The sequence below is a fragment of the Hyla sarda genome, chromosome 12 (genome assembly GCF_029499605.1).
Source record: "Hyla sarda isolate aHylSar1 chromosome 12, aHylSar1.hap1, whole genome shotgun sequence".
NCBI lineage: Eukaryota > Metazoa > Chordata > Amphibia > Anura > Hylidae > Hyla > Hyla sarda.
This window is the reverse complement of record NC_079200.1, coordinates 16,439,400-16,541,901: the sequence shown is the minus strand read 5'-3', so window position 1 is coordinate 16,541,901 and position 102,502 is coordinate 16,439,400. Positions and strand designations below refer to the sequence as shown.

The window sequence follows — 102,502 nt, the reverse complement described above, 5'->3', positions numbered from 1 at the left end:
TTTAAATTAAAGGGGTACTCCGGCGCTTAGGCATCTTATCCCCTATCCAAAGGATAGGGGTTAAAGGGGTACTCCGGTGAAAACCTTTTTTCTTTTAAATCAACTGGTGGCAGAAAGTTAAACATATTTGTAAATGACTTCTATTAAAAAATCTTAATCCTTCCTGTACTTATTAGCTGCTGAATACTACAGAGGAAATTATTTTCTTTTTGGAATGCTCTCTGATGACATCACGAGCACAGTTCTCTCTGCTGACGTTATTATAATAATAATAATAATAACGCTTTATTTATTGTCCTTAGTGGGATTTGAACCCAAGTTCCCAGCACTGCAAGGTAGCAGTGCTAACCACTGAGCCACCACACTTCCCTTAGCATATGTCTGCTAAGCATGGTTGCTAAAATGGACAGAGATATCAGCAGAGAGCACTGTGCTCGTGATGTCATCAGTGTTACAAAAAGAAAGGAATTTACTCTGTAGCATTCAGCAGCTAATAAGTACTGGAAGGATTAAGATTTTTTTATAGAAGTAATTTACAAATATGTTTAACTTTCTGCCACCAGTTGATTTAAAAGAAAAAAAGGTTTTCACCGGAGTACCCCTTTAAGATGCCTGATCGTGGGGGTCCCGCCACTGGGGACCTCCGTGATCTTGCACGCAGCACCCCAGTCGTCGCCGGTAATCAGACCCGGAGCGAACATGCTCCGGGGACTGATTTTAACTGGGGTGCTGCGTGCAAGATCACAGGGGTCCCCATGGAATACCCCCTTATCCCCTATCCTTCAGGGGTATTCCATGAAAAATTATTTTTTTTTTTTCATATCAACTGGCTCCAGAAAGTTAAACAGATTTGTAAATTACTTCTATAAAAAAAATCTTAATCCTACCAGTACTGATCAGCTGCTGATGTTGAGTTGTTCTTTTCAGTCTGACCACAGTGCTCTCTGCTGACACCTCTGTCTGTCTCAGGAACTGTCCAGAGCAGAAGAGGTTTGCCATGGAGATTTTCTGCTACGCTGGACAGTTCCTGAGACAGACAGAGGTGTCAGCAGAGAGCACTGTTGTCAGACAGAAAAGAACAACTCAACTTCAGCAGCTGATAAGTACTGGAAGGATTCATATATTTTTTTTAAATAAAAGTCATTTACACATGTGTTCAACTTTCTGGAGCCAGTTGATATGAAAAAGGAAAAAGCTTTTTCATGGAATACCCCTTTAATAAATGTGAATCAAGTACTGACTGGTCCGCATATGATGCCTGGAGACCTGCGATTTGGCTGTGACACTGTTAAGACCAAAGAGGTAATGTTTCTCCTTGAGAATACCATCATAAATGTAGGAGAATAATGCCCAGATAAAACCTCATATTGTCCCTAAAGCAAACACCACCATAAAATAATTGAGTACAACCAAATATAATTGTTTAAATATAATACAATAAATCTCTTTACTGCTGTGTGTCACTTTGATGATTGGACGTTGTTGTTTGTGGTGTAGTATCTGTAGGACATAGTGTCCCGTGTACTGTGTGTTCTGGAATACGTTATCATTGCGCTTCTATAAATAAGAGGTTGGCTGAAGAGATCAATGTGTGTCCATAGTGCAGATAGTCAATTTTGGATATGGGTGGAAATATACTGGGCTGTAACTACTGACAGAATGCTTCGCCCTGTTATCCCTGTGGTATAATGCTATTTCCCCTGTCATGCTTAAACTGAATCCCATTATAAGTGATAAAGCAAAACCATTATGGTGGTGTGAACAGAGGCCAAAACATTTAAAGTTATGACTAGCGGATCGGTGGAAGCCCAACCTCTGGGACACCCATCTATCTAGAGAAAACAATCAAGTGTCCAGGTACCGATGTCCCAGCTACTACAGATTACAGTTGTTGTGTGACTCAGAAATCCTTTTTCAAATACTTAAAGGGGTACTCCACCCCTAGACATGTTATCCCCTATCCAAAGTACAGGGGGATAAGATGTCTGATTGCGGGGGACTGACTAGGCATAAATGTAGGGGGCATGGCGTGGTGTCACCATCATGGCCACCCAAAGCCAGCTGTCACGTTAGGAAGGGATAGAGTGCAGCTCTGAGCTTGCCCACTCCCTCTGTCCCTGCCTACTTGCGTACCCGCCCAAGGCAGTGGGTCCACAACCACAGTACCGGTCCCTTCCAATATAAGTGATGGGAGTCAGTTGTCAAAACAATAAACAACAAAAAAATGACAAAAGGTCGGAGAACAGCTGGAGGCACACAAACTAACAGAAAATAACCTAAACACGCACACACAAATGCGTAGTCAGAGAGCCGAGTCTAAGCCAGGAGATAACGAAGTACAGTAAACAGAGTCTCAATGAGTAGTCAGAAGCCGAGCCAAGAGTCACAGAACCAGAACAAACAATATAGTACAGAGAACTTGGATACAAATGGACCATCAATCTTCTCCTCGGTATCCTCATCCTCTATATCACACCAATCATTGGTGTCCTCACAATGATCCTCCAAATCCTCATTACTTCCTTCTGACCGCAAGTCCGCATGAGCACTCTCAGTACTCTTATTGCCCATGCTGCCACAACACACCGATTCAGAGGCTGTTGCAAAACTGGCTTTAAAACACTCTTGGATGTTAAATCAGCTCGATCATTAGATGGAACAATGCCCCCCAGAAGAACTTTGCAAGGCATAGTTCTCTGAGAGGCAGGACATACCTGTGTGCTAAAGTGGCCTCCACGATTTCCACTTGGACGCGGACGCTTGACACAGGACCTAATGAAATTTGTGTCCTCTCCACAGTAGAAACATAGCCGTAGAGCTGGTGAAATATCTGGTGTTCCTCTGGGGTACGGATGGACCCTATTTGCATGGGCTCAACCTCGGGCACGGGTCGGTGAGGAGATACGGGGGAAGAGTCTGGCAAAAAAGGAGAGGTAGAGGAAGAAGAACACTCCCGTCTGTGTTCACACAGACGTCTATCCAAATGCACTGCTAAAGTCATAGCTTGGTCAAGGGTGTCAGGAGAGGGTTAAGTAACTAGCATGTCCTTAGAGTGTCTAATAACCCCAGTCTGAACTGACAAATTAAAGCTGGTGTGTTCCATTTGGAGGCCACACTTCCTTTCTAAAGTCTGCACAATGCTCCTCAACTGGTCTATGTCCCTGTTTTAACGTACGCAACGGAGACTCAGCATACGCAGCTCGGTCAGGTTCTGCGCACAAGAGCCCCAATCCCGCAAATAAAGAATCCACTGAGGACAACTTGGGAGCGTCAGGGTCAAGGGAGAATACCCACTCTTGGGGACCCCCTTGCAGAAGAGTTAGGTGTCAAACAGGGTTGATGTTCCTGGAGGGATACGCCAAATGGAAAAGGCAAACTAGAAGAATGGTCAGAAGGGTCAGAACTCTGGCAACTGAAATTGAATGTGGATAAGTGGAAGATAATGCACCTGGGGCATAAAAACCCTCGGGCAGAATATAGAAAATGTGACACAGTCCTGACCTCAGTATCTGAGAAAAGGGATTTAGGAGTAATTATTTCAGAAGACTTAAAGGTAGGAAGACAATGTAATAGAGCAGCAGGGAACGCAAGCAGAATGCTTGGATGTATAGGGAGAGGTATAAGCAGTAGAAAGGGAAGTGCTCATGGATGTGTAGGGAGAGGTATAAGCAGTAGAAAGAGGGAAGTGCTCATAAATGTATAGGGAAAGGTATGAGCAGTAGAAAGAGGGAAGTGCTCATGGATGTATAGGGAGAGGTATAAGCAGTAGAAAGAGGGAAGTGCTCATAAATGTATAGGGAAAGGTATGAGCAGTAGAAAGAGGGAAGTGCTCATGGATGTATAGGGAGAGGTATAAGCAGTAGAAAGAGAGAAGTGCTCATGGATGTATAGGGAGAGGCATAAGCAGTAGAAAGAGAGAAGTGCTCATGGATGTATAGGGAGAGGTATAAGCAGTAGAAAGAGGGAAGTGCTCATGGATGTATAGGGAGAGGTATAAGCAGTAGAAAGAGAGAAGTGCTCATGGATGTATAGAGAGAGGTATGAGCAGTAGAAAGAGAGAAGTGCTCATGGATGTATAGGGAGAGGCATAAGCAGTAGAAAGAGAGAAGTGCTCATGGATGTATAGGGAGAGGTATAAGCAGTAGAAAGAGAGAAGTGCTCATGGATGTATAGGGAGAGGTATAAGCAGTAGAAAGAGGGAAGTGCTCATGGATGTATAGGGAGAGGTATAAGCAGTAGAAAGAGAGAAGTGCTCATGGATGTATAGGGAGAGGCATAAGCAGTAGAAAGAGAGAAGTGCTCATGGATGTATAGGGAGAGGTATAAGCAGTAGAAAGAGGGAAGTGCTCATGGATGTATAGTGAGAGGTATAAGCAGTAGAAAGAGAGAAGTGCTCATGGATGTATAGAGAGAGGTATGAGCAGTAGAAAGAGGGAAGTGCTCATGGATGTATAGGGAGAGGTATAAGCAGTAGAAAGAGAGAAGTGCTCATGCCGCTGTACAGAACACTGGTGAGACCTCACTTGGAGTATTGTGCACAGTACTGGAGGCCGTATCTCCAGAAGGATATAGATACTCTAGAGAGAGTTCAGAGAAGATACTAAACTAGTACATGGATCCAGGAAAGGTTAAAGGATCTTAAAGGGGTACTCCCGTGGAAAACTTTTTTTTTTTTAATCAACCGGTGCCAGAAAGTTAAACAGATTTGTAAATTACTTCTATTAAAAAAAATCTTAATCCTTCCAGTACATTTTATGGGCTGTATACTACAGAAGAAATGCTTTTCTTTTTGGATTTCTCTGATGTCACGACCACAGTGCTCTCTGCTGACATAGTTTTACATTAGAGGGGCAACGGTTTGTGCAGTAATATCAGGAAGTATTACTTTACTGAGAGAGTAGTGGATGCATGGAATGGCCGTCCTGCAGAAGTGGTCGCTGCAAGTACAATGAAGGAGTTTAAACATGCATGGGATAAGCATAAGGCTATCCTTCATATAAGATAGGGATAGGGATAAGGCTATCCTTCATATAAGACAGGGATAGGCATAAGGCTATCCTTCATATAAGATAGGGATAGGTATAAGGCTATCCTTCATATAAGATAGGGATAGACATAAGGCTATCCTTCATATAAGATAGGGATAGACCAAGAAGATCACAAAGGAAATCTAGATTGTCATCTTCTTTCCGAACAAGTGAATTTACATACCAACACCACCGTATAGCAGAGACTATATCTGGCAATCAGTCTCAGACCCAAATTAAAAAAGCACCTTCATCCTCTTCTTTATCAAAAAGAACAAAATCACCTGTTCAAACTAAGAAACAAAACTTGAACATGTCACAAAGAAAAGACGCGTCACATAAGGATTGTAGAGATGATGAAACTACCAAACAATCACAAAATAAAGAAAAGGAAAAAAATTGGTCTCAACCTCCACTAACTCAGCAAAGTTCAAGCCCACAGACACCTAGTCTAGATCACAAAGCTCAGAGAGGGTCTAAAGAAGATGCTCTTCATGCAAAAAGATCATTATCAACCTCAGCTAACTGGGACTTGGACCCACCAGGTACGCCACACTCTCCACAACGTAAAAAACAAGACAAGACCTCATGGTCTCCTCGCTCTACTAACCACAATATGGAGGAAGGACAATTAGAAGAAGATGACTGGAAAAGCTACTTGAGACACCTCCCTACAAAACAAGATTTTCAAAGCTTTTTAAAAGATGTTAAAGAAACACTCAAGACGGAAATCTCAGCCGTTAGACAGGACATAAGGGAAGTTGTTCTGAGAGTGGACAATCTTGAAGATGAACATGACAATACACGTACCTACATTGCATCTCTTCAGTCCACAGTAACCGCTCAGCACCAAAGCCTTTGTGAATACCAGCGTCACCTAGAAGACCTAGACAATAGAGGTAGACGCCACAATATTAGAATAAGAGGACTACCGGAAGCTACCCATGACGAAGACCTCAAGGCCACTCTTGAAGCAATTTTTAATATGATCCTGCAAGCACCAAGCTCTAACAAAATTCAACTGGACAGAGCGCATAGAGCGTTAAAACCTAAAGGTTCCACTGCCACACCTAGAGACGTCATATGTTGTGTCACTGACTACAACACAAAAGAAGAAATTATGCTAAAAGCACGTAATCTAAAGTCGATAGACTTTGACGGAGCACAAATTCAGTTACTACCCGACCTATCATGGGTGACCTTACAGAAAAGAAGGATGCTGAAACCATTACTCCAGATCCTGAGAGAAAGGGACATCAATTACCGATGGGGTTATCCTTTTAGCCTCACAGCAAGACATAGAGGCAAAAGCTACACTGTGAAATCTTCACAAGACATACACCCCTTCTGCGAGGCGCTGGATATCCCAGTTCCAGATTTACCTAATTGGGAATTGTTACCTCCACCGCCATCGCCTCCGCCGGTCTGGACAAGAGTGAGTCCCAGAAGAAGACGAGCCACTAATGCTGCGACATCAACACATCGTGGACATTATAGAAATGAACCTACAACTTGAGCTCTAAGAGGACATTTTATTGGATCATAAGTATGCTGAGATTATCTGCTTAGATGAGGGGTATTCGATAGGAGAAGAGTAGTTTCCCTGTTTACAGTTACCATTAGGGTATAGATTATCCAAAATGTTTCTTTAGTCAAACAGGAGTTACTATTAGAATTACAATAAGTATTTAAGGCCAAAAAAAATATAATTACACATGTTTTTCTAGTATATAACCGCTTAATTTTTGATACCCAATATCTGGCTTAACCATGCAGAATTTAGTTACATAACCAGGTTATCTGTTTATTTGGTCAGATGTTGGGAGAGTTTAACATAAGGGGTGGAGGGTGACGAGAGGTGAAGACGATAAGTAGACAGTTCTAAGTCTTGCTTTGGATTGCCCACCCACTGTTCCCCATAAGTTGAGGTGGTAATGTGTTCCCTTGAGCTTTTTCAGCTGAAGGTGGTAATTTCATCTACCAGTAACTTAAGACTAAAGGGTTTATCCCTTGGATTTACAGAATTGTAACTAATGTTAGTCATCTATATGTTTACTATTTATGATTTGTATTCTTCCCTATTAATCTTTTCTTCTTTTTTACTAGTACAACATGCCTGTGCGACCCGACCTCCTCCATCAGATCGTCTCAGTGAAAGGCCTGACGATTCCAGTCTACTTAGGGAGATCCGTTCTGGAACTTTACCTCTAGCAACAATGATCATCAGGGGTAGGAAACTGAACATTATTATGAATTCCCCTGATTCATATTCACCATGACGCGTTTTTTAACACTCAATGTAAAGGGCTTAAATACAGATGTAAAAAGACGTCTTCTTTTAAAAGATCTAAAATCTAAAAAAATAGATATAGCCCTTATCCAAGAAACGCATCATGATGAATCGTGTTCTTTTAAATTTGCATCTAGATACTATCCTACAGTATTTTCTGCTACACAGGATAAAAAAAGGGGTGGAGTGGCTGTGTTGATATCCCGCACATGTCCTTTTCAGCTTTCAAACACAATGTTAGATCCTAATGGGAGATGGGTTATAGTCTCGGGTACACTGACAGGAGTCCCTCTCACAATATGTAACACATACGCACCCAATTCATCCCAGATAACATTCCTGAATAATATCTTTTCCAAACTGGAAACGTTACTTCCAACAACATTGATAATTGGAGGGGACTTTAACATCCCATTCTCGAGTACAACCGATAGACATTCAATACTACATAACACACCTTCCTCAGCAGTAATACGACTTTCCACTGCCTTCCGGAAACTTGTGAGAAAATACCATCTTTTTGACCTCTATAGGATAAGTAATCCCAATAGCAGAGAGTTTACATTCTTCTCACATCCTCATTCCACCCACTCTAGAATAGACACCTTCTTTGGGAATCTTTTAGGCCTCAAATTAGTTGACAATGTTAAAATACTCCCTATAACATGGTCAGACCATGCTCCAGTGATAATGGAATTAAAATCAACTACAACGCCTAGAAAAACCTGCCATTGGAGACTGAATGAATTGTTAATAAAGAAATTAGAATATAGAGATTCCATTGGAGGGTGTCTTAAAGATTACTTTGAAAGGAATGAGGGTAGTGTTACAAACAGTCATACCCTATGGGAGGCACATAAGGCGGTCATAAGGGGACACTGTATTTCGCTGTCTTCTCGGCTGAAAAAGAATTCTGCGTCTCTTACGAATGAGCTAAAAAAGAAACTAAAAAAACTGGAGGATGGAATGGTCTTATACCCCTCCTTGAGAAGGTTAAAACAGATTGTGCTCATGCGAAATCAGTTGAAGGACGGTGAAATCGCCCAGGTGGAGAAAATGCTAACTTATACTAGACATACATATTACAGTAAAGCGAATAAACCTCATACCCTATTGGCCGCACAGCTAAACTCACAAAAGACACAATCAAATCCTTTTGCTATAAAAAATTCCCAGGGACAATTGCACTATGATCCAACACAAATTGCCAATATTTTTCAGGAATATTATTCTAATTTATACAATTTACCTTCCCAACTACCCTCAGATCACACCACCAGAGATTCTATATTAAAAAAGTACCTTGATTCTTGTAAGCTCCCTAAAATGACTATATCGGATTTGACCAATCTAAACAGAGAATTTTCTCAGGAAGAAATAATAGATACTATTAAAGAACTACCAAATGGCAAGTCTCCTGGCCCAGATGGCCTTCCATACTCTTATTATAAAACTTTTTCTGAAATCTTACTTCCACATATGATCTCCCTTTTCAACTCCTTCTTAGGTGAAACTCCCATTCCGTCAAATATGTTAGAATCTTACATCACAGTCATTCCGAAATCCGGTAAGGATCCTTCGGAATGTGCTAGTTATAGACCAATTTCACTATTGAATTCGGACTTGAAGTTATTTACAAAAATACTGGCCAACAGACTTAGCTTAATTCTTCCGAAATTAATAGATAAAGACCAAGTAGGTTTCACCTTAAATAGACAAGCTGGAGATAACACTAGACGCACGGTCGATCTCATTGAGGTAATAAATAGGACTAAGTCCTCTGGACTTGTGTTAAGTTTAGACGCGGAAAAAGCGTTTGATCGCTTAAGTTGGCCTTTTATGGAATCTACCTTGCGAGCTTTTGGAGTCTCGGGACCGTTTATGACAGCGATTTCACACCTATACTCATCCCCAACGGCACGAGTTAGACTCCCTCACGCCACATCTCAAAAAATAAAAATTCATAATGGGACAAGACAGGGATGTCCTCTGTCCCCATTATTATTTGTGCTATGTATAGAACCATTAGCGGCCCTTGTCCGCGCAAATCCTGATGTTAAGGGGATAGTGGTAAAACATAGAGAATATAAGATAGCGCTATTTGCTGATGACGTATTGCTAACCATCTCTACTCCCCTGACCTCACTACCTTCCCTCCACTCCCTTATCCACACTTATAGCCGTATGTCAGGATATAAGATAAATGAAGGTAAAACAGAAGCCTTACCCATTAACATACCTGACACCCAACTTTCTCTTCTTAAACTAAATTATCCGTATAGATGGCAGGATAACGCTATTACCTATTTAGGTGTACGCATTACCTCTAAATACTCTGCCCTTTACAAACATAACTTTCCTCAATTCTTTAAAGACATCAAATCCCAGATGGAAAAATGGTCTGGTCTCCCGATATCCCTTATTGGCAGGATTGCAGCAGTCAAAATGTCAGTATTGCCCAGATTCCTTTATTTATTGGAAACTTTGCCAGTATTAATACCTAGGGGAGCATTAAGGGGCTTTCAATCATCCATCCTCAGGTTTGTTTGGAGGGGGGGACGCCACAGGGTGGCGTTGTCTGTCTTGACGGCCAAAAAGAACTATGGAGGACTAGCACTGCCAGACGTCTTTGACTATTATTATTCAGTTCACCTTAAAAATATTCCATCATGGTCACAATTTCGGGCATATAATAAATGGACGGACATAGAGAAGCTGTGGTTGGCCCCGGTCCATTTATGTGCTTTGATATGGGACTCAAACTATCAGGTCAATCTAAAACACTTACTTGGCCCGATGAGAACCACATTAAAAATATGGGAAACTGTCAGGACTAAATATTCATTAATATCCCCCAACTCCCTTCTAACTCCCTTTATTTTTAATCCCTCTATCCCTGATAGTAATGATCTAGATATCATTTCCCCCTGGGTAGAGGCTGGGTTGTTTCACTTTGCAGATCTAGTGGACCCGATGAAAAGAACATTCCTAACCTTTCAAGCCCTTAGTGACAAGTTTAATCTCCCTAATGACACACAAAACTTTCTCCAAACCGTCACTTCACATGCAGGGTTAGGCTCACCTGAAGCTGCTTTCCCTAAACCAACATCCTTTGAGTTGTTGTGTAGGGGTGAGACCACCACGAGAGGTTTGATATCCTCCATTTACAATATTTTACATTCTTTCATATATCCAGATGATTGGAAACACCCCTACATGACAAAATGGGAAGAATATTTAGGCTATGAAATTCCAAGAGCCACATGGCAAACTATATGGGATAGAGCAGCGAAATCTTCTTCCTGCGTAATACATAAAGAAAATCAATACAAAATTCTCTTTCAGTGGTATCACACACCGGAAGTATTAAACAAACTTTATCCACAAAATAATTCTAGTTGCTGGAGGTGTAGTATGGAGTTAGGTACACTACCACACATATTTTGGGATTGTCCCTCCCTGCGTCATTTTTGGTTGGAAGTGCAGTCTTTAATAGGGAAGATACTGAAACTGAAGATACATCTGAACCCAATCAATTATCTCTTAAATGTGCCCCCCCCCCCTGGTATTAGAAAAAATAAACTCAGATTATTCCATTCCATACTCACGGCTGCAAAGTGTTTGATAGCCAAAGAATGGAAAAAACCTACCCCTCCATCCGTACAAGCCCTAACCAATAGGATTCTGGAAGTTAGGCGGATGGAATATCTCTCTGCAATGACAGAAAACAGGCTTTCTCATTTCTACGAAACTTGGAAGGAATGGGATGAATATATAGAAGACGATAACCAACACTGAATGGAGGAGAGTCGGAAGAGGTCGCATAGGCATGGACCTATTCTATAGTTCACATCTTGGTCAAACAGGTACTTTATTTTTATTATTTTTATCTTTTATTTTATTTATTTTTTTCTCTTTCTTTTCCTTCTTCTTTTCATTTTCTTTATTCCGTTTCTGGAATCTAACCAAAATAATATAGATTGCTATGTTCCTATCTAATACACACTCACGGATTTGAATGTATTGTAGAGAATCTATAAATCTGCAACTCAATTCCTATAGAAACATGGCAACTGCTTCAAGCTACCTAGTTGTAGGGTTCTTGTTACAATATTGCATATACGCTTTGACAATGAACTCTATTCTTGCTGCCGCAAGATTTTTCTTTCTTTGTTATTTTTATTTTTCTATTTTACTGAATTGAAAATTGTATTGATAAAACGATAAATAAACAGTTAAATTAAAAAAAAAAAGATAGGGATAGACATATGGCTATCCTTCATATAAGATAGGGATAGACATAAGGCTATCCTTCATATAAGATAGGGATAGTCATAAGGCTATCCTTCATATAAGATAGGGATAGGCATAAGGCTATCCTTCATATAAGATAGGGATAGGCATAAGGCTATCCTTCATATAAGATAGGGATATGTATAAGGCTATCCTTCATATAAGATAGGGATATGTATAAGGCTATCCTCCATATAAGATAGGGTCTGGGACTATTGATAGGATTCAGATTATTGGGGAGACTAGATGGGCCAAATGGTTCTTATCTGCCGACACATTCTATGTTTCTATGTTTCAAACAAAATAATAATTTACAACTTACACAGAAGGTTTTGAACGTTTTTCGGTTATCTGAAAAATGATTCAGGAGGCTAACTTGTGGTTCCAAAAAAGCTGAAACAGGAACAAATGGCACCTGAGTACGGGCAGACTCCAGCTCCTGGATTCTGACAAGCTAGCCCTGAATTAGCTGCTCCTGGTCTTGCAGCCTCTGAGACAAGTTCAGGACTAAACTAGATTGGGACTGAGAAGACGTGTTGCTGGAGCTAAACCCTGGATCAACTGAGTAAGGCCCTGCATCTGCTCCCCCAGAGTAGACATAGCTTCCATAATGCAGGTATATGGGCTGGTGATGATGTCATGACTAGGGGATATCCTAGCTGCTTCCCTTTGACCATCCCCAAAAGAACTTTCACCCAAATAACAACTGACACAAGGTTAGTGGTACAAAAGGCCACATCAGCCCATATTTATTAACACATAGCAATTTAAACATTGTTATAACATCAATGTTGTATAAACATCTTATAACCGTAATTACATAACCCAACTATGACAGTTCATGACTCGATAATGCGGAAGAAGAATCTGGAAGCACCATCCCCTTTTTGGACACCAAGCAAACCAAAGTAGTAAGCCTCCTACATTTGCCCCTAGCCGTAAGGCACGAGACCCAGGGACACCGTTTCAGAGGCCCAAATCTCTCCCCGGGGCCCACGCCCACAGAGAATTATTCACCAGGCTGAGTACTGTCCTCAGCTTCACTTCCAAAACACCTTCTCAAACCACCACAATTGCCACTCATGCCTCCAAATCCCTCTCCCGCTACTGCCACAATGGTGGCGTGGGACCCCTTACACGCCTCCGTTCAGCTTGCTGAACTACCTCCTTGATTTCTAAAATCCAAAGATCCATTCCCAAAGCATTAAGATGCACCACATCCGGGGCCAAAAATTCCAGAGCACCCCCCTCCAACTCACGATGATAAACCACTAGCCTACCATTCCGCGCCACAAACCTACCAACTGCCTTATTTACCTTGACTCTTGCCCTATTCAACCCAGCCAACGACCTTGCCCGATGCCACTTCTTCCTAGCAACCATGTCTGACCAAACTAAGATAACACCCGGAAACATAGCCCGCAGCCACCTTAACATCAAGCATTAAATCTCTAGACCTCCGAACCCCCAGGTAATCACCCCCCCCCCCCCCCCCAAACACCACAAGGACATCCAGGGCCCTAACCATACCCACAAAAAAATGGATATGTGGCAACAATCCAGACCACATCAGCCCCCCCACCGCCAATCGTGAGAACCCCAACTGACGGCCATCTGGCCGCACCTTGGCCTGAGCTCCCCCTCTGACCACAAAGGAATGGCCGATGATCCAGATGAGACACGGACCAACACCTGAAAGAAAGAGAAAAACGGGCAATACAAGCAACACCACCATACAGCAACAATCTACAACAAATGAGGCCGAGCATAAACCCGAAACCACTCTGACTCCCACATCCCAATGGGCTTGATAACATCAGCATGCAACCCCCACCTCCGTGGCAGCCCCATTACGGAAGGAGTGAGAGCAAAACTACTCAGGTACCCTCCCAATCATTGTCAAAGACAGACGAAAAGTCCAAACAATCTGAAAACGCGATAAAAAAGTCCCATGAACCAACAAAGGCCCATCACCCAAAGGGTGCAGCCCCCCCCCCCAAAAAAAAAAAAACACTCCACAGGGCATACCACAGATTCCAGTAAAGGCGCCAACCGAACCAGCACCCCTTTACCCTGAGGGTCCGTCTTGGACCGGCGAACCATACACTCCAAAACCCCATCCCCCAAACTCACATCCCCTTCCAAAAGTCCCCCAACCACCGTCCTGCTCGGAGCCACCAGCTCAGAGATGCGAAACGCCCCAAAGAAGTCTGACGCAAAAGCCAGCCGAAACAACGTGGCCTCATACTCCCAAAAACAAATGCCCCCCAGCGCAACACCCAGCTGCACCAACAGAGAAAAAGACACTGGTCTCCATGAGTCCCGAGTACTCGCCCCTTTCCGGAAACCCTGCACTGCCTGATGCCCTTAAAAAAAGACTTTGCACTATCCTGCAAACCCTTGGCCTTAAACCAGAAAGACAAATCCGACAGCCGTTGGCCAAGACCCGAAGATTAAACCCCTTCAAAAAATGCCTGACCCACGTAAAACAGAAAAGCTGCTTCCCTATCTGCCACCGTACTGAAACCCCCCAGCCGCCCAGTCAAAGTTTCCCACTCCAACCACCACCTGCGGTAGGCCATCCATGTAGCCCTACTAGACTGACAAACCAATCCCAAAGCCACCGTTACACCAGCCTCCACAGCCAGTCCGGACATGGAATCCCCAGCTCGTCTGCTCCAGGCGCCAGTTCCCGAAACCAGTCACACTGAAAACGAGAGAGAGCATCAACAACAGTGTTCCCCAACCCCCGGGCTGGTACAGTCCTTCAAAGATCTGCTCTACAGTTGCCTTCTTGGAGGCTGGCCAGGTGCGGACTTCCTCTAGTGTCGGTCCCTGGAGTTGTACTGTTAGCAATTGCACTCGTTGAAATCCCTCAGGGTAAAGGAGTCTCCATTGTAAGTAGGAAGGACAGGGTTCCCCATGAATACCGGTGCAGATGCTGGAACACCAGGACTGTTAATGTTGACTGCAGGCAAGGGGGGCAGGACACTGGCTACTGGAGCAGGTGATGACCTTGCTGCTGGAGATGAGGGGGCGCTGGCGCCCGGTTGATCTGTGGTGCTGGGTTCAGACATCCCATTGCTTTTTGAGTGCGCTGTTGCTTTAAGAAGAATAAGGTGTGTTTCCCTTTAAGATGATTGCTGAAGTCCTGCAGCGGCTCTGGTTTGGCTAATGGGGTACTGTAGTGGATACTCCCTCTCTATTTTGCAGGTACCTGGTAATGGACGGTTTTGCGACCAGACTTGCGGACAATGATGTGGCAGTACTGACAGCTTCAGGCACAGGAGACTTGGTATTTAGCAATCGTTGGTGTTTGCAGAGTTTGCGCTGCAGCGGGTACTTGGTAAATGACTGCCGGAGACAAGCGTAGCAATCGGAGCCTCCAATATGGCTGCGCCCAGGGAACTTCCGGTTTTGGTCCGGTCGGCAAAATCTTCCCCTGTGCAACACAGGGTGGCTCTTTGGTTCCTTCTCGCTGTACTGAAGAGGCGTCACCACTCGGGACTGACAGGGCGGAGTTGCGACTGCTCGCGCATGTGGGGGACACCGGACCAAGTTAACTCCTTCAGATACAGACTCTGTACAGTTCACAATGGCAGAGAAGTCTTTTCTTCACCTCCCCCTCTATTTCACAAGCACCCCGGTTTAAACAGCCCTCACTGACAAAGTCCCGTACACTTTATGGTGCAATTTTTGTTCACATCTGAATGCGAATCTTCGGCAATACTGGACACAGTTCAGACTGGGGGGGGGGGACTTTTTGCATAAGGCACACACCCGTATCCTGTTAGTGAATCCAAAAGTTGTGGTGAGGGTCTGACGAGGGCAGATGGAATTACCCTAGGGGCAGATGGCATTAACCCCTTGTGTTTGTGATGCCAGGGTGTGGTTTAACCTCTTCACCACCCAAAGGAATACTGCTGGATCCTGGGCTAGGCACTGGGGCAAAGAATGACTCCCACGCCAAGTTACGGAACAACGGCAGCTTAATTGAGTCAGACAGATGTAACAGTCTATACAGCTTGGCTAGGTCCGTGGAGGTGACCAGTGACTTCAGAGACCTCAGGGCTTGCTGGGACTTATGGTGGACTGGGACAATTTTATAGCAGAGCCATGCTGACTTGAGAAAGATTGACTTGGACTGACTTGACTGAGACTGACTATACCCCATTTGTAGCTTACCAGGTTTTGACTTGGACCTGGGGGTAGTGGACTTGTGGATCCGTGGCGGCCTGGCAGACTTTTGGCCTCTTCTGGACTCCAGACACACTCTGACAGGACTTGACCTCACTGCAACTCAGCTAAGCAAGAACTCAGAGAGCAGAGGCTCCACCCAGGGCTTATATGGGGGAGACTAGGGTTTTAGGTCCGGTCATAAAACTGGATACGGGTCAAAAATGAGCTGACCGGAGTCACTGATTGACTCCGGTCGGCTCATTAAAGTGAATGGAATTCAGCGCTGGTCCGGCTGGGGTACGGGAGAGCCCGGTTTGCCCCTCCTCCAGCCGGATCCGGCAGCCGTAGTGTAAAAACGAGATGTGAATGCCGCCTAAACCAAATGATGCGTTTGACATACGGTTTACAATGTTAAGTCAATGCATACGGTTTTCTATACAGTTCCATACGGTTTTTAACTTGAAACCGTATACGGGAACTGTATAACAAAAACGTGGTGTGCATGTACCCTAACTCCTCCCCTGTACCTCACTTTACAGAGGGGACTTTTTGGGGTCTCATTGGCTCACATGGTCACATGAGGTTTGCTGCTTACAATTTTAAAGGCACAGTAATGCATTAATGTACATACATGGAACAGTAACAAAAATAAATTTAAAAATAAATATATTATTTTATATTACACTGTACACATAATTCATATTATAAAGGAACCCCAGTGGGCCCAACACTTCGGGCTGCCAGGCTGCCTCAACCAGTCCTCAACCACGGGACAACCGCTTGTTCTGGGACACCACAGTAAGATTCTGTTTGTTGCCCATAGCGACCAATCACAGCTCAGCTTTCATCTTACCAGAGCAATATGAGAAATGAAAGCTGAGCTGTGTAATCGGGGCTTATGTCTGCAGCGATTCTCTGGCGGATTTCGCCGATAGATTGAACATGTTCCATCTCCTGCCGGAATCCAGTTCCTTATCGTAAGTTCCGTGACAGGACTTCTGACGTGTTAACTCCCATTAAAATCAATGGAGGCTGTGCCAAGTGGAATCCATATGGGAATTTCTGTAGTGTGAACAAGGCCTAAGACAGATTGATCAATCTCCCCCCTAGAATCTACCCCATGTCTGGTTATATGCAATACTAAAGAATGTTTTTTATCCTAGGTAATAGGACACTATATAAAGGCTCCATAAGGCTTGGCTTCTAGGGATGACCTATATCTATGGCTTTGCCATGTCTTGGACACCTTAGCAACCAGTTCAGATTCCATAGCAACCAGCCTTTGTCAAGTGAGTCCCCTGTTTACCTCAAACATAGAGTGACATTGGCCCTGATTTACTAAGGCCGGGTTCACACTACAGAATCAGCGGGCGGAACATTTCTGGTTGGAGATTCTGAGTGTGGCCAGCGCCGACTGAATCAGTCGGTGCTAGGACCGCACAGAAACTGCTGTCCCTATAGACTGCAATGTCTGCGGCCCGGATTCCACACAAACATTGAGCAGGTTCAATATTCTGGAGGAATTATTTGATCAGAATTTTCTAACGGAAATTCCACCCAGATTCCGCACAATTTCCGACCGAAATTCAGAAGCGAAATTCCGATCAAAAAATCTGTAGTTTGAACCCGGCCTAAGAGCGTTGACTCAGGCTGCATTCGCATCTCGTTTTTGCAATACGATTCCCGTATCCGGTTTCAGTGAAAAAACTTATGGAACCGTATTGCAAACCGTATGTATAGACATTTCATAGAAAACCGTAGGCCAACCATAGCTTCCGGCTGCGTACGTTTTGCACCATTTACGGTTTTATCCGTTTTTTCCCATCTCCAAAACCGTATTCTACTACGGTTTTATGTTCGGGTGAAAAACCGGATACAACCCATATACTTTTTTTTTTTTTTTAAATGGTGGTCTATGGGAACCGTATGTGCGTACGGTTCCATTCGGTTTGCACAATACAGTTTTGCAGTTTGCACGCCGAAAGTTCTTCCCACAAATAGAACAAGAAGAACTTTATTTAATTAAGGACAAACATAAAACCATATCCGTTTTTATTTTCAAAAAACTTATTAAACCGTATGCAAACGGACATCTGTTTTCAAACCGTATACGGTTTAAAACCGTAGAGAGGTCTATACGGTTGTATACGGTCCGGTCCGGTTTTGAAACATACATTTTGAAACGGTTTTGAAACATACGTCACCATTGACGGCTATGGTCCGCTCGCGGATTCCGCACAAAGAATGAACATGTTCTTTCTTTGCGCGGAACATGTTCTTTCAGCGGCGGACATCTCCGCCGCTGAAATTCCGCAGTGTGAACGGGTCTCGCGGAAACCCGTTCACACTAATGTTAAAGTTTACACCGCCGAATTGCGCCCGGAAATTCTGCGGCAATTCCGTAGTGTGAACCTACCCTTACATGATTCCTCTCTATTTACTATGGGGATTCACAGGTCGTGAAATTTGTCTTTATCGAAATTTGTGGGATTTTCCGGCCGTACATTCACAGGATTTCGTGTGACTTTAATAGTAAATAGGCCAAGTTATGAGAACATAGCTCTTTTCCTGGCGGCTACAACCTTTTTGGGACTTGTCGAGTACCTAGGCTTATTATGGCGCATTGTGCCACAAATTTTGGCACCACATCGTGGCACACAACACTACAAAAAGCAGGGCTTATTGACAATAGTAAATTAGGGCCAATCGTGTACTTGCTATCTCTGTTTACCACAAACAGGGCTGGTGCGAGGATTTTTGCCACCCTAGACAACAGATAATTTTGCTGCCCCCTTGACTCCGCCCATTTGCCTGCCCTTTGACACTCCCCACCTTACTACTGGGGGGGACACACTGTTACAAACCTCCTCCTCATATTGCTGGCTGAATGAGTAGTTTGGATGCTGGTCGTCTAACTTAGATTGTGCCAGGCAGGGCGGCGCCCCCCATCAAGAGGATGCTCTAGGCTGCTGCCTATTTTGCCTATAGGCAGAGCCGTCCCTGACCACAAATGCATTTCCCTTTAATTCAACAAATAAGAGAACAAAATAATTTGGGTGTACTTTTTTTATTTTATTTTTTAAATATTTTTATTAAAAAATATGTAATTTTTTCCCCAAAAAAATAAAATGTTGAATGAAACTTGACACAGTTAACAATTTCTGTTGTGGTCAAAATAACCAAAAAACATCAGGTGCTAATGTGTGAATAAATACATATGTTAAAAAGAGGCTAAATATAATTAAAAAACCTAACAAAAAAAAACCAACGCTTTTTAACCTGTTGACACTTGGCAACAACGACTTTAACCATTCCGAGTATGACATCTCTGATGGCCTGCAGTGTATATTATCTGTATATTCATGTAGGGCAGTGGTGTCAAACTGTGGCCCTCCGGATGTTGCAAAACTTTAGCTCCCAGCATGCCTGGACAGCCAAAAGCCTGTCTGCCTTCTTCAGAGGATCCACACTGTCCCTGAAAGGTAAATCAAGGCTTTCCTCTCATTTCATCCCTTACCAGTGGTCATCCAGATGTTGCAAAACTTCAACTCCCAGCATGCCCGGACAGCCAACGGCTGTCCGGGCATGCTGGGAGTTGAAGTTTTGCAACATCTGGGCGGGGCCACTGTTGGAGACCACTGGTATAGGGCTACATAGTCCTTGGCTTATGTTTTATGGTTAGGATAAAAGTCCCATGGCATCCAGGTACTTTATTGAGTTGGTAGCCAAGGATGGATTCACATTGTAAACTCCTTCAATCCCATCGTCAGGCTTCGTGAAGATACAGTCATGGCGCCTTAGAACAATGTTGTCTTGAAAAGGATTGTGGGAATATATGAAAAGTCTTGGTTGATAAGGGAAAAGGGTAACGGGAGGAGGTCGTTCCGCTCCTGTGGGCTTCAATGACTTCTATAGTCTCTACTAGAGATGAGCGATGTTACAGTAATTCGATTCGTCACGAACCTCGCGGCTCAAGCTTAAAGTCAGCAACCACCGAGCCGCGAGGTTCGTGAAGAATCGAATCACTTTAACTTCGCTCATCTCTAGTCTCTACTACTATTTGAACGTGACGCTCCCAAGGATCCTCAACAAGTCCATGCCACTTTTGGGCTACTTTAAAATCCACAGCCGACACCAACAAGATGGGGACACCCCCCAATACTCTTTGTTCTCCTCAAATTCGTTCCACACAGTGGATGCTCATATTGGAAGATGACACGTCCCGTTAGCCTGGAAGCATCTTTGACGCGTCGCAACGGCTCATAGATAGTTTTTTTTTTTTTTTTTGTTGTTTCTAAAGAACAACCAATGGAAAAAAAAATGCTATTCTATAAAAACATAAAATAAAAAAATAAAAATGCCCTAAAGAATCTTTTTACTTTGTTGGTGGAGAAGCTGAGAAACACAATAAGGGATAATTCCTACGGCAGCCAGGGGCACAGCGGCACTTTTGCAGAACGAAAGGGCGTAGAAGAGCATCTCCACTTTGGTGGGTGGCTTGAAAGAGTCGAAGAGGTGAAGAACGAAGAGGGAAGCCACGATGCAGCACATTCGGAAGGTGACCTGGCGTCCCTGTTTGCCGCGGCAGCTCTCTTGGTAAAGTTTGGAGTTGAGGGCCAGGCCTAAGCCGAAGAAGATGCCGAGGTTTCTAAGGAGGCCCGCGAAAGGGGTTGTATCGATGTGGATCCATTCAGGTCGTTGGCACCATTTCTTAGCCTTCTCCAATGTCCACAGTAGGTCCACGCCCATGGCTTTAAGGACGAGGTAGAATCCCAAAGCGAAGGAAAACAGGAAAAGGGTGGTAAGGATGTACTTCTTGAGACTGGCCTTGTAGATGGATTGCGTGTGATGGAATGCTTCTGCCACCACCATGCCTGTGGAAGAAGAAATGGATTCACGATTAGATCTCGGTAGTCATGAATAACAGGAAACACCTTACTACAGCGGGAAGGGGGAAGTTCCGTATAGTCTTTCATAGCATTATGTTAACTATTACCAAAACATTTACACAATGGTGTAGACAAGGCTTTGAAGCTTCATTAGGTCACACTTAGGGCTGCCACCCAAAAAATAAATAAAAAATACCGGCCACGCTAATTTTCATAATTAATTATATATGCGTGACATAACAGGATACACATATGCAGGGGAACTTTTGTCCTATTCTGACCCCTATGACTTTTTTAATTTCCCCTTATACGGCCTGTGTGAGGGCTCATTTTTTTTGCGCCCCGATCTGTAGTTTTGAACAGGACCATTTTTGTTTTGATTTGACTTTTTGATCGCTTCTTTTTTTTTTTTCCATTAAGTTCGGGAGTTGCAATTAGTTACTAACTACAACTCCAAGCATGCCCTGGTATAGCCTGTGGCTCAGCAGCTGCCCCAAAGGAAAACTACAACTCCCAGCATGTTGGACTATATAGTAGTATATAATAAAGGTCAGTGTTTCCCAGCCAGGGGTGCCTCCAGCTGCTGCAAAACTACAACTCCCCGCATGTTGGGCTATATAGTAGTATATAGTATAGGTCGGTGTTTACTAACCAGGAGTGCCTCCAGCTGTTGCAAAACTACAACTCCCAGCATGTTGGACTATATAGTAGTATATAGTATAGGTCGGTGTTTACTAACCAGGAGTGCCTCCAGCTGTTACAAAACTACAGCTCCCAGCATGTTGGGCTATATGGTAGTATATAGTATAGGTCGGTGTTTCCTAACCAGGAGTGCCTCCAGCTGTTACAAAACTACAACTCCCAGCATGCCCTGATACAGCCTGTGGCTCAGCAGCTGCCCTAAAGGAAAACTACAACTCCCAGCATGTTGGGCTATATAGTAGTATATAGTATAGGTCGGTGTTTACTAACCAGGAGTGCCTCCAGCTGTTACAAAGCTACAACTCCCAGCATGCCCTGATACAGCCTGTGGCTCAGCAGCTGCCCCAAAGGAAAACTACAACTCCCAGCATGTTGGGCTATATAGTAGTATATAGTATAGGTCAATGTTTACTAACCAGGGGTGCCTCCATCTGTTGCAAAACTACAACCGTTGGCTGTCCAGGCATGCTGGGAGTTGTAGTTTTGCAACAGCTGGAGGCACTCAGGTTGGGAAACACTGGTATAGTATATGGTGCAACATTCCGGGAGTTGGAGGATTGGTTGGATAAATACCGCCCATTGCATTGCCGGTATTTTTAATATAAATATACCGTCAGGGTGGCCAAATTACCGGCTATGACGGCAAAAATACCGGTCAGGTGGCGACCCTAGTCACACTACGTAAATTATTTCAGGAACCAGACAAAAACTATACCATGTAGATACATTCAGTGTGTAGCTACCAGACCGTGCATAAAAAAATACTATAACATCTACTGTCCTGCTAATGCCCTAGAATAGGTAGCACTGCTTTTACTCTATGGGGGAGATTTAACACAACCTGTGCAGGGGAAATGTTGCCCATAGCGACCAATCAGATCGCTTCTTTTATTTTTAAAAAGGCCTCTGCAAAGTGAAAGTGAAAACTGATTGGTTGCTATGGGCAACTCAGCAACTTTCCCCCTGCACAGGATGTGATAAATCTTCCCCCATGCGACCCTGGATTCATTTATGAATTAGCATTGAGCAATAGTAAAGTGATGAGTTTAAAGGGGTACTCCGGTGGAAAACATTTTTTTTTTTTTTTTTTTTAAATGAACTGGTGCCAGAAAGTTAAACAGATTTGTAAATTACTTCTAGAAATCTTTACCCTTCCAGTTGTATGCTACAGAGGAAATTATTTTCTTTTTTGTCTTGTCCACTGTGCTCTCTGCTGACACCTCTGTCCGTGTCAGGAACTGTCCAGAGCAGCATAGGTTTTGCTATGGGGGATTTTCTCTTGCTCTGGTCAATTCCTGACACGGACAGAGGTGTCAGCAGAGAGCACTGTGAACAAGACAAAAAATAAATTCTAAAAGAAAAGAATTTCCTCTGTAGCATACAGCTGCTAATAAGTACTGGAAGGGTAAAGATTTTTTTAATAGAAGTCATTTAAAAATCTGTTTAACTTTCTGGCACCAGTTGATTTAAAACAAAAAATGTTTTCCACCAGAGTACCCCTTTAATGGGAACTTCTTTGGCTGCAACGTATTTTGGCTCTGGTAAAATGTCTTATTTCTTGCGTCTGTCTAAGATGGGATGCCAGAATGATGTTTTCAATATAAGAGAAATATACTGGGCCACCCATTTAGATCCTGCTTAACAAATGTACAATAAGGAGCCTCAAACAACATGAGTTGTCAATTAAGAACAATATTTGGGTAATTTCCTTTCTCCGCTCCGGCAGCTTTCACAGAACAAGCACGGTACATTAGGGGGGTCGACCATTTCATTCGCTTACATTATAGGGCGAACCCATTTATCACCATTTCTGGTCACACATTTCCGCACTCATTGGTCGTACAGCGCCATACTGCTGCTATTTCTCTGGAATCTTTTCTACAGATATACAGTATAATATTTATACCTCCCAAGCTCTATCTGTATACTGTTGCTGCTATGTTTATAGGATCAGTATATTTAGAATGTATACACATCTCCTATGGCTCTATCTGTATACTGCTGCTGCCATTCCTAAGATATCTGGATATATAGTAGGTATAGACCTCCCCTTCAGCTCTATCTGTATATGGCTGCTATCTCTATGGAATCAGGATATATAGTAATTATGCACCTTCCTTCCAGCTCTATCTGTATACTACTACAACCAAAGGATAAATTGGCCAGCACTATTGATCCAAACTATTGTAAGAATAGTAAAAATCCTGTTGCTGTATACTACTACAGATATCTCTATGGGATAAGGATACATCTAGTTATACACCTCGCCTTTTGCTCTATCTGTATACGGCTGCTATCTCTATGGATCAGGATATATAGTAGTTATACACAATCCTTCCAGCTCTATCTGTATACTGCTCCTATCTCTATAGAATCAGGATATACAGTAGTTGTACACCCCCCCCCCCCCAACTCTATCTGTATACTGTTATCTCTATGGGTTAAGTATATATAGTAGTTATACACCTCCCCTCCAGCTCTGTCTGTAAACTGCTGCTATCTCTATTGTATCAACATATATAGATAGTAGTTATACACCTCTCCTTCTGCAGCGTATTCGCTGCGGAAAATCCGCAGCGGATTTTGCTACCATTGACTTCAATGGGTCAGTAGAAAATCCGCAATAGAGGCAGTTTTGCAGATTTTCCTTCGGACCCATTGAATTCAATGGTAGCAGATTATCTGCTGCGGATTTTCCGCAGCAAATACGCTGCGGAAATTCTGCAGGTAATCCGCCCGTGTGAACGTACCCTGACACAGTGTTCTCAAACTGTGGCCCTCCAGATGTTGCAAAACTTCAACTCCCAACATGCCCGGACAGCCAACGGCTGTCCGGGCATGCTGGGAGTTGAAGTTTTGCAACATCTGGAGGGCCACAGTTTGAGACCACTGATCTAACATAAACAAAGAAAGTCAAGTTTATAATAGGCTTGAAGTTATTATTCACATCACACACCTGAAATGACCCCAGCCACGACCTGGTGCGGGAAATGGGCAGCCAAGAAGATCCTCGATAAGCAGACGCAGACCTGGACCGCCCAAAACGCACTCCATAGCGCCCCGCGCAGACACCTGCAATGCAAGAAGAATAAAAATATTATTTGCAACTCATTTGGCTTAGGACTTATACAATCTATACTGTAGTGGCAAATTCTGCCGTGTGAACAGTTCAGCAGAATCCCATTGATATCAAAGGGACTCTACTGCTGCGGAATCTCCGTGCTGAATTCTAAGACGGAATTCCGCATGGAAATTCCATTGTGTGAACCTAGCCTTACAGGTCTACAGTTTTTGCTATATTGTTAAAGGGGGTATTCCAGGAAAGTTAAACAGATTTGTAAATTACTTCTATTAAAAAAAATCTTAATCCTTCCAATAATTATCAGCTGCTGAAGTTGAGTTGTTCTTTTCTGTCTGGCAACAGTGCTCTCTGCTGACATCTCTGCTTGTCTCGGGAACTGCACAGAGTAGTAGAGGTTTGCTATGGGGATTTGCTTCTACTCTGGACAGTTCACGAGACAGGTGTCATCAGAGAGCACTTAGACAGAAAAGAACAACTCAACTTCAGCAGCTCATAAGTACTGAAAGGATTAAGATTTTTTTTTATAAAAGTAATTTACAAATCTGTTTAACTTTCTGGACCCAGTTGATTTATATATATATATATATATATATATATATATATAAAAGTTTTTTCCTAGAATACCCCTTTAATTTAGTTTTTGTTCGAAGTGCCCCTACTTACCAGCTAGTAAGCATGGATTCCTTTTTCTTCAACATGATGGTAAGAACGGCCGTGACCATGACGTAGTAAATCCCGGCAGAACCCATGGCGTGGCCTGAAGGACTCCCTGAAAAGTTATAAATGGAACGAAACATGAGCGAAACATCATTTTATTTATTATTTAGCTTTCATTTAACTGAAAAAAAATACACTGGGCCTCATTTACTAAAAGATGGTTTTCTTTGTGGGTTTTTGTTTCATAAAGGTATTTTTTTGTGTCTTGTATTTGCCGTTTTTTCCCATGCTCTGAGCTGTCAGGGTTTAAAGAGCTAAAATCCGCCACATTTTATCTGGAAACATGTAGATTTCTTTAGAAAATGAAGGTTTTTTTTTTAGACACGCCCCTTTTCCTTGAAGGCCACACCCCTTTGTAGGATTTTCTGTGTTCACATGGGCGTAAAATGTGCAGAATGTCTGCACGAAAAACAGGTCCGGACATCCCACACATTTGACTAACCGGCGGCTGCTGGGACCACTCAAAAAAGCGCCCAATTTCCTTACCGAATCTTCAAAAACATAGTTCATAAGGTTAAAAAAAAGAAAAGAAAAAAGAGTCCATCAAGTTCAACCTATAACCCTAATAAGTCCCTACTGAATGGATCCGGAGGAAGGCAAAAAAACCTCATACTAGAGGTAAAAAATCCTTCCCGACTCCAAATATGGCATCAGAATAAATCCCTGGACCAACGTTCTGTCCCTATAAATCTAGAATCCATAACCTGTAATGTTATTATTCTCCAAAAATGCATCCAGACCCCTTTTAAATTATTTTACAGAGTTCCACATGACACCTCCTCAGGCAGAGAATTCCACAGTCTCACTGCTCTTACACTAAAGAACCCCAGTCTGTGCTGGTGTAGAAACCTTCTTTCCTCTAAACGAAGAGGAAAAAACATTGAACACGTTCAAGGTTTTGGTGGATGCCGGAATCAGGATTCCCATGCTAGAAACCAATGGGACTCTGCTGCTGCAGGGGAATTTTTTGAATCTTTTCAGAATTCTTCGGTGGAATTTCACACAGGAATGTGAACATAGCCTAAGTATTTATTTATTTTTTTTAGGTTTTTTTGTCGTAAGTTCTGGCGACATAAAAACTCTACAGGATCTACTCGGAAAAGAGTTAGGGGTTAACGTTTCTCCTTGAGGAGACTGCCAAGCTGGCGTAGGAAGTTTTGTAGGCCAAGCAATATGGAAGAACATACAGTGGTCCCTCAAGTTACAATATTAATTGGTTTCAGGGCGACCATTGTATGTTGAGACCATTGTATGTTGAGACCAGAACTCTATGGAAACCTGGTAATTGGTTCTGAAGCCACCAAAATGTCATCCAAAAATAGGAAAAAGTGAGGATTAAAGAAAAATAAGTAGATAACTAATATAGATAAAGCAAATCCTTACATATAAAAGTAATAAAGATCTGCTGGGAGCTGTAATCACTGTCTAGGTCAGTGTTTCCCAACCAGGGTGCCTCCAGCTGTTGCAAAACTACAACTCCCAGCATGCCCGGACAGCCGTTGGCTGTCCGGGCATGCTGGGAGTTGTAGTTTTGCAACAGCTGGAGGCATACTGGTTGGGAAACTATGGTTTATGTAGGGGACAGGAGCTTCTTCAGGGTCCTGTACAGTTCACACAGTGTCCCAAATGGAGCCGCCCTTACTTGGTGTCCAAAGGAGCAGCTAAACCTGGGCACAGGTAAGGAGTAGTACGGAACTTGTAGTTCCTCCCTGTACTGTAGGGGGCGCTACCAGACACCAGTCAGTGCATGCACTTCAGAAATAGAGGTGATTTACTAGTAAAATGCCCATTCTGATTGGTCAGTTCCTCCAGTTGTGACAGGTATCACAGATCTGTACTGTCCATAGCATTGTATGTTGAGTCTGGTTTCAAGTTACGATGGTCCAGAAAAGACCATTGTATGTTGAAACTATTGTATGTTGAGGCCATTGTAAGTTGAGGGATCACTGTATAAGTAAAAGAGGAAATGGAAAGGAAGTAAATCTATCTAGACTTTGGGGCCCAGATTCATCAAAGAACATCTACGGTAGAGCTATTTTCCCTCGTTTATTTGGGTGGTGGGTTTGACTAGCGGGCATCTTATTTATCAAGAAGGTGCAGCAGGATGATGAATTTTGCGCAGTTCTGCGGTGGTGGGAAAAGCTCTACCACATACACTTTATTTTAGACGCTTGTGAAGGAGGGAAATAGACACTTTCCCGGGTCCTGAATTTGGCAGGTTAGGTGTTTTTAATTACATTCACAGAGCTGCCGGGACATTTTTATTTGCATTTTAGATGCTACAATTAAATTTGAGTGCGGTGTCTCAGGGGTTAAAGCTGGGCATCACTGTGATCGGTGATGTCCGGCATTAGGGATGGGTCTCCTGGTGGCAGATAGCTGCCAGCAGGGCTCAAGTCCTGCAGGAACGCGCAGGAACGGAGTTCCTGCACTTTTTCCAGAGCAGGAACACTGTTCCCATTAGCAGGAGTCCTGCAGGACTAGCCCTTGAGTGGAAATCATGGGTGAGTTCCCACACTTTTTTTCCACAGGACTTGACCCCTGGCCGCCAGGACCACCCAGCTATGACCCGCGCTCAGCTCCTGAGCACGTGTCACAGAAGGGGAGTGGGACGCTGTCGCCCACAAGAGGTTAAAGGTTGAATTGCGGAAGGTAGAAGTGATTCTCACGCCTACTGATAGGTGGTGAAGCTTTGCGCCTAAAATAGTACCTTTGCGCACAAAATAGCGACTTTATGAAAAAAGTTGCCAATGATAAATACGTGACTACTGCATGGTCAAAAAGAAAAAATTCTACGGGTCGGCAAAAAGAGTTAAATGGTCTATATCAAAAGGCGCATAAAAGTCGCTAAATATGCTGCTTGCGCCTGAACTGCGCCAAAACATAGACAAAAAAAAATGCTCTAAAAGCAATGATAAATCTCCCCCTGTATGTTTTTGGAAATTTCCAGCTAAAATAAAAGGTTTCGGAGCTAAGCATGTATGTGTAGGAGGGGTGAAGTCCTGGGAAAAAAGTGTGGGGACTCACCTAAGATTTCCCCTCGGGGGCCGCTCCTGCATATTCCTGCTAATGGGAACAGTGGGGGAGATTTATCAAAACCTGTGCAGAGGAAAACTTGCCCAGTTGCCCATAGCAACCTATCAGGTCGTTTCTTTCATTTTGCAGAGGCCTTGTTAAAAATGAAAGCAGCGATCTGATTGGTTGCTATGGGCAACTGGGCAAGTTTTCCTCTGCACGAGTTTTGAGAAATCTTCCCCAGTGTTCCTGCTGTGGGAAAAGTGCAGGAACTCCATTCCCAGGCTTTCCTGGGACTTGAGCCCTGATGTGTCAGCAGGGATCAGAAGCAATAGCTATTGACCGTGTGGGCACCTTTAGAGGTGACAACCTAATGTCCCACTTCTTAGCATCACATGATTTCAGTGCTCGTCAATAACATGTTAACTAACAAGACGTACAATGGACAATGGAAGAGGAGGGTCAATGGGGGAGATTCATCAAAACCTGTCCAGAGGAAAACTTGCCCAGTTGCCCATAGCAACCAATCAGATCGCTTCTTTCATTTTAGAGAGGCCTTTTCAAAAATGAAAGAAGCGATCTGATTGGTTGCTATGGGCAACTCAGCAACTTTTCCTTTCGACAGGTTTCGACAAATGTCCTCCAGTGTCTTCACCTAAAGTGTCATATACATAGATTGTTCCGTTACCTGGGCCGGTCTCACATGTCACGGGAAACTGTTCAATGAAGGGAGCCGTCGTATTTCCATAGTAGTCTGTGTCATGAACCCACCAGTATGGTCTTTGTCCAAAAAGAATCCTAAAAAAATTCAAAGCAACGAGTAAGATCAAAGGAATCATAAACTGAGGGCAAAATTTCAGAAAAAATATTAGTAGAACTTCAAATGTTTTGGTATTTCCTTTAACGTATCCGTCCTAGACAATTAGAACAATCCATCAGCTATTGGTTTGCATGGGTTATATGTTATATATATATATATATATATATATATATATATATATATGAAATTATATTTAAAGGGGTACTCCGGTGGAAAACTTTTTTATTTTAAATCAACTGGTGCCAGAAAGTTAAACAGATTTGTAAATTACTTCCATTAAAAAATCTTAATCCTTCCAGTACTTATTAGCTGCTGCATACTACAGTGGAAATTCTTTTCTTTTTGGAACACAGAGCTCTCTGCTGACATCACGAGCACAGTGCTCTCTGCTGACATCTCTGTCCATTATAAGAAAGGTCCAGAGTAGGAGAAAATACCCATAGAAAACATATGCTGCTCTGGGCAGTTCCTAAAATGGACAGAGATGTCAGCAGAGAGCACTGTGCTTGTGATGTCAGCAGAGAGCTCTGTGTACCAAAAAGAAAATAATTTCCTCTGTCGTATTCAGCAGCTAATAAGTACTGGAGGGATTAAGATTTTTTTAATAGAAGCAATTTACAAATCTGTTTAACTTTCTGGCACCAGTTGATTTAAAATAAAAAAGTTTTCCACCGGAGTACCCCTTTAAATGCAACATTGCTAATATGCGGACACTGAATGGCGAGGGAGCGTGTATAATCCAATAGAGAGTACTCTTTTACAGCTGTAATATACCCAGTGCCAATTCTTTTCTCTTTTTTTTCTTTTTTCTGGTTGTCGCTGAATTAATTTTTGGTTTTACCCTGTTTTATTTTTATGGTGGAAAATGTAGCAAAATTTTGGCGCAAGTCATTAAGACTCATTCAAGAAAACCTCTTGAATGTAGAGCGGCACGGTTCGTTTTTCTATGCAGTGGTCGGCTATTTATTAACTGCGACTTTTTATTTTATTTTAGCGCAAACTCACGCCAGGCAGGATCATAATTACAAACTCGTCTACATCTACGCTACTTGGCTATTTATGAAGAGTGCGCATTTCTTTGATAAATATGAAGGAAGTTCACAGGGGGTAAAATCATGTGCACCGATAATGATAAATTGCTCCTAAAGAGTCTGTAGGTGCCATAAGTGCCCAAAGATCCAGAATGTGTTTGGGGGTCCATATTGTTATATCCTCTTAAATGATACTACTATGAACACAGTTTCAGTGTTAGAATGGACTGACTAAATTATTTTCTGTCTTATTAAAGGGGTTATCCAGAAAAAAAAACATATATATATATATATATCAACTGGCTCCAGAAAGTTAAACAGATTTGTAAATGACTTCTATTAAAAAAATCTTAATCCTTCCAATAATTATCAGCTGCTGAAGTTGAGTTGTTGTTTTCTGTCTGGTAACAGTGCTCTCTGCTGACCTCAGGAACTGCACAGAGTAGATGAGGTTTGCTATGGGGATTTGCTTCTACTCTGGACAGTTCCCGAGACAGGTGTCATCAGAGAGCACTTAGACAGAAAAGAACAACTCCACTTCATCAGCTCATAAGTACTGAAAGGATTAAGATTGTTTAATAAAAGTAATTTACAAATCTGTTTAACTTTCTGAAGCCAGTTTATATATATATATATATATATATATATATATATATATATATATATATATATATGTGTGTGTATATAAAAAACAATTTTTCCTGGATAACCCCTTTAATATTTCAGCTAGCCACTGTTACCCCCTGCTGCAATATACAGTAGGTAGGGTCAACCCAACCAAGCAATATAATCGCCCTGACCAAGAGAAGGAGATGTAACATACCAACCCACTTTAGAACCATCTAGCACAATATTACGTTATGAGATACTCACCATTTGAAGACGAGGTTGAGCCAGTCCCCGATCACCGCCACCCAGATGAGTTTGATGCCCACGGACTCACACAGGTGGAACCAGATGGGAAAGAAGATGAAGAAGGTGTTTCTCAGATCAGCAGCAAAAGAGATGAACATGAACCAGTCTTGGGAACTCTTGTAGTTGATCTGGAGATATTGGACCATTTGGACCCCAGAGTGGTGCAGACCATCCATCCCGTTCTCCATCATTGCGTTCATTGACTCTCTAGACTGTTTGAAGCTGTCTGTATCTCTAGGAGTACTGTGTGTGTCACTGTGCGCCTCCAGCATATTTATACCGTCCCGGGACTCCTGTTTACCATTGAAAAACCTGCTTTCTGACCTTTGGACCCGATGAAAAAAAAAAAATTACTTTGGTCAAAAGGGAAAAAAACACCTCCTGTCGATCAAAGGTAATGTCACAAACATGTTTGGTACAATGCGACGGAAAAACAGCTCAATAAGTCAGTGTTGTATTCCTGGGATTCATTGCCCAACCCTGACCCTCCGGGACCTTATAGGATATTAGGCGGGTTATTACGATATTGCTAAGTCAATCAGACATCAATGCGACAAGTCTTTACTGATTACCGGCGCTATGCTGAGAGTTTTCTACTACACTGTAGAACATTTTATTATTATTATTATTATATATATATATATAATATATTAATAATATTAATTATAATTATTTATTTTGTGCAATTTTTTTTTATATAAAGTTTGTACTTATAGAGCCACGTCACCCAATCTATTATCTTCTATCACTATTCTTATTTTTATCTTTTTATTTATTCATTTTTGTATCATAAAAATGTTCACTGTCACTTTCGATGGCAAGAATAACGCGGCAGGCGGAACTACTTTTTTTTTGGGCAAAATGGTAAAATCTCGACGGGAGCCCATTTGGGGTACGCCACTGGAAAGCATTAAAGGGGTACGCCACTGGGAAGCATTAAAGGGGTATGCCACTGAAAAAAAATGTTCTTAAATTAACTGGTGCCAGAAAGTTAAACAGATTTGTAAATGACTTCTATTATAAAAATCTCAATCCTTCCAGTAGTTATCAGCTGCTGTATGATCCACAGGAAGTTGTTTTCTTTTTTAATTTCCTTTCTGTCTGACCACAGTGCTCTCTGCTGACACCTCTGTTCAAGTCAGGAACTGTCCAGAGTAGGAGCAAATCCCCCCCATAGCAAACCTCTCCTGCTCTGGACAGTTCCTGACATGGACAGAGGTGTCAACAGAGAGCACTGTTGTCACGATGCCGGCTGGCAGGTAGTGGATCCTCTGTGCCAGAGAGGGATTGGCGTGGACCGTGCTAGAGGATCGGTTCTAAGTCACTACTGGTTTTCACCAGAGCCCGCCGCAAAGCGGGATGGTCTTGCTGCGGCGGTAGTGACCAGGTCGTATCCCCTAGCAACGGCTCAACCTCTCTGGCTGCTGAAGATAGGCGCGGTACAAGGGAGTAGACAGAAGCAAGGTCGGACGTAGCAGAAGGTCGGGGCAGGCAGCAAGGATCGTAGTCAGGGGCAACGGCAGAAGGTCTGGAATCACAGGCAAGGAACACACAAGGAACGCTTTCACTGGCACTAGGGCAACAAGATCCGGCGAGGGAGTGAAGGGGAAGTGAGGTGATATAGGGAAGTGCACAGGTGTAAACACTAATTGGAACCACTGCACCAATCAGCGGTGCAGTGGCCCTTTAAATCGCAAAGACCCGGCGCGCGCGCGCCCTAGGGAGCGGGGCCGCGCGCGCCGGGACAGAACTGACGGGGAGCGAGTAAGGTACGGGAGCCGGGGTGCGCATCGCGAGCGGGCGCTACCCGCATCGCGAATCGCATCCCGGCCGGAGGTGGTAACGCAGCGCCCCGGGTCCGTGGAACCGACCGGGGCGCTGCAGTGAGGGAAGTGTAGCGAGCGCTCCGGGGAGGAGCGGGGACCCGGAGCGCTCGGCGTAACAGTACCCCCCCCCTTGGGTCTCCCCCTCTTCTTGGGGCCTGAGAACCTGAGGATCAGACTTTTGTCCAGGATATTGTCCTCAGGTTCCCAGGACCTCTCTTCTGGACCACAACCCTCCCAATCCACTAAAAAAAAAATTCTTCCCCTGACCTTTTTAGAGGCCAAAATCTCTTTGACAGAGAAGATGTCCGAGGAGCCGGAAACAGGAGTGGGAGGAACAGATTTAGGAGAAAAACGGTTGAGGATGAGAGGTTTAAGAAGAGAGACGTGAAAGGCATTAGGGATACGAAGAGAAGGAGGAAGAAGAAGTTTGTAAGAGACAGGATTAATTTGACACAAAACTTTAAAAGGACCAAGATAGCGTGGTCCCAACTTATAGCTCGGGACACGGAAACGGACATATTTAGCGGAGAGCCATACCTTGTCTCCAGGGGAAAAAATGGGAGGAGCTCTTCTTTTCTTATCTGCGAATCTCTTCATGCGAGAAGAAGCCTGTAAGAGAGAATTTTGGGTCTCTTTCCATATGGTGGAAAGATCACGAGAAATTTCATCCACAGCGGGCAGACCAGAGGGCAAGGGGGTAGGGAGGGGGGGAAGAGGGTGACGGCCGTACACCACGAAAAACGGAGATTTGGAGGAAGATTCAGAGATTCTGAAATTATACGAGAATTCGGCCCAAGGTAGAAGATCTGCCCAGTCATCCTGGCGGGAGGAAACAAAATGTCGTAAATAGTCACCCAAGATCTGGTTAATTCTCTCTACTTGTCCATTGGATTGAGGATGGTATGCAGAAGAAAAATTTAATTTAATCTTGAGTTGTTTACAGAGAGCCCTCCAGAATTTAGACACAAATTGGACGCCTCTATCCGAGACGATCTGTGTAGGCAACCCGTGAAGACGAAAAATGTGTACAAAAAATTGTTTAGCCAACTGAGGCGCTGAAGGAAGACCAGGAAGAGGGATGAAATGTGCCATTTTGGAGAATCGATCAACGACCACCCAAATAACAGTGTTGCCATGGGATGGGGGTAAGTCAGTAATAAAATCCATACCAATCAGAGACCAAGGTTGTTCGGGGACAGGTAGAGGATGAAGAAAACCAGCGGGCTTCTGGCGAGGAGTCTTATCCCGGGCACAGATAGTGCAGGCTCGCACAAAGTCCACCACATCAGTCTCTAGAGTCGGCCACCAATAGAAGCGAGAGATGAGTTGCACAGATTTCTTGATGCCCGCATGACCTGCGAGATGGGAGGAGTGACCCCATTTGAGGATCCCAAGGCGTTGGCGTGGAGAAACAAAGGTCTTTCCTGGAGGAGTTTGCCTGATGGAGGCTGGAGAAGTGGAAATCAGGCAGTCAGGAGGAATGATGTGTTGAGGAGAGAGTTCAATTTCAGAGGCATCTGAGGAACGAGAGAGAGCATCGGCCCTAATGTTTTTATCAGCAGGCCGAAAGTGAATTTCAAAATTAAATCGGGCAAAGAACAGAGACCACCTGGCCTGACGAGGATTCAGCCGTTGGGCAGACTGGAGGTAGGAGAGGTTCTTGTGATCGGTGTAAATAATAACTGGAAATCTTGATCCCTCCAGCAGATGCCTCCATTCCTCAAGTGCTAATTTAATGGCTAGAAGCTCTCGATCCCCGATGGAGTAGTTCCTCTCCGCCGGAGAGAAGGTCCTGGAAAAAAAACCACAAGTAACAGCATGCCCGGAAGAGTTTTTTTGTAGAAGGACAGCTCCAGCTCCCACTGAGGAGGCATCAACCTCCAATAGGAAGGGTTTAGATGGGTCAGGTCTGGAGAGCACGGGAGCCGAAGAAAAGGCAGACTTGAGTCGTTTAAAGGCGTCTTCCGCTTGAGGAGGCCAAGACTTGGGATCGGCATTTTTTTTTGTTAAAGCCACAATAGGAGCCACAATGGTAGAAAAATGTGGAATAAATTGCCTGTAATAATTGGCGAACCCCAAAAAACGTTGGATGGCACGGAGTCCGGAGGGGCGTGGCCAATCTAAGACGGCAGAGAGTTTATCTGGGTCCATTTGTAGTCCCTGGCCAGAGACCAAGTATCCTAGAAAAGGAAGAGATTGGCATTCAAACAGACATTTCTCTATTTTGGCATAGAGTTGATTATCACGAAGTCTCTGAAGAACCATACGGACATGCTGGCGGTGTTCTTCAAGATTGGCAGAAAAAATCAGGATATCGTCCAGATATACAACAACACAGGAGTATAGTAGATCACGAAAAATTTCATTAACAAAGTCTTGGAAGACGGCAGGGGCGTTGCATAGACCAAAGGGCATGACCAGATACTCAAAGTGTCCATCTCTGGTGTTAAATGCCGTTTTCCATTCATCCCCCTCTCTGATGCGGATGAGATTATAAGCACCTCTTAAGTCCAGTTTGGTAAAAATATGGGCACCTTGGAGACGATCAAAGAGTTCAGAGATGAGGGGTAGGGGGTAGCGGTTCTTAACCGTGATTTTATTAAGACCGCGGTAGTCAATGCAAGGACGTAGAGAGCCATCTTTTTTGGACACAAAGAAAAATCCGGCTCCGGCAGGAGAGGAGGATTTACGGATAAAGCCCTTTTTTAAATTTTCTTGGACGTATTCAGACATGGCAAGAGTCTCTGGGACGGACAGAGGATAGATTCTGCCCCGGGGTGGAGTAGTGCCCGGGAGGAGGTCAATGGGACAATCATAAGGCCTGTGAGGAGGTAGAGTCTCAGCTTGTTTTTTGCAAAAAACGTCCGCAAAGTCCATATAGGCCTTAGGGAGACCGGTTACATGAGGAAGCACAGGGACACGGCAAGGTTTACTGGGAACCGGTTTTAAGCAGTCCTTGGAACAAGAGGGCCCCCAACTCTTGATCTCCCCAGTGGACCAATCCAGGATTGGGGAATGGAGTTGAAGCCAGGGAAGTCCAAGAAGGATTTCAGAAGTGCAATTGGGGAGGACCAACAGTTCAATCCTCTCGTGATGAGATCCGATGCACATTAGAAGGGGCTCCGTGCGGAAACGTATAGTACAGTCCAATCTTTCATTGTTTACACAATTGATGTAGAGGGGTCTGGCGAGACTGGTCACCGGGATGTTGAACCTGTTGACGAGAGAGGCTAAGATGAAATTTCCTGCAGATCCAGAGTCCAAGAAGGCCACAGCAGAGAAGGAGAAGGCAGAGGCAGACATCCGCACAGGCACAGTAAGACGTGGAGAAGCAGAGTAGACATCAAGGACTGTCTCACCTTTGTGCGGAGTCAGCGGACGTCTTTCCAGGCGGGGAGGACGGATAGGACAATCCTTCAGGAAGTGTTCGGTACTAGCACAGTACAGGCAGAGATTCTCCATGCGGCGTCGTGTCCTCTCTTGGGGTGTCAGGCGAGACCGGTCGACCTGCATAGCCTCCACGGCGGGAGGCACAGGAACAGATTGCAGGGGACCAGAGGAGAGAGGAGCCGGGGAGAAGAAACGCCTCGTGCGAACAGAGTCCATATCCTGGCGGAGCTCCTGACGCCGTTCGGAAAAACGCATGTCAATGCGAGTGGCAAGATGGATGAGTTCATGTAGGTTAGCAGGGATTTCTCGTGCGGCCAGAACATCTTTAATGTTGCTGGATAGGCCTTTTTTAAAGGTCGCGCAGAGTGCCTCATTATTCCAGGATAATTCTGAAGCAAGGGTACGGAACTGTACGGCATACTCGCCAACGGAAGAATTACCCTGGACCAGGTTCAACAGGGCAGTCTCAGCAGAAGAGGCTCGGGCAGGTTCCTCAAAGACACTTCGAATTTCCGAGAAGAAGGAGTGTACAGAGGCAGTGACGGGGTCATTGCGGTCCCAGAGCGGTGTGGCCCAAGCCAGGGCTTTTCCAGACAGCAGGCTGACTACGAAAGCCACCTTAGACCTTTCAGTGGGGAACTGGTCCGACATCATCTCCAAGTGAAATGAACATTGGGAAAGAAAGCCACGGCAAAACTTAGAGTCCCCATCAAATTTATCCGGCAAGGATAGTCGTATTCCAGAAGCGGCCACTCGCTGCGGAGGAGGTACAGGAGCTGGCGGAGGAGATGATTGCTGGAGCTGTGGTAGTAACTGTTGTAGCATAACAGTCAGTTGAGACAGCTGTTGGCCTTGTTGCGCAATCTGTTGTGACTGCTGGGCGACCACCGTGGTGAGGTCAGCGACAACTGGCAGAGGAACTTCAGCGGGATCCATGGCCGGATCTACTGTCACGATGCCGGCTGGCAGGTAGTGGATCCTCTGTGCCAGAGAGGGATTGGCGTGGACCGTGCTAGAGGATCGGTTCTAAGTCACTACTGGTTTTCACCAGAGCCCGCCGCAAAGCGGGATGGTCTTGCTGCGGCGGTAGTGACCAGGTCGTATCCCCTAGCAACGGCTCAACCTCTCTGGCTGCTGAAGATAGGCGCGGTACAAGGGAGTAGACAGAAGCAAGGTCGGACGTAGCAGAAGGTCGGGGCAGGCAGCAAGGATCGTAGTCAGGGGCAACGGCAGAAGGTCTGGAATCACAGGCAAGGAACACACAAGGAACGCTTTCACTGGCACTAGGGCAACAAGATCCGGCGAGGGAGTGAAGGGGAAGTGAGGTGATATAGGGAAGTGCACAGGTGTAAACACTAATTGGAACCACTGCACCAATCAGCGGTGCAGTGGCCCTTTAAATCGCAAAGACCCGGCGCGCGCGCGCCCTAGGGAGCGGGGCCGCGCGCGCCGGGACAGAACTGACGGGGAGCGAGTAAGGTACGGGAGCCGGGGTGCGCATCGCGAGCGGGCGCTACCCGCATCGCGAATCGCATCCCGGCCGGAGGTGGTAACGCAGCGCCCCGGGTCCGTGGAACCGACCGGGGCGCTGCAGTGAGGGAAGTGTAGCGAGCGCTCCGGGGAGGAGCGGGGACCCGGAGCGCTCGGCGTAACAACTGTGGTCAGGCAGAAAGGAAATTTTAAAAGAAAACAACTTCCTGTGGATCATCCGGCAGCTGATAACTACTGGAAGGATTAAGATTTTTTTTAATACAAGTACCGTATTTTTCGCCGTATAAGACGCACTTTTTCTTCCCCAAAACTGGGGGGGAAAAGTTGGTGCGTCTTATACGGCGAATACACCCCTAGCGGGTCGTTCCCTGCGGCCATCAACGGCCGGGACCCGCGGCTAATACAGGACATCACCGATCGCGGTGATGCCCTGTATTAACCCTTCAGATGCGGCGATCAAAGTTGACCACCGCATCTGAAGCGAAAGTGACAGTAACCCGGCTGCTCAGTTGGACTGTTCGGGACCGCCGCGGTGAAATTGTGGAGTCCCGAACAGCTTACAGGACACCGGGAGGGACCTTACCTGCCTCCTCGGTGTCTGCTCCGTGCCGGGATCCCCTGCATGGCCGGCGCTCTCTTCGACGTCATCACGTCGTCGTGCACGCCGTCCCGTCATCCATTAGGAGCGGCGTGCGTAGCGACGCGATGACGGCGACGGAGAGCGTGGATCCCGGGGAAGAAGACGTCCGGATCGTCGTGGACACCCCGGGGACGCGGCGACAGCGATGGAGCGACATCCAGGGCAGCAGTGACGGGTCCGGAGCGGCGGGGACACGTGAGTATTACCTCCTATCCAGTGGTCTTCAACCTGCGGACCTCCAGATGTTGCAAAACTACAACTCCCAGCATGCCCGGACAGACGTTGGCTGTCCGGGCATGCTGGGAGTTGTAGTTTTGAAACATCTGGAGGTCCGCAGGTTGAAGATCACTGTTGGGTGCAGAATCTTTTTTTTCCTAGATTTCGCACCTTTAAAATTGGGTGCGTCTTATATGCCGGTGCGTCCTATAGGGCAAAAAATACGGTAATTTACAAATCTGTTTAACTTTTTGGCACCAGTTGATTTAAGAAAAAATGTTTTCCAGTGGAGTGCCCCCTTTCATAGAACGATATAATTGGAAATCAGTGTGAACAGAGCCAAAGTCCAGGTTGCCATATGCCAACATCTACCCCCCGATACACATGCATGCTGCTGCCAGACATCTAGTTCCCTTGAGAATTAAAGATTGGGCATGCTTGAAATCCAACATGTCTGACGGATGGTCTTGTTGAGATTAAAGTGTCCGCCAACATCTACCTATTAGCAAACGAGGTAAGATATAGAGAGGTAGTAGTCCGACACTGCTAGACTAAGGTGAACGGCAGAAGGTGTGGCGCGGATAGTGCTGACTTTCCTGATCATAAGACTCTGGTTGCGGTGGTGCATAACTTCAGAGCAAAAAGCAGACAATGGTAACGAAGAAAACAGAGCTTGCACTCACCATCCAAAGGTAATTCTTTATTTCACCGTGTCAGGTATAACAGGCTGGTCGGGGACGGAGGTGGGACAGGGACAGACTGTTTCACGCTACTCTGGCGCTTCTTCCAGCCGGTGGAGGCGAGTGAGGTGGGACCGGGACAGACTGTTTCACGCTACTTGGGCGCTTCTTCCAGCCGGTATACCGGCTGGAAGAAGCGCCCGAGTAGCGTGAAACAGTCTGTCCCGGTCCCACCTCACCTGCCTCCACCGGCTAGAAGAAGCGCCCGAGTAGCGTGAAACAGTCTGTCCCGGTCCCACCTCACCCGCCTCCACCGGCTGGAAGAAGCGCCCGAGTAGCGTGAAACAGTCTGTCCCGGTCCCACCTCACCCGCCTCCACCGGCTGGAAGAAGCGCCCGAGTAGCGTGAAACAGTCTGTCCCGGTCCCACCTCACCTGCCTCCACCGGCTGGAAGAAGCGCCCGAGTAGCGTGAAACAGTCTGTCCCGGTCCCACCTCACCCCCCTCCACCCCCCACCAGCCTGTTATGCCTGACATGGTGAAATAAAGAATTACCTTTGGATGGTGAGTGCAAGCTCTGTTTTCTGCGTTACTATTATCTACCTATTAGCCCTTTGAGTTCTATTAGTTAAAGGGGTTATCCAGGAAAAAACTTTTTTTTATATATATCAACTGGCTCCAGAAAGTTAAACATATTTGTAAATTACTTCTAATAAAAAATCTTAATCCTTTCAGTACTTATGAGCTTCTGAAGTTAAGGTTGTTCTTTTCTGTCTAAGTGCTCTCTGATGTCACCTGTCTCGGGGAACCGCCCAGTTTAGAAGAGGTTTGCTATGGGGATTTGCTTCTAAACTGGACGGTTCCCGAGACAGGTGACATCAGAGAGCACTTAGACAGAAAAGAACAACCTTAACTTCAGAAGCTCATAAGTACTGAAAGGATTTAAAAAAAATTAATAGGAGTAATTTACAAATCTGTTTAACTTTCTGGAGCCAGTTGATATATATAAAATAAAGTTTTTTCCTGGATAACCCCTTTAAGCCGGGTTCATGCCACCTTTGTTTTTTTGATGTTCTGCTCTGTCATAGGGGCAGTGCCCGATCACCTGTGCGCCAGACACCATTGGCGCCTGAAAAGCCCCATACACTTCAGTGGGAACATTTTAGTTTCGCCCAATCTGTTTCTTTAATGTAATGGAAGACTTATCTCTTGGCAAGGTCTTTAACCTTTTTTTTGTACTGGCAGCAGAGATTTAACTAGGGCAGCATTTAGATTTGAAGACATCTTATATGGCGTGTAGTAAAACCATGGTATGATTACAAAAGAGTCATTTGTCTCTTCTGGGTTATAGTTTTATGTAACAAGAGAATATGGCCAATTTCTATTGTGCATGTGCAGGTTTGGGTTGGGTCCTCCTTAAAGGGGTACTCCACTCAAAAACATTATTTTTTAAATCAACTGGTGCCAGAAAGTTAAACAGATTTGTAAATTACTTCTATTTAAAAATCTTAATCCTTCCAGTACTTATCAGTTGCTGTATGCTCCACAGGAAGTTCTTTTATTTTTTTATTTCCTTTCTGTCTGACCGCCAGTGCTCTCTGCTGACACCTCTGTCTATGTCAGGAACTGTCCAGAGCAGTAGAGGTTTGCTATGGGGATTTGCTCCTACTATGGACAGTTCCTGACGTGGACAGAGGTGTCAGCAGAGAGCACTGTGATCAGACTGGAAAGAACTGCACAACTTTCTCTGGAGCATACAGCAGCTGATAAGTACTGGAAGAATTATGTTTTATTTATATATAAGTGTTTTACAAATCTGTATAACTTGCTGGCACCAGTTGATTAAAAAAAAAAATGTTTTCCAGCAGGGTACCCCTTTAAGTAATTACCAGCTAGTCACTGTAAGGAATGTGAAAACATAGGGGCACCAAGATATGGTAAAAAAAAAACAAAAAAAAAAACTCAATGGTGCAAATAATGGACATGGTTGTTTGTGACAAGTCTATTGAGTCCATGAATTGCAAAGAGGATCCAACTCTGCCAAGATTTCCCACTCATTGATCCTATGGATGATGTTTTGTTTGCACTGGATAATCTTTACTTAAAGGGGTACTTCGGTGGAAAACTTTTTTTTTTATTTTTTAAATGAACTGGTGCAAGAAAGTTAAACAGATTTGTAAATGACTTCTATTAAAAAATCTTAATCCTTTCAGTACCTATTAGCAGCTGTATGATACAGAGGAAATTCTATTCTTTTTGAATTTCTTTTTTTTCTTGTCCACATTGCTCTCTACTGACACCTCTGTCCATGTCAGGAACTGTCCCGAGTAGCAGAGGTTTGCTATGGGGATTTTCTCCTGCTCTGGACAGTTCCTGATACGGGTATCAGGTGTCAGCAGAGAGCACTGTGGAAAAGTCAAAAATGAAATTAAAAAAGAATAGAATTTCCTCTGTAGCAAACAGCTGCTAATAAGTTATAGAAAGGTAAAGATTTTTTAACGGGGTACTCCACTGGAAAACATTTTTTCTTAAATCAACTGGTACCAGAAAGTTAAACAAATTTGTAAATGACTTCTATTTAAAAATCTTAATCCTTACAGTACTTATCAGCTGCTATATGCTCCACAGGAAATTCCTTTATTTTAGAATTTCCTTTCTGTCTGACCACAGTGCTCTCTGCAGACACCTCTGTCCATTTTAGGAACTGTCCAGAGTAGTTGCAAATCCCCATAGCAAACCTCTCCTGCTCTGGACAGTTCCCGATATGGACAGAGGTGTCAGCAGAGAGCACTGTGGTCAGACAAAGAAAATTCAAAAAGAAAAGAACTTCCTGTGGATCATACAGTACTGGAAGGATTAAGATTTTTTTAATAGAAGTAATTTACAAATCTGTTTAACTTTCTGTCACCAGTTGATTTAAAAAAAAAATAATAATAATGTTTTTCACCGAAGTGCCCCTGGGATCTGAAATGAGAAGCTGTTCAGAGCAAGCAGCTGTAATCTATGGAGGAACCCTGCAGCAAAAGAAATGAATGAGAAAAGCATTGACCGGCTCCATCCTCCAGACCAAGAATTACTGTGGCTGCAGTCAGGGCCAACGTTAGGGCGGGGCATCCTAGGCAATTGCCTAGGGCCCCCATCCAAAAGGGGGCCCCTGAAAAGCTTTAAGGCAGCACTAACAATACTTCATTTTGCGCAAAATCACGGTAAAATCGAGGCGTTTTTGCCGTGATTTTACCGCAAATTTGTGTAAAATGCAGTATTCAGGGCCTAAGGCACTAACACTCCTCCCCCTGTCCTGAGCATTCTGGAGGAGCACTGCTTGCGCTCCACTAATCAGACGTCACCACGCTGGAAGAACGCAGCAGGCAGCGCTCCACTATCCCCCTCACATCCTGCTTGCGCTCCACTGCTCGGGGGCCCGGGCCAGCACTTTTTCTTTATTTCTTACTTCTACTATGTGCGGAGGAGACCAGGGGCTGCTCTGGGAGCTCCTACTGACATGACGGAAGAGTGGCGCAAAAAAAAAATTGTTTGTCCAGGGTCCAATTAAAATTAAAGATGGCCCTGGCAGTATTGGTGGTGTAAGTACCAATGGCAGATCCAAGGGGGGGGGGGGGGGGGATTGGCAAAGGGGATATTGCCCCCCCCCCCCCCAGGTTAATTTCCCCCATCACTTTTAAGGACATCCCTATGTCCTGAAAGATCTTTTCGGGACACAAGGTTACCCCTACTGCTATGGCCTATAAGCCAGGAGGAGCGGTGGTCAGAGCACTGAAGCAGGGCAATACATAGACATAATGCCTCCAGCCATACACTATATATGGTTGTAGGCTGTATGTATGTCTGTGGGGGAATAAACTGCCAGCCTAATGTGGGGGAACTATTCTGCCAGCCTAATGTGGGGGAACTATTCTGCCAACCTAATGTGGGGGAACTATACTGCACCTAATGTGGGGAACTATTCTGCAAACCTAATGTGGGGAACTATTCTGCCAACCTAATGTGGGGAAACATACTGCCAGCCTAATGTGGGGGAACTATTCTGCCAACCTAATGTGGGGGAACTATACTGCACCTAATGTGGGGAACTATTCTGCCAACCTAATATGGGGAACTATTCTGACAACCTAATGTGGGGAAACATACTGCCAGCCTAATGTGGGGGAACTATACTGCCAACCTAATGTGGGGGAACTATACTGCACCTAATGTGGGGGAACTATACTGCCAGCCTAATGTGGGGGAACTATACTGCCTGCCTAATGTGGGGGAACTATACTGCCAGCCTAATGTGGGGGAACTGTACTGCCAACCTAATGTGGGGGAACTATACTGCCAACCTAATGTGGGGGAACTGTACTGCCAACCTAATGTGGGGGAACTGTACTGCCAACCTAATGTGGGGGAACTATACTGCCAGCCTAATGTGGGGGAGCATACTGTCAGCCTAATGTGGAGGAACATACTGCCAACCTAATTTGGGGAAACTATACTGCCAACCTAATGTGGGGAAACATACTGCCAACCTAATGTTGGGGAACTACAATATAATGTGGGGGGACATACTGCCAGCCTAATGTGGAGGAACTATACTGCCAACCTAATGTGGGGAACTATACTGCAAAACTAATGTGGGGGAATTATACTGCCAACCTAATGTGGGGAACTATACTGCCAACCTAATGTGGGGGAACTGTACTGCACCTAATGTGGGGGACTATACTGCACCTAATGTGGGGGGGGGGGGGGAACTATGCTGCGTACTTAAAGGGGTAGTTCACTGCCCCAGCGTTCGGAACATTTTCAGCAGGCCAGGGGCGGGTGAGGCGGGGGAAGGGGGGTGGCAACAGCTGGAGGCACAAAATGGGTCAGGTCACCGGCAGATCTACAGATGTTTCTGGCACGGAAATTCCATTTTCTGTGTCCGCACAGAATTCATGGCTGTCTATGAGACGCTGCATTCCTGTGCAGTCCTAGTGGCGGCATATTATGTCTGTTCCCCGCAGTTTCCGGAATATCTGCACGGAGATTCTCCATGTGGACATTCTGTCTGTGAACTTAGCCTTATAGTATATGTGGGCGCTATTACTGATAGGCAGCATTGAGATCACTGTATATCTGTGTGCGGTGACTATTATTGTATAAAGAACAAGGTTACAATATAAGGTTAGGGCAAAAATGGGTCGCACAGTCAAAGATCGCCATGTTGTTCTCCTTGAATGGTGCTGAATCTCAGCTAATGTAAGTAAATGTGGTCACACATAGAGAAATCCAGCTCTTTGGGGGGTTTATTAAACCCATAAAACAGCATCATAAAATGTACAGCTTTCTGTGACCCTGTGGCTTTCTGTGACCCTGTGGCTTTCTGTGACCCTGTGGCTTTCTGTGACCCTGTGGCTTTCTGTGACCCTGTGGCTTTCTGTGACCCTGTGGTTTCCTGTGACCCTGTGGCTTTCTGTGACCCTGTGGCTTTCTGTGACCCTGTGGCTTTCTGTGACCCTGTGGCTTTCTGTGACCCTGTGGTTTCCTGTGACCCTGTGGCTTTCTGTGACCCTGTGGTTTCCTGTGACCCTGTGGCTTTCTGTGACCCTGTGGCTTTCTGTGACCCTGTGGCTTTCTGTGACCCTGTGGCTTTCTGTGACCCTGTGGTTTCCTGTGACCCTGTGGTTTCCTGTGACCCTGTGGCTTTCTGTGACCCTGTGGCTTTCTGTGACCCTGTGGTTTCCTGTGACCCTGTGGCTTTCTGTGACCCTGTGGCTTTCTGTGACCCTGTGGCTTTCTGTGACCCTGTGGCTTTCTGTGACCCTGTGGCTTTCTGTGACCGTACATGTTATGATTCTGTTTTGCGCTGGACTTCTTGTCCTTACGAGTTGCTGTTGTTCCACAGGTGTCCATGCACTTCGCTCTTGCATAGGGGGGAGCTGAGCTGATCTGCACTAAATGGGGTCACATTGTGGCCCCCAAATTACCACAGCCACAAATTCATCCTGGATGGAATTATTACGTTTCTCATGTCGTAGTCACAGCCATTTGTGGTTTGCAGCTCAATCTCATTAACTCACATTAGCCGAGATGCAGCACAATTCAGGGGGCGCAACATAGTGATCTTTGGTCACGCAATCTGGGGGCCCCATTTTTCATTTTTGCCCAGGGCCACACTTAGCCTAAAACCGGCCCTGGCTGCAGTTTATGTGTAGGTGGTAATGGTTCCTATAAAGTCTGAATGGATGGTCTGTCATGTGCACTTTATGTTTAGTGATGAGCGGCAGGGGCCATATTCGAATTCGTGATATTGTGTGAATATATTGACGATTATTTGTCCTATGTTTGCGAAATTCGCATATTAGCTAAGTTTTTTCACTTTTTTTTACCATGCGAAAATACTCAAGGAAAATTCTCATAAAAATTTGCATGTGAAAAAAACCAAAAAGTAAAAACGAATATTCGTCATTACGAATATATAGCACTACAGTGATCCCTCAACTTACAATGGCCTCAACATACAATAGTTTCAACATACAATGGTCTTTTCTGGACCATTGTAACTTGAAACCAGACTCAACATACAATGTACAGACAGTCCAGATCTGTGAAATGTGTCTGTTACGCCGAGCGCTCCGGGTCCCCGCTCCTCCCCGGAGCGCTCGCAACATCCTCGCAATCGCAGCGCCCCGGTCAGACCTGCTGACCGGGTGCGCTGCGATACCTCTCCCAGCCGGGATGCGATTCGCGATGCGGGTGGCGCCCGCTCGCGATGCGCACCCCGGCTCCCGTACCTGACTCGCTCTCCGTCGGTCCTGTCCCGGCGCGCGCGGCCCCGCTCCTTAGGGCGCGCGCGCGCCGGGTCTCTACGATTTAAAGGGCCACTGCGCCGCTGATTGGCGCAGTTGGCTTAATCAGTTCATTCACCTGTGCACTTCCCTATTTAACCTCACTTCCCCTTCCCTTCCTTGCCGGATCTTGTTGCCATCGTGCCAGTGAAAGCGTTTCCTTGTGTGTTCCTAGCCTGTGTTCCAGACCTCCTGCCGTTGCCCCTGACTACGATCCTTGCTGCCTGCCCCGACCTTCTGCTACGTCCGACCTTGCTCTTGTCTACTCCCTTGTACCGCGCCTATCTTCAGCAGTCAGAGAGGTTGAGCCGTTGCTAGTGGATACGACCTGGTTGCTACCGCCGCTGCAAGACCATCCCGCTTTGCGGCGGGCTCTGGTGAAAACCAGTAGCAGCTTAGAACCGGTCCACTAGCACGGTCCACGCCAATCCCTCTCTGGCACAGAGGATCCACCTCCTGCCAGCCGAATCGTGACAGTAGATCCGGCCATGGATCCCGCTGAAGTTCCACTGCCAGTTGTCGCCGACCTCACCACGGTGGTCGCCCAGCAGTCGCAACAGATAGCGCAACAAGGCCACCAGCTGTCTCAACTGACCGTGATGCTACAGCAGCTACTACCACAGCTTCAGCAATCATCTCCTCCGCCAGCTCCTGCACCTCCTCCGCAGCGAGTGGCCGCTTCCGGCCTACGACTTTCCTTGCCGGATAAATTTGATGGGGACTCTAAGTTTTGCCGTGGCTTTCTTTCACAATGTTCCCTGCACTTGGAGATGATGTCGGACCAGTTTCCTACTGAAAGGTCTAAGGTGGCTTTCGTAGTCAGCCTTCTGTCTGGGAAAGCTCTGTCATGGGCCACACCGCTCTGGGACCGCAATGACCCCGTCACTGCCTCTGTACACTCCTTCTTCTCGGAAATTCGAAGTGTCTTTGAGGAACCTGCCCGAGCCTCTTCTGCTGAGACTGCCCTGCTGAACCTGGTCCAGGGTAATTCTTCCGTTGGCGAGTACGCCATCCAATTCCGTACTCTTGCTTCCGAACTATCCTGGAATAATGAGGCCCTCTGCGCGACCTTTAAAAAAGGCCTATCCAGCAACATTAAAGATGTTCTGGCCGCACGAGAAATTCCTGCTAACCTGCATGAACTCATTCATCTTGCCACTCGCATTGACATGCGTTTTTCCGAAAGGCGTCAGGAGCTCCGCCAGGATATGGACTTTGTTCGCACGAGGCGTTTTTTCTCCCCGGCTCCTCTCTCCTCTGGTCCTCTGCAATCCGTTCCTGTGCCTCCCGCCGTGGAGGCTATGCAAGTTGACCGGTCTCGCTTGACACCTCAAGAGAGGACACGACGCCGCATGGAGAATCTCTGCCTGTACTGTGCCGGTACCGAACACTTCCTGAAGGATTGTCCTATCCGTCCTCCCCGCCTGGAAAGACGTACGCTGACTCCGCACAAAGGTGAGACAGTTCTTGATGTCAACTCTGCTTCTCCACGCCTTACTGTGCCTGTGCGGATATCTGCCTCTACCTTCTCCTTCTCTACTAAGGCCTTCTTGGATTCCGGATCTGCAGGAAATTTTATTTTGGCCTCTCTCATCAACAGGTTCAACATCCCAGTGACCAGTCTCGCCAGACCTCTCTACATCAATTGTGTTAACAATGAAAGATTGGACTGTGCCGTGCGTTACCGCACGGAACCCCTCCTAATGTGCATCGGACCTCATCACGAAAAAATTGAGTTTTTGGTCCTCTCCAATTGCACTTCCGAAATTCTCCTTGGACTACCGTGGCTTCAACGCCATTCCCCAACCCTTGATTGGTCCACAGGAGAGATCAAGAGCTGGGGTACTTCTTGTTTCAAGGACTGTCTTAAACCGGTTCCCAGTACTCCCTGCCGTGACCCTGTGGTTCCCCCTGTAACCGGTCTCCCTAAGGCTTATATGGACTATGCTGACGTATTTTGCAAAAAGCAAGCTGAGACTTTACCCCCTCACAGGCCTTTTGACTGTCCTATTGACCTCCTCCCGGGCACTACTCCACCCCGGGGCAGAATTTATCCTCTGTCCGCCCCAGAGACTCTTGCTATGTCTGAATACATCCAGGAAAATTTAAAAAAGGGGTTTATCCGCAAATCCTCCTCTCCTGCCGGAGCTGGATTTTTCTTTGTGTCCAAAAAAGATGGCTCCCTACGTCCTTGCATTGATTACCGCGGACTTAATAAAAACACGGTAAAGAACCGCTACCCCCTACCTCTTATCTCTGAACTCTTTGATCGCCTTCAAGGTGCCCACATCTTTACCAAACTGGACTTAAGAGGTGCATATAATCTCATCCGCATCAGGGAGGGGGACGAATGGAAAACTGCATTTAACACCAGAGATGGACACTTTGAGTATCTGGTCATGCCCTTTGGCCTGTGCAACGCCCCTGCCGTCTTCCAAGACTTTGTTAATGAAATTTTTCGTGATCTCTTATATTCCTGTGTTGTTGTGTATCTGGACGATATTCTGATTTTTTCTGCCAACTTAGAAGAACATCGCCAGCATGTCCGCATGGTTCTTCAGAGACTCCGAGACAATCAACTTTATGCCAAAATGGAGAAATGTCTGTTTGAATGTCAATCTCTTCCTTTCCTAGGATACTTGGTCTCTGGCCAGGGACTACAAATGGACCCAGATAAACTCTCTGCCGTCTTGGATTGGCCACGCCCCTCCGGACTCCGTGCTATCCAACGTTTTTTGGGGTTCGCCAATTATTACAGACAATTCATTCCACATTTTTCCACTATTGTGGCTCCTATCGTGGCTTTAACCAAGAAGAATGCCAATCCTAAGTCCTGGTCTCCCCAAGCGGAAGACGCATTTAAACGGCTCAAGTCTGCCTTTTCTTCTGCTCCCGTGCTCTCCAGACCTGACCCATCTAAACCCTTCCTATTGGAGGTTGATGCCTCCTCAGTGGGAGCTGGAGCGGTTCTTCTACAAAAAAATTCTTCCGGGCATGCTGTTACTTGTGGTTTTTTTTCTAGGACCTTCTCTCCGGCGGAGAGGAACTACTCCATCGGGGATCGAGAACTACTGGCCATTAAATTGGCACTTGAGGAATGGAGGCATCTGCTGGAGGGATCAAAATTTCCAGTTATCATTTTCACCGATCACAAGAATCTCTCCTATCTCCAGTCTGCCCAACGGCTGAATCCTCGCCAGGCCAGGTGGTCGTTGTTCTTTGCCCGTTTTAACTTTGAAATTCATTTTCGCCCTGCCGACAAGAACATTAGGGCCGATGCTCTCTCTCGTTCCTCGGATGCCTCGGAAGTAGAGGTCTCTCCGCAACACATCATTCCTCCTGACTGTCTGATCTCCTCTTCTCCAGCCTCCATCAGGCAAACTCCTCCAGGGAAGACCTTCGTTTCTCCACGCCAGCGTCTCGGGATTCTCAAATGGGGTCACTCCTCCCACCTCGCAGGCCATGCGGGCATCAAAAAGTCCTTGCAACTCATCTCTCGTTTCTATTGGTGGCCGACTCTGGAAACAGATGTTGTTGATTTTGTGCGGGCCTGTACTGTCTGTGCCCGGGATAAGACTCCTCGCCAGAAGCCTGCTGGTCTCCTTCACCCTCTGCCTATCCCCGAACAGCCGTGGTCTCTGATTGGTATGGACTTTATTACAGACCTACCCCCATCCCGTGGCAACACTGTTGTTTGGGTGGTCGTGGATCGATTTTCCAAGATGGCACATTTTATTCCTCTTCCTGGTCTTCCTTCGGCGCCTCAGTTGGCAAAACAATTTTTTGTACACATTTTTCGTCTTCACGGTTTGCCCACGCAGATTGTCTCGGATAGAGGTGTCCAATTCGTGTCTAAATTCTGGAGGGCTCTCTGTAAACAACTCAAGATTAAATTAAACTTCTCTTCTGCTTATCATCCTCAATCCAATGGGCAAGTAGAAAGAATTAACCAGGTCCTGGGTGACTATTTACGGCATTTTGTTTCCTCCCGCCAGGATGACTGGGCAGATCTTCTACCTTGGGCCGAATTCTCGTACAACTTTAGAGTCTCTGAATCTTCTGCTAAATCCCCATTTTTCGTGGTGTACGGCCGTCACCCTCTTCCCCCCCTCCCTATTCCCTTGTCCTCTGGTTTGCCCGCTGTAGATGAAGTGACTCGTGATCTTTCCACCATATGGAAAGAGACCCAAAATTCTCTTTTACAGGCTTCATCTCGCATGAAAAAGTTTGCCGATAAGAAAAGAAGAGCTCCCCCCATCTTTGCTCCCGGAGACAAGGTATGTGCTCTCCGCTAAATATGTCTGCTTTCGTGTCCCCAGTTACAAACTGGGACCACGCTATCTTGGTCCTTTCAAAGTCTTGTGCCAGATTAATCCTGTCTCTTACAAACTCCTTCTTCCTCCTTCTCTTCGTATTCCCAATGCCTTCCATGTCTCTCTCCTTAAACCACTCATCATCAACCGTTTCTCTCCCAAACTTGTTTCTCCCACTCCTGTTTCCGGTTCTTCTGACATCTTCACCGTAAAGGAGATACTGGCCTCCAAGACGGTCAGAGGAAAAAGATTTTTTCTGGTTGATTGGGAGGGCTGTGGTCCTGAAGAGAGATCCTGGGAACCTGAGGACAACATCCTAGACAAAAGTCTGGTCCTCAGGTTCTCAGGCTCCAAGAAGGGGGGGAGACCCAAGGGGGGGGGTACTGTTACGCCGAGCGCTCCGGGTCCCCGCTCCTCCCCGGAGCGCTCGCAACATCCTCGCAATCGCAGCGCCCCGGTCAGACCTGCTGACCGGGTGCGCTGCGATACCTCTCCCAGCCGGGATGCGATTCGCGATGCGGGTGGCGCCCGCTCGCGATGCGCACCCCGGCTCCCGTACCTGACTCGCTCTCCGTCGGTCCTGTCCCGGCGCGTGCGGCCCCGCTCCTTAGGGCGCGCGCGCGCCGGGTCTCTACGATTTAAAGGGCCACTGCGCCGCTGATTGGCGCAGTTGGCTTAATCAGTTCATTCACCTGTGCACTTCCCTATTTAACTTCACTTCCCCTTCCCTTCCTTGCCGGATCTTGTTGCCATCGTGCCAGTGAAAGCGTTTCCCAGTGTGTTCCTAGCCTGTGTTCCAGACCTCCTGCCGTTGCCCCTGACTACGATCCTTGCTGCCTGCCCCGACCTTCTGCTACGTCCGACCTTGCTCTTGTCTACTCCCTTGTACCGCGCCTATCTTCAGCAGTCAGAGAGGTTGAGCCGTTGCTAGTGGATACGACCTGGTTGCTACCGCCGCTGCAAGACCATCCCGCTTTGCGGCGGGCTCTGGTGAAAACCAGTAGCAGCTTAGAACCGGTCCACTAACACAGTCCACGCCAATCCCTCTCTGGCACAGAGGATCCACCTCCTGCCAGCCGAATCGTGACAGTGTCAATGGCCGGAAGAAATGACCAATCAGAATTGACATTCACTGCAATTCCTGTTTGGTAGCGCCCCGTACAGTACAGGAAGGTATTACATGTTCTCAACTCTTTACCTGTATTACTGAAGTGTATGCACTGACTGGTGTCTGGTAGCGCCCCCTACAGTACAGGAAGGCATTACATGTTCTCTACTCTTTACCTGTATTACTGAAGTGTATGCACTGACTGGTGTCTGGTAGCGCCCCCTACAGTACAGGGAGGTATTACATGTTCTGTACTCTTTACCTGTATTACTGAAGTGTATGCACTGACTGGTGTCTGGTAGCGCCCCCTACAGTACAGTGAGGTATTACATGTTCTGTACTCTTTACCTGTACCAGGGTTAGCTGCTCCTTTGGACACCAGGTGAGGGCGGCTCCATGTTCCATTTTTAGGACATTGTGTACTGTACAGGACCCTGAAGAAGCTCCTGTCCTCTACATAGACAGTGATTACATCTCCCAGCAGATCTTTATTACTTTTATATGTAAGGATTTGCTTTATCTATATTAGTTATCTACTTATTTTTCTTTAATCCTCACTTTTTCCTATTTCTGGATGACATTTTGCAGCTTCAGAACCAATTACCAGGTTTCCATAGAGTTCTGGTCTCAACATACAATGGTTTCACCATACAATGGTCGTCCCGGAACCGATTAATATTGTAACTTGAGGGACCACTGTATATTCTAATATTTTATAAGTGCCGATATTCGCGATAAAAATTCTAATCACGAATATCCGTGCTCAACACTATTTATGTTATGGTGCAGACAATAAGTCAGACACTGGGCTGGCACAGTACATTTCAAACACAATAGACAAGCATGGCTAAAGCAGGAGTTACCCTTTGGAGGTGAGGTAGAAAACTGGGGTCTCAGGAACTCCCAGACGTCCCTCTAGCCCACACTGTAGGACTAGTTCCGAATTCTTTCCCCCACAATCTCGGCTGCGGCACCCCAGACATCTGGTGCACAGAGCAAACTTCGTGCCGGATGACTGGCGTTGCGGGGCGGAGGCTCGTGATGTAATGCCATGCCCCCTCCCATAGACTTGCATTGAGGGGGCGTGGCCATGACATCATGACCGTGATGTCACAAGCCTCCAGCGCTGGACCCGACGCTCTAAACGAATGCCAGGTGCAGCAGGGAGATAGCGGGGGTTCCCAGCGGCAGGATCCCCGCAATCAGACATCTTATTCCCTATCCTTTGGCTAGAGAATAAGACGTCTCAGCCTGAGAGGCTGGCCTGGACAAAACTGTTTTCTCTTCCCGCAGTAGAGAGGGCCTTGGCTCCAAGTCTAGAGTATTCCAAAATAAAGCGTATAGGACTGTGCGCAGTAATTCGGTGTGGATGTAGTAACAGTATATAAATGGTACAAAAAAACATTATACAAAAACAATATAGTAGTACAAAAAGTACAAATTCACATAAAAATAAGGCTTCAACCAACACCCAACATACAGGCCCTGTAGGGTACATAGTGGGACACTGCACATCGACATGGTCTACCTCTATGCCAAAAACACCTTGGTTGTTGGTCACAGACAGTAGTCTAAGGGAAGTGTCTGTCTGGGTCGACTTCTAATACATAATTTTATTGCTTCTTATGAAATAAGGTCCACAAACAGGAATTTACCCCTACCCCCACCCTTGATTATTTGGCTGAATAGATGCTACATCTTGTTGGGAGGGATCAATGATTTTTATGGCCGGACTATAAACTGGTTGGCGCCAGCGCAGGGACAGGTCCAAGTATTATTGCGCTTTCTTGGAACAGCTGTAATATTTTAATCCGTAACACATTAAATTATAGCCCCAGGCCCATTTTACCTAGAAGAAAACGCCTCTTTCTACAAGGTCCCGGATATAATGGATTATGTAATGAATCTCTAAAAACCCTTCCTCAACAATCTTAATTGATATTGTAGATTAATGAATCATGTTTTACACATTTGTAAGGACTCGAAACCAGAGTACACACATCAAAGCTTTCCATTGCCGATTTTCGTCACCCTTATTGGCCGAGAGCCTAGTGGACGATGGCCCAAAAACTGACACAGCGAAAATGATGTAGGACATGAGGCTGATCTGCTGGCCACAACATGTTTTAATCTACAAGCTGTCCTCTTGTGACGTCTCTGATCTGGAAAAAGTTCATTCTTCTGAAAAATTTGGAAACTTTATTGGACGGAACTTTATCTTTCAACAAATGTTTGGATTCGTGGTCCTAGTAACCTGTGAACTCCATAGAAGCAGCAGAGGGAAGAAGTTATAAATGAGCAGAGCTGAATTTGAAAACACAAAAATCCTGGGGTTAAGCACTAAGGCTAGGTTCAGACTACGGAATCTCCGAGCAGAAAATTTCCGCCCGGAGATTCCGAGTTCCGCCTGCGCCAACTGAATTAGTCGGCGCTAGGACCGTGCGGACACTGCAGTCTCCTATAGACTGCTATGTGTTCTGCTCGGATTTCCGCCTGAAGAAAGAGCGACCCCTTTCTTCAGGCGGAAATTTTCAAGCGGATTTTCAAAGCGGATTTTCCGCTTCACAAATTCCGAAGTGTGAATTTGTGAACGGAAAACCATTCACTACACTAGACATTTTAGCAAGCGGAATTTCTGACGGAAATTTAACGTCTGAATTTCTGTCGGAAATTCCGTAGTCTGAACCTAGCCTAAAGGCCGCTGGCCCCAAAGTTACTCCCCACTCCCCCTGCACCGAACTGCTTAAAGGGGAACTCCGATGGACAAAAAATGGTTTTAAATCAACTGGTGCCAGAAAGTTATACAGATCTATAAATTACTTCTATATAAAAATCTTAACCCTTCCAGTACTTATCCGCTGCTGTATGCTCCACAGGCAGTTGTTTAGTTCTTTGCAGTCTGACCACAGTGCTCTCTGCTGCCACCTCTGTCTGTGTCAGGAGCTGTCCAGAGCAGGAGCAAATCCCCATAGCGAACCTCTCCCACTCTGGACAGTTCCTGACACGGACAGAGGTGGCAGCATAGAGCACTGTGGTCAGACTGGAAAGAACTACACAACTTCCTCTGGCGCATACAGCAGCTGCTAAGTAATGGAAGGGTTAAGATTGTTAAATAGAAGTAATTTACAGATCTGTATAACTTTCTTGCACCAGTTGATTTGAAAACCTTTGTTTTCCACCAGGGTACCCCTTTAATGCTTTAGTAAAAGGAGTAGTACAGTCATATAAGTGCGGTTGACAGAAGCCATTGTATGTCGGAACGCGTGCTGCTATGAGATGTAATATGCAGTAAATACTGAATAAAAAGAAGTCTTTATTAAATAAATTTTTGAGTGCCGGGATTTCTATCTTGCCTATTGGACGCATACAATCCTTGTGCACCACCTTTAGCTATAGTGCCGACCGCTTGCCTTGTTCTGAGAGTGGATAGGCCTATAACTTGGCTTCATTTTGTACTTACATATGAATTGGCAGAGATGTGGATTCTCTGATCAGTTTGGTGCTGGCTAGATTGGGGTGCAGAGTCTTAAGAATCTCCCCTTCATTTCTAAGGTCATTATAGTCACCGACAGAGCCAAAATCGGCCACCGGAGCAGTGATCAGAACTCTAGGGGAAGAGATGGGATATGCCAGATATGCCTCATAGTCTGAATGTCGTATCCCCTGTCCACTGGATATGATTGTGGGTGTCCAGTAGTAAAAAAGAAAAAGAGGGGGACAAAGGGGGCGCTATCTAAGTGCCGTAAATGATGGTAAATCTAGTATATATCATGTAAATCTAGTATATATCATGCTCCGGCCGCTGCTGTTCTCTCCGGACGATCCTCCTCTTTCCAGCGGAGGATCGTCCGGAGAGAACAGCAGCGGCCGAAGCCTGATAGAGCTGATTTTTCATGACCTGATGAAGCAAGGGGCCCCTTGCGAAACGCGTTGTCTAAATAAAGCCTTTTAAATAATAATCTACTCCTGCATCATCCTTCCGTAACCCAGGTTTGGGTCGGTGGTTTGAGCACCTGTATATCCTGAGGCGCCCCAGAGAAGCATCATCTTTACCAGTGCTGGACAAGCTCCTTGCAGAGGTTCTCCAGCACTTACACCACCACTGATTGTTGTGTGTCCATCCTCTGGGACCTCCCAAAATTGGAATGGAGCATTGGGTGGCAGTGTGCACATGCGCGCCGCTGCTCCATTCATTCTCAATGGAAGCTGCCAGAGATACCTGAGTACAGCATTTGACCAGAAACGCACTGCTGAACAGAGAGGCCGGTCGGTACGTTGTCCATTCATTGTCTGGGCGCCGGTGATACCCAATCACTGTATTCTGAGATACCCAAACACTGTATTCTGAGATACCCAAACACTGTATTATGAGATACACAAACACTATATTCTGAGATACCCAAAAACTGTGTCTCCGGCGCTCCCATAGACAATGAATGGAGCACCTGCCGACACACCACTGCTTTAAAGAAGTGGGTGTCAGGTCCCTGTTTTAGATGAGCCATGGAGACAGTCAAATGTTGTACTTGGCTATCTCTGGCAGCTGCTATACAGAATGAGTGGAGCGACGGCGCGCATGCGCAACCCAACACTCCATTCTAATGGGAAACTCGGCTCCCCATTCTTCATCTATGGACAGGGAATGACTTTAATCCGCACATAAGCCATGGCAGGATGATCCCACCTTAGATGGGTTGCCATTAGTGGCGTTATGAAAACGTCTTTATAAATCACTATTTTATTTTCCCAGCTGTAGACCTGGAGTGATGAGTCCAGTGTTACCAATGGAAATAAAACCTATAATATGTGTATTCATGGGATTATAGTCACCAGTAAAGGTGTTTTGTCCACAGGTCATGGCCTCGGCTTCCCCTGACCCCGCTCTCCTGTCTCAGTGGTGAAAGTAAATGATTACATGAAGGAATAACGTCACGTCCAGCTTCATCGCCCACCTTTCCTCTACATTTTAAAAGCCAAAGTACAACCCTCTGTTCCTGTTTACACTGTGCTTTCGTTATTTGTGACTGTGTTTATTACGAATAGCAACATATTAGGGGCAAAAGTATTATCAGGGTGGGTACAATACGTCCAGTATACATTTCTTATAGGGCGTGTGCGGATCCTTTCCATGATTTAGGTGCAGAAGCCTTTATGTCAGCCAAGAAGGTGCAGGCAGGTGAGGGCAAGCGAGAAGACGTACCAGGTGGGGCACTTGAGCAGCTTGGCCCGCCTCCTTGACACTTGGCTGAGTATTAAAGAGGCAGTTTTATAAGTTTGGCGACCATTGTCAGCTTTGGGAAAGTGCAGTTTGCTTTTCGATTACTTTTAAGCTGTACACTATCCTAGAACGAATGTATTTTTACATGAGTATCATGGCGGCAAATCCTGGCCTGACTGCGGGTCGGACCTAAACTGACAGCTGTTGGGACAGGAATTTCGGTGATGATACTGATGGATTCTTCAGACACATTAAATCTGGCATTTTTCACCCTTTTTATGGGAATACACCCCTTCCTAAGAATAATAAGGATAACAATATGAATATTCTGTCTCGTCTGGCAATTGTCCGGACCTCTGCCACCTCCAGCCGGTTCAGAGAGCCGCTCTCTCTGTATTCTCTTCTATCGTTGTGAGTGCATGATGGGAGTTGTAGTTTGCAACAGCTGGAGAGTCACAATGTTTTAAGTGCACAGGTGCACTGTTCATTATGCGGGGGGGGGGGGGGGGCACAGTGGCAACTTCTTGGTTTCCAGTACATTAGAGTGGCACAGTCCATGTAGGTGGCACCGTATATTAATAGGGCACAGTGGCACAGGTCATAAGGGTACACAGTGGCACAGTTCATTAGGGGGGAACAGTGGCACAGTTCATTATGGTGGGCATAGTGGCACAGTACATTAGAGTGCCACAGTTCATGTAGGTGGCACCGTATATTAGGAAGGCACAGTGGCACAGGTCATAAGGGGACACAGTGGCCCAGTTCATTAGGGGGGAACAGTTGCACTGTTTTTTAGGAAGGCACAGTGGTACAGTATATTAGGGGGACACAGTACATTAGGTGTGCACAGTGGCACAGTTCATTAGGTGGACACAGTGGTACAGTTCATTGGGGGGAACAATGTCACAATTTATCAAGGTGTACAGAGAAACCGTCAATTAAGGCGGAAAGTGGCACAATTCATGAAGGGGGCACAGTGGCACAGTTCATTAGGGGGCACAGTGGCACAATTCATTATGGTGGGCATAGTGGCACAGTACATTAGAGTGGCACAGTTCATGAAGGTGGCACCGTATATTAGGAGGGCACAGTGGCACAGGTCATAAGGGTACACAGTGGCACAGTTCATTAGGAGGGAACAGTTGCACGTTTTTTTAGGGAGGCACAGTGGTACAGTATATTAGGGGGACACAGTACATTAGGTGTGCACAGTGGCACAGTTCATTAGGTGGGCACAGTGGTACAGTTCATTGGGGGGAACAGGGGCACAATTTATTAAGGGGTACAGTGGAACAGTTAATTAAGGCAGAAGTGGCACAGTTCATTAGGGGGCACAGTAGTACAGTTCATTGGGGGGGACAATGGCACAATTTATTAAGGGGTACAGTGGAACAGTTAATTAAGGCAGAAGTGGCACAATTCATGAAGGGGGCACAGTGGCACAGTTCATTAGGTGGGCACAGTGGCACAATTCATTAGGGGGTACATTGACACAGTTTATTAAGGGGACAGTGGCACAGTTCATGAGGGACACAGTTTCTTAGCGGGCACAGTTAATTAAGGGAGAAGTGGCACAATTCATAAGCAGTGGCACAGTTCATCAGGGGGAATAGTGGCACACGTCATTAGGGGCGCAGTGGGGCAGCTCAGTAGGGGGGCACAGTGAAACAGTTCATTAAAGGGGCAGTGGCATAGTTAATTAGAGGTTAGTGACACAGTTCATTAAGGGTACACATGCTCGACCACTGCTCCGTTCCCTTTTCCCAAAAATCAGCTCCCCACCCATCTGTTACTGTCTAACTTTGGGGAAAACCTCTATAATAATAAACATTACAGATCGATGTCTTATAGTCCCATCTCCACTCACATGACCTCTCTTTATAACAAATTCAGCCGGCTAAGGTATCTCTTTATTTGCTGAGTGGCAGATTTTACAAAAACACATTCTTACAATTCTTAGAAAAGTGAACAAAAAGGAAGAGCACGCTCTCGGTGACTACGGACTCGTTTTTGCGCGTGATCGCTGCGTGCTCCCTCCATGTAAAACCTCAATCAGGTTGTTTTCTCGCGCCTGGAATGCCACCAGTTCTGTCCTGAGTCATCTTCGAAGGAACATAGTTAACCCTTCCTTGTCCTATTTCAAAGAGATATATGGCCTGTTTACCTGCCCCTATCTTTAAGACCTTTACTGGGCCGATGAGAGAAAAACTCATGGCAGTGTGAATGGCATTTCCCAATGTAAGCGAAGAGAAAAACAACCGGGTGGGTTAATAATTATCCTTTGCTGAAAACACCAACATCCAAAGACCAGGCCCCGGATGAAGACCTTGAACAAGGGATCAGGTGCCACCAACGTCCGGCAGTACATAACAAGCTGTTGTGTGGATTTCAGACGTCTTCAGATACTATGTTTAGGCCGCCCGTCGTAAAGGAATTTTATTTGTAAACCCAGAAGACAAAGTCCTCTATGAACTCCTGTGTGGTCATCTGCCTGGAGATCGCGCGTGTTTACTGCAACATCTACTGGGATCACCAGACGAAGTGCAAATCCACAAATCACAAATACCACACAAAAGAATGTTTAAAGGGGTACTTAAAGGTGTTAAAAGTGGAATACTCATTTTTTTTTTTTAAATGAACTGGTGCCAGAAAGTTAAACAGATTTGTAAATCACTTCTATTAAAAAATCTTAATCCTTCCAGTACTTTTTAGGGGCTGTATAATACAGAGGAAATGATTTTCTTTTTGGATTTCTCTTCTGTCACGACTACAGTGCACGCTGCTGACCTCTGCTGTCCATTTTAGGGACTGTCCAGCGCAGCATATGTCCTGCTCTGGACAGTTCTTAAAATGGACAGAGATGTCAGCAGAGAGCTCTGTGTTCCAAAAAGAAAAGAATTTCCTCTGTAGTATTCAGCAGCTAATAAGTACTGGAAGGATTAAGATTTTTTTAATAGAAGTAATTTACAAATCTGTTTAACTTTCTGGCACCAGTTGATTTAAAAAAAAAAAACATTTTCCACGGGAGTACCCCTTTAATAGTGAAACCATATAATAAATAGTGTTGGGCGCGAATATTCGCATTTAGAATATTTATCGTGAATATTGCAAATTCGAGAATATTGCGAATATATTCGCTATATATTTGAAATTGTGAATATTCGCTTTTTTCGCATATGCGCATATTCGCATATGTGAATATTCACATATTCCTTCTTTTCACTTGTGGGCCAATTAGAATGATGCAAATACACTTGTGGGCCAATTAGAATGATGCAAATACACTTGTTTCCCACCCCCTCACTGTTATATTCCTCGAATATGCGAATATTCACATATGCGAATATAGACAATATTTGTCTATATATTTGCGAAATGTTGCGGATTCGAATATGGGCAACGCCGATCATCACTAATAATAAATAAAGGAAATTATTATAATTAATGACTGAATCTTTTCCAGTGGCGAAAAAAATTAACAAAAAAATCCCAGTTATTCCTTTTGTTGCAATAGGAACAAGAAATAAATGGATGCACTCACCCGAAATACTTGCTAGCAGGAATCTTTATTCACATGCCATAAAAGTGTACAGCGGGTAGACGCAGAGGAGCAACCTCGCAGCAACAGACTGTTTCCTGCGCTCCAAGCGCAGGAAACAGTCTGTCGCTGCGAGGTTGCTCCTCTGCGTATACCCGCTGTACAGTTTTATGGCTTGTGAATGAAGATTCCTGCTAGCAAGTGTGGTGCCGGGTGCTGCAACGGTGTAGCAGGGTCTGGTGGTATTAACCCTGTGGGGCAAGGCGTTATTAACCCCTGATTTGTCGTGACACCAGGGTGCGGTTGGTTTCTGTAGAAGGCCCTGCCGACAACCGGCCCAAAAACAGCAGGAAATAATGGAATGTCCACAGCAGGAATTGTGAAAATAACTGGAACTTTTACTTAAACTTCTTATGGAACAGTCTTTACAGTTATGCGGTTTCTTAAGAGGGAACCGGCATGCAGGATACCTCACAGGCTTGCTAGGACTTGTAGTTTTGAGATTTATGCAGGCCACTGTGCTACTACTTGTATACTTGAGTTGAGTAGTAGTCACTAGAATTGTAGATAGAGCTTGGTAACTCACGTTTTGAAGTGGCTGCAGGTTCCTTAGGCTTTGGCCTAGATGAGATGAATTGAGTATATATATGCTGCTGTAGTGTACAGTAGTGTTGAGCGGCATAGGCCATATTCGAATTCGCGATATTTCGCGAATATATGGACGAATATTCGTCATATATTCGCTAAATTCGCATATTCGTAATATTCGCGTTTTTTCGCATATGTGAAAATGTATGAACTTTATAGCAAGTATACCAGTGTAACTTGATAGAAGCAGCAGAAGGGAGGGATCAATATTCGCAAATATTTGCACATGCGAATATTCACATATGCGAATATTCGCCCAGCGGTCTCACACAGTAGTATTAGAGCCTTCTTTAGGCCACACAAGCTGGAAGCAGAGAGGGATGATCACTGTGATGTGTACTGTGAAAAAAAAAAAGCGAATATTCATAATTTCGAATATATAGTGCTATAGTCACGAATTCGTGAATATGCGATACTTGCGAATAAAATTCAAATTGCGAATATTCGCGAGCAACACTAGTGTACAGGATGAGGAGCAGGAACCAAGAGAGAAGAGCCTGAATTTAGAGACTACAGCCCCTTTTATACTAGGGGGGCTGGACTAATCCCATTGGTTGCCAAGCCTGGAGGTCCTGTACCCAGGGAACTCTGGGTACATCACATGACAGTATCACATGACCCAGGATACCTTTTCTTGCGCTTCCTATGGCTTTATGATGGTGCCCATACACCTTCCATAACTGTTGGTTGAATGTGGTCACGTGGTCTTAATGGAGAAAGCGATGCCAGACAGCTCTGGCGTTGGCTTACCTTTCCAAGAACAATAGGGTCGGAAGATGCCTAACCCTTCCCTCTCCTGACATCATCTGTAAGGGCAGAGTCAGGAGGCCCCCATACAAGTTAGAGAATTGGACAGTCCTACCAGGGTCACCGTGGTCGGACAACTTTATGTGTATAGGTTTCAAGATCCTAAAGAGCAGGACAGGGCCACGTCATGGGCCAAATTATCCCATTTTCAATCGGATTGAGATTTAGTTTGATGGACATGCCATTGAGTTGATATGTCTTTCCTAAAGCTTTAAATGTTACATGTTGTTCTAAAATATTTTTATAAAGCCTGCAAGTTTTTATTATGTTATCCCTTCAGAATGGTGACAATGTGATTTTTTTTTGTGCTCTCGCTGCTGTTATCGAGCCTTTGAAACCCCCCTCCGTGGTACACACCTATTTATTATTTGCTGTATTTCAGGGGGCAAACTTGTCTGGTTTTTTTTTCAGCAGTACTCACACAGGGTCTTCCTCTCCCTTACTTATCACAGCACCTACGCATCACTGCTATGCCAGGACTTAGTGTCTGTGATAGCGCAGTGGGCTGAATTTACACTTAAAATAACATAAATATGGCATGAGGAGGGAGAGGGGTACTGATGCCCTGGGTTTGCAAGATGCTATGTGAACAGAAAAGAAAGAAACAGCAGCAGCACAGCAAAGAAGGGGTTTTACTAAGCACTGAACTGCTGCTAAGATGAGGGGAAAGTCTTTTTGTTACCTTTCAGGCACAGTGTGGTTACTTTGGAGAATGGGTAAAGGCTCACATATTGCAGATATATAGCCCAGGGTCCCTCTGTTTTTTTCTTCCTCACTACTGCACAGAGCTCTAGCTAAGCCCTGCCCCCATCTTGATGTCTCTGTTATTAGAGATGGACTGAGCCTAACAACATGCAGTGAACAGCAGATTGCAGGGAAGTGAGTCACTTCATGCCCAAGACTAACAAGCTGTTTTTATGTGTTAAGGAGTAATTTCTAATAAGTGTTGGGAATCACATAGACTATTGTGGTACTTAAAGGCGAACCCCGCTGCTCAGCGTTTGGAACAAACCGTTCCAAACGCTAGAGCCAGGAGCTTGTGATGTCATAGCCCTGCTCCCTCATGACGTCACGCCCCGCCCCCTCAATGCAAGTCTATGGGAGGGGGCGTGACGGCTGTCACGCCCCCTCCCATAGACTTGCATTGAGGGGGCAGGCGTGATGTCATCAGGGGGCGGGGATATGACATCACAAGCTCCCGGCAGCAGCTCCAGCGTTCGGAACAGTTTGTTCCAAACACTGAGCAGCGGAGTACCCCTTTAAGGGGAGTATAGATATTTTAGCACAGGCTAGCTGGGAGTTGTAGTCCCTTGGTAGCAAAAAATTGAAATGTTACGTGACAGGTGGGTCTCGTTTACCTGGTGATCCCAACAATCCTGTAGTGTCAGGTGCAGGGATAAGGACTCCACTTGTATGACTTGAAACCAATGGGAAACTTTATTTAATGTTCTCCGCAAAGTAGAGTCTCCTTAGCACAGAGTCGTAGATTATAGGTTTTAAACAGATGAGTGAAGAGTTGGTCACTGTCTCTTTAAGAGTTGCTTTATTACCACGTATACTATCCAAAGTACAGGGGATAAGATGTCTGATTGTGGGGGGGGGGGCCCCCGTGATCTCTGCTGCTGCACCCTAGACATCCGATGCATGGAGTGAACTTCGTTGGTGATGCCGGGCAGAGGCTCGTGACGTCACAGTTACGCCCCGCTCGTGATGTCACTGCCACGCCCCTTCAATGCAAGTCTATGGGAGGGGGCGTGACAGGTGTCACGCCCCCTCCCATAGACTTGCATTGAGGGGGCGTAGCCGTGACGTCACAAGTGGGGCGTGACCGTGACGTCACGAGCCTCTGGAGCTGCACCCAAAGCTCTAAACGAATGCCGGGTGCAGCAGGGAGATTATGGGGGTCCCCAGCAGCGGGAGCCCCGTGATCAGACATCTTATCCTCTATCCTTTCGATAGGAGATAAGATATCTAGGGGTGGAGTACCCCTTTAAATATTATGTTTCTATTCTATTTTTTTAATCATTTGCATATCATTAACATGTCGATTTAGTGATTTCCATACTTCCAGGACTATTCCTTCTCGGTGTTGCAATTTTAATGTTGAGGAGTGTATGTAAAGGAAAACACTTCGCTGACGCTTATACAAGAATAAGAAAACAAGAGCTGCTGAAAAACAGGCTTCAAAGTACAATGTACGGGGACAATGAGCTACGATGCAGAAGGACATGACATAACACCGTGAGATAATCCTAAGAACAGCCTGAAGAAGCAAGAACATCATCATAATAGCCGGGGAAAGCTGGATTGTGACTTCACACAAATACAGCGGGTGAAAAAAGTATTGAACACGTCACCATTTTTCTCTTACTAAATATATTTCCAAAGCTGCTATTGACATTAAATGTTCCCCCGATGTTGGTAAAAACCCACGTAATCCATCCATACAAAAAAAAAAAAAAAAAAAAAATAAACTCAGAAATGAAGATTTTTGTAATAATGTTAAATGACACAGGGAAAATGTATTGAACGCATCAAGAAAGGCAGGTGCAAAAAGGCTTGGAAATCCAAGACAACAGCTGAAGTCTATAAGTAATTAAAGGAAACCCAGCCCCTTGTCAGTGCAAATTAACATCAGCTGGTTCAGTCCCAACTGATGGCTGCAAAAAGGTCTCATTGCCAAGGAGTCACAAAAAACACGTCTCATGATGGAGAAAAGCAAAGAGCTGTATCCAGACCTTCACAACCTAATTGTTGGAAAACATAATAATGACATTGGTTGCAAGTGTGGTGACCCACAGTGATGGCGGGACCACGGGGTATAGTGGTGTAGGTGGATGGGGTAAGATGGTATTAACCCCAGGGGCAAGGTGTTATTAACCCATAATGTTTGTGACGCCAGAGTGGTTTTTGGGTACCGGAACCACCCAAGTGGTATCTCCGCTATTCCAATAGCTAGGCAGTGAAAATAAGAGTCCACAACCAGGTTATGATGTAACAGAGGCTTTACTGAGGTCAGATAGGTGTTATTATCTTTACCGCTAGGCCAGAATCCCAAAAAGGTGGACAGGAACACAGAAGGACTTCGCAGCTTGCTGGGACCAATTAGACTTGTAATAGACTTTAGATGCTTGACTTTAGGCTGGACTTGACTATAGGTAGTAGTGACAGCAGACATAGACCTGACTTACTGGAATGACTGTAGATTTGAGGCCTTCCAGGTGGTGGACACTAGCGCTGAGATCTCTGGAGTTTGCTGGTCTCAGTAAAGTGATGATGGTACAAGAGCAAAAGAGAGAGAATTGTAATGGCCGCCCCTTATATAGAGGGGGGGCTGAGCCAAAGCCCATTGGTCAAGCTGCAGGTCATGTGTTAAGCTGGTGCCCTCTGGGTAACACGTGATAACATAACCATAACATGTGACATTTCTCAGGTCCTTTAGACATTTACTGGAGTCCTCCAAAGGTCCTTTATACTGACTATACATTGTCATACTGACTATAATCCCATTACATTAAATAGCACTATAATAACAGCAGGGGAGACACTGCAGGAGAGCCCCCAGGTCACCGAGGGACTCAACCTGACAGGGCCTAAGTGTAGTGCAGGACATGACACAGGCGCATTTCTAAGCTTCTGAATGTTCCATTGAACACTGTGGGGCCATAATCCGAAAGTGGAAAGACGATCATTTCACCATAAGTTTGCGTCCACCAGGCGCTCCTCACAAGATGTCTGACAGAGAAGAGAGAAGAACAATCAGAAAAATTGTCCAGTTGCCAAGGACACTTGTGGAAAGCTCCAAAAAGACCTGGGGTTAGCAGGTACTGTGTTCACCCACTGTATATGTAAACGTATTAGGCTATAATATCGCACCAGTTTTCTGGTGAAATACAAATGGTCATTTTGGCGCACATCTATTTTGTGCACCTTTTTGCAGTTTTGTGTCACTCAAGCCACTTTTACGAAAATAGGGAGGGGCAGGGCGCTTGGCAGACCACCAGATTTAACAAGCTTTCCACCAGATCTTGGCATAAATTATACCCGAAATCTACTGGCATAGATTTTAGCCCCTGCTGCGCAGACAGCTAAAGGTGCGCTAATATAGTAAAATTATGACCCCCTCCCCCCCCCCCAAAAAAATAATATATAAAACAAAACCAAACAATAAATAAAAATGTATGTGCCCCTCCCCCCATACATGTACAGTATTAAAGGGGTCATCCAGGAAAAAATTTTTTTTTATAAATCAACTGGCTTCAGAAAGTTAAACAGATTTCAAAGTTACTTCTATTAAAAAAATCTTAATCCTTTCAGTACTTATGAGCTGCTGAAGTTGAGTTGTTCTTTTCTGTCTAAGTGCTCTCTGATGACACCTGTCTCGGGAACTGTCCAGAGTAGAAGCAAATCCCCATAGCAAACCTCTTCTACTCTGTGCAGTTCCCAAGACAAGCAGAGATGTCAGCAGAGAGCACTGTTGTCAGACAGGAAAGAACAACTCAACTTCAGCAGCTGATAATTATTGGAAGGATTAAGATTTATTTTAAAGGGGTTGTGCGCTGCCCTGACTTTTGGAGCTCCGCTCACAGCGTCCGGAAGTTCATTACTCCGAACGCTGTGTGCGGGCTTCCGTGTTCGCGGCCGCCGGGAGAGACGTCACGCTCGGCCCCTCGTGAAGTCTCGCCTGCCCCCTCGAGACGTCACGCCCGCCCCCTCTACCAAAGTCTATGGGAAGGGGGCGTGACAGCGGTCGCGCCCCCTTCCATAGACTTTCGTTGAGGGGGCGGGCGAGACGTCACGAGGGGCCGGGCGTGACGTCACACCCGGCGGCCGTGAACACGGAAGCCCGCACACAGCGTTTGGAGTAATGAACTTCCGGACGCTGTGAGCGGAGCTCCGAAAGTCAGGGCAGCGATAACCCCTTTAATAGAAGTAATTTACAAATCTGTTTAACATTCTGAAGCCAGTTGGGATCTCCCGTACGGGGCCACGGCATTCCGCAGAAAGGGGGCCTGTTCGACCACCGCAAGTAGCGGCAGCTGAGACGCCCCCTCAACTCTATGGGAGAGCCGGAGCGCTGCATTCGCCAGTCTCCGTCTCTGTCATAGAGCTCCATAGAGGGGGCATGTCGGCCACTGCTTCGTGCGCTGGTCGGCTTGCGCTATTTGGCCGGAGAGTCGGGCCCCGTACGGGAGATCGTTGGGGGATGGGGGGTGTCAGATGGAGTCCCAGTGGTCGGACCCCCTGCAATCTGAAACTTAGGGGATAAGTTTTCATATCCCGGAGTACTCCCTTAACACTCTACATCAGTGGTCTCCAACCTGCGGACCTCCAGATGTTGCAAAACTACAACTCCCAGCATGCCCAGACAGCCAACGGGCATGCTGGGAGTTGTAGTTTTGCAACATCTGCAGGTCCGCAGGTTGAAGACCACTGCTCTCCATAGTTGTAGTAGAGTATAGCAGAGTGCAGTGGAGTATAACATTGCGCACATGGGGGATAATACAGTATAGCACAGTGTTTTACTGCACTCCGCTATACTGCGCTGCACTCTGCTATATTGTACTATCCCCATGGACACAATGTCACATGTACAAAAACACACAAAAAGTACTGAAAACTGATAAAATGTACATAAAGTGTAACAACCGACCGTTTATGGGGTTAAAAGTAGAAAGAATCACGGAGAAATTATGGGGGAGATTTATTAGAACCTGTTCAGAGCAAGAGCGGGGCAGTTGCCCATAGCAACCAATCAGATCGCTTCTTTTTAAAGAGACCTGTGAAAAATGAAAGAAGCCATCTGATTGGTTGCTATGGGCAACTGCACAGCGCTTCCTGTACACTGGTTTTTATAAATCTCCCCTGTAATGTATATATATATTATTATAATTATTTTTTTTTTGGGGGGGGGGGGGGGGGGGGGCTTTTACCAAATAAACAGTAAATACAATGGGGGAAGATTTATCAAAACCTGTCTAGAGGAGAAGTTGCTGAGTTGCCCATAGCAACCAATCAGCTAACTTCTTTCATTTTCATTTAAAAAAAAAATGAAAGAAGCCATCTGATTGGTTGCTATTAGAGATGAGCGAATTTACAGTAAATTCGATTCGTCACGAACTTCTCGGCTCGCCAGTTGATGACTTATCCTGCATAAATGAGTTCAGCTTTCCGGTGCTCCGGTGGGCTGGAAAAGGTGGATACATTCCTAGGAAAGAGTCTCCTTGGACTGTATCCACCTTTTCCAGCCCACGGGAGCACCTGAAAGCTGAACTAATTTATGCAGGAAAAGTCATCAACTGCCGAGCCGAGAAGTTCGTGACGAATCAAATTTACTGTAAATTCGCTCATCTCTAGTTGCTATGGGCAACTCAGCAACTTTTTCTCTGGACGGGTTTCGATAAATCTCCCCCAAATTCTACAAAAGGAAAAGTGAAATAGAAAAGCGATGTCTGGGAGGAGCGGCGAGCCTGATGTGTAGTGATAGAGCCCCAGGTTGTAACACAGTGTTTCCCAACCAGGGTGCCTCCAGCTGTTGCGAAACTACAACTCCCAGCATGCCCGGACAGCCGAAGGCTGTCCGAGCATGCTGGGAGTTGTAGTTTTGCAACAGCTGGTGGCACCCTGGTTGGGAAACACTGTTGTCACAAGTCCAGCCCATCAGCTGCTGCGTTCTGACACGGCATACCTCTGACCTTCGGTTATACGATTCCAGGTATTACTGCAGAAAAACACATCTATTATTGCCTTCACACAAACATCACCTGATAAAGGGAAGCGGCAGTAAAGTTAAACTTCGCTACCAAATTAAATTAGCCTGCTATAACATATTGTTCTAGATGTTCGGCCTGTAAAAATAAACATTTTATGGTTATTTCTGATTTATAGGAACAAAACATGGCAGGTTGCGTTTATTGGTGGCTTTAAAGGGGTACTCCATTGGAAAACTTTTTTCTTTAAATGAACTGCTGCCAGAAAGTTAAACAGATTTGTAAATTACTTCTATTAAAAAAAAATAAAAAATCTTAATCCTTCCAGTACTTATTAGCTGCTGAATACTACAAAGGAAATGGTTTTCTTTTTGGCACACAGAGCTCTCTGCTGACATCATGACCACAGTGCTCTCTGCTGACATCTCTGTCCATTTTAAGAACGGTCCAGAGTAGGAGAAAATCCCCATAGCGCAAACATATGCCTCTCTGGACAGTTCCTAAAATGGACAGAGATGTCAGCAGAGAGCACTGTGGTCATGATGTCAGCAGAGAGCTTTGTGTTCCAAAAAGAAAACCATTTCCTTTGTAGTATTCAGCAGCAAGTAAGTACTGGAAGGATTAAGTTTTTTTTTTAATAGAAGTAATTTACAAATCTGTTTAACTTTCTGGCACCACCCTCCATGTCTCTTTATGGTAGAGCCGGAGATTCCTGAGTGCAGCGGTCTTGCTCTCCCATAGGGATGCATTGATGGGGAGTGTTGGCCATCGCGTCTTGCGGTGATCAACACGCCCCTTTCTGGAGGAGAGACGGGGCACCGGGTGGGTGTTTGTGGGGTGTCCGAGCGGTCAGACCATACCCCCCCCCCCCCCCCCGCCCAATCTGACACTTATCCCCTACCCTTAGGTCTTGGATCTCTTTTAACCAAGTAGTGTCAAAACATGAGTACAAGAGCCAATGTACTATAGAAGAAGCCCCTCCATGCAGATGTGGGCCCCTAAGCCAAAACTAAGAGTGGGTCCATAACAGGAAAAAAATCTTTCTATACCCTCTTTTTCTCTGTAGGTTTCATTTATGATTCTGATCTGAGGAAGGGAGGGATCCTCCCGAAACGCGTCATCTGTCCGTTTTTTATTTTCTATTAATAAAATGTCCTGCTGAGGACTTTTGCATCACCTCTGGCTTCGCCTTATCCTTCATACCTGAGTCAGCAGCGCCAATTTAAAGGGTCCTTTTCCTGCCTTGCTTCTACCATTTTTGATTTTGGCCTACAAATACTGGTGCCATATCCTGACTGAAATACTGTTGTTTGAAACCACATCAGGGCCCATGCACACTACAGAATTTCTCTGGGTGGAGACTTTGGTGTCTTCAATGGGAATAGGAAGCAGTGAGCACACTTAGAAATTTCTAAAAAAAAAATAAACACGTTTCAGCTGGAACTGAATTGCTGTCAGCGGGGACGGTGCAGGTCCGCAGGTTATAGCGTCATTTCATTCTGCGGCGCCTGCTGCACATCTCCGCCCGTAGTGTTCATGGGGGCCCTTAGGGTTCATCTCGGAAGCCGGAATCCTCTTCTTATGATTATGTATTATTATTTGTATATTAGTATGCATTATTAAGGTGGAAATTGCCTCAGTTTCTGTGGATTTTTTCATTATATTCTATAAGTGAATTTCTCTGGTATCTATTGATCCGCGGAGTTCTTTTCTCCTGCTGTGGGTAATTAGTATTAAGATAAATTCACCACCCTGTTGTTCTCATTCATGCCTGATGAAGCTGCCGTTGCAGTGAAACACGTTGCATTCTGGGAAAATAAAATACCTTTGCTTTTACCTACCTCCCACTGTTTGTGTCCAGCGCCATGGTGAACCGGCATCCCTGTTGAAGCTACCTTCTTTAAACCTCCCAATGAGGGTTCAAGTCCTTCTCGAACGCATTGGGAATGTAGTTCCTCCACTTTTTCCACAGCAGGAACACTGTTCCCATTAGCAGGAGTTCTGCAGGACCAGCCCTTGAGTGGAAATCTTGGGTGAGTTCCCAATTTTTTTTTGCCAGGACTCGTCCTCTGCTCCAACCTCAGGTAACTACCTATAGGTAGTAAGTAGTAGGTAAACATGTCGGTAGGTAGCCAGGTAGCTAGCTAGCTATTTAAGCAGGTAGCCAAGTAGGTGGTCAGGGTAGGCAGGGTAGCATAGGGCAAGCAGTACTGCAGCGCCTCCCAGGCGTCCTGTCTTGCCCTGCTGGCGTCCTTTATGCACGAAGAATAAAGTAAAGTAAATTGAAGATCGGAAGCGGTGAGTGGCCTCTCGTTATTTCTGTTTCTTTTTTTTTTTTTTTTTTTTTTAAATAAAGTTTTTATTCACAGAAGCATACAGTACATGACACTGTAACAACATACAAGGATTTGTACAAAACTTCATGACAGAGAGTCCGTGGATGTCACTCGTCTTAAGTAACGACATTAACCTTCTGTATGGAACTTCTGCATTTTCCAATATAGTGCTTTTTAACATAGCAATGTTATCAATCAACAACAGAAAAGAAACTAAATAAAAATAAAAAAGAGGCCAAATACATTTCCCCACATAATGTGAAGAAGAAAAAAAAAAAAAAGAATGCATGGATACAAAAGAGCATCTGTGTCATATGCTGGCCCTCATACACATCATAGACTAGCACACTGCTCATGTTTCAGTGTGTGACATTACCAGCAGGCCTATCAGGTGGGAGAGCTAGATTCCCCAATGTTCCCTTCAAAAGTTCCAGGCTGTACCATGTGGTAGATGCAAAATATGTCACTATCCTGTGTCGCTCACTCTCGTCTGGTAGATAGTGTAAATAGGCCCTCCATTTCTGGAAGAACTTTTTAGCGTGCAACTCAGAATTCCGTATAGCTAGTAATAATTCCCTATGTACTATACAGTGCAGTTCCTTCAGTATTTCAGCTATAGTAGGGAGGGTAGGGGTAAGCCAATGTCTAAGTAGGCACAGCTTGGTGACCAAAAGTAAGATATGTATGCTCTTAGTCAGTTTTCCTCTGTCTGGAGGATTCGATTCTCGTGCAGGTAAATAATGAAATAGATATGGCTCCGGTGAGGGAGGGAGCCCAAGGCTCCAAATTGTGAGAATTAATGACCTGACGTCGTTCCATAACTCACGTACCTGTGGGCATTCCCATAGGCAATGCCACAGATCTGCTCTAGGTAAGCGATATGTGGGACAATGATCCAAGTATGGAGGGGGAGGGGGAGTGCCTTTCCAGTTGAATGCATATGTTGCTTTATGAATGATACGCCAGTGTATTTCTTGAAGCTGTGAACTCGGAGTAGAATTGCCTACCGCTAAGAGACCTTCTCGTATATGTGACTGTAAATCCGGGTCATCAATGTGGGTAGACCATTTTACAAGTGCCTTCTCTTCCGCCCCTCTTAACACTACATCCCTGATGTTTGTGTAGATGAGTGATAAGGATTTATGACTTGCGGAGGTACCCATGAGCGTGCAAAATTTCCCTCGTTTTTCTACTGATCTATAGTTTCGGACCAGACTGCCAAAATATGAACATAGCTGATTATAGAACCAATGATGTGAGTTTGGAAGAGCATATTTCTCTCTAAAGGCCTCCCAACTTAAAAGAATCCCGTCTCTATTGTCAAGAAAATCCCCAAAAGAAGTTACACGTCTGTCCTCCCATATCTTACGAACTGGGTTACTGAAGCAATGTTTCAACGCTGGTGCATGCCACATACTATAGAATCTAGAGAGGCACCATGGTAGTCCATATGATTTTCTCAACGTCTTCCAGGTGGCCAGAGTATCACTAAATAAAGCGTTTTTCCTTATCTGAGATGGGATATCTCTGTAGGGGAGATGAAACAGTATTTTGAGATTACCTATAGAACATAGCTCCTCCTCCAATTTGGTATTTGAAAAATAAGACGTGTCAAATATCCAGTCCCGCACATGGCGAAAAACAGCCGCTAAATTATATAGACGTACATTAGGAATACGTAATCCCCCCGACCCCTTCGCTAAACACAGAGTGTCGTATGCTACCCTAGGCCTTTTATTGGACCAAATAAATTTCGTAAATATGGCCTGCAATTTCCGTTATTTCTGTTTCTGATAAACTAAAAGGGTGTTTGCCCATAAACAGCACTTATTACTCATCTACAGGATAGGGCCATTCAAATGGGGGACATGGGGCCCAAGTTTACATAATCAGTGGGAACCTAGCAGGATAGGAGTTTTATTTGCCATTAGTCCCTGAAAACCAGTGTCCTGGCGTGACTGTATCCTAGGCCTCCCTTATAGCCATGCTCCTATACATTTCTATACTATTATGTATTTATGTGATTGAGGGTTTAATGAAGTTGAAGCATTTTATTTATACAGTGATCCCTCGACTTATGATGGCCCCGACATATGATCATTTCAACAACGTATGTTGAAGGCAGCCTCGACATATGATGCTGCGGTGTGTCGGGGCCATCGTACAAACAGCTATCTGCCCCGTGTGCCCCGTTCTGCCTCCTGTCACTCACATGCTGTCCTGCTAACTCATACAGGCTTCCACTGTGAGCTCCGTGTAAGCCCCACCCCCCCTAGTGCAGCCATAGCCAATAGCCTGCAGCATCTTGCTGCAGGCATCCAATGAGCTGCTGGCTGCCCTCCCCTTCCTTTCCTATAGAGCTGTAGTCGGCAGGATGGTAATGGAGGACATTCTGTCCCCCCCCTGAAGGTATTTAAAGAACTGTACAGTACTGTATGCGATGTCACACATCACATACAATACATATACACACTATACACCCCATACATCAATGTTTCCCTATCAGTGTGCCTCCAGCTGTTGCAAAACTATAACTCCCAGCATGCCCAGACAGTCAATGGCTGTACATGCATGCTGGGAGTTGTAGTTGTGCAACAGCTGGAGGCACCCTGGTTTGTTAAACACTCCCCATACACTCCACATACAATGGTCATCCCAGAACCAATTAGCAGTTTCCCATAGAGATATGTATTCAACATACAATGCTTCCGAGGCCCCAGAACCAATTACCATTTTTACATAGACATATGTACTCGACATATGATGGTTTCAACATATGATGGTTCTCCTGGAACCAATTAATATCATATGTTGAGGGACCACTGTAGATGTATAATGATCCTTCCGGTATAGTTATGTGATGCAGGGTCCTCCCCACTCACCTCCTATAAGAGTGTCTGACAGCGCCACCTTCTGACTACAAGCGACAACACATCCCTGTTTACCTTACCAGGTTGTTTTAATACTCTTTGTGCCATGACGGCAGCTTCCAGACACCAAGCAAGTGTTCCCTTTCAGCATTTGTTCTAAAGGTTTTTTCTATTTTTATTTTATACTATCATTGTATTATTGCACTTTGCATACAGGGCGATTCGAAAAAGAGGGCATAAAAGTAAAGGGCCTGTAGTTAGAGTTACATAAATGGTAAATGACCAGTGACCAAGTCCACCAGGCTGACTAGTAAGGAGCCACAAACCACGGTATGGCGTATCTTTTGAAAACGTCTGTGCTGTACGCCGTACAGATTACATCCTCAGGGACCAGATGACGAACTGAAACACTGTGACTTACAATGACCTGCAGGACTGATTGAAAGAGGATGCATTTGCTTCCAGGGTGGTGTTCAGCCATGAGGCGATCTTTCACCTCAGTGGGAAGTTCAATTGCCACAACATTCGAATTTGGGGTTCAGAGACCCCAACCATGTGACCTTATGGAGTACATGAGGGACTCCCACAAAGTAAACGTGTTCTATGCAATAAGCAGGCACAAATGTGATGTCCCAGTACGGGATATAGTCCTGTACAGTACTTAGGCCCTGTCAGGTTTAGTCCCTCTGTGCCCTAGGGGCTCTCCTGCAGTGTCTCTCCCATAGTGTTATATGTATTATGTATAAAGGACCTTTGAGGACCTTTAAGTTAGTCACATGATAATGTGGTCACATGTTCAATTCACATGTTTGTTACCCAGAGAGCACCAGCTAACCAGGTGACCTGCAGCTTGACCTATGGGCTCCTTGCTCAGCCCCCCTTTATAAGAGGGGGAGGTATTACAATCTCATAATTTTACTTTTAATATCTTAAAGGAAATGTCAATTAAAACAACTCTGACTCAGTAATGCCCACCGCTGCCATGATATGCCAAGTTTTTAATCCAACATTGTCACCTCAACCTTGTGTGGTAAGGTATCTCTGAAGGACCTGCCCAGCCTTGGCATTATATTATCTACAAGATTGTATGAGAGATGAAAACCATCCTAGAAAATATTTACTACGCCAAAAGATTCTGGAGCAATTTGTGCTAAAAAAAAAAAATCTACCGTCCATGCTTTGCATCGCTTTTTAGGATACTTTTAACCCCTTAAGGACCAGGGCCAGATTAAGAGCATCATGGGCCTGGTGCTGAGGATTTTGATGGGCCTACAAGTGTCCGTGACCCAACAGCTGGGTTGCGGCCATTTGTGGGTTGCAGTGCAACTCCATTAACTTACATTATGTGCGACACGTACGACGAACATATGACATATGTAGGTAGCCAGGTAGTTGGATTGTTAGCTAACTAGGTAGATAGCCAGATAGCTAAGTAGAAGCAAGGTAGAGCAGCACGTCCGAAGAGCGTCAAGGTGATGTGGGTGCAAGCGGGCCCAATCGCAGCCCTGGTCGCTAGCGGCAGTAATCGACACAAATAGAAAGCGTCCCACAGCCTCCAATATAAGGTGAAAAGCAGTGTAGTTTATTTCCTCATATGTGGCAGCAACGTTTCGACTGTCTGCACATTCTTTATCAAGCATACAAAAGAGACCAGAGTGCTGGTATTTATGTGCGAGAACACACCAAATCAATTACAAGGTAATTATAGCAAATCAAAGTGAATCACAGTGATCCCTCAACATACAATGGCCTCAACATACAATAGTTTTAGCATACCGACCAATCAGAATGGGCATTCACTGGTAAAACCCCTGTATTACTGAAGTGTATGCACTGACTGGTGTCTGGTAGCGCCTCCATACAGTACAGGGAGGTACAGGGATGTGGAAATCCTATCGCCCGACGCCCGGGACAAGCAGTTTTGGGCGCCGGGCAGGTGAATTTGTCATAGATTTAGCCCTGTATCGGGCAGGGACAGACCGACTTCCCCCTTATTTTTCTTTAATGCCGGTGTGAGGCGCAGAAGCCGATGGAAGTCTACACCTCACGCCGGCACTCAGAGTGTATGGAGGGGACGGCCCCCAGCTGACCGCAGAGCCCCCTTATCTCTCCTCCCGGAGGATGGAGGACGCAGCTCAGAAGACACAGCAGGGGGAGAGAAAGGACGTAGACAGCTCCGTGCACAGCTCCATCCCCCGCACACAGCTCTATCCCTCCCCCTGCTCTGTCTCCACAGGACCTAATCCACCACAGGGAGGTTGCTAGTTTGCAAGGGGAAAACACGGGGGGAGTGAGGGGGGAGGACGGAAATCTCACCTCACACCGGCCGGGACTACAGCTCTGATGTCCACTCATGGCGGCTCAGGTGAAGAGGCAGAGAATGCAGGCGACAGGAAGGGTGGTTGTATATGTAGGGTGTGAGTGTATGTAATGTATGATGTGGGGGGGCAGCGGCAGGTGTATGTATGATGTGTGCATATGTATGGTGTATATCAGTGTTTCCCAACCAGGGTGCCTCCAGCTGTTGCAAAACTACAACTCCCAGCATGCCCAGACAGCCGAAGGCTGTCTGAGCATGCTGGGAGTTGTAGTTTTGCAACAGCTGGAGGCACCCTGGTTGGGAAACACTGGTGTATATGTATGGTGTGAGTGTATGTGTGATGTGTATATGATGTCTGTGTGATGTGTATGTAATGTAAAATGTGTGTATGATGTCTGTGTGATGTGTATGTAATGTATGATGTGTGTATGATGTCTGTGTGATGTGTATGTAATGTGTGATGTGTGTATGATGTCTGTCTGTGTGTGATGTGTATGTAATGTATGATGTGTGTATGATGTCTGTCTGTATGATGTGTATGTAATGTATGATGTGTGTATGATGTCTGTATGTGATGTGTATGTAATGTATGATGTGTGTATGATGTCTGTCTGTGTGTGATGTGTATGTAATGTGATGTGTGTATGATGTCTGTCTGTATGATGTGTATGTAATGTATGATGTGTGTATGATGTCTGTCTGTATGATGTGTATGTAATGTATGATGTGTGTATGATGTCTATGTGTGATGTGTATTTAATGTATGATGTGTGTATGATGTCTGTCTGTGTGATGTATATGTAATGTATAATGTGTGTATGATGTCTGTCTGTGTGATATGTATGTAATGTATGATGTGTGTATGATGTCTGTGTGTGTGTGATGTGTATATAATGTATGATGTGTGTATGATGTCTGTCTGTATGATGTGTATGTAATGTATGATGTGTGTATGATGTCTATGTGTGATGTGTATGTAATGTATAATGTGTGATGCCTGTCTATGTGTGATGTGTATGTAATGTATGATGTGTATGTCTGTGTGTGATGTGTATGTAATGTATGATGTGTGTATGATGTCTGTGTGATGTGTATGTAATGTATGATGTGTGTATGATGTCTGTCTATGTGTGATGTGTATGTAATGTATGATGTGTGTATGATGTCTGTGTGTGTGATGTGTATGTAATGTATGATGTGTGTATGATGTCTGTGTGTGATGTGTATGTAATGTATGTTGTGTGTATGATGTCTGTCTGTGTGTGATGTGTATGTAATGCATGATGTGTGTATGATGTCTGTGTGTGTGATGTGTATGTAATGTATGATGTGTGTATGTCTGTCTATGTGTGATGTGTATGTAATGTATGATGTGTGTATGATGTCTGTGTGATGTGTATGTAATGGATAATGTGTGTATGATGTCTGTGTGTGTGTGATGTGTATGTAATGTATGATGTGTGTATGATGTCTGTGTGTGATGTGTATGTAATGTATGATGTGTGTATGATGTCTGTCTGTGTGATGTGTATGTAATGTATGATGTGTGTATGATGTCTGTCTATGTGTGATGTGTATGTTGTCTGTCTGTGTGATGTGTATGTAATGTATGATGTGTATATGATGTCTGTCTGTGTGATGTGTATGTTATGTATGATGTGTGTATGATGTCTGTCTGTGTGATGTGTATGTAATGTATGATGTTTGTATAATGTCTGTGTGTGATGTGTATGTAATGTATGATGTGTGTATGATGTCTGTCTGTGTGATGTGTATGTAATGTATGATGTGTGTATGATGTCTGTCTATGTGTGATGTGTATGTTGTCTGTCTGTGTGATGTGTATGTAATGTATGATGTGTGTATGATGTCTGTGTGTGATGTGTATGTAATGTATGATGTGTGTATGATGTCTGTGTGTGTGATGTGTATGTAATGTATAATGTGTGTATGATGTCTGTGTGTGATGTGTATGTAATGTGTGATGTGTGTATGATGTCTGTGTGATGTGTATGTAATGTATAATGTGAGTATGATGTCTGTGTGATGTGTATGTAATGTATGATGTGTGTATGATGTCTGTGTGATGTGTATGTAATGTGATGTGTGTATGATGTCTGTCTGTGTGTGATGTGTATGTTATGTATGATGTGTGTATGATGTCTGTCTATGTGTGATGTGTATGTAATGTATGATGTGTGTATGATGTCTGTCTATGTGTGATGTGTATGTAATGTATGATGTGTGTATGATGTCTGTCTGTGTGTGATGTGTATGTATTGCATGATGTGTGTATGATGTCTGTGTGTGTGATGTGTATGTAATGTGTGATGTGTGTATGATGTCTGTGTGTGTGATGTGTATGTAATGTATGATGTGTGTATGATGTCTGTCTGTGTGTGATGTGTATGTAATGTATGTGTGTATGATGTCTGTGTGTGATGTGTATGTAATGTATAATGTGTGTATGATGTCTGTCTATGTGTGATGTGTATGTAATGTATGATGTGTGTATGATGTCTCTCTGTGTGTGATGTGTATGTAATGTATGATGTGTGTATGATGTCTGTGTGTGATGTGTATGTAATGTATAATGTGTGTATGATGTCTGTCTATGTGTGATGTGTATGTAATGTATGATGTGTGTATGATGTCTATGTGTGATGTGTATGTAATGTATAATGTGTGTATGATGTCTGTCTATGTGTGATGTGTATGTAATGTATGATGTGTGTATGATGTCTCTCTGTGTGTGATGTGTATGTAATGTATGATGTGTGTATGATGTCTGTGTGTGATGTGTATGTAATGTATAATGTGTGTATGATGTCTGTCTATGTGTGATGTGTATGTAATGTATGATGTGTGTATGATGTCTGTGTGTGATGTGTATGTAATGTATAATGTGTGTATGATGTCTGTCTATGTGTGATGTGTATGTAATGTATGATGTGTGTATGATGTCTGTGTGTGATGTGTATGTAATGTATAATGTGTGTATGATGTCTGTCTATGTGTGATGTGTATGTAATGTATGATGTGTGTATGATGTCTGTCTATGTGTGATGTGTATGTAATGTATAATGTGTGTATGATGTCTGTGTGTGATGTGTATCATGTTCTGTACTCTTTACCTGTATTTCTGAAGTGTATGCACTGACTGGTGTCTGGTAGCGCTCCCTACAGTACAGGAAGGTACTACATGTTCTGTACTACTCTTTACCTGTACCAGTCAAAGCTGTCTATAATAGCTCAACTATGATAAGCAAATATGGCATTCAGGAGTATGAAAAAGCTAGGTGAGAAATTGTCATCTAACTTTTCTGGGCTCCTGAATGGCATATTTGCTTATCATAGTTGAGCTATTATAGACAGCTTTGACTATATGCTATAGGCTACTATATATATATATATATATATATATATATATATATATTTATATATATATATATATATGTTATATAGCTACTATAAGCAGACCTGCCATTCAGGAGCATGGAAAAGCTAGGAGAGACATTGTCACCTACCTTTTCTGTGCACTTGAATGGCAAGTCAGTTCATGCCTGGTGGACTAGTGATACCTTTGGGGGAACTCCTGGGGCAGAGGCAGAGAGTAATGTGCACCGGCAGCAGGACCTCAGGCAGGTGGCAGCTACAGCACACACAGTAGTTTTTTAAACTTGGCGGGTGCTGGCCGAACGGGGGGAGGAGTCTCATACGCTACCCTGATGTCATGTGGGGCACGCAGGTCAGCAGGTTACGCAGCCACATCACCAGGGCTGCCCCTTACACACTGTGGCACACGCTAGATTTTATAAACATAAAATAATATCGCCACTCCATATTATTTCTGCAGTGACTAAACAATACCACTATACTGTAAGGAAATAAAAGCCACTATACACAGACCAGTATCACTAATAACACCACAATACAAGGGACATATAAATCTGCCACACCATGACCACTACCATGACCACTGACTAACACTACTATATTGTTATTGAACAAAAACCAGTACAGTATACAAAAGATCAATAACCCTACACAGGAATAGATTTGAGCTGTACACAGGGGCTGCAGACCATATAGGTTATTATAGTTATATGTACACAGGGGCTGCAGACCATATAGGTTATTATAGTTATATACTCACAGGGGCTGCAGACCATATAGGTTATTATAGTTATATACTCACGGGGGCTGCAGACCATATAGGTTATCATAGTTATATACTCACGGGGCTGCAGACCATATAGGTTATTATAGTTATATACTCACGGGGCTGCAGACCATATAGGTTATTATAGTTATATACTCACAGGGGCTGCAGACCATATAGGTTATTATAGTTATATACTCACGGGGGCTGCAGACCATATAGGTTATCATAGTTATATACTCACGGGGCTGCAGACCATATAGGTTATTATAGTTATATACTCACAGGGGCTGCAGACCATATAGGTTATTATAGTTATATACTCACGGGGGCTGCAGACCATATAGGTTATTATAGTTATATACTCACGGGGGCTGCAGACCATATAGGTTATTATAGTTATATACTCACAGGGGCTGCAGACCATATAGGTTATTATAGTTATATACTCACAGGGGCTGCAGACCATATAGGTTATTATAGTTATATACTCACAGGGGCTGTAGACCATATAGGTTATTATAGTTATATACTCACAGTGGCTGTAGACCATAAAGGTTATTATAGTTATATACTCACAGGGGCTGCAGACCATATAGGTTATTATAGTTATATACTCACAGGGGCTGCAGACCATATAGGTTATTATAGTTATATACTCACAGGGGCTGCAGACCATATAGGTTATTATAGTTATATACTCACAGGGGCTGCAGACCATATAGGTTATTATAGTTATATACTCACAGGGGCTGCAGACCATATAGGTTATTATAGTTATATACTCACAGGGGCTGCAGACCATATAGGTTATTATAGTTATATACTCACGGGGGCTGCAGACCATATAGGTTATTATAGTTATATACTCACGGGGCTGCAGACCATATAGGTTATTATAGTTATATACTCACAGGGGCTGCAGACCATATAGGTTATTATAGTTATATACTCACAGGGGCTGCGGACCATATAGGTTATTATAGTTATATACTCACAGGGGCTGCGGACCATATAGGTTATTATAGTTATATACTCACAGGGGCTGCGGACCATATAGGTTATTATAGTTATATACTCACGGGGGCTGCAGACCATATAGGTTATTATAGTTATATACTCACAGGGGCTGCAGACCATATAGGTTATTATAGTTATATACTCACGGGGGCTGCAGACCATATAGGTTATTATAGTTATATACTCACGGGGGCTGCAGACCATATAGGTTATTATAGTTATATACTCACAGGGGCTGCAGACCATATAGGTTATTATAGTTATATACTCACAGGGGCTGCAGACCATATAGGTTATTATAGTTATATACTCACGGGGGCTGCAGACCATATAGGTTATTATAGTTATATACTCACGGGGCTGCAGACCATATAGGTTATTATAGTTATATACTCACAGGGGCTGCAGACCATATAGGTTATTATAGTTATATACTCACAGGGGCTGCAGACCATATAGGTTATTATAGTTATATACTCACAGGGGCTGCAGACCATATAGGTTATTATAGTTATATACTCACGGGGGCTGCAGACCATATAGGTTATTATAGTTATATACTCACGGGGGCTGCAGACCATATAGGTTATTATAGTTATATACTCACGGGGCTGCAGACCATATAGGTTATTATAGTTATATACTCACAGGGGCTGCAGACCATATAGGTTATTATAGTTATATACTCACAGGGGCTGCAGACCATATAGGTTATTATAGTTATATACTCACAGGGGCTGCGGACCATATAGGTTATTATAGTTATATACTCACGGGGGCTGCAGACCATATAGGTTATTATAGTTATATACTCACAGGGGCTGCAGACCATATAGGTTATTATAGTTATATACTCACGGGGGCTGCAGACCATATAGGTTATTATAGTTATATACTCACGGGGGCTGCAGACCATATAGGTTATTATAGTTATATACTCACAGGGGCTGCAGACCATATAGGTTATTATAGTTATATACTCACAGGGGCTGCAGACCATATAGGTTATTATAGTTATATACTTACAGGGGCGTCTTCTCTGTTCGGAGTCGTTCACTTTTCTCTTTCTTCTCCATCTGTTCTGGGTCATCATGAAGATTTCTCCCGATCACAACTCGTCTCCACCGAACCTGCCAGACAAACATTTTAGGATTGTCACTACAGCAAAGTCCTCACCACTATACAAACCCCCTATATGTATTACACTGCCCCATATAGTAGTCCCTTCTGTGCCCTATATAGTATTAGGCCCCAACATTGTCCTCATACATTATAATGCCCCCTCTCATTGCCCCATGTAATATAATGCCCCTGTACCTTGCCCTCATATATAGTAATGACCTCTCACATTGCCCCCATATATAGTAACGTCCTTGTACACATCCCCCATACATAATGCCCCCTCACATTGACCCCATATATATATTAATGCCTCCTTACATTACCCCCATAGATTATAATGTCCCCTCATATGGTCCCCATATAAGTAATGCCCCCTCATATTGCCCCCATATATAGTAATGCCCCCTCACATGACCCCCCATATATAGTAATTCCCCCTCACATTGCCCCCATATAGAGTAATGCCCCCTCACATGACCCCCCCATATATAGTAATGACCTCTCACATTGCCCCCATATATAGTAATGTCCCCGTACACATCCCCCATACATAATGTCCCCTCACATTGACCCCATATATATATTAATGCCTCCTTACATTACCCCCATAGATTATATCGTCCCCTCATATGGTCCCCATATAAGTAATGCCCCCTCACATTGCCCCCATATATAGTAATGCCCCCTCACATGACCCCCATATATAGTAATGCCCTCTCACATTGCCCCCATATATAGTAATGCCCCCTCACATTGCCCCATATATAGTAATGCCCTCTCACATTGCCCCCATATATAGTAATGCCCCCTCACATTGCCCCATATATAGTAATGCCCCCTCACATTGCCCCATATATAGTAATGCCCTCTCACATTGCCCCCATATATAGTAATGCCCTCTCACATTGCCCCCATATATAGTAATGCCCCCTCACATTGCCCCATATATAGTAATGCCCTCTCACATGCCCCCCACACATAATAATGCCCCCTCACATGGCCCTCACACATATTAATGCCCCCTCACATATTAATGCCCCCTCACATGGCCATGTGAGGGGCATTATTATGTATGGGAGGCATGTGAGGGGGCATTACTTATTGGGGGCAAAGTGAGGGGGGCATTGCTTATTATTACTTTGCCCCCATATAAGTAATGCCCCCGTCACTTTGCCCCATATAAGTAATGCCCCCGTCACTTTGCCCCCATATAAGTAATGCCCCCGTCACTTTGCCCCATATAAGTATTGCCCCCGTCACTTTGCCCCCATATAAGTAATGCCCCTCACATAATAATGCCCCCAGCAAAAAAACAAAAACACCACTCACCTCTGCCTCTTTCCCCCGCAGCTCTTGTTCTCTCCTCTTCTCTCCTGTGCTGACAGCCTCCGCAGAACCGCTGCCGCACAGGAAGCCCGGGATGGAGTGACAGGACGGAGCCGCCGGCTCCTTCCTGTTACGTCAGCTGCCGCACCGAGCGCACGCTCAACGCTGTGTGCGTCTTAAAGGCGCACTCAGTGTTAAAAGCTGCGGTCGCTCGGAGATTCGGGACAGGTGTCCCGGATCCGCTGGCGTCCCGGATCCCTTCACCTGCTGGCCCAGTCGCAGGGGGAACGATGGGGCCCGCAGGTGAAGGGTCAGCACCGATCCCAGCATGGTGCAGCCCTAGGCCTGTGAGGCCGTTTGTGCGGGCCGCCGGGCCTATTTTAACGCAGGGGCCTGGTGCTGCCGCTCCATCCGCCCCTACGCTAATCCGGCCATGCCAAGGACGTATGAGTACGTCCTTGGTCCCGCTTCTGTGATATAACGCTGGGTCTCACGGTGAACCCGCTTCATATCGCGGCGGGCCTGGCGTCATAGTGAAGCCGGGACCCGCCGCTAATAGCCACGCGGCTAAAAGTGAAAGTAAAAAGTGCTGATTAGCTCAGGGAGCTGTTCGGGATCGCCGCCGTGAAATCGTGGCATCCCGAACAGCTGTACTACTGGAGGAAAGTCTCTTACCTTCCTTCCTGCAGTCCGATCGCCGATTGAATGCTTCAAGCCTGAGATCCAGGCTTGAGCAATCAATCGCCGAAAACCCTGATCAATGCATCCCTATGGAGATGCATTGAACACTGTTAAAGATCAGTAAATGCAATGTTATAGCCCCCTATGTGATATCACCGCGTGCGGAAATGTCCGAATTAAAAAAATATACCGCTAATTAAACTGCACGGTCAATGGCGTACGCGCAAAAAAATTTCAAAGTCCAAAATAGCTTATTTTTGGTCACTTTTTATATCATGAAAAGATTAATAAAAAGCGATCAAAACAAAAAGTCAGATCAATACAAAAATGTTATCGACAAAAACTTCAGATCACGGCGCAAAAAATTAGCCCTCATAGCGCCCTGAACACGGAAAAATAAAAAAGTTATAAGGGTCAGAAGATGACAATTTTAAACGTATAAATTTTCCTGCATGTAGTTATGATTTTTTTTTGAAGTGATACAAAATCAAACCTATACAAGTAGGGGATCATTTTAACCATATGGACCTAGAAAATAAAGATAAGGTGTCATTTTTACCGAAAAATGTACTACGTAGAAATGGAAGCCCCCAAAAGTTACAAAATGGCAGTATTTTTCCAATTTTGTTGCACAATGATTTTTTTTTTTATCCATTTCGCCGTAGATTTTTGGGTAAAATGACTGATATCATTACAAAGTAGAATTGGTGGCACTAAAAATAAGCCATAAAACAGATTTTTAGGTGCAAAATTTAAAGAGTTATGATTTTTTAAAGGTAAGGCGGAAAAAATGAAAGAGCAAAAACCGAAAAACGCCCGGTTAAGATTCTAGACAAATTATTCTATTATGAAAAACAAAAAAACACAAAAATAAAACCTTGTGGAAAGAAAGGCCGTCTAGGAAATAGACACCTCAGAGAGCTATGTGTAAACATTTGATGTAAATGACAGGCTTATCATTCAGCACGTACGGGCAGCTCAGTGATCGGTTTCCCACAAGTTCCCACATTATTGCTAATGGTGGGAAAGGAACCAAAGTCATTAGCTGAGGTTTACATGACTTCCAGATGGGGCTAAGCGCTCGGTCAGACTATTAAGAACTGGGCCTCTTCAGAACAGACCGGCCAGGGGAAGCCTGCTTACGCAAAATGACCCCTGACGAACATTTCTCTTCAGATATTCTTCTCTTCATACATAACTATTTATTCTGGGTCATGGAGACCACATCAGCTGCAACGAATAATCTCAAATATGTTATTTCTGTTCTTCCATTGTTTTTCTTGGAAATATCGCTGTATAAGTTTTCCCTGCAGGCCAAAAGTTTGTTCTTTCAGAGAGTACACATGCTTTTGTTTTATTATGAAACGTTTTTGTACTTTAAGAAAGTATTAAGGTCACTTGGTATAAGGTTCTGTGTTAGGAATCGCTTGGCGCTGCGGCATATTAATTATCCAGTTATATATATATATATATATATATATATATCAGCCCTCCAGACTGACATACTGGAGCAATGTCTATGTGATAGCCAATGTGATTTATAACATATTTGTATATCACTTTATTTACCAAAATTGACTCTCTACCCCAGAAAAAAGAACTAACATCTTGGCCACTAGATGTCTCACTATCCTGCCATCTGCTGTTTACTGCCTGTTGTTAGGCTTAGTCTGCCTCTAGTAACAGAGACACAGAGACTGAACACTGGAAGTGTGGGCAGGGCTTAGCTAGTGCTGTGTGCAGGAGCCTAGGAAGAAAACCTGTGCTTTCCTCTGCAGCTGTCCCTTGCGTAAATATCAGTCTTTCTACTACTGGATGTACACAGTGCTGCCTCCTGAATGTAATATTCCACTCCTCCCTCTCTTAAGTTTGCAGGCTTGTCATCATCGTTGTTATTAGCAGCCGTTCAGTATTTATTTTAACGCCTTCCTTGCTGTGCTACTGTTGTTTCTTTACTTTAAAAAGAAAACATAGAACCTTGCAAACCCAGCACATCTGTAAACCCTTCTCCACATGCCATCTATAGTAATATACTATGTATATCCTCTGCCAACCTGTTCAATCAAGGGCATTTTATCAACACTATGCCCTGGTATAACAGAGAGGATTAGGTGCTGTCCTGTTTGGCCAGAGAAGTAAGGGAAAGAAAGTGTCTGTGTGTATTACTGGCAAAAAGCCTAGATCTGGTCCCTCTCCCCGAAATGGAGAGATGGAGAAACAGCAGTGCACTATAGGGGGGGACTTTCTGGGTCTCAATAAGAGCAGTGAGAGCACCAAAATTATATTGTCACCCCCGAGAAATGTTAATGGAGAGGAAAAAAACTAAAATTAAAACAGGTTGCTGTGTCCTTAAGGGGTTAATAGATATACTGAACAATTGTATACCTTGTTCTCATTGAGATATCTTTTGGAATCTGGCCTCTAGAATCATGGGAGGGCATAGACTGAAATTCTTTCTGTGACGTAACATTATCAATGTTTAACAACCTTGGAGCATTTTGTGGTCTTCAACAATAGTTGACAAAAAGCCAAAGTACACAGGCCGTAATTGTTCCTTTCGCTCCAAAGCTAAAGAGGAAGGAATAGCTTAAAGTGCAAAGAAAAGTCCCCCCCCCCCCCCTGTCCCCGTCTCGCGAACGTATCTGCACACAAGCGGCTTAAGTTTGGAAGCTTCTTGTAGCAGTCAATAAAAGTTGGGTGAACAGAAACATATATAAGGGGGTTTTCTAGAAATTGTATTTATTGACGGACCATTAAAATAACTGATCTGTGAGGTGCCAGGTGGACACCTGGCACCCCAATACTCAGCTGTTTGCCAGAGCTACGGCTCTTGAATATACAGAGAACAGAGAAGGAAGCAGACAGCGCCATGCATTGTGTAGTGGCCATGCTGAGTTATTGCAGTTCTGCTGCCAATCTCCTCTGCTGCTGTCTGCTATGGGACACTGCAAAAACTAAAAATAATGGAACGTTCGTCTAATTAAGGGGGTACTCTGCCCCTAGACATCTTATCCCCTATCCAAAGATGTTGGTTCGCTGCTGGGAACCCACGTGATTTCCTGCACACCACCCCGGCATTTTGAACTTTTCATTATGAACGCTGGGTTTGGCTCCATGGTTGTGACGTCCCTTCACGCCTCCTCCTGAAGTCACGCCCCGCCCCTTACATTCATGTCTATGGGATGGGGGCATGACGTCCGTCATGCCCCCATCCCATAGCCATGAATGGAGGGGTCGTGGCGTGACATTACGAGGGGCATGGCATGACATCACAACCCCTGCCACGGGAACCCAGCGTTCTAAACAAACTGTGCCGCACAGAGATCACAGGGGTCCCAGGCGATCAGGCATCTTATTCTGCGATCAGGCATCTTATTCTCTATCCTTTAAGAGTTAACACGGGTGTCTGTGGCCTATGTATCAGTTTCCTCATAATGCCAGATATGTTATCAAGCTATAAGAAAACCTGGAAACTGTGGCGCGTAGTCTTGCTGACTAAGATTTCCAGCCACCTCCTCGAATACAGAAAAATAAACCTTTCACCTTTCTTCTGAACTGCACTTAACACCATTATAATAGGAGATAAGATAGAGCAGATTCTATACAAGTTGTGCCAAACACCGAGGTAACTAGAGGTTGAAATTAATACAGTTTTTCATGGACAGAAATAGAACACTTTGTAACAGAAATGCACCACAGAAATGTCAAACGGAAACGTACAATGTGAATATGGTGCAAACAACAAACCTCAAGGCCTGGGTAAAGATGACCGTATACATCAAATGTTGGCCAAACCCTCCAGCTTTGGGAGACAGGGTTACCATCTACAGTACTATATATAAGGGTAGTCCGACTATCTCCCGATGGAAATGTTGGGATATGAAAACATTTCATCATTGTGTTCTCAAGGAAATAAGCTTCTACCAGAGGAGACAGGCAGTCTTCTGACACCTTCTGTCTAGGAAGAGTTGGGAGGCCCCCATGTACATAAGCCAATTGGCTGGTCGTACCAAAATCTGCAGGGTCATACGACTTTTCACTAATGTGTATGGCTGCCACTTCTGGTTGTTCTTTAAGAAAGCCTTTCCTATACTGTATGATGGGGTATCTTGAGTTTGTGGGCATTCAGCAGTGCCTATGGACCTACACCCATAAGCAATGAGCACTTAAAGTGGTTTTGCCACTATGGATTTTTTCTCCAATTCACAGGATATGTGATAAATGTCTAGGGCCCCATGAATCACTAGAATAGGAGTGCCCCCCCCCCCATTTCTCCACACTGCATACACGCAATAAGGAGGAGTTTGAATAGAGTGGTGGTCGAGTACAGCGCATGTTCCGAAAGACACTGAATGGAGGGGTAGTCGAATACAGCACTTGGTCCAAAGACATTGAATGGAGTAGTGGTTGAGTAAAAGACTTTTGACCCGAGGGCAATGAATGGAGGGGTGGTTGAGTACAGCACTTGGTCCCAAAGACCCTGAATGGAGTGGTGGATGAGTACAGCACATGGTCCCAAACACATTGACTGGAGGGGTGGTTTACTACAGCACATGGTCCCAAAGATGCTGAATGGACGGGTGATTGAGTACAGCACATGGTCCCAAAGATGCTGAATGGAAGGGGGGCTGAGTACTGCACATGGTCCCAAAGACATTGAATGGAGGGGTGGTTTAGTACAGCACATGGTCCCAAAGATGCTGAATGGACGGGTGGTTGAGTACAGCACATGGTCTCAAAGATGCTGAATGGAAGGGGGGTTTAGTACAGCTCATGGTCCCAAAGATGCTGAATGGAGGGGTGGTTGAGTACAGCACATGGTCCCAAAGATGCTGAATGGAGGGGTGGTTGAGTACAGCACATGGTCCCAAAGATGCTGAATGGAAGTGGGGTTGAGATAGCACATGGTCCCAAAGATGCTGAATGGAGGGGTGGTTGAGTACAGCGCATAGTCCCAAAGATGCTGAATGGAAGGGGGGTTGAGTACAGCACATGGTCTCAAAGATGCTGAATGGACGGGTGGTTGAGTACAGCACATGGTCCCAAAGATGCTGAATGGAAGGAGGGTTGAGTATAGCACATGATCCCAAAGATGCTGAATGGACGGGTGGTTGAGTACAGCACATGGTCCCAAAGATGCTGAATGGAAGGGGGGTTGAGTATAGCACATGGTCCCAAAAATGCTGAATGGAGGGGTGGTTGAGTACAGCACATGGTCCCAAAGACATTGAATGGAGTGGCATGGCTCATGCTCAACTGCTATTTCATTCCGAATGGGGGGGGGGGCACCTCTGTTCTAGAGATCAGAAAATTCCCTGCGGGGCCTTCCTTGCATTCAGACATGTATCCAGTGACACAATCATAAATCAGAGATAAGGGAATTCTCTTCCTCTTGGTGTAAGTGTATGAAGTATATTATAATTGTTCGTGACCACTAGAAGAGCCCGGAACATTCCCCGTCTGCCTCTGACGATAGCTATTCTGTAATAGATGTTCTTATTATTCTGCACATACTACACTGGTGAACAGACATATGCTAGTACTTAGAGTAAAAAAAAAAACCTCTGAGAAATACCTCCCATGTGAAGCTCGGAGACTTCTGCTGCAAATCTCCCATTCCATCATTCAACAGGGGCCGCGGGGGGGGGGGGGGGGGGGGGGGTTGTAAGTCTTTAGTACACGCAAATCAGTGCTGCAACCAACTATTGGCTCTGTTTATAGTCCAGTTATTAGGGTAGGTTCACATGGTGGAATGTTCCGGACAGACATTCCGCAGACAGGGACCGATACCAGGACCGCTCAGAAATGCGCTGTCTCCATAGACGGCAATGCATTTCTGCACAGATTCCGTAAGAAGAATTGAGTGCTTTCTGTGATGCTGGAATCAGAATTTCCGTGGCAGATGTTTCTGCCATGGAAGTTTCACTGTGTGCACGGTGCAGCAGAATCCCATTAAAAACTGTGTGTTTCTGCAGCAACTGAATTTTTCCAAGTTTTCTAAGCAGAATTACACTCGAAATGTAACTGGGTAACATAGTTCATAAGGTTGAAAAAAGACCAGAGACCATCAAGTTCAACCTATAACCCTAGTGAGTCCCTACTGAGTTGATCCAGAGGAAGGCCAAAAAAAAAAACTCATACTAGAGGTAAAAATTCCTTCCCGACTCCAAATATGACCTCAGAATAAATCCCTGGATCAATGTTCTGTCCCTATAGATCTAAAATCCATAACCTGTAATGTTATTATTCTCCAAAAATGCATCCAGACCCCTTTTAAATTCTTTTACAGAGTTCACCATGACACCTCCTCAGGCAGAGAATTCCACAGTCTCACTGCTCTTACAGTAAAGAACCCCCGTCTGTGCTGGTGTAGAAACCTTCTTTCCTCTAGACGTAGAGGATGTCCCCTTGTTATAGATACAGTCCTGGGTATAAATAGGTCATGGGAGAGATCTCTGTACGGCCCCTGATATATTTATACATAGTTATTAGGTCGCCTCTAAGCCTTCTTTTTTCCAAACTAAATAACCCTAATTCTGATAATCTTTCTGGGTACTGTAGTCCTCACATTCCCCATATAACCCTGGTTGCCCGTCTTTGAACCCTCTCCAGCTCCACTATATCTTTCTTGTACACTGGTGCCCAGTACTGTACACAGTATTCTATGTGTGGTCTGACCAGTACTGTACACAGTATTCTATGTGTGGTCTGACCAGTACTGTACACAGTATTCTATGTGTGGTCTGACCAGTACTGTACACAGTATTCTATGTGTGGTCTGACCAGTACTGTACACAGTATTCCATGTGTGGTCTGACCAGTACTGTACACAGTATTCCATGTGTGGTCTGACCAGTACTGTACACAGTATTCTATGTGTGGTCTGACCAGTACTGTACACAGTATTCTATGTGTGGTCTGACCAGTACTGTACACAGTATTCTATGTGTGGTCTGACCAGTACTGTACACAGTATTCTATGTGTGGTCTGACCAGTACTGTACACAGTATTCTATGTGTGGTCTGACCAGTACTGTACACAGTATTCTATGTGTGGTCTGACCAGTACTGTACACAGTATTCCATGTGTGGTCTGACCAGTACTGTACACAGTATTCCATGTGTGGTCTGACCAGTACTGTACACAGTATTCTATGTGTGGTCTGACCAGTACTGTACACAGTATTCTATGTGTGGTCTGACCAGTACTGTACACAGTATTCTATGTGTGGTCTGACCAGTACTGTACACAGTATTCTATGTGTGGTCTGACCAGTACTGTACACAGTATTCTATGTGTGGTCTAACCAGTACTGTACACAGTATTCTATGTGTGGTCTGACCAGTACTGTACACAGTATTCTATGTGTGGTCTGACCAGTACTGTACACAGTATTCTATGTGTGGTCTGACCAGTACTGTACACAGTATTCTATGTGTGGTCTGACCAGTACTGTACACAGTATTCCATGTGTGGTCTGACCAGTACTGTACACAGTATTTTATGTGTGGTCTGACCAGTACTGTACACAGTATTTTATGTGTGGTCTGACCAGTACTGTACACAATATTCTAGGTGTGGTCTGACCAGTACTGTACACAGTATTCTATGTGTGGTCTGACTAGTGATTTGTACACAGTATTCTATGTGTGGTCTGACCAGTACTGTACACAGTATTCTATGTGTGGTCTGACCAGTACTGTGCACAGTATTCTATGTGTGGTCTGACCACTACTGTACACAGTATTCTATGTGTGGTCTGACCAGTACTGTACACAGTATTCCATGTGCGGTCTGACCAGTACTGTACACAGTATTCTATGTGTGGTCTGACCAGTACTGTACACAGTATTCTATGTGTAGTATGACTAGTACTGTACACAGTATTCTATGTGTGGTCTGACCAGTACTGTACACAGTATTCTATGTGTGGTCTGACCAGTACTGTACACAGTATTCTATGTGTGGTCTGACTAGTGATTTGTACAGTGGTACAATTATTTCCTTTTCGTGGGCATCTATGCCCCTATTGATGCACCCATGATTTTATTTGCCTTGGCAACAGCTGCCCGACACTGGTCACTACAGCTAAATTTACTGTTAACTAAGACTCCCAAGTCCTTTTCCATTTCAGTCGTCCCAAGTGTGCTTCCATTTAATACATAATCCCAGCCCGGATTTTTCTTCCCCATGTGCATTACCTCACATTTATCAGTGTTGAACCTCATCTGCCACTTCCCAGCCCCAACCTCCAACCTATCCAGATCCATTTGTAACAGTGCACTGTCCTCTATTGTGTTTACCGCTTTACAGAGTTTAGTATCATCTGCAAAGATTTCTACTTTACTCTTCAACCCCTCTACAAGGTCATTAATGAATACATTAAATAGAATAGGACACAAGACGGGCCCCTGTGGTCCCCACTAGTAAGAGTCACCCAATCAGAATAAGTACCATTAATAACACCCTCTGTTTCCTATCATTGAGCCAGTTACTTACCCACTTACATTCTCCCCCAGTCCAATCCTTCTCATTTTATGCACCAATCTTTTATGTGGCACCATATCAAATGCTTTGGAAAAATCCAGATATATGACATCCAGCGATTGCACCTGGTCCAGTCTGGAGCTCACCTCCTCATAAAAGCTGATCAGGTAAGTTTGACAGGACCGATCCCTCATAAATCCATGCTTATATTGGGTCATACATTTATTTTTATCAAAATACTCCAAAATAGCATCTCTTAGAAAACCCTCAAACAATTTACATACAATGGAGGATAAACTAACAGGGCTATAATTCCCAGGGTCACCTATTGACCCCTTTTTAAATAAAATAGGGGTCTGTCTATTACATTACTTAATTCCTTTAGAACACGGGGGTGAATGCCATCTGGACCTGGCGATTTGTCTATTTTGATTTTTTGTAGGCGGCACTGTACTTCTTCCTGAGTTAGACAGGTGACCTGTACTGGGGAGTTTACCTTATCTCGCTGTATTTCACATGGCATTTCATTTTCCTCGGTGAATACAGTGGAGAAGAATTTGTTTAATATATTTGCTTTTTCCTGATCCCCGTTTATAATTTCTTCTTTATTGTTTTTTAAAGGGCCAACACTTTCATTTTTGACCTTTTTGCTATTTATATAGTTAAAGAACATTTTAGGGTTAGTTTTACTCTCTTTGGCAATGAGTCTTTCTGTCTCTATTTTTGTGGCTTTTATCTGTTTTTTTTACATGTTTCCATTTTTCTCTATAGCTTTTTAATGCTTTTTCACTGCCGTCCTGTTTTAGTAGTTTAAATGCTTTTTTTTTTTCATTTATTGGCCCCTTAACTTTTTTATTCATCCATATTGGTTTTCTTTTATTTCTGAACGTTTTATTCCCATAAGGTATATACATCTTACAGTGAGAATTTAAGATATTGTTAAAAGTCTCCCATTTAGTGTCAGTATTCTTGTTTTTGAGGACATTATCCCATTTTATATTGTTATGGACTTCTCTGAGTTGATCAAACTTTGCCTTTCTAAAGTTCATTGTTTTTGTGGCCCCTCGAGAGATTCCCTTGTTGAAGAACAAGTTATAATGTGTTAGATTATGGTCACTATTTCCTAGGTGTCCTTCTACTTGCACATTATTTACTCTGTCTGGTCTGTTGGTTAATATTAAGTCTAGTAGGGCGCCCCCTGTGGTCAGGCCCTGCACCATTTGGGACAGATAATTTAGTCAGAAACCTGTTTCCTTTATGAGATTCACAGGTCTCAGTCTCCTGGTTTATATCAGGATAGTTAAAGTCTCCATTATTATCACCTCATTCTGATTTGCTGCCTTGTTTATTTGCCTCATTAATTGATCTTCTGCCTCTTCCATTCTGTTTGGTGGCTTATAACAAACCCCTATCAGAATTCTTTAATTTTTATTTCCATATATTTCTACCCATAATGACTCCACGTTATCATTTCCCTCCCGTATATCCTCCCGCAGTGCGGCCTTCAGACTGGACTTTACAAAAAGACAAACTCCTCCCCCTTTCCGTTTTGTCCGATCCTTCCTGAATAGACTATAACCCTATATGTTACCGCCCAGTCACAGATATCATCCAACCAAGTCTCTGTTATACCGACTATGTCATAATCCTCCTCAGACATTGTCAACTCCAGTTCCTCTGTTTTATTGGTCAGACTTCTGGCATTAGTCATCATGCAATTCAATGGTGTATGTTTTTTCTTCCTATGAAGCCTATCCCTATTAACTATTCTAACCCCTCCCTCCGCTCCACTCCCAGGTACATTAAAAAGTCCCCCTCTCTATCTACACTATCTTCCCCCTCTAGGTTGTAGGTTCCCTTTCCCCAAGTCCCTAGTTTAAACACTCCTCCACCCTTCTAGCCATCTTCTCCCCAAGCACAGCTGCCCCCTCCCCATTGAGGTGCAGCCCGTCCCTACGGTAGAGCCGGTAACCGTCAGCGAAGTCGGCCCAGTTCTCCATGAACCCAAACCCCTCCTTCCTACACCAGCTTCTGAGCCACTTGTTTACCTCCCTGATCTCCCGCTGCCTCTCTGGTGTGGCTCGTGGTACTGGTAATATTTCAGAAAATATTACCTTGGAGGTCCTTGCCTTAAGCTTGCGGCCTAAGTCCTTAAATTATTTTTAAGGACACTCCACCTACCTCTTACTTTATCATTTGTGCCAATATGTACCATGACTGCTGGGTCCTCTCCAGCCCCACCCAGCAACCTGTCAACCCGATCCGCGATGTGCCGAACTCAAGCGCCAGAAAGATAACACACTGTTCGGCGATCCCGGTCTTTGTGACAGATCACCCTGTCTGTCCCCCTAATAATTGAGTCCCCCCACTACCAATACCTGTTTGGCTTGCCCTGCACTCCTCCCTCCCTCCTTACTGGAGCAGACCCCCCCCCTCCTGGCAGTCAGAGGCAGAATCCTCCTGCAGTACTGCTAGCTCTGAAATGGCATCCCCTCATCCGCCAACCCGGCAAACTTGTTGGGGTGTGCCAGTTCAGGACTAGCCTCCCTGACACTTTTCCCTCTACCCCGTTTTCTAATTGTAACCCAGTTAACTGCCTGACTGTCCTGCACCTCCGTCCCACTATCCTCCCCCACCTTTACCCCAGAGAGTACTTGCTCAGTGAGCAGGAGACTCCTCTCCAAGTTGTCAATCCGGCTCAGTGTTGCTAGTTGCTCCTCTAGATCCAGGATCTGGGCTTCCAAATGAAAAAATCTCCCACATCCTGCACAACAATATGAACCCTCAAACTGCTGTTCAAGGATTGCATACATTGTGCAAGATACAGACTGGACTGCATTTTCCAACATGGAGGCCATACTAGATTTGGGGATTGCAAAAATTAACAGTAAAAAAACAATCAAATATTTCAATTAAACTTCCTAAATTTAAAGGGGTATTCCAGGGAAAAAAACGTTTTTTTTTAATATATCAAATGGCTCCAGAAAGTTAAACAGATTTTTAAATTAGTTCTTTTAAAAAATCTTAATCCTTCCAATAATTATCAGCTGCTGAAGTTAAGTTGTTCTTTTCTTTCTGGCAACAGTGCTATCTGCTGACATTTCTGCTTGTCTGGGGAATTGCACAGGGTAGAAGAGGTTTGCTATGGGGATTTGCTTCTACTCTGGACAGTTCCCGAGACAGGTGTCATCAGAGAGCACTTAGACAGAAAAGAACAACTCAACTTCAGCAGCTCATTAGTACTGAAAGGATTAAGATTTTTTAATAGAAGTAATTTACAAATCTGTGCAACTTTCTGGAGCCAGTTGATATATATAAAAAAAAAGTTTTTTCCTGGATAACCCCTTTAATTTTAAGTCCCTCTCACTTTTATACTTGCACTCACTTGTATACTTCAAACTCTTGTATACAGACACACAATCACTAGCTCAGACAATCGCTTAGTATACTTTCTTTTATAGTTACCAGACACCACCTCTCTCTTCCACTGCCTGGAAGTGAATGCAAAGGCTAGCTTCAGGTTTCGGCTGTCCTGGCATGCATGGAGTTGTAGTTTTGCAACAGCTGGAGGCACCCTGGTTAGGAAATACTGTCCTAGTGGATGGGCCTTGCGTGAAGGGTTCTAAGAGTAGACAGTTTCACTAATAAGCTAATTTATGTGGTCAATGGGTGAGATTTATCAAAACCTGTGTAGCGGAAGAGCGGTGCACTTGCCCATAGCAACCAATCAGATCGCTGCTTTCATTATCCCCAGACCTCTTTACAAATTAAAGAAGCGATCTGATTGGTTGCTATGGGCAACTGTGCCACTCTCTCTGCACAGGTTTTGCTAAATCTCACCCATTGGCCCTACGGGGGTCGGATGTTCTGAATCCATACCACCTGTGGACCCAAAGGGGAGATTTATCAAAACCTGTCCAGAGGAAAAGTTGCTGAGTTGCCCATAGCAACCAATCAGATCGCTTCTTTCATTTTTGAAAAGGCCTCTGAAAATGAAAGAAGCGATCTGATTGGTTGCTAGGGGCAACCTGTCCAAAGGGCGACTTTTCCTTTGGACAGTTTTTAATAAATGTCCCCCTTCTCGAGTCTGACACTGGTGTTGTTGCATTACCGCATGCTTCTTTATTGTGTTTTTTTATATATATTTTTGCGTGGTTTACACATTTCTTTTAATTGCCTAGTCAAGTCAGATATATATGGGGTGTTTTCCTGGAAAGCAATTCTTACATTGTGAAGTCAACAACTTCTAATCACTCCTGATCCCTGTTCCCTATCACTCCACTGGCGCAGAACCCTGACAGGGCGGAAATCACTGTAGTAAACAGAGACCTTAACCCTTTAATGACACAGGGTTGTTGTGGCATTGATGTGAAGTTCAACTATCTTTTTGGTAGGATATGGGTAAAACTAAAATCCAGTTGCCCGAGACTAGCGCCCATACTCATCAGACGGATCACTTGATGTTCCATCTCGGAAGTCCCATAGACTTGAATGGGCTTTCCGGGATGGAACGTCAGGCGGTCTGTCTGTTGGTGTGAGTATCGGCGCTGGTCTTGGGCAATGGGATATCGCTCTTAGTTTCACCCTTAGCATAATAATGCTTTAAAGGGGTAGTCTGGTGAAAAAATTTCATCCCTAGACACAGGATAGGGGTAAGTAGCTGACTGGACCCAGCAGTCGGACCCCCCTCGGTAACAGGACCTTGACTGTAAACGGCACAAGCTCCATTCATTTCTATTGGAGCGCCAAAGAGCCGGGTCCCATTCCAGAGTTTGAATGGGTCCCAGAGGTCGGACCCCTCACAATCAGCTACTTATCTCCAGTTCTGTGTATAGGGGATAAGATAGTAATTATCGGACAACCCCTCTAGTGCACATTTTTCAAATCTGACCCATGTCTCTTGGGCTACTCCGGGGCTAAGACATCTTATCCCCTATCCAAAGTATAGGGAATAAGATGCCTGATCGCGGGAGTCTCGCCGCTGGGGACCCCCGTGATCTTGCACGCAGCACCCCATTACAATCAGTCCCCGGAGCTCGTTCGCTGATCAAGGGGGCCGGAGCATTGTGATGTCACGCTCCGCCCCCTCAATGCAAGCCTATGGGAGGGGGTGTGACAGCTGTCACGCCCCCTCCCATAGGCTGGCATTGAGGAGGCAGAGCGTGACATCACAATGCTCCGGCCCCCTTGATCAACGAACCAGCTCCGGGGATTGATTGTAATGGGGTGCTGCGTGCATGATCACGGGGGTCCCCAACGGTGGGACCCCCACGATCTAGCATCTTATCCCCTATCCTTTGGATAGGGGATAAGATGTCTTAGTGCCGGAGTACCCCTTTAGGTGGTAAAAATTTTGAAATGCTTTTACTGAGCGAAGAGATTTCAAGTTCGTTTTTTCGGGACACATTGTCATTTTGGAGTTTTTCACAAAAATCAGAGCATGTAGCAATGAAAACTTACGACTAAAATACTGTTAAAATTGAATATATTCTGGCGGCTCTTCTTAAATTATATTTTTTTTTTGGCATTCAGCGTGTTGGCTCCGGGACTGATTACCGGCGACTACAGGGTGGGCGGCGTGTGACGTCACTCTCCGCCCCGCAATGCAAGCCTACGGGAGGGGGCGTGATAGCTATCACGCCCCCTCCCATAGGCTTGCATTGAGGGGCGGAGTGTGACATCACACGCCGCCCGCCCTGTAGTCGCCGATAATCAGTCCCGGAGCCAACACGCTCCGGGGACTGATTAAAAACGGGGTGCCGGGTGCATGATCCCGGGGTCCCCAGCGACGGGACTCCCGCGATCAGGAATCTTATCCTCTATCCTTTGGATAGGGGATAAGATGTTTAAGCACCGGAGAACCCCTTTAATACAATTATGGAGAAACTCAATGTATATAGCTTTTTATGTTTTCTTTTTCCTTTTCACAACAAAATCCATTTTTATTCTCTTTTTTGTGTTGCCATTTTCTGACAGACATAACTTGTTTATTTTTCTCCCGGCCGCATTGTGGCTTACTTTTTATTGGTACTTTGGCCGGCATTTATCATTGTAGGTGTAAGTGAAGCATTTATCATTGTAGGTGTAAGTGAAGCATTTATCATTGTAGGTGTGAGTGAAGTATTTATCATTGTAGGTGTAGGTGTTTGTGTGTGCTGGTAATGCGTAGGAGCACCAAATTTATTAAACGGTCACAGCATTTGATACATTTTGTGCAGGTCACATTTTCTGAAATTTCACTCTTCACATACACCAAAAAGCTGAGCTAAGTCTGGGCTGGTGTAGTTTTAGAGACTTTTCAGTAGCTTTGCGCCTTTTTTTGCGCCTTTTCACAAAAAGGTGCAGTTCATAAAACCCTTCCATATCATGTGTATTGCCAAAATCTGTGGATTGCAACTCAAAATCAGCAGAAATGTGTAAACCAAAAGGTGCAAAAAAGGCACAAATAAACCCTGCTTCCCTTACGTCCTAACCAGCAGCACAAGTGGGGTGTTCTGCCCCTGTGAAGCTGGCAGGACGGTGGAATTTTTAATTCCGCCCAAGCAATTTAAATTAATTAGCCCCCCCCATAAAAGGCCTCCTCCCCTAGGCCATCTCGCTTTTTTTCTGTCCTGTGTAAGGACAGCAGGACGGTGCAGGCTCCTTTGGAGCCTGCCTGGATGTCTCCCCTGTATTGGGGAGATATTTTTGGGGCGCAGTACCTTTTCCAACTGCCCCCTGTTTTTTTCTTTTTATATTATCTGGGCCTCCGGCCTGGTTTATCTTAAAACTATTTGTTTTGACTATTTTATGTTGCTAGAGGGATCCGGTGATCCCTCATAGCATTAGGGATGCCGCCGCGGGTTTTTTCTTACCCGCCTGGCGTCCCACGTGTCCCGGCGCACGCTCGCCTCCATTACACTGTGCGAGCCGTGGACCGGAAGTACGTCATCTGACGACTTCCGGTCCCGGCCTCACTTTCTTCAGCGCTTTGCGCTGCCTTTTAAGTTTTATATTTAGGTGAAAATTCAGGCGTGAGCCCTTTCCTAATTAGGGAAGGGCTCAGTGGATAATTTTTATTAAAATTCCCTTCCGGGTGTTTCAGCCTATTGCAGGCTGGTCTTTCTCTGAAGGGGGCGGGGCTTCCGGGCCCCTTCCCATATAAAGACAGCTGAGACCTTCATTCAGTCTCTGCTGCCATCATAGCTAGTCCTATTTACAAGCCTAGCATTAGTGGTTAGAGCTCCTATCTGCATTATAGGTATCTCTCCCTCTCTATTTGGCGTTAGGGCGATAACAATTTTATTTATTATCCCTAACTTATTTTCTTTCTTTCCAGAGTCATGTCTACTCCTTCCTCTAGTGACCCACACTCTGGTGGTCGTAAGGCTAGCGCCAAAAAACGCCATCTAACTTGCGCCAATTGCGGCACTCCGCTTCCGGACGCTTACGAATATAACAGGTGTCCCGGTTGCCGTCCACCCCCTAATCCAGCTGAACCTACTGTCCAGGACATGTTCATCTGGATGAAGGAGTTTATGGGAAATTCCATATCTGAAATTAAGAGTGCTCTTGTTCCCAAAAGAGCTAGAACTGAATCCACTCCACCTTCTGTGGCGGAAGAATCCGTTATGTCGGTCGATGTATTGGACCAGAGGTCATCTGTACAGTCTGAACAGCCTGTTGAGGTGAAGATGTTTCCGCCTCTTTTCCCTGCGGAAGACGCAGAGATTACTTAGGTCCATCCGGTCAAGGGACCAAGATGTTGACCAAGGGGAAGCCTCTGCATCCACCTCTAGAGAACCTTGGGTTTTCAAGGTGAATGATGCACGCAAAAAGATGATGAAGGCTGAGTGGAAGCACCCAGATAAACCTGCGCTTGTCACTCGTACCTTCAAATTGATGTACCCTCTCTCGGACGCGGAATCTGATTCCTGGATGCCACCTCCTAAGGTTGATATGGCAGTAAATAAACTGTCCAAGAGAGTCTTGGTTCCCGCGGATGATGGAAGCAACCTCCAGGACCCGCTTGATAGGAAGGTGGATTCCCTTCTCAGACGCACATATTCGGCAGCATCAGCGTCTGCCTCTGTGGCTATTGCCTCGGGAGAAGTGTCTGACTTTGTGAAGGAGCGTGTGGAGCGCATACAGACCGAGATTGACAACAATGTCCCCAGGGAAGACATCTTGGACAGCTTCAAGACACTCCTCCTTGGTATAGACTTCCTCTGCGAGGCCTCCCAGCAACACCTTAAGCTAGCTGCCAAGTCCCTTGTGGTTACGCCCTTGGGTAGCGGACAACACCTCCAAGTTTAACTTGTGTGGGATGCCTTTCGAGCCTACTTGGCTATTTGGTTCTGAACTGGATCGCATAATGGAAGGTTATGCTGACAAAAAAGGCAGGTGCCTTCCTGTTCAGGCCTTTCGGGGTAAAGGTAGAGCAAGAGGGGGGAAGTCCCAGGGCCCTCCTAGATCCCAGAGACGTCAGTCCTTTCAAAAACGTGGTGGAGGTCGCGGCCGCAGTAAAGACCGGAAGGCCGAGCTATGACTCTCCACTGACATCCACCAACGTTTTCCCTCTCCCTTCCCTTCAAGTGTTTGTTGCAGAGAATCTATCTGCCCATCCTCCTCCAGTAGGAGGACGTTTAAGTTTATTCCTTACAACCTGGATGCAAGAAATCCAGGATCCCTGGGTTCTGAAGGTTATTCAGTCGGGGTACAGGATAGAATTTACCTCCCCTCCCCCAAGGAAGTTTGTCTTAACAAAGTTACTTCCTCAGCCAAAACAGGCTGTCATAGAAACCTCAGTTCTCCAATACTTGGAAAAGCAAGCTTTGGAAGAAGTTCCCCCAGATCAAAGAGGATCTGGCGTCTACTCCCCGATATTTTTGGTTCCCAAACCAAATGGCGACTGGCGCATGATAATAGACCTGCGCTACCTAAACTGATTTATAAGGAAAAGGCGGTTCAGAATGGAAACCATTCGCTCGGTGGTCAGTATCCGGAACCCACAAGATCTCATGGTCACTATAGACTTGAAGGATGCATACCTTCATGTCCCTATATTTCCTGCCCACAGGAAGTTCTTAAGAATCGCCGTCACCATAAAAGGTATGGTAAGGCATTTCCAATTTGCTGTTCTACCGTTCGGCATTACCTCCGCTCCCCACACCTTCACAAAGGTGGTGGCTCCAGTTGTCTCTGCTCTAAGACTAAAAGGCCTAGAGATTGTTCCTTATCTAGACGACTGGCTTTTAAAAGCCGCGACTCTAGACATTCTTCAAGCTCATCTTCAACTGACCCTGGATTTTCTTCAACACCTAGGGTGGCTCATAAATTGGGAAAAATCCGAGATCATTCCATCTACCTCAAGAAGGTTCCTGGGGTTTGTCCTAGACTCCTCTCGGATGACGCTGTCTCTCACCCCAGAAAGGAGAGAGCGCGTCATAAGAGCCGCAGAGTTTTTGTCGGTACCTCGCAGAGTGCCCATCAGAACTCTAATGAAGATGTTGGGCCACATGTCAGCGTCTGCAGAAGCAGTCCCCTGGGCCCTGTGGCACCTCCGACCTCTCCAAGATCAGGTCTTGACTGCCTGGAATCGCAACCCCAGTGGGTTGGACAAAAAATGCACCCTGTCGTCCGAAGTCCGTGCCTCTCTCAGGTGGTGGACGAACCTGACAGATGGGAAGTCCTTGATTCAACCTCTGTGGATCACTCTGACCACGGACGTCTCCCTTCTAGGGTGGGGAGCCCATCTGGACGACCATCCGGTTCAGGGTACCTGGACCCCTCAGGAAAGGTTACTCTCATCCAACATGAGA

At 44.9% G+C, this 102,502-nt stretch overlaps 1 protein-coding gene across 2 annotated transcripts; it reads right to left on the bottom strand.

Annotated features, from left to right (window-relative positions):
• Positions 1–18,849: 18,849 nt before the first annotated feature.
• Positions 18,850–96,385, bottom strand: LOC130296676 (glucose-6-phosphatase catalytic subunit 1-like). 2 transcript variants are annotated; one of them, XM_056548480.1, is made up of 7 exons: positions 96,168–96,385; positions 82,112–82,215; positions 30,919–31,284; positions 28,883–28,992; positions 25,126–25,231; positions 24,337–24,452; positions 18,850–20,663 (listed from the first exon to the last, which is right to left on the bottom strand). In XM_056548480.1, the coding sequence occupies exons 2-7, from the start codon at positions 82,159–82,161 to the stop codon at positions 20,152–20,154; spliced, it is 1,260 nt and encodes a 419-aa protein (XP_056404455.1). In that variant the 5' UTR covers positions 82,162–82,215; positions 96,168–96,385; the 3' UTR covers positions 18,850–20,151. The 2 variants fall into 2 exon arrangements, with proteins under 2 accessions (XP_056404455.1, XP_056404456.1); XM_056548481.1 differs by lacking the exons at positions 82,112–82,215; positions 96,168–96,385 and adding an exon at positions 52,320–52,466.
• Positions 96,386–102,502: the final 6,117 nt, after the last annotated feature.

Excerpts from the sequence above, each read along its gene's own strand:
- LOC130296676 (XM_056548480.1), bottom strand. The coding sequence starts at position 82,161 with ATGGAGAAGAAAGAGAAAAGTGAACGACTCCGAACAGAGAAGACGCCC. Across the intron at positions 28,993-30,918 it reads CTCAACCTCGTCTTCAAATG|GATTCTTTTTGGACAAAGAC; the intron begins GTGAGTATCTCA and ends GAATTTTTTTAG. Across the intron at positions 25,232-28,882 it reads GACATGTGAGACCGGCCCAG|GGAGTCCTTCAGGCCACGCC; the intron begins GTAACGGAACAA and ends ATAACTTTTCAG.